Source organism: Homalodisca vitripennis, chromosome 3 (assembly GCF_021130785.1).
Source record: "Homalodisca vitripennis isolate AUS2020 chromosome 3, UT_GWSS_2.1, whole genome shotgun sequence".
In the NCBI taxonomy this organism is placed as follows: domain Eukaryota; kingdom Metazoa; phylum Arthropoda; class Insecta; order Hemiptera; family Cicadellidae; genus Homalodisca; species Homalodisca vitripennis.
Genome location: NC_060209.1, coordinates 45,829,337 through 45,973,515, shown reverse-complemented (window position 1 = coordinate 45,973,515; position 144,179 = coordinate 45,829,337). Strand labels below are relative to the sequence as shown.

General features: G+C 31.3%; 1 protein-coding gene across 1 annotated transcript; it reads right to left on the bottom strand.

Annotated features, from left to right (window-relative positions):
* Window positions 1-31,279: 31,279 nt before the first annotated feature.
* LOC124356858 (potassium channel subfamily K member 13-like) lies at window positions 31,280-119,074 on the bottom strand. The gene is made up of 6 exons (XM_046808123.1): window positions 118,924-119,074; window positions 45,044-45,392; window positions 43,249-43,415; window positions 41,268-41,454; window positions 39,892-40,180; window positions 31,280-35,656 (listed from the first exon to the last, which is right to left on the bottom strand). Exons 2-6 carry the CDS (start codon window positions 45,363-45,365, stop codon window positions 35,362-35,364), a joined length of 1,260 nt encoding a protein of 419 aa, XP_046664079.1. The 5' UTR covers window positions 45,366-45,392; window positions 118,924-119,074; the 3' UTR covers window positions 31,280-35,361.
* Between the last annotated feature and the right edge of the window lie 25,105 nt (window positions 119,075-144,179).

Below are 144,179 nucleotides of genomic sequence, written 5' to 3'. Positions count from 1 at the left end.
ATGTATTCAAAATTATTAATAAAACAGTATAAATAAAATTTATATGTTTCAAATATAAAATTTCAGGTTAAATGTTGAATTGAAATCTATAGTAACCTTTATATACTCGTCCACTTTATGTATGTTGATGAATTCATCTTATTTTGTCTGTAATCCAATTATACTAAAGAAGTAATTACTAAACTTGGAATGCTTATTTTAAATTCGTTATTAAAGTTGGTAAAAATTGTTTTCTGCCTTAAAATAGTGGTATTATTTTTTTCCACATAGAACTTTACACATGGACAGGAACTTAACCAATAAGTTTTTAACGTTTTTAATCTCAATTCACGTTTTTTAAATACTAAAAGTATACAATTTGTTAAAATTGTTTGAATTAACAAATACGTGTAGTTGAGCAAAACGCTGCAAGGAAGGGTTTAATATTTTTTAAGTACTGTATCATTTACTTTAAAATATCCATATTACTTTACATTTTAAGAGAAAAAAGAAAAACTGTGGCTCTCGGAAATGTGTCTACTTTACAATTGTATGTCAAAATAAAAATATATTATCGAAAGTCATGTGACTTTTAATATGTGACTCCTGTGTATTTACTTTTACTGCGTGTATTTCTAAGTTCTGCATAGCTCATGTTCTTTTATAAAACTATCTGTAATTAGATTTTAATGACGTTACTGTATTCGTGTAACTAACTTCTCATAACTTAAGTTGAAATTATTTCGATGTGGAATCTGAAGCTTATTTATAAAAAATAAAAAAACTAAAACAGAGGTAAGATTAAACACCAGGTTTGTTTGCTAGATTGGCTTAGTAGTTTAGTCTGCATGACAATGACAGCTTAAGTCATGTAACAGATTGCACCAGTGAGCGGAAATTGCAGTAACCAACTAATAGCAATGACAAATTCCTCTTTATCCTTAGTCGCCATTCGAATTCGTGCTTCACAATAAATCTTAAATCTGCTGTATCTTAAATTTGAGTGATAATAGTTTGCATAACGCAATTTTCGACACATTCTTTACATTTCAAGAAACTTTGTGTAAATTTAATGTATAACATAATCTTAATTATGAGGAATTGGCGATCAGAGAAACTTTACTATGTATGTATATCTTGCAAGTTTTAATTTTCCATCTATCTAAATTTTTTTGTTTCTTCAATATATATTTTTTTAAGTTGAATAAGAAAAAGACCTTGAAATTGTTTAGACAACTTTTCTAAGAATCTCAATTCTAATTTTTTAATTGTTACATAACCTCTATATAGTCATATATCAATCATTCTTTTAAATTATAAACAATAAATTTAAAACACTTAGCTAAATTTTACTCGTTATACTTCTTTATGATAACATATTTTAGTTTCAAAAATGTTATTGACGATGAAAGGTTTGAAAGGATATCAGGATTGCGGACATTTGCCATCGTTATATGTCACAAAAGGTATAACAGAACGTTTCGAGGATTGGAATCTATCCTCTTCGTCAGGTGGGGTAGGTATTAGTACATAGAAAAAATAATGGACGAAAAGAAGAAAATTAGGGAAAGAAAAGGATTTAAATATACCCGAAAGCTGCTTGGAGTCCAGTCAGGCGATGTCACTGCACAGAATGCAACTCACGAGCACAAGTAACGAGTACGGGAATCACAATGAGAACAAGAATAGGAATTTGATGAAAGTGTGACTGCAAAGAAACTTAAATAATTATATGATATTTTTATTATCCTAACCCTCACGCGCCCTTTGGGTACTTGAGTATAGCTCAATTGTAAGCTTTGTAACATTTTGTGAATAAATGATTTTTTACTTTGACTTTTGACAATAACACATCACACCAGCACATGCGAAAGTGGGATACTAACATGAAAATTGATGTCGTCTCTTCTTCGGCACCGCGTCGTGTCATTTGAGGAAATGAGACAGGAAGGCGAGGGTCAGGAGCGGTAAGGGGGAAGGGGCTCTTCCGGTCCTATTTTTGAGTCATAGACCTTAGTGTCACGGTGCTTGTACGATATTAGTTCTATTTTAAATATTGGTACCCAAAGTGTTCTAAGCTCCACTGAAGTTATACTTCAGTGGTTGGTCTGCTAATTTTATGTATGAAGCCTCAATAAGTTTGCTGTGTCATGAACAAAGTGACCATCTACAAACGCCTCTAGAGTGTCTTTTTTATTATTTTCTTTTTCGTGGGACAAGGAAATTTTATTTCTGTCTGCCTGTACGCACGATGTATTGAAAAAATACTCACTGATAGACTTTAAATGTATGAATCATTATTTATATATTAACAAAACTTAGTTCGGTGTCAGCTGTCACACAGAGTCAAGCTCTTAACTTTACTGCTAGTCTCGACAAAACATGTAACTCTAGAGTGAGTATGGGTGGGGGGGGGGGGGGGTGGGGGGGGGGGGGGGTGGGGGGGGGGGGGGGTGGGGGGGGGGGGGGGTGGGGGGGGGGGGGGGTGGGGGGGGGGGGGGGTATATTGTGGTTGAAAACAAAAATATTTTAACTTTGTTAAATTAGATAAATAAAATAACAAAACCACCACAGACTAATTAACTTCGTTATTCCCTTACAATAAAATCGGATTACAAAAGTAAGAGATATTTGCATAGCTTCATTAAATTGGTAAATGAATGCCAATGGAGGTAATAAACTGTTACATTAGTGAGAAGTAATTATAGCAACACCATTATTTTGTTACTGATTATTTAGACCACATAACATTACTAAATCGTTTGATGCTACGATCACTTATTACTATCGATACTTTTTTAATGTCATTGATGTTATTTTCTCTTTATATGAGAGAGATTTTAGTTTTTTTACTGAAATGTCTATTGGTAAAGTCATAATGAAGTGTGCTTTTTAGTATGCATACCTACAGAATGGCTTAGCTTTAGAATTGTAAATGATTATTAAATCAAAGGTTTTTGACTGCAAAGTAATGTAAATCTAGTCATAATACGTCGGATGGGGTAACTTCAATTGTGCTTTGATATTGAGCTACTTACTATACCCTACATATGTTTGTAATTCCCCTCTTACTTTGTTGAGGTACTACAATTATATGAATGTTTTCTTTGTTGATCAATTATTTCCACAATTGCAAGCCTACTTTGAGCAACATTCTTAGCTTGGTATTGTCACGTACTGTACTTCGGTATTTGTCATAGTGTAAAAATGAGCTTTGAGGTATATTTAGTACATGAATAGAAAAATTTAAAAAAAATCCAAATTATCATATTTTATCCCAATCAAAGGCTTTTTAACATTTTTAAATATTTATTAGGGATTAGTCATAGAGTAAGAAAAGAGCTTTTAATATGTATTTAGTAAAAGCTATAGCTAAAAGCTCATGGATGTTTTTATATATGCATAGTTCGGAAGAGCCTAGACGGGACTTCTTTGTCTCTCTAAGCTTACAATGTTTCAATCATGTGGTAGATCTGTATTATTCTTATAATTTTTTTTATTCTTATTTGGTGATCAACTTTAAAATATTCATAAGCTGTACTTAAATATTTTTAGTACTCTAATACTGATTTTTCCAGAGCGGTAGGTTCATAAATTGAGCTATGATATTGCCTCCTCAAAATATTTATTACCTAGCAATATTATATGGCAATGTGTAAAATGTTTGCGGTTCATCATAAATGATTTATTTTTATATTTCTGAATTAGATTTTAACAATCATATTATATGTAATATATGTAAATTATATGTACTCTATATACTCTATTTAATCACAATGTTTTATGACACAGTGCTGCAGAGGCACACTGCCCAGACATTCACCACAAATATATTCTCCCTGGCTCATAAACAACTCAGGATCACAACACACATAAAGGCTGAGAGTCTAATATCGCTGAGTCTTGGGATCGTTTGGAAAATGTGATTTTTCAAAATTACTACCTCATTGTCACCTTAATTGTTCTTCAAATTATTCCTTCAATTTAACTACTTAAAGACACCGTTTATAAGTCCTGTTACAAAATTTACGTACTCCGAAAAAAAGAAATAGATCTAAGGAGCATGCATGTATCTTTCAGTCTTACTACCATAATGCATATATTTATAAGTAGCTCAAAACAATTTAGATAATTGAAGATCAGACCAAAAGATATTTTAAATTTATCTTTTGAATATAGTGGGTGTTAATAAACCAATCTAAAAAAAGTCAACACGTTATTTTATTGTTATCTTATTATGAAACTTTCAACTGATAAAAGTAAAAATTGTCCATTAAAAGTTTGAGGAACAACCATTTCAATCAAATTACTAATAAGTTCTGTTTACAAAAATTACGATATTTTAAAATTATTTACATTTTGAACATTAAAAAAGTTTATGACTAAAAATCTGTAATACAGCCGTAGGATTTGCGTTTACAACAAATCAAAGGTAATAAAAAGGGTAGTAACAATTTTATTTTATAATTAAACATTCTCAAGTAATTTCGGTTTTTTAGGCAAAAATAAAAATTTTAAATTATTTAAAATATTGTATTAATCCAATAAATGTTTAATACTATAGTTGAACACTACTAATAGTTTGCAAAGTTCTTTCTCAAGACTAACACCTTCCATGTGCTAAACTGCTTCGCATCGTTGCCAGTTTAAGGCTCCACACCTCTCTCTGAATCTGTCTACTGAACGCATGATTTCTTCTAGAGAGATGGAAGTTACTGCATTTGTTTTTCTTTAAATCATATCCTCTTTAGTAGTTGTTCTTTTTTTAATATAAAAAGCTACTAAGATAAACATTTTATTAATGTTTAAAATTTTATTACCTCAATGTACTAAGCCTGTTAAGACGTGAAGAGGAAGTTTCATTCCAATGTTTTTTAAATTTATTTACGTTCTGTTATTTACCACACAAAAATGGCAAATGACCTCAATTCTGTTACATATAAATCGTTGTCAATTTTGTATTAATTCTGTTTACACCTGAATAAGAAGTTGAGTTTCAATCTTATTGAAATTTAGTTTTCTATCCTTGTATCGCTTAAAAATAGCAAATCAGTTAAATTCTGTCATCAATCAATAATGAATTCTGAATAAAAAAATTGAATTAATTTTCAAATTACAAGACATTTATTATTTAAATCAGATTAAATCTTGAAATATTATTTTTTCTCAGTGGATGAAAAAACTTCCAGGATGATAAAACTAGCAGGATTGGAAGTCACAACAGTGAAAGATAAGAGATAAATAACTAATTTTGTATGTAAATATAAATCCGACTCCAGGGTATGATTTTAGTCGCTACGTAACGAAAATGTTTGCGTACATTCGTATCCACATATTTTTAACCTGTCAAATTAGACCTCTATCATGAGTTTAACCAGATATTAATGTGCGGTTGTTGTTAAGTAATATCGCCAGAATCAAAATTGTCTAACATAGATACATGTGTGGACAATCGTTGAGTTAGTCTGCGTATTCAACTGAATCATGGGACTAAAACGCAGTGTCTGAGGATAAGCGTATGTGCAATTCCTATTTCTTTTTATGTTAAGAAATACGTAGATTTTACAATAAAGATTTTTTTTAAGCTATTGTGACACAATTGGTAAATATTTTGGCTATTTTTTATCTAGTTGTTTAAAAGCAACAATCATATTGAAGAAAACACAACCTTCATATAACCTATTAATTTAAGTCAAATGAAAAGTTCACTTTTCATGTCCTATTAAACATATTTACGAATATACAAACTAGTCTTACATGTGTAGGTGATACAATTATGTGGGCCGTTCTTTGTCTGGGTAATTTTTCTAGTTTTGCTACTTCTTGAAATAATTAACAAGTACACAACAATGTGTACCATATTTTAATTAAGATATTTCCTTTGGTTCATAATATATTTTGTACTATTTCAACCCATTATTAAATTTAATATTTTGTAATGACTTCAACAGCAGATTAAGAGTACCCAAAATTTGAGATGAATTATGCAAGTCTTCAATATTGTAGACTAAAGTACAAAACATTATATTGAATTCTGAATTCATTGACAACTAGTGCACAATAAAGTTACAGAAATATACACGAGAATAATAAGTCAAGAGCATAACTTTGAATTGATGCAACCTGCCACGTTTATATTATAACATGAAGTGTCGGTTCAAGGGTTGGCTATTGAGCTTAAGTTACAATAAGGTGGTTATTTATATGATTGAAAATCGTGCAACATAGTTTTCTGTTATTTTGCAACATGAGTGATAATGGAATTCACCATTTTTAAATAATTAAATTTCGTTCTAAATTTTTAAAATACAACATAGATTTTGTACCGTTTGCTACAACATAATCTTTAAAATAAATAACATATGTTTAGTTTGAAATAGTTTTCAATGTGACTCCGCCTTTTAAATCTTACAACTGCTCCGAAAGTCACATGTTATAATAAATTGAGAACAGAAGAAAGAATGGGATGGGGTTCTGCAACAGAATTTTGTATCTAAACACTGCCAGAAAGCAATCACTGAAGAAGACAAATATAAACTAGGGCAATTAGTTCGGATTGACTTTCTGTGATCTGGTCATTAGTTGTGCACCACTTAGTTGATCAAAACGTTTGCGTTGTTAGTCTGTAGAGCTAATCTTAGAATACGTCACGTATTCCTTTACTAAGTCATTCCAAAGTTAAATAGAATTGATTATCATTCACGTATAACTCTTACGTTAGTTGAAATAATATGTCTTCGCCAAGAAATATAAGGTTATAAAATTATACTCTTCCATTACTATTTTTTTGTCTGGAAGGTAAAATTGATACCATATAAATAACATCAATGGTTTTTTAATCCCAAAACAATTGACTATTAACTGTCGCAGAAGTTAACATTATTATGTGTGGGCTCCCTAAATTCTGCTAATTTGTTCAGTAATTTTCGATTTTGAAATTTAAAAAAAGAATAAAAGTCATTTTTCTTCTAATTGAAATTGAGGGAATAATAAATTGTTCAAACTCGTAGTAACATTTCTAACTTTAAATTTGTTCTAACTGTCGAGAATCTTACCTTTAACTTTAGTACAAATGTTATCAAGCCACCTTCTGAGCATAGCACATAATTAACACATAGTCTAAATAAATGTAGCTCAAGAACTGGCCGACGACCTAATCATGTGAAAGATTTAACTACCAGTATAATTGTACAGCTGACGACGTTTAAGACACAGAGTTTTATTTTAAAGGGGTTGTATGGATTTTTTACTAGACCACTTAGGTATTTTAAATAGGTACCCACATTTGTTTACAGTTTAATGTTTTGTAAAAGACTTTCTATTGAAGCGTTTGTCTGAAAAGTTTTTTTTTTAATGCACACTAATTCTTATTTTCAAAATCTTAATTATCGACTGGGTTTTAATCATGAGTTTTCAAACTGTCGTTCGCTTATTTTTATCTGCTTGGGTAAAATTAAATAATTTAAACCAATTAACTTTGTTTTTATAATTTAACCAAAACTTTGACTTTGTTTTTCGAGGTATATTTCAAAATAACTACTCATATAGATGTTAAACTAATAATTTATAGATAATAAAGTTTATTATTATTAAAAAGCATACACGTTTCAGTTTTTGAAAGTATTATAACTTTGTCCTTTATAAATTAGCTTGCATCGCTTACACAAAAACCTTTTCAAATACATGGATTTTTAACAGTTCCTTATACGTTTACAGAATACTTTTTAATTCGCAAGATATTATCCTCAAAATGGTCACTCTCATCTTTAGAGCTGTAACTTAGCCACATTGATTGTAGGTCACTAAACCCTGCCTATTATTATCATTCCCTCAAAGGAGTTCATTATGATCTCTGCCCATTCGTATAATTTGACTTCTGCTTGTGTACTCCCTCGATTTTGCTATATGAACTTACTCCTATTAACAACATCAGAATTTTATATTTCAGTGACTTTTAAACTTAAAAGGCTGAGGGGATGAAAGCTGTAAGTCGGAGAGTAGTAAGCCTCTTCTTACGACAATCACGGATGTTCATAGTGAAAATATTGATCTTTATTTTTAAAATTCGTTTCTATAGGACAAAGATCTTTTCTTCTTATGGCCCAAAGGTGACTGAGTTTTATAATGTTAGCTACTGTTGGGGAGTTTTCCTAATACTCATACCAATTCAAGAGAGACTGTAAAGTGCAACAGAGACAAGAAACAATTGTGTCATAATGTGTGTGTGGGGATGGATAGAAATATAAATCTTCTGCTGCAGGGTTTCACTACTTCTAGTTATTAAAGTTCCACGTCTCCTACGCTTCATAATGCTCGATCTATTTAGTATAGAAAAACTTTATAAACTTTAAATTTATATTCTTCAATTAAGATAACTATGAAAGTTTTACTGATATGTTTACATATTTTAAACAAACTTCTATTCCTCGTTCAAATATTCTTTTGTTATTTTCCAACCATATTTATTTTTGAGTTTTAAGTTTTGAATTACAGGTTTTTAAGTGTATAAAAATATTTAAAAATATATAACCTGAAGTACCCCACACCATGTGCAATAATAGGTTTCGCTCATACTGCATGAAACTTCATGCAAAATTTCAAATTTATAGAAAAGTTACTTTAAATATACTGTATCTTGCGGAACGTTTGCAGATATGCCACTAAAGGCATGCAGACAGAAATGTAATATATCCAGTCCCTCAAAATAATGATAGGTTTCGATAATTAAATGAGTGTAATAATTAATAACCGAAATTAAAACAAATTACAAGAAGTGGTAGTATCAGTTTTTTCATATTCCAGTGCATATTATTTTGAATAAACACATAAGTTTAACAATTTGCCTCATTAAATTAAAAGTGCAAAGTTAAATATTGTTGTTTTAAATGTGTTTGGTGTTATTATTACATTTTTTTAGGGTAGAAACTATAACCCAGCCTTTACCCATTAACAACGTGACTTGTAAATTAAAAAAATAAAATTATTATAATTAAATATAAAAAACTATATTATTTACGTAATTATTTTCTGGATTTAATGTAGAACACATCATGTTAGTGTGAATTACGGTATGGATGTTCAAACAATAACAAGCGGTAAATTTTAACCTATATAATAAACTTCAATTTGTATTAAGCAATACTGACCTTAATTTTAAAGGGATTACTTTGTAAATACGTATATGTTTGAAATGAAATAATATGATTGACTACCACATGTTAAAACACATTTGATGTACTGCCATGACTTACAGAGATGAAAATAGCAAGATTTGTATTTAAACACGCAGATCTTGATCGTACTTCTCATATTGATCGTTCACACTGCCTTGCCGTCGTTCTTGCTCGGAATACAGTCAGTAATGAGGACATCTTGAATCCAAACACACCGTGCTTTAGTCACGCAATACTCACAAAACAATCGTCTCGCAAAGGCATACTGTATTCGTGTCTTTTAGATTCTAACTTATTTGGAAAAAAAGTTAACAGGTTTTCCTCCCCTTTGGTGGATAGGGGCTTACGAGTCAAATATGAAAACACAAAATTTTTAGTTATGATTAACAAATAAATTAACACTCGGCTATTTCTGTTCATATTTTAATGAGTGCAGATGATGACGATTACAGGACTTCGTGTTTGAAAGAATGAAAATGGATTCAACTTATTTCCCTCATAGTTTTTTTAAACCTTTTATTTTTGTACCATATTAGATCACATTCTAATGATCATGAACGTTTTTTTAACCTGTACGTGAACCTGAATGATCATGGATATTTACTCCTGAACGATGCAACGAGTTTTTAATCGATGTCTGAAATAAGAAGTGAATGGTGTTGTCATTCTTCCAACACAGTTCTACCATCACGCCTTGTCTAAACTAATTAGATCGTTATGAATGGGGGAATGGATTTTATGCAATAAACATTGCATGCACTAAGTTGTGTTTCTCATTTCCATATTTTTAGAAAGTTACGACTTTAAACTAGAATGAATGTCGAAGTAACATTTTACAGTCATTTAATTTTAACAGCTTAAAAATTGAATTGGTGGGACCTTCTTTATGATAGAAAGGAATTAAAATCCCATAACAAATTCAATATTTGATTCTATTTATTACACTTCCTCGAATATTATAACATTACATTAACTTATTCAAGAACTAAGCATTTACTAGCACCGATTTAGATACCTTTACAGCTCTCCTTATTGAGTTTGACTATGAAATATTAGATTCACTAACTTTGATTTTTAAACTGTACATAAACATTTGTTTGTTTAAATAATATTTGACTGCTAACTAGACAATTCTTATAACAGGTTCTAACGGGTTGGCATATATTGCATTCTAAGACCCCCACAATAATATACTTTGTCAACAATTGGCTATAGATCTAAAGTGGGTGAACAGGCTAGCTGACCCAGCAAAGCTTCCAAGCTTACATGATTCTTTAAGCTCCTTTCCAAACTAGAAATAACAAATATAATCATATTATAAATAATATATATTTTGTGTATTACGTTTACCATAATGATTCAATGTAAGCATATACCTTTGGTTTTTAACACATATTTCGACATGTTTTAAAGGTTTTATTTACTCAAAAAAGAATTAAGGATATTACCTATTTGACAACGTAGGGTAAAGAAAAAAAGTTTGAATATTCTCAGGAAATTTTATGCAATCTTTTGTTTCATTATGTTTGGTAAGATTGCCAGATACGGCCACCATAGTTCCGATTGCGATAATACATCTTATGCTTGTATCTTATCAGTAATTAAAAGTGATTTAATATGATGATATTTCAATTAAAACCATTTTTTAATAAAATATGTTATTCTGTATAAAAATAAAGTTTATCAAACGTCCAAATTTTACTAAACTCATACGCATTTAAATCTTTCTATGAGGTTTCAAGGAGTTCAGCTTCTAAATGTTTGAAAAAAACAATTATATTAAAATACCATCCATGCCGTTATATTACCAGTATTGAACTAATAACCAACTTTAAACCTGATGAAGCATCTTCAAGGTGACATTTCAAGATAACCACCACATATCAAATCTACTTTATTCTGATTGCGTTCAGACGAATATTATAGTAAGTTTTTTAGGATGGCTGGTTTCCAAATTTGATAAGTCCGAATTACCAAAACGTGTAGAAACTCTAAATATTCACTAGTTCGTAGATGGATACTAGGTTTAAATTCACATTTTCAGCTAATAAAAATGTTTAACCTTTTATTTATACCAGCTCTTACCAAACATTCCATTACCATAACACGAATAAATTACAAACAATTTACGCAAATGTGAATTTACTGTGTTTTGCGTCAACCAAATTTTTTTACTCTTTTCATGTTTAACGTACATGTCTACACTTAAAAAAATTAAATACACTTATAGGATAAAAACTATCGTTTGTATATAATTACTTTTTATCTGTAAATCTTAAATTCAAACAATCTATCATTGTCTCTCTTGTACTTTGGATATACTCTCTTGTAGTTTTATATATATATATATATATTATATATATATATATATATATATCACGTTTACAATGTATTGCATTGAACAGTGAAATCGTGTTGTGAAACGCGTTTGAGTGTTGCAATAGTTGGTGCAAAGGTTTATATTGTAACCTACAGACCACTAAAGAAGCATTTTGGTATATGATATATCAGCGCTCTACCTCACTGGGCTCCAAATATGAGAAACTTCTCGTCTGAAATTCAATTCAGGAAACACATGCTATTAATTGGAAGAACCTGTAAACATTATAACATGACTACACAATCATAATTAATTTAACTTCCATTTTACATGTTTTTTTTAAAACTTATAGACATGAAAGCATAGAGTAATCTTTAAAGTAACAACACATCTTATTTTAACCTTATTTTTATCGCTGCTAAAATAAAAACCATAAGGATTGTTTAATTAATATCTCAAGCTCTTAACCATGAGCTCTTTAATAATATGTACCTTAAAACCATCCATTGCAAAGTAACATTGAACCCCTCATAGAACTACTTCATAGCTAATAATGGACTAAAATAGTAAACTGTTATTAACATTTTTGAAGCTATTCAATAATAAATAACAGAGAATTGAATACCACGAATCAATTTATTTCATAGCTACTTTTAAAACAGTTTACTTCCTGACTTGAGAGTTTAAAAACTGCTGTTTAAATTTAAATCTTTCATGGATCAGATGATTAGAATAAATTTCGGTGACTAGCACTTATCACAGAAGAGATAACAATGTAATTTAAAACATATGCCCATGACGACTCTGTTTTTCAGAAGCAAATTGCATGTGAATCCGATATATGTATATGGATTCAACTTTTAAGATTTTAAAAGCTTAAGTTAAAACTTATAAATTTTAAAATCATTACAATTTTAAATTATAAAAAGAAACATATTAACGTTTTTGAGCTTAGAACTTCTCGCTCGCTGAATCATACGCTTTTTGAATATGTTTATGTAATACTATATCTAAAAAGTTACAAAAAAATTACATTACAAAATTTTATACCATTTAAAACTTTAACTCACTTAATAAAAACTAAGTGTGTTCCATTAAAATTTGCTTTTCTTAATGTTTTATTTTCCATACATAACGGTACATCAAAGGTAAACTTAAAATGACATGTTTTATGGTCATCGTAAACCAATTACTCGTATTTTAATCATATTTGTATTCTATAATTTTAACTTTGATAAACATTAAGGAGTATTTTTTAACCACGAATGTAGAATAACTTTAGATTTTAGTTGCAATTTTAAAATAATATTTTCAATTTCTGTATTCTAGTAATATAAAAATACCTCGTTCAAAATCAGATAAAATACAAACAATTTTATAAGTGAAAACCTGAAAAACGTTTTCACTAGTAAATAGTTAATATGTACTGGACATGTACGATAAATCGGACCGAGAAATAGTTTACAAGCTTCTCCTGTAGATAAATGTCCTGAAATACTACCGAAGTTTTCTTATTGTCATATTTATTTTTATCGTAAATAACGTTTACCTTTATCCAAAAAGCATTTGGCTGGGTAACTTATACTAGTTTAATACTCCTATGTCAAGAATCAATATTGCAATAACTATTATTTTAAAATCGTGTTATTTTTTTAATAAGACAACTGAATTCCGACCATATGTTTTTGTACACAAAGGTATCTGATTCCAACAGTGGCAGAATATTGCTCCTACCACGATAATGTTCATAATTACAACTGTTACCTTTAATGCTGTGCTACATGCATTATTGTTCCTTCAAAGTACTTTTCTACGAAACCACCATTTCCCCATTAATTATAATTCCATTGTTTAAAGACTTTAATACTTTTTTGGTGGTTTGGTGTGTAACGGCAGATACAGATAAAATATTCAAAAATGAAATAAATAGATTATGCATCGAATAAACCCTCTTGATCGAATATATATTTCAGGTAAGAATTATTTCAGTTATGAATAAACTATCTGAACTCTACTGAATTCTACTGAACTATCTGAATGCATGTGTTTCGTTCGGTACTGTTGTTGGTGTTAATTTTGTTTCAGTATTTTTGGATGAGTTTCCACCGATGACGTTAAGCAAACCAACCGAAAATATATTTCAAACAGATTAATTTTTAATATGGTTTTCAGATTCAACAGAAATGAATCAAACAAATTAATAGTATTATAAGAGTGAAAAATGTTGATTAATACGGATGACTAAGGCACGCCAGTTTTATGGACTTTAGGGCACACCATTAACAATTATATGAATACATTCAATGATTCTCAAGGTCCATGATAGAGAGACGGGACTGTTTTTCAGTAACAATAATTTATCTCTGGAGAGTTAAGAACGTTTAATTAAAAACAGTCGTCAATGATAGCTGAAGGGAAATATTTGTTAATACGGGAAACAAACTGCTAATAGCATGTTTGTTTTAGTATTTGCTCCAGTATAGTCAGTGCTTTAGATCCGTGAGATGAGTTACTTTTATATCGGGTTTATAAGGAACATTGATATATGAATAAGAGGGAGGGATACAGAGAACGAATGATATGGAACACAGGATACCAATGTATTTTGTGTGTGAGTTGCCGATGTAATTCATTCCGCGAAGACACACCACACATGTATCTGTATCTGGTACTCTCCCTTCATTACTGTGTATTATTACATACCACATGCTCCTGCCAAAGTTTTGTCTTATTAAATACATTATGTCTAGGCCTACTAATAAACCTCTGGGTGTACGAAATATTACGAAACGATTGTATCGTTAGATAATATTTTCACGATGCCGTAATACAAAATACAAAAATGTAATAAAAAACTATATTAATATTAGTTCTTAGAAAATTTTGAAACTTCTATACTTAGATGTTAATTCTAATATAAATATTATAAAATAGGATAATGATTGTTAAAAATAATATTTTTTGACTTGTGATCTACATATATGTGATACTTGTTTTGCATATTGTGTTGCATATAAATGTATACTTATTAGTGAATGGGGATTAATAACTGCCAAACTAAAGTTAATGCTTAATTAAACACATTTATTTAAATCGAAAAACTTAACCATAAAAATAACTAACGTATAGTTTCTTTCGGTTCATCTACGATGTATATTTGTTTAAATCAAGATGTTTTAAACTTTTTTGATTCCAAATCTCTACATCATTGTTTAATCATTAATAAAAAAATAATCGTAAATTTAATATTTTAAACTGTATCCTTCCTATTCTAGATATTTATTTCAATCAAGTTCAAAATATTTATCTATTACACAGTAGCCTTTTTGTTTGAAATTAAATTTGCAATGCTGTTAGCAGGAAAACCAATGAGGACCGGGACTGAATCTGGGGTTGCATAGATAATGAGTCCGCAACCAATGCAAATTTCTATTAGTAATGTGGTACAATATATTACATATAAAGGAATAAATGTGGTTATACAATAATTAAGGCATTATAGGATGCAGGTATCGCTACCCAAGTTCGTAATCTTACATAGCACATGCAAATATACTTATAAAATAATCAAAGTTTAGTTTTGGCCTAACCCACCCTTAAGTCAAACCTATTTGTTTGTCTGCAATATATCGCTTATTTACTCACAATTCCAACAAGAAATATTTAATAAACATATTATTAGGGATTGAGCATTTGAATTTTGAGAACACTGCTGATTATTATAATCATGTATTCCTATCACACAAAACTAAGGCAGTCTTTCAGATTCAAGGAATCAAGCTGTATCCAATTTCAGAGGCTGCACAAAGCAGAAGATAAATTGGAGCTTAACTCAATATTTACAAAATTAAGAATAACACATTAATTTATTACAAGAAACACAACTCTTAAACGATCTGTTTTTTCAGGTTATAATTAATTTGTACTTTATTTTATCAAGACACTTAATGGCAAAATAAATAGACTCAGGTAATTTGTAAGTTAAGATTCCTCGATTAATTAAATAACCGTTAAACATCTAAACCAAGTCAGAGGTGCAGTATCAAATTACATAAATAAAATATTTGCATGGTGATTGACCGTGTTATTATTAAAATAATTTTCTTATCGGAGTACATTTGGACTGACTTCTTTTAATCTTTTCCTCCGACGTATACTAATTTTAAAAATGTCATAGAGTCCAACGTATTGCACTAAGAATTAATGCATCTCCAAGTGATTTCACTGAGAAAGCAATAATTGTTGTTTATGATTATTCCACATAGGTCTAAAATACTTCAAGTGTAACCGAAATCTTGTTGCAGCTTTTTAATTAAGTTCACGGAATGCAGAGGAATTCAATTTATTGTTTAGTTTGCTGTTATAAAATTTGTTTTACTATCTGAATTAAGGGCCCCAAAACACTGCTCTTCAAGCTGGATCAGGAGGTCAGAATATTTTCTTCTTCTTTTCAGAACTAAGTCACCAGATTAGTGACAGTGTTTTGTAATTCATTTGAAAATTATATACCTATGATTTCCCTATTGCTCAATAGAAAAGTGAGTGCAAAGCCGTGAGTAATTGCTAGTAAAACACTAAATATCTTACAAAGAAAGCGATTATTACTTTAGATCCTTGTTTCAAATAAAACAATGGGTTGGGTATGTAAATTAAAAGTAGATGATGCCAAAGTAATTTGTAATAAATTACACTTTTGCAGAAAATAAGAATCGTTTATTTATGAAAGGCCTCTTTTCATATTTTTTGTGAATTATATTTTATCAGAAAAATGGGTAGCATACATGTCTACACATCGTTTTTTTTTTTTTATGAAATGGCTCTTTTCCTATGCATACTGCTAAAAATATCCCCATTTGAATTCTCTGTTTATTTGTGAAAGGTCTCATGTCATTGACAAGAGGCTTTTCATAAATAAAACAAGGTTGGCAATAGTGCTGGACCAGCTGACTGTTCAGTTATTTTACTGCTTAGTCACACTCAGCTGCTCTTTTGTAGTGTTTTTTAAAAAATTTGAGTAGGCTAACACATTAATATTGTACTCACATAAACTGTAAACACATATTTTACCTATATCACCAAGATACTGCTGGAAAAGGGAGCAATGAAGTTTGCTCCTTCATAATGAAATACATAAAAGATAATGTGCCTGCAAGTGTCGACGAATTGATCCTTTACAGTGACAATTGTACAGGGCAAAACAAAAATCACACACAATGCTAAGATTTTTGTTATCCCTTACTGACAGTGGCAGGTTTAAAAAAGTAGTTTTTAGACTACCAATAAGGGGTCATTCCTACTTACCCTGTGATAGGGTTTTTGGTCTTGTAAAAAGAAATTTAAGGAAACATGACAGATATTACACAATAAAAGAAGTTGCAACACTAAACATACCTCACATAAGGAAACTGTATTGTGAACACTATCAGCAGTTTTGTGAAAAATGTTAGGGGATCGCACTATCCACCGAATTAGTAAACATGTTACTTAATAAAGAGGCAGATTAAGGGCAAGGGGCATGTTTTCCCCGTTAGTTATCAGCGAGTGGAACGTGACTGGATTCTGTGGGATAGCATTCTGAGAGCGGAACAGTCGCGATCTCCACATTACCCTGCAATATGTACAGCTAATCAGCTCTAAAGTAATACAAAGGATAAAAATTAATTAATTTAATACTAGTTTGGTCAATGAAATCCATCCTAAGTATTAATTAAAATTTACACATAAAAGCTATCTTCATAAATAAAATTTTGCGAGCGAGTTGTTGTTTATAAAATTATGTAGAGTATTTAAATTACTTCAAAAATAATACACAGAATGATTTTTGTTAAAATATAGCGGATAATTTACGTAGCTATTATCTTCAAATATGTAGAGACTCCTCTTTGACCCAACAGCAAAGGTGGGAATTGCGTTTCAATCGTCCTACGTAACAACCTTGATTTTATTGTACGTTATTGGTGACTTTTTGTACTTTTATGGCTATTCTGTCAGTTTTTCAAAGAGATGTCATTTGGTTTAGTCGTTTATAGTTATGAAGTCATGAAGTTACTATCAAATTTAGCTTCAACACTGGATACTAGTGAATGATTATGTATTGATATATGTTTTTATATAATGACTCATCATTATATAACTTTCAAATCTAACACTATTGTTTCTTGTGATTTGTACCTTTCATATGCCTTTTTTCATGAACAGGTATAGTATGCCTCTCAATACATGAGTTTCTATTTATAAAAGGAGAAAAAAATGAGATTAAATCATAAATATAAATTAATTAAGGAGTATAATTAACCCATTCACGTTTATATCTATATACCCAATACGCAAATGAAAAAGTAGATGTATTTTCCATAGATATTTCAGCAAAACCTGTAATCTTGATGTTATATAGTCATTTTGAGAGATGTATCTTTTCTATTATTAATTATTAACAGTGTTTTACGGAACCAAAGTTAATAAACCTTTACAAACATAATTTTTTTATAAAATAAGAATAGTAAAAATGTTTAGGCTTCGCAACTGGTTGTTATCATTAAACGTTTCTGGATTACATCACTATGAAACATTTAATCAATTTATGTACGTTGGATGAGACTGAGATGTAGCGCAGGTCATCCCTTATCATGAATCTAAGCACGAGATGGTTTATACCCCCAACCTTACTCTTTTCACGTTTATATTCAATTGCAGTTCATTAATTGGCAAAATAAATCAAATAACAAGATTAATTTTAGTTAAAGGCAGCAAGTTTACTAAAAAATATATTTGGTTAAAAGAATAACGTTGCTGGTAATTCTAATAATTTAAGTTATACTTTTCTATACAATTCTAATAGAAAATTAATACTAATAGTTAAAATTAAATTACAAAATTAGGTTAAACAATGAGATTAGGACAATGAAACTTTTGCTTTAAATATTGAAAAATTAATATAAATGTAACATTTTCGGTTATATGATAAAGCTACAATAACATTTTGGTTAACCTTGCACATATATGCCCTAATGCTCATACTAATGCACATACCCCTACATAATGATAATATTAGGGACTTATAGTAAGTGGGACTTTCACAGCCTGTGTTTAAACTAATAAATGATTGCAGTATTCAGAGCTGTCCCGCCAATGTAACTTGAACCACTGCCAAAATATGCGGGACTCTTTATGTAGGCCGCAAACATCCTCATCTCCCATTAATACTGTAGCGAATTTCCTGAAACACTGAATTTACACACATTAAAATAATTTAAACGTCATTAACGAAACAGTGTCTAATAATATTAATGCAAGCATGCATGAACAACTTTAGAACGGTAAATTTTAAAGAACTGGAGTATTATAGGCTATAATTTAGATTTTAGATGATCAAAAATGTTGAAGTAGTTGGATTAGGATGCTTAAAAAACACGACTATTTGAGATATTGTACCTTCACAGGATACGGAGTCAGTCCCAGCTGAGTAACCAAGAACTTTGTAAGAGATGCAAGGCTAGAGTAGGTCAGCAGGCCAATCGTCTAACCATAAACGTCGTCCACATCACCACCAACTGGTCTGGCATATTATGACCCTACCGGGAGCTATTACGGATTTAATTTATCCTTTTGCATCTTAGGTTCTAAAACCACTGTTATTGTAAAATTGGCTTAACTTTACACTAAGAAAACTTTATAAATCTTCTGTGTTAGTTGAAGGAGTGAAATACATATTTATATCTACCTGGTGTCCTAAAATTTCCAGTCGGATGGGTGGAAAGTTTAAATGCCACCACTTTTAAGGTATATCTGGTCAAAACCAATTCCCAGATCAATGGCGTGCTCAGACCCCAAAAAAGAGATACTATGGATAGGGTTACTAATATTGATATAATTATTGGTTGCTTCAAATCTGCCCAGCAATTATGCTGCTTGTTCAAAATCTTATCCAGACCGGTAAAACCAACCCATGTCCTTTTTTTTAAAAGTATTTATATGAATAATTTCAAATAAAATGTCTAATAAGGTACGAAAATTATTTGAAAACTGAATATGATAATATAAAAGAATAATAAAAATAAGTTGTTGTCCATATTCCTTAAATTGTATTTGCACCAGTCAAATTTCTTTCCATCATACTACAGAGTAAATAGTTTGTAATTAAACCGATTTTCCGTTTATAGAAAATTGTCGTAAAATATCTTGTTTTAGGTCGTTCACAAAATCTTAACGAAATCGATATACAAAACAAAGTCAATAAAGTAATAAAGGGACCGACGGATACATGTCAATGATTAGTCAATAGGGACGAATATTGGAGGTGTGAATTCAAACTCAATCAAACAATAATTTGCATTTTTATGGCAGTTTTGAAGACAGCAGTAAATCTCTACATCCATGCATTAGTTATTTATTATATTCAGCATCATGTGTGTAATTATAACATGAATTTTAAAACAAATCTAAAGATTTTTCAAATCTTTACATCTCTTTTTTTAATCTAAATATATAATACGAGTATTTAGAAGATATCAAGGCTTCTCTCATATATAAAAAAATTATAACGCCATATATAATTTATATACAAGGTTTACAAAATTCAAAAATAATTAGAAATATATAACAATTGATATTCCTGTCGTAGAATGTGGTTTACAGGACATAAATAGGTTGATATAATCATAAAGCAACTTGAAACAAATTTATAACGTTTATGTAGTTTATAGCTTGGCTAATTTAAAATGTATACTTCATAATTTACTGCTATATTTACTGATAATTTATCTCTAGATATTTTTGAAGTTGTCATTGGCTCCTCAAAACATTGTTTACGTTACGTTGTTCGTGATTGAATCCTATGTTTACCAATGTATGAAGTGTATATTAGTAATATTCCTAAACAAATTACAAGAAGAGGAAAGTATTATTTTGTCATAGTTCGTTGATAGAATGAAATCCCTGTGTGGTCGATGCCAATAATAAAGGTAAGTCAGTAATACCGGCTACCATCAGGGTGGCAATACATGTAAACCAGACTCGGGTATTGCACGATAACACAAATCACGTGACATGTGACGATCTCTGTAGACAACACTGATCTCATAAACCATTTCACATCTGCATGGATCCCTCCATATTCAATTATCTTGTCTTTGCAGGGTTAACAGTATGTGTCATTGTATATCACTGCATCCTTGAGTAAAACTAAGGAGATTTATAGTAATTATTTAAGACTTATAAAGTGGTTTATAATGTAATGAATTTTTATTTAAAAAACAAATTTTCCTTCTAATTTTGAATTCTGAAAGGAGTATTTTTCTACAAATTATTACATTTTTAAATTATTTTATTTTATATAAAGCCGTAATAAAGCCGTTCAGAATAGAGGTAATATCCGTGAGCTGAGGAATTGTATTTCACTAGTGTAGGATCCATTCACTATTATAGGCGGTTTGTTTACATCAAAAATCACTAAATAACTTTCTTCTAATAGTTTAGGAGACAGATTAAATATACACAGTAACGTACAAATTGGGTTTTTCTTGTAATCGATGGAGGAATTTCCTGTAAAAAAGAATTTGCCATTTTTAATTATCTTTTGTTTATCATTAACAGCTTGACTGAAAACCATAAGCACTCACGTTGCTCCATGGAAAAAAAGTTCTTTACACATAAATAATATACTTACGTTGTATTTATGCCCAGGTTTCATTTACTAGTTAAGGATATAAATTGTATGAACTACAAAATGGAACTAAGCTGTTATTAATATTTGTATCGCTTTGCCGCAAGGCATGTACTCATGCACAGAATGTATCTACTCATGCATCTATATGATAGACCATACTTTAATAATATATTTAATTCTTTCATAAATTAATAATACGATTAGTTATTTATTTATTAATTATGCCCTTCAATAATAATCAATCTAGCATATACATTAACCCCGCTTTTATGTTTTTACATAGAATTAGAATTGTATTTGAGAAGGTTTCACTAATATTAATGCACATAATAGCTTACATAAAATATATAACCCATTCAGAAAAATCTAAAAAGCAGAATTAACTTCGAGTGAACCAAAAAGACGCGGTTTTCCTGCTATAGTAGTAAATTTTTCTTTACTTTACTTACACTTGTATTGTGTAGGAATGATATTTTTGATAGACATAGTCAAAGCCGGAACATTTTTAAAAATTTATACTCTAGACATAGATCTCAGTCTTTAATTTAATTATATTCATCCAAATTCATTAAGTATACATTTATAATATGCTTATTTTTTTAAATAAATATTTGAATGTGTAAGGAAAAGTTAAGTGTAATTATTACATCCATACATTTCCTGTACAATTCCTATTGAAAAATATTTAAATAACATTACTGACAGTTTAAATAATATTGATGAATTACTTTGCATATATGGTATTAAATTGGATATATGATGGGTTTTTTTTTATTTTGTATACTACTTAAACGTGTAAATTAAAAGTAAAAATACTATTTTTTATTATTCTAAACCATCATTTGTCTTAATAAAAGTTGTATGCTTATATTATTTTAGTCAACGTGCTGACCGATATAAAATCTAACACTGTTATTTTCGGACAATAGTAATTTGATATCAAGCTATGAGAGACTAAATAAAGCCGTTCTGAATAGAGGTAATATCCATGAACGGTGGTATTGTAGTGTATGAGACATTGTGGTTGGTTTGATTAGACCAACCATCATGATTAATTTGATATCAAACTATGAGAGACTAAATAAAGCCGTTCTGAATAGAGGTAATATCCATGAACGGTGGTATTGTAGTGTATGATGAGGTATTGTGGTTGGTTTGATTAGACCAACCATCATGATTAATTTGATATCAAGCTATGAGAGACTAAATAAAGCCGTTCTGAATAGAGGTAATATCCATGAACGGTGGTATTGTAGTGTATGAGGTATTGTGGTTGGTTTGATTAGACCAACCATCATGATTAATAGTGTGGGAGACGTGGTCCAATTTACATTGTATAAACACAACCTACCATCCATGCTACTTTTATTAGACTTGGAAATATAAGATACCGAAAGGATTCAAAATACCAAATCATGCATTTATAAAAGGTCACGCGTTTCTTATAACACTATAACTAACGTAACAAAAAACTAAAACTGAACTAAAATATAAAAACTTGTATAAGAAAGAAGAAATTATTCATTGCTTTTATCCAAAAAGTCATCCTTTGTCTCATTGGGTAATAATAATATATTACCATTTATGCAAATTTAATACGGACGGTAATATGTGTGTAAATATAAAAATTAACATTTTTTGATATGATTTTTTATCTATGTACCGATATTAAACCGTTCAAATTATTGTTACAGGCAGTGTAATTGTGCATGGTTAAGTTCCTTACCTCTCAATTAAATGTCTTTTCTGATCGTCCCACAACTGGTTTATCACAAACATAGAAAATTATTATTAAAATAAAACATATAACTTATATTCTATTAGGTCTTAAGTTTCTTTCCTATATATCAAATATGGCTAGTGAGAAGCTGAGTTTAGTCTCCTACACTTGCTGAGATGGTACTCGAAGAAGTGCCAAGTGCACCATCTTCAACTGTACGCTGTGTACGCTGCGACACAGTTATTGCTGAAATCTCCTTTCTATCTGTATCCGGAAAAGACAAAACAACGACAAAACAGCTTCACTAGGCGTAGTATCTACTCGTTTGCCATCCGTGATTTCCGAGGAGACGAAAACGCATGGCCCAGTGGCATAAGCATATTACTTATGCTTTAGCAGTAAGTAATAAATCAATATCAGTATAATACTATCATATAATTTTAGTGGTATTTTTATGTCTAGAAGGTTAAGTTATATTTTCCCGTTATAGTGAGAGGTTTCTTAAGATAAATCAAAGTAACAACAAATAATTATAATTTAAATTCATAGTTGTCTTTATTTTCAATTTAAACTTCTTATCTAAATGCTCATTATAGGAGAAAATATACGCGCGCTAATAAATAACAATAAATACTGAGATTTAAAAGTATGTAAAATATTACAAAGAGGATATATAATTTATAAAGGTAGCACTTACGTATAGAAATCGTCAGAAAGGGAGCAGTTACTTACGTATATGTATATATATATATATATATATATATATATATATATATATATATATATACATGAATGTATGAGTTTATAAATTATGCGTTTTAAGATACTTTATTTTACTAACATTAAGTTTTAATAGCTATGTAATAAATGAAAGCAAGATACAGTATTTAAGACTGCAACAGCAGAAGTGTTAATGATATTCTCAGAGACTTAGGAACTTCGGAACAACAATACCGCAAATCGTATTAAACATTCCTTTTCGAGGTATAAACAAGAACTTATTTTAATTTTCAAATGAATAGATATTTTAAGTTTTAAATTTTTAAGTCAGTTTGTAAGTATTACTTTGTGTCTGTGTGTTTTTGAAGAGATTTTCTTTTTTAAAGAGGGCAGTAAATGAGATACTGCTGAGTGTCCAATCCATCCGTTATGTAAAAATTATGACTGTGATAATCTAAAATAAGACAATAAATTAGTTATTAAAATGTTAAAATGATAAAAATTAGTAAATATAATTACTTGTTATAAATTTCTACGAATCTTCCTTTTGTGGTTTCTTCCCAACTTTACAGAATTTTCAATTTCAACCTTCTTCCTAAGAATGGCTTTGGGGACACATTTAAACCTAATTGTTAACATATATCTTACGCGGTTTGGGCATTCTCCCATACTTATACTTTTCCATCTAAACCTAATCTTAATTTTTGACGTGACAACGTCTTAAATTAGGTTGCGGCTCGGAGTCACTCATGAAAAAGTGTAACGCCCGGTAACGTTACGATGCCCGTCCAGTGGGTCCGCCGCACGGGATCCGCACGGGATAAAGCAGATAACTATGTTTATTCGTGAAAATGTGGAGTGCTTAGATTCGTCATTTACAACAACTACAACAATAAAGGTAAATAATTTTACACTGATATTTCATTATCGTAAACTATAATTGATTGATTAATTGTTAGATTGACACAAAAGTTGAGAAACTGAGTTTATAGGTTATGTCATACTATTGACAAATGTTGATAGTGTTAAGTAAATTATTAGTTTAAATCACTCTGCAATCAATCGTAATTCAGTCGATTGAGAAGAAACAGCGCGTATTGCTAGTCAAACATTTAAAATAACAAATTATAACCTCTAACCTGTCATAACAGTGCGACCAAACAAACGAACTAAACCGACCAATCACCACGCGCGGAGTTAGAATTTAACTGTGTTTAGCAAGAATTTCAAATTCCAATTTTAGTAAATGTTTTATTCAACTTTACCATTTACAATAACAAATTTTAATTAATTTCAAATTATGTACAATGTTTTTATAGGTTTTTAACCTGTCGGGATTAGAAAATTTGTCTGTTTCCATATTTTTAATATATTTTATTAACACTTTTAGGTGTCTCCAATTAATTATTATGGTGAAAAGACGATGCCTTGCCAGGTAGAAATGAAGACTTATGAAAAAATTTATTATAAACACGATTTATACTGAAACATTTCCATAAGAAGAATATTTTACTCAAATAATGTAAAAAATTGAGGTACGAGCAAATGTGTCTCTAATACGGAACCTGAGGATGTTACCTCAAGGTAAGAGATCTGTGTTATCTTCAGTCGGCAGCCGCATCACCACGAGCCTCTCTTTGTCTTTCCCTCAGCACCTGTGACTCGGTTATCATCCTTTAATACTTTTAATACAACTAACAAAGAGAGTGCAATCTTAAATTTATGCATATAAGAAATTTAAATAATCATTGGTCAGTAAAATAAATCAAGAGGGTAATGAAATGTGGTATATATTTATTTTTACGTATGGTTAAAAATTTATATTACTATTCAATATCACAAAACTGTTTTATCCAGCAGTTAAAATTATGGAACTACATTTTTATCAATAATACGTTATTAATTGTACATTGGGTGGTGTTATTTTTTTATAATAATAACATAATATATTCATGCAATAGCTATTTTCGTAATTTTGTTGCATTAATCATTTTCAATGACCATATTATTGTTTTGTCTCTTTAAACTTTATAAAAATCCAATAAATCGTTTTTAACTTGTATTTTTCAATTATAAATATCATTTATAGACTTTTTAACGTTTTATTTCGACGTTGAAAGATTTATGAAGGAAATAAGATCTTTCCAAGCATTTGTCACACATCATTAATACAGAAATCGGTAACATTAATTGCTTTTGTATCAATTATTACCAATTACACACTTCCCCTCATCTTTGTTGCAGAAGATATTATAGCCTATTACATAATCAGACTAAATAACTTCACATTGAACTTTGAACTAAAACATGTGAGGATTATTAGAAGATAACTATTGCAGAAATGTTATAAATTTAATATTGGATATAAATATTTTAGAAAATAAATTCGTTTTATTTTTAGCAAAATAAATTTCAATTAAATATGAGTTTAATTTAAGAGGATGGTACATCTTCTATACATAAATTCTTCTCTGTGAAGAAGAACGAATACATTTCGGAGAATTAATATGTTTAAAAATAAGGTAGACAATATAAATTAACATTTTGTTAATACAAGTGACATGGATCTGAATTCTCAATTATTTTATAAAACCATTCTACAGGGTATGAAACTCGGGCGCAGAACACTTAATTGCGACATGCTGTTTAACTTATAAAGGCCTTTTTCAATAAAGCAAAATAAAACTATCTAAATATTAATTATTAAAAAATAAAATTTTCAAATAATTTTCTTATACGTGTTTATACATTTAAAGAAATTCAATGCATCCGAATAATACAAGTAGTCAGCTTAATTCACTGTTTAAACACTGTTTTGGAAGTATTTTTTCATGATTTAAGTTGAAGTCTTCAACCAAGTTCACTGTATTTTCTTACAGTTCAATATAAAACCGTATAAAATTTAATGTGGCAAAGTTTTAAGCTCATACATAATTTTAATGCCACCATTTTAACTTCTAATAACATTAAATTAATTCATTGACTTCAGACTAGTTGATAGTACACCTTAAATTTGCAGTAAAACGTTTAAAAATAATAATGAGTTTTAACTAAAAACATGATAGAATAAACAAATTCCTGATGGAACTGTCCAAATATGTTGAACCATAAGCGTATTCATTTATGTTACATAACATAGCTGTGGTAGGAACATGATTGATGGAATGTAAATGTTAGGTTTAGCTCCAGTTCACCTTCCTCTTAGTGCAGCATCTGTAGTGTGACGTGTCACAGATTTGACTCCTGGAATGTGAAGAACATCGTCTGAAGAGATAAAAAAAATCTGAATATAAACTCTACAGCGTTTCGAAATCAGACACCTTGATTACAAAATATTGTGTAATCTATGTAAAGATTGCATTGTCTTATCTGGTGCACAGTTGGTTCAGATGCACATCATATTCCACACGGTGCAATAAGAGGAAATTAAACTGGAGCTAACAACATTCAAATTTATGTTAATTATACATCATGTGCAAACAAGCTTGTCAAAAATTATAAACATTTTCTGTTTAATGTCGCAGTTTACACTATATATTTCCTATATCGAAATTTCCTTCAACGTATTTTTCTTGTAAATGTAGTAAACATTATGTGTAAATATTCCAAAACCATTCAAGTAACCACCGTGTCCTGTACATTATTTTCATTTCAGTTATAAGAAAATTCAAAAGATATTTACAATATAACATCAAATGTGACCTATTCTTTTTAATCACTTTAAACAATATGATAATATGAAGTGAACATTTTCACTGTCATGGCCTTTTAGTCCACGCTTCATAAATAATGCAATAAAAAAGGATTTATTGAATTTACTATGTATAAAAACGTTATCATGTGTCACAAATCCGGATCATTTTTTCCGGATAATTGGAAGTTATACAGAGTCTATAGTAGAACGTGCAGAGTAGTACGTTTTATATGAGTTTCTTCCAGCAAGCATCACTTATATCTGAAGCATTACGAAGCGCAATATTGTAACTTTAAATGTATGAGACAATATAGAATTCGTACTTTAGCAGTAAGATAACGTAGATTATGATTTTGTGAAGTTACCAAAGAATACTCAGCGATACTGGAACACAAACTTTCGTGTCAAGATCATGTCTTATTTGTGAAGCCACGTATAATATGAAGTGAAGCAGCCTGACAGAGGGAGACAAGGTTTCCTCTAATGACTATTACTTTTTTAGTGTTTTTTGTCAAGTTTGGGCACTAAGTAATGATCCTATTAAGTCTTTCGAGAATACAGGTTTCCTATATAGTTTCAGTAGGACAAAGCCAGGATTCATATATCAAGATTTCTCAAATTATAATACGTTTATTAGTCCTTGTATAAGGGAAATTTGGTGCTTCCTGGTAATGCTTCCTTAGACTACATGAAACATGACAGAACAAGAAAATGTATAACAGGGGTGACATACATGTATATTGATGATATAATTTTGTTCTTCACTTTTGGGATTTGGGTGACGTTCATATTGAATATCATGTGAACGAGTTCTACACGAGAAAATCCAGGTAGCAATGAGAGAGAACAAATATGGTGATTGCGGTATTAATATATAATATAATTAACCCCTCAAGATACATTTAATTGTAATATTTTTTAGTTTTCTTGAGTTATTTCTAGAATGCTATGATTCATTCTCATTATCTCTCATTAGCTTTATATTAGTTTTGAAACTGCCAGACTGAATATGGAATAAAGAATTTTCTCCTATGGTTCATGATAATGCCCTTGTTGCGAATCAAGGGCATATAATACAGGACGAAGGAAATCTTAACAGCGACAATGACTTTTAACATCGAAATGCTGATGGTAAGGAGTAGTCCTTCGCTGATACTATACAAACAATGTGCTAAGCTAAAACTATTTTTATTATGTGTGTTTCATAAAACTCAGGCGTTTTGGTAGTATAAATAATAAACAGTAGTATAATTTATGACTACCCTAATGTTAGACTTAAATTATAACGAATAGTATATGATTTGCCTAAGAAATTCACAAATATTACAATGGAAACGTTTTACTTTCGAAAATAAATTAATGTCAAAAACTATAATGCTAGTTTTTTAATTATTTAAATATAATTATAATATTTAAAAGTTAAATCATAATATATAAGTTATTATAGAGCACAAATACATAGGAAAAGAAAAGAATAAGTACCATTTTTATTAGAATACACAAAGTACACGGTATTACCACATTTTACGAGATTTAACATGCCTATGTTTAACTCAATAACCAACTATAAACTTACCATCGGCTAGCTGTTATATAAAACTGGGATGATCGATTTTTTTTTATGGTATTTGTGAGTTAAACACGAGTTTTAAACCTGGGAAATTTTATCTGGAAGGGGAATGCTAACTTTTATATTGATCTCAGAAAATTCTACGATAAATTCCTCTACAGCCTTTAATACAGTTAATCTAAAAACATCAAAGTCTTGTAACTGGTTAAGAATTGTTTGTTCTTGTGGCTCATTAAACGATTTATTTATGCAGTAACGTAATATTGTACGTGAGTTATAATTAATGAATTGAGTTGACATAAATATTCAGTTGCCGTCTCTGTATAATTCTATTTAGAAGAAGAAATTAAATACATAAAGCTAAAGAATAATCCTGAAATGTATGTACACTGATGAACTTTCCTCTTCATTTTTGCTGTGTTATTAGCTAATACGGAATATTCAGCATAATAACCAAGAGCCATGTAACTGTATAAATGTCATAAGTTATGATTTGCATTTTAATATTATTTTAAGTTTGTAGCTATTTGCATGATTATCTTTTAATTTTTACGTTTTAAAATGCATCAAAGCCAAGCTAACACAATTAATTAGCTAGCTACTATAGTAATGTATTAGTAAAGTATCAAATAATCAATAACATCCATAGTTATTTGAATTGCATTGTCTAATGAGCTATTAATCAGAAACGCGATTGAAAGAATTGGGAAAGATTCTAAATTAATCATAGTGTAGGAATTAGATGGAAAGTCTGTACACTAAATTGATTCATATTTAAAAAACAGCCTAATTGCACACTGGACGTAGATAAATACGATGTACTCCTCAAAACGGTAATTTACAATATATTATAACCATTGTTTTATTTTAAAATTGAAGGAGTGAGTTTCACAAAGTACACTTTAGCACAAATTGTATTATCATAGCAGATTGTTTGTTAACATTAGTGAAAGACCCTACATTCCATTAGTCTATCGTTACGTTAGCTTGTGGACCAGACTCTCCTTGGCTCACTTACCTTCAACTCTTCTAAGAATGTCCCACATGTCCGCTTATATACCAGACTTCATTTAGAAGGATACCAGGAACGTTTAGAAACTATGAACTAAGTATAGATACCCTGAAACAATCTATTCCAAATACAATACATAATTTTATAATGTTAACTTGTAAAATATTCAAGTCTAATGTTCTACCAATTCTAATATAAAATTGTCGTTTGTAATTTTATTTTTCCGTTTAGAAATCTAAGATCGCTAGAGGATAACAATAGCTTGAAATATGAATGATTTTATTTAATTTATTATGCGTAAAAATGCATAACAAAATAGTATTTTAGAATACTTTATAATCATATTTATGCTTACGTGTGTATTTATGTCTCGTAAGGGTTCCAGATTTTGGGTGCACAAAATTCGAAATAATATACAATATTGCGAGAATACTTTTGAACACGGTACTTACCTGAGTTCTTAGTAGATTGAGACTAAAGCTGGTACATAGGCAATATTTGCATAAAGCTACAAGATTTTTTTGGTAATTCTTAACCAAAAACAATTGTAAGATGGCATTCATTTGCATTCGTACAAAATTTTTATCCTGGATAATACATAACATACATTAAAATTATGTTACGAATTGCATACACTTTATTACATTTCTCATGCAATTTCAAGCCAAATTATTCTTATTTGTTTTAAAATTAATAACTCTTAAGGTTTTAAAATGCTGGCCATTTATAATTATGGAAGTATCCAACTAAACTTTTATGAATCAAATATATTTCCAAACATAATGTAAGATTAATTTTAATTGCATCTAGCCCAGGATTTTACAAAAACATTAATTAAGCTACAAAAGTATTAGTTTTGTAAGGTTTCAAGATCTTTTGGGAGTGTTATGATTATACGAGTATTAACATACCAACATCGACATTTTCTGTCCCATCAGTGTTGTTCGAATTAAAATAATAATACATCTTCAGTTTGATATATAGATATGACGGCCACATGTGAAATCTACCTTTTCCCGACGGAGCCGGAAGGTTTGTTAAGGTTCTCTGTAAGTTTAGTTTTACTCGTTATTTCAACTATAACTATATCATCAGAGAAGTCTAATTCTGAGATTGAAGGTGAGATGCTAATCCAAATACTCGTATATTTTTCTGTAACTCTTATGAAGATAGTAAAGTGACACTGTATTTCCTTTGATGTTATTAAAGTGAAAATGAGGTACTGCAATATATATTATCCCTTTATAAAGTTGAGGATTTCGTTATTAATTTAAACTTTATCTGCCGTAAGTAGCATCACATTTATCTTTCCACTTCCTAATATTGTTTAATGTTTACGTGGTTCTTGAGTGCATTCAAAAATATTTTTTAAATAGTAACCCTGTTGTGGGTCTATGCTACAGGTTAAATTAAAATCTTACAAGCACTTCAAATATACGTTTTCAATCTTTAATTCTAACAAATATGATTTTCTCACTTTGGCAGTAGTAAAATTTCTTAAAATATACAGCTAATATTAAATTAAGTAACTAAATAATTAAAATTTGCTAAATAGTTTGCAAAATACTCAATACTCTATAACTATTCAATCTTGCACTATATAAAATAGGAGGTCTTTACTTTATCAACAGACACACACATGTAAACTAAAAATAAGTTATATAGTTTTATTTATGTGCAGATATACATGATAAAATCTTTGAATTTTATTTTTTAAGCGAAATTATATATAAAATAATTATTATTGTTTCCTTTCAACAACAAAATATAGTACAACTAACATGTTCTATATATCATAATCATGTTTCTCATATTCTAGATCTGTTACTAGTAGTTCTATGTATATTTTTCCTAATAAGCGCTTTCTAAAAATATGCAACGGTGTAAGTGGTTTTCCTTATATGGTACGTAGCTTTTGTACTACTTATTATTATACAATATATTTTTTCATAATGTATAACCAGGTAAACTTAACAGAATAATAGTTGTATAACATCGTATACCTAGTAAAATATGAAAAGCACCCCACTAAATTAAACATATTTATTTATTTACAATTAACCTTAATGTATATGAATTTAAGAACCTTAATTCCAGACTTTAAACCAATTGCAGTTAAATCATGCCGTTCTGAGGAAGATCTGAAGGGTATCAAAAAATAAACTGAGAGGCTCCTCTCTACAGGAGTTTTTGGACAATGCTCTTTAACATGCCCAACCAAGGTGATTGTTATTGAGGGGAAGGAATAATGAAGCGACCGTGTATTGACTACTCAATAATTATAAACCGTTTTACTATGCTAGATGCGTGGAGTGTATTGCCAAGATAAGTTATTGTAAATTGTATTTCTAGGTTAAGTACATTCAGTTCAATAGATCTCCAGAGAGCCTTCCAAATTGAAGAACATAACCATGGCCATTCGGCTTATGAGGCAAGTGATCAGCTCTAGCAATTTTGAAGGATTCTCTTTGAAGTTACACATTTTTTATGGTTTTCAAAGGATTTTGGACTCTGTAATCAGAAAAGAAAATTTTAAATGCAATGTAGAATATCTTGATTATGTGACGATTGGAGGAAAAAAACAAGCATATCACAATTTAAACTTTCAAAAAATTCTTGAAGTCCCAAAGAATGAAAATCAATTTGACTTGGAATATAGACAAATGCTCCTTTGCTCAGAAATTGATTCTTCTCTTGGGCAATGTCATTTCAAGAACTCAAGCTCGGCCTGATTCAGATCGCCGTCAACATTCACTCAGGTTGAAAGTGCCTCAGGATATCCACTCTCTACATCGTTACCAAGGTATATTCTTTCACTATTCAAGCTTTATTCAAATTTGAGAAGATAAGACCTCTCTATCATCCAATAAAACTACAGTTGTAGCTATCAATGCATTCCAACAGTTGAAAGAAGATATAGCAGTTGGAACTGAAGAACCTATCCAGGCTAGAGCACAATTTATAGTGGAAAAGAGATGCCTCTGAATGTGCAATAGGCTATACACTGTCACAAGTTTGGTGCCCTGTTTTCTTTTTACTCAAACACACAACAAGATGTATGGTTACATTTAAGGTAGACCTAACTTTCAATAAATGCAATCCCAGACCCAATGTTCAAGTTGAAAGTATAGTGGTATAATTTGGAAAACCATCATATTTGTCAGCTCATAGTTTATTTGTCTAATATAACATATATTTAGGATCTTTAGAACTAGTTTAATTTTTCATGTCACTCACGAAAAAAATAGTTTTGCAAACATGTACAAACGTTATTTTAAGGATGTATAAACATATTTAACAGTGGTTATTTTGCAATATATTTAATTTAAAATCTTCAGTTTACTAATATTTTCAAAAATAATTAAAATATGTACACCTATTAGTATTGTAAATGTAAAATAATCATCTTTTGGATGATCTCCTACGCACATAAACATAGCAGTGTGTAGATTATGAGTAATATTAAAATGATATATTTATGTAACTCCTTAAAATATTCAAATATAAAGAACTACGACATTAAGTCATTTATATCAACTTTTATGTTCATTAGAACTTGTTACATGCAAGATCTCAGTCTCTATATTTATTATAGTAACTTTGTAACACGTATAAAGTTATAGTCTGAAAGAATATAGCTTAAATAGTTTTTTAATGTCAATTTAACTATACTACACGAATTAATATTCATAATAATTTTGACAAGTTTACTTTCTTTTTACCCAAATGCAACAAATGTGCATTGATTCTCATATTAATAAATTGTTAAAATCCATGTTTGTTTTTCTATATAATCAACATTTTTTATTTAGGTGTAAAAGTAATAAAAGGATAATAAGTGCACGCGCATTTATTTAATACGTTTTTAATTTTCAAAGTGAAATACTATTGAATAATTGGTTTAATAGGTGAGCGACGTTTAGTGCTGAATAATGAGGTTTTTCTCTTAATCTCGCTTTCATTAAGGTATTTTTTTTTTTAATATTTCTAGCAAATCTAAAACTATTCAAGACGAAAAGAGTAACGACAATCGAGATAACAGTATTGAATTATTAACCTAATTTGTACGTAAATCTAATCAACAATTTGTTGCCGGTTCCACATTGTTTAGTTTATTTTGAGCTCTTACTTAAAGATTTATAAATCCTCCAAATCGTAGCTTAAAGTGTTTGTAATTACACATAATCAATAGCCGTTACTTGATGTAACTTGGGGCAAAAATATGCAACAGCAATTTAATAGTTTTAAGATAACTGCTATAATTTTCTTCAGGTTCTTGAAAATCACCAACAAAATTGAGATACTCTTTAAAAAAAAATAATTAGAGAGCAAGAACCGAAATGGTAAATTCCGATTATAAATATGTAAAGAAAATAAAAATATACATTTTGGTACATTAAAACAAATTAAATATTATTTCTATTAATTTAAACCATACAATACATACCCCTTTTCTAGTTCGTAAATCAAGCAGAGTTCAGTTTCGTTTCTAGTTCCTACCTTTTTACAATGTCTGTAAATACTGACAATGCAAATTAAGAAGGCTTGTATACATTGTATTTATGAAATCCAGTGAATGAGGTTTAATTCCTCGACATTAACAATGAGTATATTGAAATTATATTCTCAAATGGACTGCCTTTCTTAAACTTACTCTTCCGTGTTTAAAAAAAGTTCTTTAGACACATCTTAGATATCAGATCATTTTACTTTAGAATCCATTAGCATTATATTCTTTTGAATCTAATCATCTATTCACTTTTGAGAGATATTATTTCTTTTTCAATGTTATTTCTAAAAAAAAACTTATATTTATATTTACTTTGAGCAATCAAATGAAATACTCTTCAATTTTTTTATCTGCTAGACAACTTTAAGGAATCACTGGCTGCACTGGTAGTGCTGTAAGGAACGCGTTATGGTTAATAGTTTTATTATCCTCCTGCAGATGACGTATTTACAGTAAAAAAACAAATCATTCTACAGAAAGGAACTTTTACTTTCTGTTACGTCATAAATATAGAACAGGGACAACAAAAAATATGGCTCTTAATTTTCTACATGTCTTTACATTTCAGTATAACGCAATCGTTCATTTAGCATTTATAAGTGCATAAAATTCTTCAAATAAATCCACGAATCAACACAACTGTTGAATTTATCAACTGCACCTAGGACTAACTGCTGTGCCATTATAAAAATATGTGCATTCACCAATTGAATATTTGTTAAAGAGGTATATAACTATTTACTCGTATATTGAGTGAGGTCTAGTATAAACCTTTTTGGTTGTATTTGAGGAGAATCTTACACAACTGATAACCTTGAGAGTTAAATTAATACTTTTTCTCATATTTTTCTGAAACGGAGACCAACATAGACCACTTAAAACTCAACGCCACCAAACAACAGTTTCACTGCACCAACAGTCAACTATTTAGAATATAATTGTAGAAGCGGTCTAGCCTAATCACAGCCTTGTGTCTGCCTCCTACTTGACGCCGCCGGGCTATCTGCTGGCGGAGCTGTCCCCTAACTTCTGGGTGACGATGGCCAGCGGCCCTACGGTCCCCGGAGTGAACTTGCCACCCGACTTGTCGTCACCGTAGCCCCGCTGCATCATCGCCGTCTCGTACAGCTGTTTCTGCATCACCGCCAGTGACACCTTGTTGGATGTCAGGAAGTCTTTCATGGAGATCATTTCACCCGAGAGTCGGCGACCCTTGGAGTCTACCCCCGCCTCTGAATCGTAACCAGCCGAGTCAGTTTCGGCCACGACGTCACACATCGGCGTACGCTTCGTCCTACAACATATAACATGGCTGTCAAGAATTACTTCTATGTCTGATTTTATGATACACTCTAAACCTGTAAGGCGACTTTCCGTACTGTTAAAACAGTCGTAAGTGCTTTCTTCCCGTTATATATCAATTAAACTACTTTAATCAAAAATGTACTGAAAATATTTGTGTGTTAAAACATTGTAATGTTTTATTGCGTGGTGGTTTCCAGGTCATTTTTAAATATAGACTAAATAACAACTTACTTTATTGTTAAATTGTTTAAGTTACAATGCAGTCTCATTTTTAAGACTAAATAATTTAATAAATATGGGAATTATAATATTATTTATAACTTCAGACAAAATTTCACTTATTCTAATTACATAATACTATCCTTTGCAATATTAATGAACACCACTGCTAAGCTATTAAAAAATTATCTCCAAAATAATATATCACAAAATATTAAAACAGTGCTTTTAGGATTGTCTTTTATTCTGTATTGGTAACATATCATTGCTGAGCATATACTTTCCCGTATAAGTCCATGTAGTTAGTAATTAGTTCAGCTTGATAAAATATAATTACAACCTCACCAAATTATTATTTTCTAAATGTTTTAAAATAACAAAATAATAAAAAAAATATGAACAGTTTTTAATTACCAAACCTTCCGTTTGAGGATGATTAAAATAAATAAGTGTAAAAACAGTTTGGGGAAAATATTTCTTCTCTTTCTAATGAAACTCTAAACAAAAAACATGGATACCGATTTTGAGCTTTCAGGATTCTCAATTCATTAGCTTTATGTCGTATTAAAACAATGAGAAGTTCAATAACACTCGTCCATTCATTACGAAACATCGCTTTCATTAATTTCTTCCATTAGTTCATTAATCATTAGTTTCTTCCAGCAATATGGAAATTTAAATATACTAAGTAATTGTAGTTGTGCACTAACTTACAAGGTCATGTAAATTACACAGAATGGTATAATATCCTAAGTTTATAGCTACTCCAAGATATCCACAGAGTTATATTACTGGAGCAACTACAACTTGATGAAACATCCAAGATAAGGTTGGATGCCTCACATAAATTACATCAAGCTCACAATCTTCTCTTACACCAAGGGATTGTGTAAACCACAGTTCCATTAGTCACCAAAGCCAAGAAACTCACTACTGGGATACAGGTAATTGTGATGCGACACTGTATAAACAATATTATTTGAAATTTTAATTAAAAACGAAAGCAATAACCTCTTTGTTATAAAGTCACTCAGTTTGTTATTACACTTGCGTATTTATCTCGATAGTTTCCATAATAATTTACATTTAGACGGTTTCAGTTTGAATAGTTTATTAGAAATATTTTAAACAATTAGCTAAGCGTTAATTATAATCGTGACACTGGAAATTTTACTTTTGGCTAAGCGTTAGTGAAGCTTACTACTCGTATAGCTGCAAATTTTAATTTCTAACAGTCTGCCCGCACGATATCTATAAAACGACTAATCTATAGATTTAAAAATTTGCACGACGATGCATGTCACTCCGTGAAATTTGGCCGAGCTTTTTACATTGGTCTTATCTGTAACCATGACGACAAAGGAAAAAGAAGTACAGTAAATAAATTTGTAGATACGTTGGGCTCAACCATATGAGATTTTAACGTGTGGCATATTAGCACATGTAAATTATTCGTGCAGTAAAAAGAAATACAGAAATAGAAATAGAGTGACAGGGCGTGGCCCAGCATCGGTCCAGCTAATGCAGCGATTGTAGGTTATGCTATAATTGACAAAACTATAACATTAAGTTAACAGAACTATTTCACGATGAGTAAAAGTTCAATGGCTTTACTATTAGATCGAAATAATCATCGAGAGTAGCTATGATTAAAAAAAATTAAAACATAAATATTAAATCTTACACATATCATAACAACGTGTCTGAAATGACAGGTTGGACCAGCCAGCTGTCAAAGGGAACAATTTTCTCCTGTACATATCAAACAAATTGAGGCGGGCTTTTTAAAAGCTAAAGTTACAACAATTTTATTGATGTTTCAAATTTTAAATTTAAGATTTATGAACAATAATTTAATCACAGTTTATTCTTATAATGAATTATGCAATATTATTACTTTTTTACAAGAAATTACAATTAAATTTTCAAAAATATTCTTATGACGTTGTCACGTTCAACTATCGTCAGTAAACCGACTTTACAGACAACCGGTTTTTTTGCCGGCCTGGAGGATGAAAAATTTCTTTTCTTCATGATTTGCGTCTATCTATGTCATCTCAGGAAATCTCGAGTAAAATGAGCTATAGGCTTGAAATTACGCACGCGATCTTAGCGAAGCCTGTTACGCGATACATGGTGTCAATAAGAATATTAAGAAAAGGGTAAAAACAGGAACAGTAGTCCCAACTTTTTTTTAAAGTGCATTAAAATTAGTTTTACAATTAAGGGTTTATCTAGTTTTATTATTAAAATTTATCAACAACTCTTAATAAAGTAAATTAAATGGTATTGTTAACTTACCACAATTATTATAAAACAAAAGGCACATTAAAAACACAATACATTTGTTGTACTATTAATAAAGGAATCCAGAAAAGAAAGTTATGCCTCTATTATTAATCGTAGATGTACTCTATTATTTGGCAGTAATATTATATTACTATTTGGGCAAAGTATGCTTAGGATTAGATAGCAAATTTTACTCTTTCAAAAAGACAAACTGTAATGAATAGCGTTCTTGAACTGACAAGAGTCATCAATATGGAAGTCCCGGACAATAACATGAAGAGATTTATCTCTCAGTTCCTTCTCTGTAACTCAGGAAAACTAACAGTTAAATCCTCATTGCATTTTAAAATCCAAAAATATTTTAAATTTTTTCCTGAATTTTTATCTTGTGAAATTCTTTTTTACTTATTATTTTGAGATATTAGTTCAAAACTATACTAAAAATAAACTATTCGCTTTCAGTGATGACGATTTAAAAAAAATCTACAATACTTTTCTGTTGAATTTTATCAGTGTGTGATTCATTTGGTCTTCTACAATGTCTTTACTAACTCAATAAACTTGGACACAGATTTTTTATTTTTTTTTAAGTGATCGGATAAAAATATGAATCTGAAATTTTTCGATTACGTGGCAACCGGAATAGACAAGAGACTGCAAACGTTCAATGCATTTTTCGACAAAAGAAATTGAAGATCTTCGCCTTTTCCCAGCCATTTTCACGGAAACCGTTCACACTCTTATTTTATTTGAGATTACAAATTTTCTTCATGTTTACTTTACCGTCAGCCATGTCTTCGGAATGTTTCCCGAGATTCGCTAAAGCCTTCATATTCACCAAGCAATAAGTAATTCCGATATATAATTTAGTGGTACAAATAATTCCTAAAATAAAAGTAAGAGAAGTAAATTTACACTTATTTTAATCATAATGTTCTTAAATTATTGATAACCAGCAACTTTTCCTTTTAATGCACAACACCAATTTACAGAAGATAAACTCAAATTTACAAAATATTAAACTCCAAATTACAAAGGATTAAACTCAAATTTAAAAATGCTAAAGAAAAGTATCAACATCAATATTTAATTTAGTTTGATAAATTAGAAGAGTATTTAATAATGAAATATTTAATAATCGTAAATTAAACAAGTATTCTATATATGATGTTGTTGATATAGCTCTAAACAACTTATATTAACCTGTATAACATTGGCTATTCTTTACACCTAATGTGAAAGATTCTTAAGAATAGATACTTCGTGAGATCTAATACAACTGTTAAAATTGTGAGTTCCTAAAAATAAAAGTATAAATTGATTTTATTTTTGTTTACTGATTGAATGAATAAAGGGCCATGAAAGTATTTATACGTCAACAGTTTGCTATCACCAACCTACCTGTGCTATATTATACTTTGTAAATCATAAATAATTCCGTAACAAGTAATTAAACTCACACTAGTTTTAAATAAAATTATATAAAATTTAGAATACAAGTCTTAATGTAAAACAAACCTTGGAATATTAAAATTATTGAACCTTGATCTAAGTTATGACAACGAATAACGAAAAAAACGTCGATTACACACAAGTGTAGTTAACTTGGTAAACGTTTTTATATTATGATAGTTTAGAGCCAACACATTCACAATTTAAATGCTGTAGTTGGAGGTTTTGTAACTGTTGTACAACATTTATATCTAGAAGTATTACCTGGTAGATTTGCGGAGACTTCTGGGATAGGTAATACTGGAACGCCTCCTCTGCTGGAGCCGTAGCGAGTGACGCCTCAGCATCCTGCCAGCCTTGCCCTGGCGGTCGCAGCACTGACAGTCCAAGTGTAGAATCACCCAGTTGAGAGCCTGCTTCACCACGATACTGGTCACGTTGAACAGCGAGTATATACAGCAACAGCCCAGCACCAGGAGCAGGAAGTTAGCCACCCTGTACAACTCTGGGTACGGATACTCGGGGCCTTGTGTCGTTACATAGTCTCCGAACCCTGTACAGAGAAGCTGTTTAACACAGCAGTCAACAAATAAATAATTAACATTTAGTTTTAGGTTTTGTAGCATCCTGGATTTTTCTAAGTTTACATAGCTGAGCGTTAGCGATAGATGTCTTTCTATCTATCTGGCCGCACGTAATCTTGGAAATTGACTAACCTATAAACTTTAAATTGTGCAAGACTCTTCATTTTTATAAGAGGCACACCGAGTTCTATGATTATGTATGTCACTCAATGGAATACGGCGACTTGTGTTGGAGAATATTTTTACATAACCTAACCTAACCTAACCTACTAATAAGAATTAGTAACCACTATGGCAACAATGAAATAGCAGGACAATTCAATTTGGAAATAAAATTAGTAGACTCATAAGATATTTTAACATCTGGGACATTAATACACGAGGCCTAACTATCCAATACATTGAGTATCATTGGATGTTTACTTGGAGTGTAGACTTTTATTATTAAGGCACTGATATGAAACCTAATTTAAGGAACAAAAATGTGAATGAATCATGTTGCAAGATATCTCGAGAAAGATTGCGTCTGTCGAATTTAAATTTTGTATGAATCTTCATTTCTATATAGACAAGAACGAGGTCTACTGATGGATTTTACTGCACATAATATCTACTGATAATTTAACGCTTTTGAAACGCTACCATTTTGAACCAACGCAAAAATTAGCGCGGATGACTACTAGATGTGGTTTACTGTCTGGATTTGCTACTGTCGTGAAATTTATTTGTTTGGTTCCACAAAAGTAAATTAAAGATAAGTAATAGAAAATAACCTTTTTTCTTTTACAGATCAAGCCCTGAAACATTCCTAATAATAAAGTTTCATATGATATAGTTTTTTTTATAATAAGTAATACATTTTAAAACTGTAATAATCTTATTTTGGACAATTATATTACATTTGATGACTTGCAAATATGGATAATTATACTAATATTCTCCAGGAATATAAATAAGATACTCAGAACTGAATATTTCAATATTTGAACATGAACTAAATGATACCTGGATATAGATTCAACCATATACTTAATTAATGTTTAAAATAACAATTACCAATAGTAGCGAACGAGACGAAGCAGAAGTAGAGGGACTCGAAGAAGGTCCAGTTCTCCAGGGGGCAGTAGAGTGCCGAGGCACATCCAGCGACAACGACTGAAGCCACCACAAGACATAGCATCACCCAGTAGACACTGGGCTTCCAGTCGTCCAGGCTGTCGTCTTCATCTACCTCCTGACCTTCCTGCAACAAGTAAAGCTGGTAGTTTCTTTTCAGATAAATAAGGACATAATGTGAAACACTACACTACAGCAAGATCCTTGGGTCATATGCTGCAAGATCAAGCTAGATTTCAGCCAGAGACCTAGTATTTTAAAACCTACGAGCACAGTATCACCTGGCTCCTAATATCATCTAGTCTTAAAATGTGCAACTTAAGGACAGCCCAATCTTTAGAAGTCTACGTATAAATAATGGTTCCAAGATACAGTATGGAACCATTTTATAATCTAGTTGTAGAGATATTCTCATTGTCAGGTGCACAATTCAGTCTACTAGAATGTTTTAGAGGCGATATCTAAGGGTGGTGGAGCAACCGAGCTTTCTACACATAACGTATCTATGGTGGGAAGGGTTGCTTTAATGTGATGTTGAGTTTAACTCAAGTGCACCTTTCTCTTAGTCTAGCGTCTGGAATGTGACGCTGTTACAGATTCCAAAAACATTCGGTGACAAAGAAGCTCAAAATGGACTCTTTATATAATTTTTAAACCAGAGACCCTAAGCAACAAAATATAGAATCTAGAGGTATTCTCATTTTCTAATCAAAAGAACAATAATGTTTATTTTGCTATTTCATCGTATTTATTCACTATTTTTGTAGTGTATGTGTCTCTGATATCGAAACGATGTCAAGAGTTCAGACGAACGTGACTACAGATTTCAGGAGTCTGTGACAGCTGCACTACGAGGAAGGTGAACTGGAGATAATTTTTACACTCACAGGCTGACTGAGTTTCAACATTATATAGGTCTGCTTCTATTACAAAAATGTACGACTTATTCAATCAGATATGAACAACAGATCTGAAAATAGACCTTCTCAGATATGATGAGGTGTATTATTTCAGATCGTATAATTGTGTTTAATTTCAGATCCTTATGAAAATAATCAAAATCTTATTAGATGGGGCCAAAAGCTCCAAAACGTTAAAACATAACGAAGGCAGCAATCAACTTATTATTAACATTGTCAGCTAGAACAGAGAGAGAGAGATCCTACCGAAACTTGTTAGTAAAAAAATAAAATAAAATATTGTGCACATCCAAGCTACTTTAACTTTTAATGAAAACACAACTTCCATTTAAAAAAGGTTTCAGTGGACTATAAACTGTATATTGCAAGTGAAACATTTTCTTTCATATTTTTTTATATGGACACTTTAATTGTATAGTTATAATGTCAGTAATAGCAGTAAGGCAGTAGTGTCAGAAGGTATTTAAATAAGTTTGCTTGCCAGACGAAATCTGGCAGATTATGCCTGTTTAAGAACCGCATATTACTTTAAACAATACTGCTACATGAATTTTGCAATTGATTGAGAGGAATATTTCTACTTAAATAGGCTATGGCCTTCTTTACTAGGACAGGAAGATATGTTTATCATAGTTCGTAAGGATTGAGACCTTGTACAATGTGGCATCGATAGAGCTATGACTCAAATATTGAATAAATTATAAAATAGAATATAATCTTACTTCTGGAATAAAACAAATTATTTACAAAATCTCTTAATTGCTAATAAGTGCAAATAATACGTCAGAGTTTATTCTTAGTCCGCTAATGTGACCGATTTATGACTATATTTCAAAAACGAATAGTTGATAATAACTTACATGAACATCAACATTAATCGTCCTTCCGATTACTTATATCAATTATTAGAGTTTTTATGAGGTAAATAAATAATTGTGTTTAAAATGAAAATAATATTTTAAAATATTCTACGTTATAGCTCAATTGAAACATTTATATACCTTATTTAGTTTCCGTAAGTAGATTGATCTCAGTATGTAAGCAAGAAGAGTGATGATTCTTTCTAAGAAGAGGTTAAAGAACAATATGCCACTGGAACAACCCAAGAACCCGTAAGCGATAACAGCGACCCTTCCTGCCGTAGTCTGCGGCGTAGTGTTGCCGTAACCTAGATAGGGAGAAGAGAGATAGGTGAGAGTTAACTAAACTATCCAGTACATTTAGTTCCATTTAATTAAGCCTGGATGCAGTCTCTTGATAAAACTATACTGCTTTCCGAAACACTGTATGTACTTAGTCCTTATGTTTCTGTTAGGAATCCTGCACACATAAAATTTTATTCCACATTTCCTTCGCCTCTACTTTAAAGTATGAAATTACATTCTGCGTATGATATAAACATTATATATTACTGAACAAATACGTCACTTTCAGATTCAGGCATTATAATACAATATTTTGTATATTTGACGTAAAAATAGCAATATGTAATTCGTATGATTAATGTGACAAACTTGCTTCTGTAAAACTGTGTTTCGTTACTTTATAAGTACCACACGGAAATAAAAAACATTCAGTGACTTTAGAGCCAGATTATGTTAGTTCTATTTGAAGTAATAGTTATTTTATTGATACTGTTCAGAAACTCTCTACGTTATCTTCGTTTGGACCACTGACACTTAGACGGTGATCGTGACACGAAGTACGTGGTCATCGTAAATATTTAAAAAATCACGAATATTTTTATGTATAAACCTGAAATCTGGAGGAATGTAATGGTTGGAAATATCATATACATAAGGTCCTCAAAATATGGTATATTATACTGTTATACATTTACGGTTTTATAAATATGACATAAAGTTTTTTTTTCAGAATTCTTTACTTCTTAAAGTTAGATTCCTAATACCACCATGTCCCGAATTAATTGAGGCTATATTAATTTTACTACTTTTTAGAATAAAATTAAATCATACTACAGCACTACAGGGTGGCCTTTGCGACTGTATTTATCAATAAAAATGTATTTATACAGAATATCGCTGAGTCCAAGTAAGTATAAAAGCGCAGAGGTTCCCCACCGTTTTGAAGTGTATAAACGACTTCCGTCCTCGTTTTCCTTTAATATGTCGCAGTGAGCCTGATTTATGTTACTTGTGATACCGGCTTCCATCTCTGTAAACACTTTGATGTGTTGAACCCTTGAGGTAGTTTAGAAAGCCAGTGTTTATCGTGCGTTGTTAATTTAAAATTAATATTTGAGGTTGAATTTGTTAACCTAGTAATATTATTCTGTGTTCTCATCTCGTTGTTAACAGACAAAATTACAGATTTCTATATGATAATATGCATACTAATATTAATTCATATTGATATGTTGCATTATGGAGACTTTAAATAATTAAGGCATGGTTTAAAAAAGTTTCTTTTCACACCGTTTATTATAAAGGTATCACAAACTATCTCGAAGCGAGCGTAATCCGATATATTCGTAACTTTATGCTCTGCTACATCTAAAAAAGTTCAAATACATTCACATCGTTGATATTATTGTTTAGAACTGCTATCTTAGAATGTATTAAATCTTCCCCCTTCTACAGAGATATTTTCAAACATACATAGAGGAAAACGTAAAACAAAGTGTTCATTCTCATTTTTATTTAATAAGGTTAAACTCAACAGGGTTACAGGAATAGCTTCCTTATTTATATGTACCATTACCTGATTTAGGTTCTTGGTTTTCAGAATTTCTATGTAGTATATTTAAAAGTCAAATTTACTGCCCCTCTCTCATACCTATGGTGGAAACGATGGTACTGACAAAGTGGAAGCTGCCTGCGAAGTCCCAACGCCTGCCTTGGCCCGCCCCCGAGGTGACTGCAGTATGTAGATTCAGGAGCCTCTCCAGGGCCGCGTGGTCCAGCGTGGTGTTGTCCAGGGCGGCGCGGAACTGTGAGAGCACGCGGTCGTAGTCCTCCACTAGGGTCAGCTCGGCGGCAGACTCCAGTTGCTGGAACAGCAGGGCCCCCAGCAGCATGTACAGCAACAGTACCGCCGCCAGCAGCACCACGCGGGCATTGTCCTCGCTCAGCTGCACGACGGTGAGCCACCCGGCCATAGCTAGGTGCTGGGCATCTCACTCACACTGCAACATCACACGGTGACTTTGGTTTAACTTTGTTGCCAGGAGTGTTCCTGCAAGCTACTCATCACGTTAACTTGCTTACATTAAAACATAAAACCAATATTTAATACTTTTATTATTTTGTGAGGCCTTTCGATATCTTCTTCAGACACATCACAAAAGTAAATAAAAAAAAGTAAATTTTATTTTAATAATAGTTAAACATATGTGATTTAATATTAATTTGTCCTGTGTGGCGTAGTGTGTAAATACAATTAAATTATTACTGGTATTATACTATATAAATTTTGAATGTTATTTTTGTAAGCTTCCTTTTAGTAATATTGAATTTTGTATTGGTCCATCTTCTTGATTCAATAAATCTTCTGTGTTTGTTTGATTAATGTAATATGACTCACATGCATTTAAATATCTTGGAGTGTTAACATGTTTTAATAGTTTTAGGTTTTTCTGTGATATAGAAAAACCTAATTACTGAATATTACTAAAAATTACAATATTACTAAAACGAATATTACAAAAATAACATTCAAAATTTGTATAGTATAATACCAGTAATAATTTAATTGTATTTACACACTACGCCACACAGGACAAATTAATATTAAATCATATATGTTTAACTATTATTAAAATAAAATTTACTTTTTGTATTTACTTTTGTGATGTGTCTGAAGAAGATATCCTTGATGTCGAAAGCCCTGACAAAATAATAAAAGTATTAAATATTGGTTTTATGTTTTAATGTAAGTAAGTTATCAGTACCAATATAAGCTCCATCTACAACATTACTCATCACGTATTTATCACGAGCACCATGTACACATTTACAACAGAAAAGCACATAAACTGAATAAATAGGCTGTTTCATATCTAAGCAGTGTATTTATTTTTCACGTAAACACCAATAATGCTTGGTCCAGGTTCAATAAAACGTGAAGTCTTAATATTTTCATACGTATTCTTCCAACTGACACAGTTCAACTTTGAAATCATTTATACTGTCCAGGGACCGTTAAATATTCTTTAAAAGTAAGAAGAGCTACAAGACAGTACAAAGCTACTGGACAGTAAAAGTCTACTTTAATACAAATCCAGTGACCCTCTATTTCCTCAGGGGGACAGCGCCGAAATGACTCAGAAGAAACTTTTAAATGTAAGCATACGTTAGTATGCCCATAAAATTCAATGCCGCAAAACTGAACTAAAACGGAAAAATTAGCTGGAAATTGCAGCCTTCAAAGATAACTTAATTTGGTATCAAACACTGTAAATAATAAACTGGCGATGCTTCAATCATTGCTATTTCACCACTAAATTATGCAAGTGGAATGTCATTCAGCAATCATAAATTGCTCTAGTTTTGCCTCTGAATAAATTACCAAATCAAACCACCATGAATTTGATTACATTTAAATAATAATTGCAAATTCAAGCCAACTTTGAACGGCTGCCATTTCCGGTTTTATTTGTTTTTGAGGCCGGTTTTGCTGCTACATCTTTATATGGTACAAAAATATAACACTAAGGTTCAAAGTACGGAATTTATCCTATTTTTAAGGGGGGAAAGAGGCACAATATAACCATTTACACATAAATTAAAAATTAATGAAATAGTTAACTCGCAAAAGTCACAGTTAACGATAGACACTGGTTATAGTAACAATCCCTGGGGTATGTACCTGTGAGTACAGCGTTGTTAGACTAATTACCAATCATGGCATTGCATACAGGAATAGCAATGGGGTTTCTTTATCGCCCATCTTTCCAATATACTTTCGAAATTTTTAAACAAATCTCATAATGAAGGATTTAGCTAATTTAAACTAGATCTGATGAAAACTTTCGTACACGTAAGAACATTTTTGGCATTAATACAGCTGCAGTTTGATTATGTTCATACGCAAATTTCTATGGTTAAGTCTGGCGATATCAATCGTGGCGTCAAATCAGAAAATATTGATTGTGTAAGAGATGTTGATTATACTTTACATACTTTATTTCAGAAGTATTTAAATATACATTTCATGAATTGGAATAAAAGAGTAATTTTTTATCCCTTACAAATTTATTCTATCAGAATTGTGTAAGTGAAAAGAATTGATTCAAAGAAGCGAAATTGTTTGTGACTGCAGCTGGCCATGACGTGAATCGTGTTGAGGTAAATGGAGCGTAACGGCTGCTACTTTCAGCTCACTTGTTTGTCTCAATGTGGTATCAAACAAGCGATTGATACGTGTCCTTTGTAGGGAATACCCTTTGAATATTCCATTATTCTCCACTAATATTATGGTGTATTGTTTTTTCAGTTAAAAGTTTTCTTTCAAACCATTACTTGAATTTTCAGTTTAGTTCCAGTTCACATTCCTTGTATTGTAAAATATAAAAGGAAAGTGAACTGGAGCTAAACTGAAAATTGAGTTGAATCAACCCTTACTACTATAGCTATGTTATTTGTAGAAAACCATTAATGTTATAGAAACTACCTTAACATCTTTTAGTATTTATTATGAATCTATTATGAACTCCTTCCTCCAACGAACTAATAAAGAATATAAACCGAATTTTCAACAGAAATCTCCTCAAATCCCACTTTTCTTGCATTTAGAGAGTACTTTTAAAACCATTGTAGTTTTAATATGTTCTGAATTCAAGAAAACCTTGCTTTACATTTTTAGTCGGCTTCTGCCAGTTACTTCAAATGTGATATTAAAAAAAAATAATACAAAGTTTACTAACACAGACTATGGAATAATATCAATATCACTACCAAATGTAGTCTTTAAAATCATCTTTTCAAACTACGTCATACTTAAGAATGCAAAGTATATGATGAATAGAAACCAAAATGCCTGTAACAGTGCATATAAAAAGATTACCCTAAATACAAATGCCTGTGCATTATGTGTACTAAAATACCCATGTAAGTAAAAGTAACTTATTGTGCTAAACTTTAGCGAATTCAATAACTCGTGGGCTGCAAAATTGTATTTTTTGTGTGTATCTATCTAATTATCTGTTTATCCGTATGATATCTAGAAAACAAACTGAGGTATAGACATGAAATTTTGCACGAATATTCATTTACTTATGAGGGACACTGAGATCAATTGTGAAGCATGATATTTAGCTGAGCATTTGCAGTGGTCTTATGGGCAACCTTGATGGAAACGAAAAAGTAGGTGAATAAATAAACTTGTACACAAACGTGTCCATCATACGAGATTTTAACATGTGGCAATTTTATTCATAAAGTAAAAACAGACTGGAGTCATTGTTAACAGTCGATGGCAATATTTAACCTCAGCGCACTCCTATATTGTGTGCTAGATTTCCAGAGTTTTTATTTGAACACTGCTATAAAACCTAACTTACTGAACTAAACTGTGAATGCATCACGTGAGAAGATATCTTAAGAAAGATTTCATATGTAAAATATGAACTTTGCATAAAAATTTATATCTACATAGACAAGATAAGTTCTATGACGGTACATGTCCAACCGTGGAATTATGATGAGCGTCACTTACGCCTTTCATTCAGTAGGCTAACATCATTTCTCTTTTGTCTAATAATGGGGTGGAAACATTTTTCCTACTAATTGTATTATATTTATTGTATATCTGTCGCAGGACATTTAGAGAAATAAATTAGCTATTTAAATTTGAATTTTTTTATGGAACCTTAGCGAAGCCTGTTACGCAACACATAGTGTGTCGTACTCTTACCTTCTTTTAGTACAAAGTGAGAAACGGACGCCTGATCATAGATTAGTGAGAGGCTTTAAAGTAGTGCTTAAAGCATCAATACTCGTATTACCGTCTTTGGCGGTTTCACTTCCCCTGGGTGTCTAATTGTTCAACCTCTTGTAACTCAATTATATGCTCATTTCAATGAATTTTGGGCACAACATCTCCATAGGTTACAGTTTGATGTGCCTATTGTGTACAGTAACATGATACTTGCTCTAACTAATATTGACTCTCATGAATATGCTTTAGTTTATCATGTACAACTTTGACTTTGGTGGATTCATCTCCCAATATTGCAATAGATTTACTACTTTTTAATTTTTGTGTTTGTGTAACGTTAAATTCCTAAAATTTGTTTACACCTTAAGAAATTAATAAATTGGAGTCCTAGAAACGCAGTGTTCTATTTTTTTTTAACTTATAACAATGGCAATTGTCCGATGGACTGTCATGCATGTGACTTCTGGGTACCATAACGCATCGGCATGACTAGTTCACCTCAGCGAAGTTTGTATTGTACGAGTAGCTATAGTTAAGAAGAAACAATATTGAAGATAATAACACCTAGTTACTGTTTTTGATACACTTATTTATATAAAATATGTGAAGTAACCATATTTCCTTCACTGTGTTTATAGTTTGAAGATTGTTTTCTTCAGTTATCTATACATAAACGTTGAGATGTCTTGCTTTTCTAACTCAAAATAAGGTGGAGTAAACCTAATTTGAGAATCATAATTAACTAAGTTATTTTTTTGTGTTGTATCTATGCTCACATCTCTTCCATTTCAGGAACAAGAACTTTGTCATCACATCCTATTCACTTTACTCCTTACTTAGATTCAATATCGGAACATGTGAGCATCTGGAGATTCCCGATACACTTGCTGCGTAGAGATCCCTAGTAAAGATATGCCCTTGTTTTTACAGCTAAGCACGAACAATACAACAAACCTTATTGAATAAAACCAGTTTCATGTCATAGCTAGAACAAGAAAATGAGTCGGATCATAACATCTGTGGATTAGGTTAGAGATTAAAGATTAGTTTGCTTTACAACTATTGAAATACTCCCTTAATTAAATGATTCTGTCCTATACGATTTGTGAAATAAGTATAAGTACCGTAATTACTTTTATGTCTCCAAATCCTATTACTCCGCCGCAAGTACTTGGCGCCTCCGCCGGGTGGAGGCGCTTTGTTATTACCACCAGCAGTGCAGGTGATTTTGGAATGATTCTTCCTGCATTCAAATGACCTTGTACCGGGTACTAATTATATTAATAATCTACACATTTATTAACACTTTTTTATAATTATTCAATTTCCAATATTTTTATTCTATTATATCATAACTATCAGTGCTTTTAAATAAGAGTTTTACTATAATTTTTGTTAATTAGGATTGTTGTATTTTAATTTATTGATTACGGTATAATTATCACTATCTATCTACAGCATTTCAATACTGAGTTTTAATTCAAAATTTGGAAATTGCTTTGCAATATGAGTACTCTTATAATCACTATTTTTGAATCAATAACTATAATAGTAATGTTTTTTATTGGGTAATTCTTTAATAGTATACAATTGCAATGGTGTGAGATAATGATAAAACTAAACTAATACAGTTTTTGGTAATTCATAGGGAAATAATGTAAATTAGAGACTCATAATGACTAAAAATTGTGTTGTGTTCTCGCTAAATCTTGTTGTAAACATTTGTATGCAATTTTCGTCGACGACATTTAGTTGCAGACAATTACTCAAGCCCTCTCAATGTTCTTCAAGTTTTGTAGGTCACATATGGTGGAGAGCAGTTTAAGTTAATTGAGAGAATGTGGAGGATGCAGCAGCAGTCTGCGTAGTTTCAAGGTATTTCTTTGAAGTTCTATTAGCGTTAACACCTGTTCTCTCGACTCCTTCGTAGAAGCACTCAACATAACTGAACTCACAGGGATGAATTTAAAAATCTTCCACTTTCATTAACCACTGAGGCGGTAAGTAGCAACCTTGTGGTTGTGATTAGTCCCCCTCTCGCTCATCATCACAACCACGTGGCTGCTAACCCCTTTCCGTTACGAGCCTATAGATCCACGTGGTTGTGATTAGTCTCCCCCTCGCTCATCATCAAACCACGTGGCTGCTAACCCCTTCCCGTTATGAGCGAAAACAGCCAAATGGCTGTGGCTACTCCCCCCAATTACGAGCGTAAAGAGCCACGTGGTTGTGATTAGTTCCCTCGTCCCCCCACTCATCAAAACCTCGTGGCTGCTACCGCCCTACCCCCAATACTAACGTTAACACCCACGTGGTCCTGATGGAAAGGAGGTAGTGGGTAAATGTCTAAAGGCCATGTCACACTGCCGTGGCGTCGCGTCCGTCCATCTGCGGATGGAGTTTAAAAATAATCGCTAATCGTGTTGTCAAATAGGACGTTACACTGACATAACCGACGTGGCGCAACGTTCATCGCGTCGGCCGCCGTCTGCTGGGATATGCGGCTGGAGCGATTCTTGGGAGACATCGGCGAAGCTACAATGGCTCGCGCATGCGCATAAAGCACCTTGTCAATTAAATCTAAAACTTCTTCAAACTGTTCCTTGTTTAGCCTAAAATAAGTACGAAATTTTTCATCATTGGCTTTTCATTTTGTCGGCTTGCATCATTCAAGGTCATGCATTAAATGATGGTACTCGCCAAACATTCTTCGTTTTTTTATTGATAGGATGTACCCAGTGATCTCTTTGTGCCACTGAATATAATAACACCAAATCGTCATCACTGCTGCTATTATCGCTGCTGGAATCACCCAGTCAAGGAAGTGCTGAACGTTAAGTAGAGTCTCCTGGTTCACTACAAATCTGTCGTTTATACGATTTTTTGGGGACGAAATAAATTCTGTTTTAAGCAATGGTACCAATCCTTCCATGAATTTCCATCACTGCTTCAGTGCGCTTGCATCCCTCGACTCCCATCAAATGAAACAACAATAAAAGATCTTGGTCTCACGACTATTACTGAAAACACTCAAAATGTCTACTTAAACTTACCGTCCACAAACAGTTCATAACAGGCATTCAGAAACTATTAAAGATTAGTTTTATGTGAAAGATAGCATAATTCAAAGTTTATCATTCTAATTTTATTGCTCGAGCTGAAATAGATTTACCAGCACATTAACCAAAGGATAGTGGTGCTTTGACTGGGGCATGTATGTAATACAGTTATGTATATATTATATTTTATAAATAATAGAAATGTAATAGTGAGTTTGTAAATAGATAAAAGATCTGAACTCAGTGCTGATGAACTCGCTGTACGAAATTCATTCTCGTCTGCCGGTTACTTAAATTCTATGTCTCTCAGCTACACTTTTCTTTCAACTGATGACCAAAATGTAAAAGAAAGAAAATGTTCTGCTTTTAGGTAGCGATTCTGCTGTTAATCTTCCAAGTTTTCTGCAGATTTCTATGCCGCATTACGAAACTTTTATACATTGCTTACATGCATAAACTTTACAGGGATCACCTTTGTAACTTCGACTAAAGCCATGTCCTTTCAAGAACCTGTTTATGATGAAGAACATATCAAACTAGTCTTAATACAGAACTTTTTTTAAATACACTTTAATTATTTCGTCCAGTCTAATACATAATATTGTATCTCAATAATATATTATTAAAAATTTGAATTCTAACTTATGTATCATCTAAATAACAATTGTCGGTATTTGAAATAGAAATCATTCATTTTCGTAAGTTCTTATAAACTCTGTGTTTCATAATTCATACTTTAAATATAAAAAAGTTAGAGTAAAAAGTCTATGTTAAAAATAAGTTTACAGGTTTGATTTCATACACCTTGCGTTTTAGTACCTTCCTCACCTCGCATTTGATCTTTTAAACATGTGCTATGAAATAAATATGAATAAAAATGAAGTTAGCTGTAGACTTGCACCTTGGCATACAACAGCGAAGCCTATTACGCGATCCTATAATTAATGTGGGGCAATCCCAACATGTAGTGTAGAAAGAGGATATGATATATCCAGAGTGTTAATAATAATATGAGAGAAACAATTTCTCCTTTGAGCCTTGACGTTCGGCTAAGTACATTCATTCGATCTACACTGTGTATCACGTATATTCATGTTGGGACCTCCCCGAGATTAGAACCCGTGATCTCTCGGTAAGAGAACCGAGACTATATCCATTAGTCTATGGAAAGGGACAAAACAATATTAGTAAACTTAAGCTGTAAGAAAAAATCAAAATATCTGAAGTGTATATTTTAGAAAATTCTTTTATTGAGCGAATTAGTAAATGTATAGCCAGATTAGTATTCAATAAATCACATCCAAAAAAGTTCTGACGTAAATTCCTTTGTTAAACGGAACATAAAATTTCCAAGTATACTTATAAATTAAGTTATAAATACGATTAGACCAATGAAAGTGTCAATCAACATTTTGAGAAGATATTTTCTAAAAAATCCTGTCATCAAAAACATTGTGTGCGGTTCCATACGTACAGTAGCGAAAGTTACACGAAGCCAACGTACTACCTAAGTAATTCACGAGCAGTTAAATGATGTGTTTATATAAAAAATAAATTTAAATTTTTGCTTGTTCACTGTATTATTATTGCCTACCAATTGCAGAATGTATTAATTTAAACATCGATGCTACTGGACACATAACCCTGGAATCCTTCGTAATCCATCCTAATTTTTCACCAAAGTCCTGTAGGGAATGTGAGTTGCAACACCTAAGCCCGGAGTTTATGTTCATAGGCTCTAAATGAAGTCTTTATTTCTTATATGGACGTCCCGCGCGCGTGCGTGTGCGAGTGCGTCTACACTATCTATTGTATATTTTGAGAAGGCATTTATTCAATTTAGGGGAGGAAACTAGGGAAAAGATGTTTTATAACAGTTCATTTACACAAACTGTAGTTTCGGAATATTTTTATTAACTCGTATATTTTCATTTACAAAAAAGAAAAGTATAGCTTTTGTAATAGTTTTAGTTTTTTAGTAAAAAAATATATACAGCAAATTAAAATTTATAATATTGGATTGTGGATTATTGAGAGGACTGATGGCGTCTTACCTTCAAAAGTAACCTAGTACGAAATATTTAAAATTAGTGTGGACAGTTTACACCAAAAAACGTTTAATAAAACTAATTAAAATTCTCTGTGTCACAGTCAGGAACGTAATTAACTTGAAGCACAGCACTGTTTGTTACTATGACTGTAATAAGACTCCTTTTTTTGGAAATTCACTCTATTACAATTGCGTTTGTTCTGTACTTCGAGGATTTTTAACCATCAAACGTAAATATTAAGCTGCATCTACGATGTATTAATCCATCTCTTTTGTATATCTTGTATAAAAGTAAAATAGACGTAAACTTTAAAAAATTATGTAAATAATATACTAGGCTGATGAGTAGGAAAAAATAAGCAATTGCGATACCTTCTAGTTGAATTACTGCATTTCCGCTCACTGATGCAGTCTTTCAAAAGGCTTGAGATATTATTGTCATACTGACAAACCACTGAGCCAACCTGAAATACAAATGAATCTTACATTTTCCTTACCTTGGTTTTCACTGATTAGATTGAACATTAGTAGTGGTGTAACTTCCAATCATGCGCTACTAGACTTATGAGATTGGGGTAGTGCTTCCATGTCATATTATATTCAATAAACTTAATAAAAAATTTGTACTTTAGTATTTTATATTAGTACCTGAGGCCACCATTTGTAGAATAGATTTTGCTATCGAGGAGCGGCAAAAATCTATATTATTAGAAGGAACAGACTTTATTTGACTAACCATGAAAATTACATGTCATTACGACAAGCTAAACTTACGTGGGCGTTGGTCAATTTCGACTTGATAACATTATACAGTATATTAAGTCGAAATTATTCAACTATTATAATTCGAAATTGATCAACGCCCACGTAAGTTTAAATTGAATTTGAGAACTAATTCTAGGACATTATTTCCCCTGAATGTGCCACCGTAGCCCGCACTAATGACCAGGGGTATTTCCATTAGGCAATTCCCGACCTCAGATAACGTGTCAGATCATCTAACATGATTTGACTCTCTTTCTTCTGGTAGACAGAAAACAAGAACCAACAAGAAACTAGACAAAACAGTAGTTTTTTTGTCTCCGGTAAGATAAACCATTCCAAAAATAGTGAATTCCGGATTGTACCAAAGTACCACAAAATTTTGTATTGTGCACACATAAAACTTTACTCTGGGATTTTCCCCTGAATTGCAGTTCTCCAGCAACCTAACCTACACGTGTCGGAATGTGTGTGTCCGTCCTTAGGTTAAACTTTAACTGGTTGAGACCATGTGATATGGTCCGATTGTGACTGTTTCGTATGTAAGACCACCTTGTAGGACTTTCCAGATGGCTTTCCAAATTTATGATAGCTTATTCCATTTTATGGCCAAAACGCACAAATATTTTTCAAAAACATGGCCAGCAACGTTAATAAAATTAAAATCATTTAAATACATTGCGATGTTTAGTGGAATTATTAACGTGCGATTGTTTAAACATTCAGGGAAATATTCTACGACTGAAATTTTGCATATAAATCTAACATGTGGATTCTCCCTAAAGCATTGTAACCAATATACTACTTGTTTTATTATATTTCCCTTTTTCAACTCAATTAAATATAATTTTTTATTTTTTCATTACAACAATTAAAACCACAATTTGAAACCTGGGTTAATGTGACCGCTACATATTTTATTTGCTAAATTTATACTAAAATCAATATTTTTTTACTAAATTAAAACTTTTTGGAAAAAAGTATGTTATTTTAATTTTTATACCTATATTTTTAATAGTAGGTCACATAATTTACGTATGTCAGTGTAATATTGGTTAACGTAATAAATAGCACTGACGGCGTACTTTCACAATCTCATCATGAGATTGACAAGACAGTTTAGCCAGTGAGTCTATTATATTACTACCATGAGACGGGCGAGATAGGGATGTGAGTAAAGTCGGCATTTATATAATCCTAACATGAGACTGACATATGTGTAGATCACGAAGATACATTTTCAGTCCCATTACAATGCTAATATGACAAAGCCGACATGTTCCACAGCGTCAACCACGACATGAAGATTGTGAATTGAATGTTGCATGTTTTGGGTGTTTAATCCCATGTGTGTGGTGGTAATAAAGTGGTAATAAAGAGTTTGCCAGCGGAGCAGTCCTAATCCCGATGTTACTTAGAGGTTGAGTTTTCGGCTAAGCCAGTGTATTTCTAATCTTGACCCAAGTCTAGGGAGGTACAATTGCTGGCAATCCTGTGTAAAATTCAGTATAGTTAAAAAAATTAAGCTGTTAGCATTGTTCTGGCCATCGATATTTTTAAATATACCATTTTAAGTATGGTTAAGCACGTGTTACCCACAATAAGAAAAGTGTGAAAAAACCATTCCCTGTGGTAAGATCATCAGAGGAAAACAAATCTTTAAGAGACTTCCAATGCAGCCTAACAAATTAAAACTTTCCGGAAAGTTGGTGTATTCCTGAAAATACTTTAAAGCTGGCAAAAGAAAGATATTAAAAGTACAAAATCCCTTGTTTAAGTTTATTTCAGTAGAAATGAACAGCTACTGAAAGCAATATTTTTTACTGTTTTCTACGATTAATATATACAGTTTGTGAAAACATTTTGTTGTACCGTTGGACGATAACACATGGGGGTGGTGACTTCTGAGGTCGTAGTAATAAATACTAGAAATGCAAAGTTTAATTATAAGTTCTGTTTAATTACGAAAACTTACAAGCACCACGTTTAGATGGTAAAGGAAAAGTATGTAATGCCACGTTGCTGCCAATTAGAATATAAGAACTAAAAATGTATATCTTCTAGGTGGGCCTAAAATATCCAATGTTCTTTGGAATTATGCCTACGATGTTTTACTTTATAAAACAATTAGATTTCACTTCCCTTCGCAATATTTAGACTCACAATCCCGGGTGTCGGCGTCATGACACGAGGCATTGAAGCTGTAGTCTAAGAACGGTTATTTCTAGAAGAGGAGTAGAAGTTGGGAAACTGGTAGCCATCTACTCAAACAACACGTGAGATACATCAGGTACGTGAGCTACGTGAACTCGCCTAAAACAAATTCGCGACGGTATTAGCCATTTAATGATACAAATTACTTATTATAACAACGTATTCGCCATTAAGAACGACGCCACAACTTTTATCTATCTCAATCAAGCAAATAAAAGATCATCAAGGGTAAGTTACTTTACTATTTACAACTTTACTTTACGTTACATTCATTTTTATATGTTTGGCATCAAAGGGCTAATTTAATAATACGAAAAGATAAATTTTACTTACGGACAAAGCGCGCGAGGTCTGATCGGTCACGTAGTTGGGCTGCTACAAGGGGTTAGAAGAAAATATTCATCCGCGTGCCAATTAGGTAGTTACTCCGCCCAATAATTTAGTTCCGGAACATTGGATAAAAATAATATTAAATTATATACTGGCTGACTAGGTTGTGAAATTTACATTATATGAAAGTTAATTAACCAATTAACGGTACACTGTTTACTTTTATTTTCATTCGTGAAGGACAACCAGTCCTTTTATTTAAGTTTTTTTAACATTATATTCAGAAAAAATATACTTTATCCTAAGCTCGAGGGCTGGAAAGATCGGGTTTAATCATTTAGGCTGCAGCTAAGAATAGGAATGAAAACATCGTCCTGCAAACACAAGAAAGATGACACTTTATTCAAACTGTCCAACGTTTTCGTGTTTCATTGTAGAGTGAGAGCGCAATTACTGAGCAGCTGGGAGAGTAATAGCATGACATTACTTTTGCTAATGATATTTTTAATATATTTTATTTCTATTTTTGTTTTAATCAAATCAAAAATCAAAATTATTTATTTCTCATTGACATTAACATGTATCGAGAATGGTCAATATGTATAAATAACTAAATACTAAAAGTATTCTTGTCAAAGTTATTGTTATATCTGGTAAAACTACAAATTAAGAAATATATTGAAAAACATTACTACAGATATTTTTTACTTGTAAGGTTGGGTGGGGCATAAAAATTCAGAGAGTGAGTAAAAACTGTTTTTTACAAGAGTCTTTTAGCTTTTGTTTGAAAGATGCAAGTGAAGTGCTGACTTTTAAATAATCTGGCTATCTATTATAAATTTTAGGTCCTAAATATTCTATTGATTTGCGGAACATATTATTACTATGGTGGGGTACTGATAAATTGTTTTTTATTTCTGGTGGGATATATTATGATTGTGGGTTTAATTAATGTGTATTTAGCGTTATGCAGTAAAGGAAGTATAAGTAACTACTATAAAGTTAAGTCGATTATTTTAATAACTTTCATATTGTTTTTAGTTTTATTATATTTTATTATATTAACAAAACTCTAAAGAATGTAAAATAGCTTGAATCATTTTACGATTATATATTGTACACATTATTTTGTAAAAATTTTCTGAAATAAATTGATTGTGAGAGAACACGTTTGAATATTAAACAGATAAACTAAACAGATTTACAAAAAACTTTCTTTGAGAATAATTTTAAAATATTTTCCCTGATAGTTTAGTTCTTAAACCCTAAGGTCTAGTGTTTAACTGTCAAATTTTAAGTCGTGAACATATTTTATCGAACATTATTGTAATATAATAAATCACTTTTAAACCTTAAAACCCACCACACTACATTGTAAACGAAATTCATTCCACTTTATTCGTTTTAAAATTCTTGTAAAGACTGTGACATTAAGATTTAATTATAACGCTGTTTTGACTTCATGTGGGAGTATCACATTTTTTTTAAATATAAAAGAATATGCAAATTATAGTTTACATATGTGGAAACCAAGAAACTTTTGCATTTGAGCCTTTTTAAAGTCCAAAACTTCTTATTTAAATAAAATATTTTTTCCAGTATCTAGATAACACATTAATTTTAAATTAAAATGTTAAAATGTAATAATTTTACACAGTATTTTACAATTAAGCCAGAATTTTCAAATATTTATTAGCTTTATATTGTAACCGGTAACTAAACGTATGAATTCACAGATATTTTGTTATTGTACTTGAGTAACTGTAAATTCAAAACCCATAAAACATTTAAATTTATAAGTCAAGTAAAATATTAGCATACATATTAACGCTCACAAACACCTAGACACCAGTCCAAACTCTGTTCCACCTCCCATCAAATACGCTCTTAATCATACAGGTATGTTATCGACCAGTACCTAGAATAATGTTTTCAGGTAAGTATACGTTTAATGAAATTTAAAAAGAAAATCTAAAGCATTTTTTTTTATTTAAATATCTTTTATGGTTTAAATAGAGTCTCAGAATTCATACTTACAGGACATCTAGAAGTTCTAAAAAAAAAAAACAAAAAAAACTTTGCTATGTTAAAGGATTGAAACACAGTTTTACTCTCTATGTGTGGTTGAGTTTCACCAAATAGTTTATTTTTGGTTTAATATCATAAGACACGTATGTGTGAAATTTAATCTTATGATGACACTGAGAAGTTGAAAAACAAAGTATAGTTCTTCTAGGGCTTGCAACTTTATTTCAATCCCGTTGTTTAATCTATTGATTAAGAAAATATGGATTGCTTTTGTCTAAAAAGACTACTTAGGTTAAAGGGACTCTACTTCCAGTAATCGCAATCGAGTATCGGTACCGTAGTAGCGTTAATGTTTTTGCCCCAATAAAACGGTAGTGTGAAAAATCTACTTTGAATTGAAAGCGACTTCTTCGTATTAGATAATTTTCTGCCGTAGTAGATTTTTGTCCTGATCAAGAAAATACATATATAAATAGGCCTGCAAAGTTTTTTTCGGTAAAAAATTGGTTACTTCCCGCCATTAGAATCTACTTATGGCCGTAGGTATTTCTGAGACCATAGTAGCGTTTACGTTGTTTTTGCACCAATAAAGAAGGTATATACATACGTTGGTTTTAAAAGTCTACTTTATTTAAAAAAAAAAACACTTCTTTTGTTTTTTTTTTTTTTTTAATCTACTTAAGGTTAAGGCATTTCCCTATCCTCATGAAAACGTTTTTAGTTTCTATTTAAGTCATGAGGCATGTGCTTGCAAATATCTTTCTACACAACGGGAGAGTTAAAAAAATAAAATATAATTGTTCTAGTGGTTGCAACCCTATATCAACCCCTATGAGTTGTTGATGTCTATAAAATGATTTAATTTTTCTCTATTTCCGTTATGAGCCATGTGTTTGCGAAATTTCATCTTCTAGAACAGCGCAAGTTTTAATATAGTTATTCTATGGATTGAAACTCCATTCCAACCATAATAGATGTTTAAATCTATGAAAATGCTTTAGATTTTTAATTTAAACTATGAGGAATACGTGCGCCAAATTTCAAGTTTCTTGGATATTAAGAAGATGGAGAATTATTGGGAAGCGATCCGAAGGCGAGTGAATGAAAGTTTTGCCTTTTATATACTAATATATGTATAGATTAGTTGAAAATGAGTAATAAAATGAATTATATATGGATTTAAAGAAAAAAAAAGTTAATCACTATATTAGTTAAGTTTTTACAAATTTTATCTGTGGAAAAGGTAGGAGTTAATAAGCGGCACTGTATTGTCTACTGTCTGGATTTTATCCTAAATAAATATGAGTTCAAACAAAGAAGTTTTAGAAGCCCGCCGAAGTTTTATTAAGCCCGCCGATTTATCTTTTTTGTTTCTCATGAGTAAAACAGCTTATATTTATTGAAACTTAAAATAATTATATATAATTGCTTGGTTTAGGTTAGGTAATTTATTTACACATTTTTAAATCTGGGTTGAGCCCGCTAATCAGTTAATAAAATTGTTTACAACGTTACTACGTTCATTTTTTAAGGATTTAAAGCACAAATTAGATGAAAAAAGAGACTTTTCAATGTCTGAACAGTAATTTTTAGGAAATATTTTTAAGATGGTGCCTCTAACCTCATGCATGCTAGAGCTACTACATATTTTAATACACAAAGCGGATTAAATTCAGCAAAACTAACAATCTCTTAGGCAAAACCTATTGATATTACTATTAGCAGTGCAAATAAAGGTAAATGATAATTCCCTAAGTAAAAGTGTTGTACAATGTTCAGTACTAGAGGTATTAATGTCACTCTCTGTGAAGTGTACACTGTCTGATGTTGATTGGCCCAATCAGCGCTACACAACGTCGGACACAGTTTAACTGGTAGTTCTATTACACGAGTAGTTCTACATGGAACTGCAGTAACTACATCTATATATAATAAAGGGATGTTCTGACTGATTCACAGATTGACTCGTCGACGCCCAGCAAAATCATGAAAGATAAAGAGATGGAGTTTGGTACATAGCTTTACGTTGTGCCCTAGAGGTCAAGAATAGTTGGGTCTGTTTTAATTCAAGTCAATTGAAGTTAACTGTGTCAAGACTTTAGGGTAGTTCGTTTTAGAGATATTTGGTAGACAGAGAGACAGACAGACAAAAATACATTTCTTGTACCCCTTCAAGCAATTGGCTTTACTAACGCTCATCCAATCAGACACATTTACAAGTTACGTGTAGATTCTATACAAAATTATCCAGTAAGCTGTTATTAATGTAATATTTCTAGACCTTTACCAGCTTATTACACTTACGGCTTATATTACGGCTTTATAATTCCACACACTCGAAAAAGCTATTCGTAAAATTCAGTTAAATAAAGTTTGTAAAATTCTTTTTAGTGTGTATTCCATATTTCAATTAACGCACTATATTAATTCAAGGATTAGGAAAATAGCAGTTAATACATATATTTTTTAATATATGAGCTTAGATAAAGTATGACTTCTTATTTGGTTATATGTATTTTTGGTTATTTTCTATTGTAGTTTAAATCTATATATTAAAAAGTTTTAATGCACATCGAATATCGGGCGAGCTGTTGTTGGAAGGAAGAAAAATCGTACGTTGTAGGCAAATTTTGACGAAAATAAACGTTACCATTATAAAACGTATTTAAAGTTTGTTTAAATATTCTAACAACACATATTATACAATTCTATATTTCATCGAGTTATTTCAATGAAATAAAGACTTTTATTTTTTATGTAGTAATCACAATATTAATAATATACATTTTACGAAGCAAAATTCGCTGAGAATTAGTTAAGCTGGGATCACTTGGATGCTAGAAAAATTTCATTTTTGTCTGTCTGTCTCTCCTTCCGCCAGATTTATGTAGAACAAACTGACCTATCGTCTTTAAATTTTGCATAAAACTCCATATATACTACATACAAAAGAATGAAGATCTTATTAAGATACGTGTCCTACCATGAAATACACTACGATTAATTGTATCCTAACAGTCAGCGGGCTGACATAATTTCTCTTTTGTCTGCCTGAGAAATGTAAAAATATCTTTTCTGCATGATTTACTGTCTGTCCATCTCTCCGCATGAGAATAAGCTACGGGTAATACACATTTAGTATGGCTTGGCGTACTCCAAATTACGTTGTAATATATAAATATCAGAATGGTTTATAAAAGAAGACGTAGCAACATTCTTAAAATCATATAATATTTTTTCAAATACAAGATTAAGAATTTCAATAAAAACTCAATCAATGGCATGGTTTTTCTTTAATAGGCTAACTGAAAGGATTATAGAAAGTTGTTAAAAATTAAAGTTGTCAGAAGGAAGTAGCCTTAGTAAAAAGGAGAAGAGGGGTTTAAAGTAAACTTGGAATGAACGGAAAGCGTCTGGCAATTCTGAACTAACTAAAATATACGATGGATAAACTTGAACGGCGCCGATCCAGTAAGGCAAGATTATTGGAGATTTGGCCGTGATTGCCGCGTTTAGTTGCCATTTCCTTCAGCCAAACTGAGTGTTTATGCTGGAGAATATTCCTAATGTTATAATGAACCAATTTTAATGTTAGAATATTACTAGAACCATACTACTCGTATATAGTAAGATATTTACACATTTTGTTGATATTTTTTCATTGTTAATTTAAAATAACATATAATTATGAACACAATAATTGAATACGGTTACTAACATAGTTTTGGATTGATTGTAACTAAATCAAGTCCGTGATTTAACAAGCAGAGTTTTATCCTTATAAAATGGTTTTGTCTAGTGGGTATTTAAGATATTACAGTTTCTACATCTTTGAAAGTGTAACGATTATAACAACATGCCAACATTGAGAGTTTTACGCCAATCAGTGTTTGTGCAAATTAAACATCTAAACTAATAATGCAGCTTGTGTGTGACATATTTGAAATGTTAAATCTAGCTTTCATCCGACTGGGCTGGGAGGATTATTTTTAGTTCAGATATTCTCAATTATTATGAATCCTGCGAGATACATGTTGACATCATTAGACAGTATATTGTTTTTCTGCTGTAATATGTGACTCTGTACTGAGAAATCCAGGTTAATAGCAATGTAATTCCACTGTAATGATTATGTGACTACCCCTTGGCTTACTGTACTCGTGGCTTACAGAAACAGATCGATTATGTGATTATTATGTGTTTACAGATTCCAATATGTTTCAGAATCAATACATACTGCATTGATTGTAATCAGTCCCACTTTAAATATTATAATGTGTTTATACGTACACCACATATTAACTGTTTTTTTTGTTTTTTTTTTTTTTAAGAATAAAAATGGTACGTTATGTCATAAAATGTTTTATTATTATAAAAATATATTTTTGTTTTATTCATTTTAATTATTTAATTTTAATTTTCAAAAGGATATACATACCTGACCATAATCTTTATACGAGTATTGTGTAACAATTACGTAATGTTTATATAAAACTACATTAGTTGAGTTCTTAATGGAACATAAACTTTCAGTTCATGGCAAGCAAATTAATTTGAAAAGATAAACTCAATCAATGTGTTCCAATGGTAATATTTTGTTTATTTGTTGCGTTTAGGTTTCAATTAACCCAATTATAAGTTTATTCTATTTGAATTATCACTAAAGTATCACTAAATGAATTATCGACCATAGAGAGTTGTTTTAACTTAAATCGTAACCATTCGATGTAAAATCCACTGGCACATCTAATTGTGTAGTTTATTGTATATTAAAAACTATCTCTTGTTACTTAAATAAACTAATACATTTACGTATTGTTAATCCTTAGCATACTTTCCTTAAAGGTTTAAAAATTATACTATAAACATTTCATTAATTTTTTAAGTTGTATTTTGTAAAAGATTTGTTTGTGCAGAGAACATCAAAGTTACATCAATTACATAAACATATATAACATTCATTCACTTGCTAATTTAATTATCTACAACACTTACTTAGCTGTTGATGTTTTATTAAACAAACCTTTACATTTAATACTACTTATATTGTTTAACTAATAAAGATGTTAACTGGTAAAATATTGTCAAAAATAATGTTAAAATTATTATTAATGTTATTATAAAACATTTAAATTATAAAATTATTAATGTTATCTTATTGTTAAAATAATGTTATAATAACTGTAGGATTCCGAGGAAAAAAGTAGAAAGCAGATCGTGTTTTATATTTTTAGGAACATATAGTACTTAGCATTAGAATTTCGCTTTGTCCTGTGTATAGGCAAGGAGAAGACAATATTTTCAAATGCTGAATGTTTAATTATCTACAAGTACAAACCGAAACAATAATTGTTTTCTAAACACAATAAACATAGTTGTCACCTGCAATCACACATTTTAAATCTTACTATATTTATTGTTTATAAAATTAACAACCCTTATTAAAAGATTTTTTGTATCTCAAAGGAAAAGGATAAACCGTTAAAATAAAAGTTTTATTAAATAATACATTATACTAACTTCGTATTTTTCGCTTCGTACACTTATAACAACATAAAAAAATAATATAAAATTTACATTACTGTCAGCGAACGAGATGAAAAATTAAGCCATCATATTAAGCCATTTTTATCCAAACATTCGGCTTTTATCTCATTAACTTACAGTGATTTTTCATTAGGTTTTACCTCTTTTGATAACTTTATATTTCAATAAATAAATATGTATTTAATTCTTAAGCGTCTCTCAGTACATTTTTTTTCAGAATAACCTTTGCCAAATGGTATATGCCTAATAACTACTTATCAACTAAATAACAATAATATACAAACACGCAAACTATAACAAATATTACAAAAACAGTTAAAACGTTAAATATTTTATGGCAAGTCAATTACAGAAATGAAAATTATGTAAATAAAATATATAAAGTTCTAAAACCTACAAACAAATATAAATATTCACTGCTTAAAATGCAAATCCTTTATTAACATCTTAGTTGCTGCTGTTGTATGGTTTTTCATTTTCTTTTTAAACATGCTAAAAGCATAAGACAATGTTGTCAGAATATAAGCATATAATGTTGGGCCAAAATAGGTGAAACTTCTCCTCCCGACCTCAAGCCGCTCTGAAGCTTACTGTCTTGGCGGGTGCTCCTTTGAGTGATCTTTTCCAGATACGACAGTTTGTGTTCAACATACCAAGGCTCTCCAAGACATTGGACTTTGTGAGTCATGCAGTTCGTCAGAACCCTGCATACGTCTTCCATTGGGGCCAACCCGACTTTCTCTCTATAGGGGGATATATGTTCCTGCCATTTCAGGCAAAAAATTAACATAACGGCCGAGTTGTGCACTTTTGGAATTCAACAAGCATTCTCCCTGAGATACTATTTCCATATGCAAGGTAACAGTAGTAAAACACTGACAATATAAGTGACTGCATGATTTGCAGTTTTACGGACTCTGGAAGCATATATCTAGATCCAAACAGACCTCTCAGTTTACCCAAGGCACGCTGTGTAGCATATGTTATGTGGTCAATAAGGGTGAGGCTTGAATCCAGTATGATTCCCATTTCCCAAAGTTTTCACTTCGTCACACACTGCTGTACTGCTGCCACACAGCCTGATCTTTAGATTAGTCCTGCAGAGGGTCTATAAAATAGTGGGTGGACCCACGTGAAGAACTGTGCACTTGCCTGTATCTAGGTAGAATGACGATACATTTTTTTTAACGAAAGTTTGTCCATAATTGATATTTTTGCTATTATAAATGTATAGAATAAAACATATAAAGTAACAAGAATCTTTTAACTCATTTTTAGTATTGCAAAGATTAGTTATCATCACAATTAAAAACGATTGGATTATCGTTTATCGTGTACGGATCAGAATACCATCCACTAATAGGATCCATTAATATTTACAAGAACCTAACATATAATACTTTGTAAAGGAATAAAATAATGGTGGGGAATATGTGATCCCTAGGGAAATATCCAGTCCGTGAGGAGATATTGTAGTCACATATCTTGAATGTGCAGTGAGCAGAACATTGCGGTCAGAATCTTTCCACTTTAATGTTTCAAGAAGTCTCTGGTGCTCACTGAGTATACTTATAACACGTAACTCATCTATAGTTACTTTATTATGTAATTTTCTACGCTGCATAGCTCATGCTCTATTAAAAGAGTATCTATATATATATAAGGATGTATACACACACACATAAGAAAACCTAGTACGTAACGTGATTTATTACAAAACTAATTCTAGTTGTGCTACAATGAACTGTTTCCGTTTTTAAGAAAATTGGTTAAACGACATAAAGCTTATATTCCTCCTGTATTTTTGATACGCTTCATTTTAGAAATTGTATTGTATATTTGGATACATGGGGTGAATAATCTTTCATTTTTATTACATTTAAACGAATTCAGCAAACAAAAATTGATGTTTGAAATGTCTCCAACATCAGTAAGATCTTTAGCTGATAAGGTGTTACGACCGCTGTCATCTAGTACACCTCAAGAGGATTACACCGAAACGTTTACCTCGCAGAGCTCAAAAGCTATCTAGTAGCACAACTGGCTTGAAATAATACAATGATGATATAATGAGTGCATTTTTAAGAAGATACCCAAGAAAACTACAAAAAATTAAATTTAAAGAAAAAACGAATAAATTGTAAATTTGAAAACTGTGTTTAACAATTAATAGTTCTATACTGTCAAGGACTTCATAACATTACTAATGTCTTCAAAAAGCATTTAGTATGTTAGAAAATCCTAATACAAATAATGATATTTTTAAAGAAAATCCTAGAGTAATTTTTAAAAGAGCTCACATTTTAGCTTCCTAAGTTATCCATATTCCTAAGGTCCTGTAGTTATATTTCTTCAACTACAAATATCTTGAGAACAAGAAAAACAGGTCATATATTCAATTATAAGCACTAAGACTTCAAGCATATGAAGTCACTCATGGCGTAGTTAGCTGTGACCCCTTTGAAAAAACATTCTGTGAAACATATTCGGCACGTTCATGAAATTCAAAATTTCACATAGACTCAATATCAGGCAAAAGATGTAAATTTTAAAACATTTAAGAGTCAAGTCATCTGTATTTTCTTTTGTTTCTATTATTTTCTTTTTTCATTTATACACTTCATCTACCTGAAAGAGGTTTTTACCGAAATATACATGTAACATTTACAAATAATATAACAATGCAAAATAATGTATGATTTATAATAGTTTATAATAGTGATAAAATACTTAAGATTACTTTCCTATTTAAGTAATATAAAAATAAAACATCACTAGTAAATTACTATTAAACATCCAATTTGAATACTGATAAGTAAAAATTAAATGTATGAATGGCATTGATCTTTCGTAACCATTCAACAAACTGCTTTATATAAAACCTAAATATAATCTCATATAAAGCAAATCTTATGTAAATACCTTTAAATGTGGTTATCAAAGAGTAAAACTTCATTTTCTCATTTATTTTACTTCCGTCCTACTGATACATCCACGACGTTTTACTGCTACGCTCTGACACAGCCGCATTCTTTAACAGCATTTCCACAAGATTATTATTTCCATTAAAATAAATCTGCATTTTCTCCTTTACTTTCCTCCAGGTTTCAAAAACAGAGTCTCAACCATTTTTTGGTTTATTAACTGTTTAATTTTCAGATTTTTAGAAGTTGTAAAAGGCAACAGATTTTATAAGTACCAATGAAATACACAAACATGTCTGCAACATACCATAATACTTAATTGAATAACCACAAAAGCTTCACTAACATTTACTGAACAATTTAAGAGCCCTCCGAATACTCAACGAATCGCATATCCAACAATAAGTTGCCAAACAAGGCAGCTGAAAACAAACTCTTTGCATCGTTTCAACATCAGAAACACCTAGACTACTAAATTAAGTGTAAACTAGATGCAGATGTGTTCTTGTTGTCTCAGCACGTACACAACCGAGTACACTGCGACGTTTTAGACATGATCCAAAAGCACGCCGGAGCCACCGAGGATCTCTTCAAACGGGTATGACTCCAGATTCCAGGAGTCAAATCTGTGACAGCGTTATATTTAAACTCGCTGCAAAGTGGAAGATGAACAGGAGTTAAACCCAACATTCACATTGAATCAAACCTTCCCACCTTAGCTAACTGATCCATAGATCAGATTGTTTTTGAGATTATCGTGGAGATAAATACACAAGCATACAGACAAACAAACATACAGATAGAGAGACAAATGGTCAAAGAGACAGACATAAATATTCTATACTCTCCTTTTGTAAGCTTCGCTGACCCTCAGCCAACAAACGTAAGTTGAAGAAAAATGAAAAATAAAACTATCTTGAAAGTTTACATTATTTTTTATCACTTACCCTAGTAAAAGAAATTTATTTCTTTTTACCCTAGTAAAAGAAATAAATTGATATTTAAAAGTGTACTGTATTTTTTTATTATTTACTTGAAATTTTATCAGAGTCCATTCGCGTTAAAACTTTACATAAAGAGCGAAGAAAAATAAAATTTTAATGGATTGGCAGAAATGCAGTGATTAGTGGATATCGCATTCATATAGCTATTGTGTCTATTGCGATAGTATTAAGGTTGTTAAGGATCTAGTCTATAAATTATTTTGAACAGTAATGTACTACAGAATTGTAGAGAGAAATTCTTGGCTCTCAATGGTAAGTGATTTTACCCAGGGTGCTGCTGACCATAACCGAAACCAAATCCCCACAACACTGGGCAGCGATCACGTCTCACTCCAGTCTGAACTGGGCGCCGCGACCAGCTGATAACTAAAAGAAATTCTTGAAACTCAATGGTAAGTGACATCCCCCAGGGTGCTGTTAGACCATAACCACAACCCCACAACACTGGGCATCGGTCACGTCCCACTCCAATCTGAACTCGACACCGCGACCTGCTGATAAGTAAGAGAATTTCTTGGCTCTCAATGGTAAGTGATTTTACCCAGGGTGCTGTTGGACCATAACCACAACCCCACAACACCGGGCAGCAGTCACGTTTCACTCCAGTTTGCACTCAGCGCTCCATCTGCTGATAAGTAAGAGAATTGCTTGGCTCTCAATGGTAAGTGACATTACCCAGGGTGCTGTTGGACCACAACCACAACCACAACCCTGCAACACCGGGCAGCAGTCACGTCTCACTCCAGTCTGCACTCAGCGCTGCGACCTGCTGATAACTAACGGCCCAGACATGCTCCTCGCCCCCAATTTGCCTCTCCAGTCCAGTGCTTGTCGCATTATGACACTTTGTAAAGTTTTTGCATGAGTTTGGTGGAAGCTTTTTCCACAAAATCATTCATATGTGATACGGTTGTATGAAATTTATCCCACATTAAATGTATATTTCATTTATATGTGTCTGAAATATGAAAAGTTATAGAAATACCATGCTTAGGTTGTTATCAAATAGTTTTATTACATCGAATTATTAAAATTCCAGATTTAATTTAAATGCCCCTTTTCTACTCAATGAAAAGTAACATAGTTTTTGTGTGAATATAAAAACTGTTATATTATATCAATTATAATGAATTTATAATATATATAATGTAACTATGAAACAACACTACCGAACTCTTCTGATAAATATCAGAATCAGTAGGTAGCTTCCATAGGAATCTACCTATTCCAATCGGCCTCATGACGGAGTTTCCAGGATATGTTTTTTATTTTCTCAGATCATGACCCCGAGAAACCAAAACTATCATGCATTAAACTCGAGCTTATGAACACGATAAATGGCGTAATTTTTATATATCCAGACTAAACTTGTACAAACACAGTTTTTGAACATAGGTTGATGAATGTAGAATCTAGGAGCATTGGAAAAAAAGGGTTTATCGTACTATCACTAGTATAAACAAATAGGTTGATGAGTTCGTTTATCAGTATTAACCAATAGAATGTTTCAAGATAGTGGTAGTTTACATTCCGGACACATTTTTATCTTAGGTTTAATAACATAAATCAAAATTGCCACTTTTTACAATTGTCTAATGATTTATAGCAACATTTCTCCTGACTTACTTTACGAGAACTCTTAAGGTTTTAAGATAGTAACCATTTAAATTTAAAGAAGTATACAAAATATATAATGTAAGTAAATAGGGTTACAAGCATATATTTTTATTGGCTGTAACTAAATCGAGGTCACGTTTTATCACGATACAAAACAAATTTATATCCTTATAAAAATGTTTGGATTCAAAGAAGCAGGGCCTCAGGCTTACTCTAATTTTCAACTGTTCTCAGAGCTTTGTTTGTGAACGGCCCCTTAATATTATTAAATTACTCTAAGACATTGATATAAATTATCAAAGAAATTAGTTGGCTTAAATTTTAAATCTGAGTTGATATTAAACATGTATGTATGAAATGTATATACTTTCCGTTTCGTTCCATTCCGAATGGATGACATGGTTACCCAATGTTATATTTTTAATATTTTAAACAATGGCAATCAAAGATTGTGCATCCTTTCTTCTTTGTCTAATTTATTTGTCTCACTTACATTAATTTCAAGCGAAAAAAGGAAACGAAGTGAAATTCATTGGTTTTTTTATTGGTTGTTAAAAAGCAGGTTGAAATTGTAAAGAAACCGTAATGCTCTCATTTATTCACTGAATATAATGGTACCCTCATGTGATTGCTATAGTCATTATGCTCACATGACAAATATTCTTGACACTCATATTCTGAGATACTGCAACATTTTTCACTTTTTAATTCCTTTCACCTATTTTTGGTTTATATTCTATTAATGTTTTAGATCAAATATTCATCACGTTGAAAGCATTTCACAATCTGATATCGTCCCCTAAGTTTTAACAATCAAGGTTCATCATAAATTAAATGTCCAAAAACTATAAACTGATGCTACCTCCATTTTCTCATTTTTATCTTTTGTAATTTCTTCCTTATATATAAACACAAAGAGTCCAAATATTGATACCCAACTCACAGATAAAAGCTTTTTAAATAATTATTTATCGCAAAATTTGTTTAATTTAAAGATAAGACTTGCTATTGACACCCTTAGCATTGACAGTTTTTTAGTGTGGACCTGGTAGACTCCATGGTGAAGTAATTTTTTATATTTTCACTACGATCATTTAAGAGTTGCTTTCGCCTTGCTAGAATGCGTCTATGCTAAGAAATCTGCTAAGAAACGGCGCGCGGTACATAAACACGTTTTTTGTGTAGGGATAAGTTTCAGTTCTGATTTAAAATATTACCTTTGGATATGCTATATAAAACTTAATCTGCAGATTCAAGCTATTTAAAGGATTGTCATCAAACGAACGATGTGATTAAAATGTCGCAATTGAGTGGTCACTTGGTGGACGCACTAAAGGTCAAACCAATAATTTTTGACATAATATAATTATAGCGAGAACTATTAGGTTCTCGTCGCATGTGACTGTGCAATCAATACAAAAAACTATATTGTTGCCAGCAATGCGAGTTGAACTGTCGCCAAGAGTGCGAGCCGCTAATGTCAACTGTAACATCTAAACCACACAAGCTTTCGGACTCTCCCTTCCATTATCTCACTTGACTGCCATTCCAATGGACTTTGCGGCTAAAGATAACGGACCAACTAAAACTAGAGCATTGTAAATACATAACAATATATATATATATATATATATATATATATATAATTTATATATATATTTCAATTATGAAATACTTAGGTTTTGCTAAAATTCTGGACTGGACTTTGCGGCTAAAGATAACGGACGAACTAAAACTAGAGCATTGTAAATACATAACAATAAATGTATATATATATATATACATATATATTAATGTCACATAATATATATTATTTATTTATATTTCAATTATGAAATACTTAGGTTTTGCAAAAATTCTGTATCTAACTTGGATTACTGAAAATATTGTGTAGTCTGATAATCCAAAATCTGAAAACGAATTTCTTACCCCAAATCTATGTTGAGTTTGCGACAGCAATACAGATGTACTCGTATGCTGGTTCCCACGTGTATGAGTTCTGAACTAGTAGGCGTTTACTCGTTGTAATTATACCATACAAATTTAATATTTTAAACTTACCCAACTTTTTGTTTTTCCTCGTACGTCTCTTTTAAATTACTCAACTATTTATTACCTCACTCTGCACTGGCTAGTCCATTTATATCCCAAATAAGGATATAAAAGGAGATTTCCTGGAATTTCAAATTATTGAAACCTAAGTGGTTTACATGTATTCAAAGGATATTCTCTACAAAAGCCATGTATCAATCGCTTGTTTGATACCACATTGAGACAAACAAGTGAGCTGAAAGTAGCAGCCGTTACGCTCCATTTACCTCAACACGATTCACGTCATAGCCAGCTGCAGTCACAAACAATTTCGGTTCTCTGAATCAATTCTTTTCACTAACACAATTTGACTAAAATAAATACTTACAAGAGATAAAACAATACTTATTCATCCAAATGCATGTTGTAAATACTTACAAACTTTTATATTAAATGCAATTAAAATACCATGCATATACATCTTCCTCACTTAATTTTATGAAATATCGTAAGATAATCGTAACTTAATCAACTGTTACCATGAATATATACGTCATTTAAATCATGAAGCTACTCTTTCAGCACCAATAAAAAAATGTACAATTACACATAAAATGTTAGAAAGTATTATACACGTTTCTCTACCATATACTTGGCAATTGAGTTGAAGCCAGCGCTTTGTGATAAGCTCTTCTATAAAGATATTGGGCGATATATACATAGTTTTCAGAAAAGGGTGTCTCAAACTTCTGTGACTGATATTACTCATTATTTCAAACATATATGTCCTGTAAAAAGGTGTGAAGAAATTCTTTCGTTTAACCCCTATCCGCCATTTTGTATTTTTTATAAAAAAACTAATATATTTATAACTAATAAAGCCACAGATACCAAACATTGCACATGGATATTGATAACTAAGAGAAAATCTCACACAGATATTTACTTCGTGTTATATTTTAATATTAACAAAATGGCGACTGTTGAGTTTAGTTGTTTATACAAAATTCACAAGACAAAACAAAATGTTTATTACTAAGTGAGCATGGCCATTTTATAAAGGTATGCTTGCACAATTGGGAGCAACAATAATTATTTTCAGTTGAGAGGCATCAGCCATTTCGACAACACGGCTTGTACAAGCGTACTTTAAAATTTTCGTTCTCTCGGTTATTAGTTGGCGGATTTCGCTGCAAAACGTGTATTGCCTTGAAGAATCTATTTTGTGGTATCATTGATGATAAAGATAGCATAAGATTTAGTTCAATTATTATGTTCGATTATTCCCAGACTTTCGACTTCATAAGTCATATTATTGGCTAAGGTGTACTTTTAAGGTTTTGTTGAAGGCACTATTGAGTGGGTGTAATCTTATCTTGGAGAAAGATGCCAGGTTACGAATTATTACTTTTTTCGTTATGAATTTCCCCATGACTGACCAATGGTTTTGTTTAGTCATATATATATTGTAATTGGCGATATAGTAGTCCATTGTTTTTTTCCACTTATCTTACGTTGTTATGTTCACTTATCGTATGTTGTTATGTGCTCCTGTGGAGTGACATGGTTAGTGATTGGTTTATTAACAGAATCTCAGCTAAACACTGATTGGGTTTGACTTCTGTTAACCAAAAAATATAAAAATAACCAAAAATAATCGCAACAATTAAATCTTATTTTTGCTATGAGTTTTGCTCCATCTACTGTTGCTATGGCTTTTTTACTATTATGAGGTTTTATGGAGCTTTAAGCGTTCACTTAGGTTCTTTTAAGTGGGGGCGCATACATAAGTATCTCATAAAAGGTAATTTAGTTTCAGGTAGAGGATTTTGTGCTACAAGTTTCTTCGTATATGCATATGAGACAAAAATGAATATTTTTAGGTACGAAGGAGCGCAGTACAGGTTCTAACAGTTCCATAATATTGCTTATGAAAACTGTGATAGTAAATGTGATATGGATAAAAATGTCTTCTATTACCATTGAATAATGTGTGGAGAGAGAAATTAAATAATTTAAAATTTGTAATTAATAATCACAACTTGCCGAGTCATAAGAAACAATAAGTGTCTTAACAACTTAAAATTTAAATTAATGCGGAGCGAAGTGAGCCTAAAAGGGAAATTAAAAGATTTAATATATAATAGAAATAAAACTCTGTGGGTAGGGGAGATATACATGTATAGAAAGGGTTTAAATGAATGGATTTTCACATAGTACCGCACAAGAACAGAAATGTATCCTTCTCCCAAACGGAATGCCACAGGGTCGACACAGCCTGTAAATGAATTTTACTACACAAGGTGAAGTACAAAATACAGCTCCCAATAAGCAGTCTCTTCGTATGAATTGGAAGGATGGGAAATTGCGCGGGAAAAATGCCCAAACTACATTTAAACAAGGATGAGAAGATAGAACCCGCACTTTGAAAAGAAAATTATGGGCATCATACGTCACGTGCTAAGCGCATAAACGAGAGACTCAGTATCTCACAAGATTCATAGACAAGTGTGAAGAACATAGGACGCCTCTCCGGAATCACGTGATTTTCAGTTGTGTTTATGGGCATATCTCGTATTGCTTCGCCCAATCAGGAACGAGTGATCACATATTCTACAGCCACTCTCTGTCCATCCAGCCCACGCAGCTCATTGAGAATTATGTATGAAATTACATGTGTAACATAATTTATTCTAAAAGTGAAATCGTTTTATATTAGGAAGGGACAAAGTTATCAATATTATCCAACTAGTTTTCCTACAAAAGGCCGTGTTGTGAACAATTTTTTTTAAATAAATTAATATCACAATTTTAAATGGACAGTGGTTTATTACTTGAACATTTTATGTGAGGTTGCTCTTATCAGTTACTCAATAAATGTACCGAACTTACATATTTTGGGTCCAATAATAACTTCTCACCAGTCGGTAGTTCACACTAAAAGCGACTATTCTGCACCCCCCCCCCCAACGGGAGTCGTTAAACTCCAATGTCATAGAAGCGAACATTAAAATATAAGCAATTTAAATTTAGTTCCTTTAAAACTGAACTTCAAAAATGTATAAAAAGTGTAGTGGCAGTATGTTATTTAATAATGCGTTTACTACATAGTAATTATTTATAAACAGTTTTATTTGTTGAACGCAATTATTTATAAACACTTGAACGCAAATCGGTGAGTGACTTTACTGTTTCAAATTTGTTACCTTTGTGAAACTAATCTAACATATTTATAATTTGCTTTGACCTGCTCAAAGTTTTATTGAATTTTTTTTAAATTATTTTAACGTTTTAATATGAAGGCCAAAAATTTAAAAACAAACCACTTTATTCTCTGTATTTGTAAAGTAACAAATAATTCAACTAAATTGTTATTAGTTATAGAAAATTATTAATATGGATATTAATAATGATTTGCTTATCTCAATTTCACATTAAATCCACCACACAGTCTACAATGTTGGAAAACATCGGAACATAGATTAATGATGTGGATGGTCGCTAATGAGAAATTAATAACCGATCGAGACTAACTACACACGTAATTTCAGCCATGTTTTTACATTTTTATCAGAAGCTTTGGTTAGTTGAACATTTTAAAATATTTTACTCATAATCCAAGCTATATTCATAACTTTACGTCAGATTATATTTTTATATTCCGTACTTTTATTGGCTGAGCCTAACTTATCACTCGAGAGAATGTAAGCTTAAATTAAATATACACAACCTCATTAAAACAATATAGAGAAATGTTTAGAGAATTTTGTCAGTGAATATGATACAATCAAGTAAATACCCTTATTAATACTTATTTTTTTCCTATCAAGCTGCAAAAATGTGGCCGCCATGTCAAACATAAATATATAATTTTTGCGGACGTTCATAATTTTCCAACTGCCTTATAAAAAAAGGCAGGGATAGTGTGCAAGCTGTGTGCAGATAAAGTAATAATTAAAATGGGAGAGATTGATAATCCTGCACTACGGATTAAAGGTAAAGGTGATGGAGTAATGAACTATAAAATATTTGATCCCAAACCTGACCTCAATTATTTTTGGACCATGAACAACTCGTAGTGTCGTTATTTGATTTTCAATGGAGAGACATATATCCATGTGTATATATACTGTTGGTATGATGATAAAATATCTGACAAGCAGTCTATATATGATGTAATTACGCAAACGAGATGTGAAGCTACCATTCAATCATCAGTACAATTAGTCATCCATCATTACGAGAGGAGCACTGATGACCATGTCTAGCAAAGCTTCAATGTTACACGACGTCTTTCTTAGTTTTTATCAACAAAAACAAATCCAAATTTATTATTCTCCTTTTAAAATCAACAAAAATATCAACAACTATACTACCTTTCAAGTGTAAAACTTCAAAAGTTATTTAAAATTCAATTAATATAGGCATTAAATTAATGTATTTTTACTATCCGTATATTTTCTAAAAATAATGTTTGGCATAGTTCTAAAAATATCTAAACTGCACTTAAACTTCGTGAACCTTATAATTTTCACACAATACGCTTAAAATATTTAATATTATAAACCAACGAACTAAGATAATATTGGCCAATATACACAAATATCAAAAACGTCTTGAAATTTTACACATGTACAAGAAACGTCACCAAAGACATTCAAATATTGTTAGCTTCAGAACATTTTGAAATATGAAAAAGTGCATCAATATTCTTGATGTATTATTATTAAATAACAAAGATTTTTAAACAGAAGCTTATTATTTGACAGAATCTTTAACAATATAATTAATCTCATGTGAATTAAGTACAAACTTTAGCTACCCAAGTAGTTAATAACACATGTTAAGTTAGTTCAGTTATTTGTTTATTTTTATGTTATTTTCCTTAACCTAGTACCTGAAGATAAATTATCTGAATCTTAAATGTGCATATTACGAGTGAAAAACAATGAGTGTTAAGGGTGACTTATTCGTCTTACTTGTGTTCAACGCTTTTTTAGGCTACACGAACAATATAAAATGAATATGCTAAACGTCTTATAGAAACTATTAGTAAATAAAACAACCTTTTAATTGGTCAAGTGTTAAATTTTGAGGAGTTCCATGCTACTGTCAACAAAGTAATCAAGGCGTTGAGCAAGTTAATCCGTGGAGCTTAACTGTCGGCAAATGTGCCACAACTGAATTTAACACCAAGATTATCGCTAAACACTGAGATGAACTAAGGCAAACATGAAAGGGGAAGTATACTCGAACCACACCTTCTACTTCACCTTGTCCCAAATTGCTTCCCTAATTCGGTCCCACTATGTTTCAGTGCGTTTCACCAAGTTTCAGATATACGCGTCAATATTTCCAAAAGGCATGCTTCATAAAATGTGCTTTAAAAGCTATTTTATAAAGTACTAGCGGGCCCGGCGCGCTTTGCTGCGCATTTCAATAATTTTTTGCAAAAGTTGCCCGCGGCTTCGCACGCAGTTTCCCGTTGAAAACAGTACACTATATTCACTTATTCTTTTTCTATCACATTCTAAACATTGCTGAGATAATTGATAGTCGTTCCATCGTGAGCCTCTTGGGCGTATTATGAAGGTATGTACCATATTCCTGCCTCTATCTAGCTGTTACCCACGGCTTCGCACGCAAATCTTAAGAACCGAAGTCCTTATATTACTTAGTAAAATTTTTTTTTTTACTATAATAAATTTTAGATTAAATTATTTATATCTCCGATGCCACGATTGAGCTTGCTTTGTTGTCTCGATCGAGAGAATATGTACACACGGAGTTTTGAGAACCATACTTCTGTCAAAAAAAACAACTAAGGTTGATTTTATAACATTCTTTATATTTGTAGCCAACGTAAGATAGTAATTATGATATCTGCATTACTCTTCTGATCAAGCATGAGCATGGTTTATATTAAATAAATATTGCAGTTAAAGGTGAATTTTTACGTCAAATTTGAATTGTATTATCTGGATAGTAAAGTCTATGTTTAACAGTGATTGCAAAAACAGTTTAAACAAAATTTGTCGTTTCTCTTAAGCTTACTCTATGCTTTAAAACTATAAGTGTAATATATGTTTACAAAGAACAGCTGATTAAAAATTTGAAAAGACGTTAACATATGTTTGCTGCAACGCATTTCTTATGGGTATTTCTGTAACCAGTGGGGCGGAATCCTGAATCGGGAAAGGGATGGGCATAGCTTATAAACCTTCTCCGTGGAAAAATACATATACGTACAAATTTTCATCATGATCGGTCCAATAGTTCACGATTCCATAAAGGACAAACATACAAACATTCATTTTTATATATATATATATATATAGACTATTACCTACACGAAACGTGTTATATTTACGTTGTGACACTAGTTACCATGGAAACGAAACTTCAAGAGCATTTTCAGTGGTACTGGCTGGGCCGTGTTAAAATGTTATTGTGTTTTTCTGTTTGTATTGCTGTCCATTCAATAAATGTTATAGTGACTTTGACACTTAGTGCAATGGTTCCTATTGTTCTAAAGAAAAACTATATTACTTTAGGAGCCTAAAGGTCAAAATAAATATAAAATTTTTTTAGATCTCTATTATGTGTAACTAATATTACAACGAGAAAATGTTATAATACACGCAATATTGGCGTTATATCACGTAACATACTAACACGTGCGTAGAAGTTACTTTTTGAATTGTTACGTGTTACGTAATAATTTCGTTACATTCTGTTGAGTCTTTTAATATTTTGTTATATTAGCTTATTTATATGAAGTTAAACTATTTTTACAAATCATCTATTTAATAGACGATAGTGTTATGAAAAAATGGCACTTACCACCAATCAATGGATATTTACATTTTTACTTCTGTTATTAAAAAGAGTAAGTCGAACATTCGGATAATTTTATTAGCTTTATGACTTTAGCTCTTAAAGCAAACTGTAGGACCATTAAAGAAATAGTACCCAATAAATTAAAAATTTCGTTTCTGTCCAACCGTATGCCATATAAAACTACTCGCAGCTTTCTCACTCAAGCCATTTAACATTAATGCTACATAAGGAGAGATGAGGGAACTAAACGTTGAAGACCTAGTACTGGATACATTAAAAGATTCGTTTATATCCAACCGATTGCCGTATACAACTAGTTCCAGCTTTCTGTCGATCCAGTTAACAGCATCGCTGGAAAAGGAGAGATGAAGAAACTATCCATTGAAGAACTAGTACTCGATAAATTAAAAGTTTCATTTCTGTCCAACCGTATGCCGTATACAACTAGTTCCAGCTTTCTGTAAATCCAGTTAACATCATCTCTGGAAAAGGAGAGAAGAGGAAATTATCCATTGAAGAACTATTACTCGATAAATTAAAAGTTTCATTTCTGTCCAACCGTATGCCGTATACAACTAGATCCAGCTTTCTGTCAATCCAGTTAACATCATCCCTGGAAAAGGAGAGAAGAGGATACTATCCATTGAAGAACTAGTACTCAATACATTAAAAGTTTCATTTCTGTCCAACCGTATGCCGTATACAACTAGTTCCAGCTTTCTGTCAATCTAGTTAACAGCATCACTGAAAAAGGAGAGAAGAGGGAACTATCCATTGAAGAACTAATACTCGATAAATTAAAAGTTTCATTTCTGTCCAAACGTATGCCGTATACAACTAGTTGCAGCTTTCTGTCAATCCAGTTAATAGCATAACTGGAAAAGGAGAGAAGGGGGAACTATACATTGAAGAACTAATAATAAATAAATTAAAAGTGTCTTTTATATACAACCGTATGCCGTATACAACTAGTTGCGGGTTTCATTCAAGCCAGTTAATAGCATCACTAGAAAAGGAGGGAAGGGGGAACTATACATGTTTCTCCTAACTTGATGACAAATTTGCCTCAAGAGTTCCATTAAACTAATAATCACGGCGTCACTCTGATAGCTGTGTGTTGATATATGTTGTTTGTATGTTTATTACAGATGGTAATTGTATCAATCAGAATTATATCGGAATACAGTAATCACTATACATTGTTTGATATTTTGTCATAAACTAAAGTATATGTTACAAAAACAGGTACTTTAAACAGTAGATGTATGCACAAAACACTTTAGTTAAGAGTTAGATGGGAGATATCCCAGTTCTGAGTGTGTCTAAAATGAATGTTTATGGTATTCCTGTTTCTAACTTCTGTCGTGAATGTTTGATAATCCAGATATACTGAACAAAGAGTTTTCAAACTTAAAATTATGTAATTCATTCCTTGAATTTATTGAAACGACAATCTCCTTATTGCATTTTTAAGTAGTTCAACTTTTTGGATGACGATCTAAACAAATATAACGTTGTCTTGCATGCAAATACTTATAGTCGATACAACAAAATATAAAGACCTCCATATTATTTATTTGACATAAGGTTTTATAAGTTGTTTATTTAATCAACTATTAGCTTATTAGTGCGTTTAATTTGATTTCCATTCACTATTAAACTGTCATTCAAGAAAGAAATATTCAAAACTACACTGCAGATTTATAACTATTAATGAATTTATGATTTAAACTAACTGAAAATGAGAATAATATAAACTTTTTCACTAGAACGCAAAAATACATTGTCTAACTGGATATAACAATTAAATTATATTTATAAATTATTAATTACACTAATAATTTCAACAATTCTTGGTTATATTATTCATTTCATTATTACCTTAACTCAAATAGGTTACATGAATGTCATTCACGGGGAGGCCATAATATATTTATAGTAGAATTATTTTTATACTTTCCAGAATAATAATTGTTATTAGAAGTGGCATAATTACGAGTATTATAACAACCGAAATAAAAAGTTTAAATGGTTTTCGAAATTAGGTTTTGCAATAAAGACAATCGGGCAGTAAAATTTTAGTCATCTTGTAAATATTCATATATAGTAGCCTACATAGAATTCCTTTATCGATATAATTTATCACACATTATCAATATATAAGAGAACGACCAAACTCAACCAGAACGAGTAGCCTGTTGTGTTATGAAAAACGCCAAGTAAATTGTTTCAGTGGGAAAGAACGGGTGCTAGTAACTGATTTTGTTTATTCTGTCGATTTGTTTGCATTATGTTCCATTTCTTGTAACCACTTTGATTTGTATGTTTTGTAGTGTTTTATTCCTTTTAAGCATTAATCAATTTATGAAACCGTCAAAAACTTTGACGTGTAGTGAACTAAGAAGTCCTTGTTATAAGACATGGATTACACAACAAAGTTGTATATCGATAAAAATAGTCGGTATTATTAATGTTTGGTTATGAAGATTTCCTCACTATTTTTTACAAGGTATAAAGCACTCTACATAAGAAATACAACAACCTCTAGTACACCAAAATAATATTGAAAGTAGTTTTTTTTTTTTTTTTTATATAGAAACCATTATATTACAAAACCTACAGTGAATGTGATTACTTACTGATTATATATTTCCTCACCTAACTTCGTTTCTGTTGTTCTAATAAATTAAAAAATTTTTATTTTTAATTTGTTTAGTTTTCATAACAATATTCTTTAACACTAATACTTAGTAAAAATTAAAAGTGGTGTTCACGTATATTTTATACCGAGGAAAGAACGCATAGAAGTTGCTTCTATTACATATGTTCGGAATCCTCATATTTGTATCGAGATATATATATATATATATATATATCTTGATCCGGGTTCGAGTCCCGGCGGAGCAAGTACTTTTTGTGATTAAATGTTTATTGAAATTATACATATATATATATATATATATATATATATATATATAAACAAAATGTATAAATTTTATAACATTACCAGTTTTTATATAAGTGGCTCAAATAAAACTAACAGTATAAAATGTACGACAATGAAAAGAAACTGGATACAGGCAGACATTTTGTTCCAAGAAATGTTGACAACAAACTTTGAAGTTCTGGTAATCAGACTTTACCGATGACTTTCTAAACTGAGTATTATGTATCATATAATCCATATTGTCATCTTTATCGATAACTGTGCTATGCTACTTATGAAGAATCAAACTTAAGAACTCTAAAATACCAGCATTTATGATATCTGGACCTAGCTTAAGTTTGACTGATTAGCCATGCGTGACCAAATGCAAATATATTTTTAAACTCCTAGCCAATGACGCAATGTAGCGGGTATATCGGGTATCCAAAGATAACTTCTAAAGTCTTTGGTTCCCAGGTTGTGTTAAAGAGGGTTTCTTACCCCTAAGTTTGCCTTGTAAAAATACATTCCTTGACTTTTATCTTAACTTATAGCTAAAAATAGCTAAAATTCCAAGAACTCTTCATCACTATACACGTTATCTATACATATGATGTACATGGTGTTTACAGTTCTTGAAAAAACGCATTTAATAAACCTATATGAAGGAACGCATACCAGCACAATGGTCGAGAACACATTCAAACGTTTATGAAACCTTACAAGACACAAAATATCATAAGCATATACATTTCTTTGTAAAAACGTGGACTTAAATTACTTAACATTAATCCAAAAATATTTCATTATTTTTTATTATTGTTATTATATTACTATTAAGATATATTAAAAAAGTGAAAAAATAAAACTAATAGATTTTTTTATAGTTTAATTATTTAAACTCTGCTAAGAAACCCAACTTAATGATAAATAATGTGCCTTTATAATATGACATGATATCTTAAAAATTATTCAATCTGTAGATTCTAAATTTTTCAAGAAACATAATTGTTACATATACAAGAATGAGTTGAATTATGATTGATGCCCAACTATGGAATTTGGCTTAGTGTTATTAAAGGCTTTTAGTAGCCTGACTTAATTTCTCTTTTGTCTGGCAGGGGGATGTAAAAATGTTTTTTTTTAGATCAGCAGGACATCTTGAGGATAAAATATATTATTTACTTGACTTGAAATTTGCATCCAACCTCATAGAAGCCTATTTCATGACAAGTGGTGGTACCTTGTAAAATTAATAAACAAACAGAAATAATACTGAAAATGTTTCTATTACAAACATTTTTACTTGGTAAGTTGTGCTAATATATTAAAATTCAATCTTCAATCATGCGCCCTATATTTAGGCTAGCTTCCGAATAAAGACTACCGCTATGGGAAATAAAATGTATCCAGACCCACAAAACAAATATTGATAAGAGAAATGTGACGATGCAAGAAAATAAACTGTAAATATCGAAAATAGAAGCTACATCTCCACCTTTCAAATCAGATTTGAATCCAAGGTAAGGTACAATGCAAATGTTATTATTGTTTAAAGCCAAAAACTGTAATAATTTGATCATTAATTATAATTTTAACAATAGTTTAGTTTCATTTGGTAACAAATATTAGGATGTGAAAAGAGTGACAGAATTATGTATAGAATCTCTTCGTATTTATAACTGTGTAGTAAATAAATTGATTATATTGAACGAATAACTTATAATGGCTTAAATATAAGCACTGATTTACAGCACTGTTACAGGTTCAAGTATAAAAGCAATGTTCCATTGCAAACAGACAACTGAAATGTGCTTTTAACTTTAACCAAAGCTTTAAACATATGATTATCTATCTATCTAAGTTGAAGAACTGTTTTATAGTTTACCCATATTGTGTATCGTGCTAATAATATTGCTAATATTATATTTACGAGAATACGTTTATTTTTTTAGATTAAAGAAGAGCCTGAACTAAAATCATATAATTTTGAGGTTTTAAATTGTGAAGCGCAAATCTACTAAAACCGTTTTCAGTTGCCACCATTGATGACTTCCGACTCATTAGCGAGTCTTAATTGCAGTTGATAGAAGAGATAATTGTGTGTGGTTCAGATGCGTACTTTTTACAGTTAGTATTCAAGTTTTTTTTTCATTCCAGAGTAAAATATTTAACATTGTAATTATAACAACAGGCACTTTTACCAGCAATATTAAAATCATACATTTATGATGTAAAATAAATTTTAATTTTATCATTAATAAACAAAAAGATTAAATAAATGGAAAAATTTCCCAGAGGGAATTCAAAATTCAGTAAATCATATAAATTATTTTTTTAAGTTGTATGGTTTACCCAACGCGCATCATAAAGCGTTTGGTCACAAAGAAAAGTGTAAATAAAAGGAAATGAGACGCTTACGTGGACCGAGGGTGAGATGAAAGGGTTTCTGAAAGAGTCATTAGTTCTTCTAAGGGTGGCTTGTTAAACAACAGTCAACACTGTCACCGTGTGAGTCACGTGATATTGCTTGAGATCTTACAAGAGTGTTTAACAAGACCGAAAATTGTTGTAACGTGTGCTACATAGTTCGCCCCTCATAAGAAATTGGGTCTATGTTGTAATTCATTAAAATCTGTTAAATTGATTGACATTTTTTAAATAAAACGAATTTCCTTGGTTTTGAAAGAAATATATACTCTGAGTCTAAGTCTGAAGTCTTTAAAGATACTAATATGATTGTTGTTTAGGCACTGAATTAAGTACATAATAGCTAGTCCGCTGCCCTCCTCAATAAGTACATACTTTTGGTTATTAAGTTAATTGGCGGATCTTAAAAAAAGACAATAACTGTGATCAAATCAAATCAAATCGAATCAAATAATTTATTGCCAAGGACAAAAAACATTTTGTATTAGCATAGTCAAGTATTTTTAAAGTGAATATTATCTACATTCTTATGTCATAAAACTCATTTACAGTATACAAACAATGCTCAATAAGTACATTCTTTACATACAATTTAAATATATTATATTCTAAACTTCTAACATTTAAAGGCAGATGATTGAAAAAATTTATGGCATTGGACTTAAAACTTTGTTGAGTTGTTGAGAATTTACATTGCTCCTTCCTTAAATTATCCTTGAATCTTGTATTATAGCAGTGCACCTCAGAATGACTTTTAAAATTATCAATGTATTTTTTAACATATAGCAAACAATTATAAACATATAGACTAGGTAAGGATAAAACTTTCAACTCTTTAAATAATAATTTACAATGTGCTCCAGGCCTAGCACCACATACTAGTCTGATAGCTCTAAAGTCTGATGTTTTATTTCTAAATAAATCGAACTTATAAATAAATGTGAGAACTGGATGTTTTTTATTACCTTTGTCTCTATGTCGTATTTGTATGATAATATTATTAGTTAATCTAAGAACCATCCATCTCAACGGTGGATTTACAATTTATGATAAATTTATCTTGGCAAATACTGATCCTCTTGGAAACGGGAAAGCTGTGTATCAGTTGTAAAGAGGGAGACAGTCAGATGTTTGACTGGAATGATGACTGTAAGCAGGAGTAATCAAGCGGATGTGAAGATAACTCTCGCAGTTTGTTGTATCGTTACGTTTTATCTATACGAGACGGCGACGTCGCTATACAAGTCGCGTCGGTTGTCGAATTTGTTGTGAATTGGGCATTTGATTTTCTGAAAATATTATCGGCACCTAAATGCTTTTTCTGTTCCTATGTTGATTAATCTTGTGAATAAACACAACTTGTACTGCTTTTACATACTGGGTTTACTCCCTGAAAATTTGGAACAAATTATAAGTAATTATTTCTATAAGAACGAAACATGCCTAGCTTACAATTATATTATTGCCTTAGTACTTGTTTCAAACTAATTTGCTTATTTCTATTTTACCAATAAGTTTACCAATAGTATAATTTCAGCGTTATATTTACTACTAATATGAATCAAATTGGTAATTGAAACCTACTAATTACTCAATTCGTTTCATGCATGTATTACTTTTATTTTATTTTTATTCTCTGCAGACGTTATTATAAGTACAATACAACAGAATTAGTACATGTTCAAAGAGTCAAATCTTATTATTTGCTTTTTTACCTAGTATAGTATTTTTCCATCAATTCTTTTGCTCATATAAATAACCTAAAACTTTTCCTTTGTTGAAAATACAATCGGGAGATATTCATTGTGAGAATTTCGTGCTTCTACTTAAAGTCGCTTTCTTATCATCTATTTCTTCCAAAACCAATTTAATCTTGTTGCAAGCTATTTATTATAGTTAAGGTATTTCATTTAATCTAAGGATTCAAATAAAATTACAAATCCTTATATCAATGAAATATTAGTATCTGTGAAAGCGCAGTTACGAATATGATTGCGATTTTTCTTAGGAGATTCAAGTTAGAAGAAAGAGGTGACAGATAGTTGTCTGACCCTCTATGTTATATTGCAGCCATCAACTTTATTTATAGCGGTCAGTTTCTGACAGTTAATGTTCGGTAGTTCCATTCAAGTTCAATTACAGCTTACTGCTTATTCAGTTCCATAAACATTACGTAACCTCGTGCAGTATGTGTTTCGTTGACTATGTAGAACTGACTTTAATGAAAAACATTATAACATACATATATACACACCTCAAAACAATTAAAGGATCACTTTTATTGCGTCTTGTAAAACAAGTATTAATAACAGAAGAATGTTTGAACTTTGCACACTGATAAAGGAACCTCTCGGTAGCAAAGATAAATAATTCTTGTTTATTTCTGACTAATTCAGTAAAAGATAAGAGCGATTATTTCGATATCATGTCCAAACAAGAATGAGATAAGGAAAGGTTCAGGCTCAGTTTTGTCAGAAGTTGATCTCGTTCAGTCTGGATTAGACTTCTATAGTTAGGCCTGTGTGTTTTTATTGTTATGGCGGGTGTTAGACGGTTTTTGTCTGAGAGTGATGTCAGTAGAGCTGTTACTTTGATAGAAGTGGGAGTTTCCCAACGAGAAGTGGGTAGGCGCTTAGGTGTGAGTCAATCAGTAATTTCAAGATTATGGAACCGACATCAGGAGCTAGGTACTCTTCAAAGACGCCCAGGACAAGGCCGCTCGAGATCTACCACGCACATAGAAGATCGATTTTTACGAGTTAATGCACTTCGTAATCGATTTTTAACTGCTAGAGAACTTCAAAACGACCTAAGCCAGGCGACTGGAAAATCGTGTGTCGGATCAGACTGTTAGAAATCGACTCCGGGAAGCTGGATTGAGATCTAGGAGACCTGCCCGAGTGCCGAGATTGACTGTGCGTCATAAGAGAGCCAGATTGCAGTTTGCAAGAGACCATAGGCGTTGGCAGCTGAGACAGTGGCGTAAGGTAATGTTCTCAGACGAGTCAAAATTTACAATTTTTGGTAATGACGGCCGCGTTCGAGTGTGGAGAAGAGGAAATGAACGGTTTATTAACTGTTGCCTAGCTCCCAGAGTTCCGTTTGGCGGGGGCTCAGTATTAGTGTGGGGTGGCATAACAATGGACGGTCGTACAGACCTTGTCATAATCCGAAACGGTACTTTGACAGCCCAGCGTTATGTGGACGAGGTGTTAGACGTTCATATTCGTCCGGGAGCAGAGCAAGCAGGTCAAAATTTTTTATTTATGCAAGACGGAGCTCGACCACATGCAGCAAGATTGGTCCGTGAGTACCTGGGCGAACACAACATACCACTGCTGGAGTGGCCAGCCTGCAGTCCGGACCTAAACCCGATTGAGCACGTCTGGGACCAACTAGGACGAAGTATCCGGGGCCGCCCAAACCAACCCAGGACTTTGGATGAGCTGGAAATGGCATTACGAGAAGAATGGGAGCGGTTACCTCAAGATAGCCTCAGACGACTCATCAGAACCATGCCACAGCGTGTTCTTGCGGTTATATCAGCTAGAGGTGGCAATACAAGGTATTGAAAGTGAGATTCAAAAGACCAGACCATTTCTTATTACATTTGTACTTTATTAAGAGAGTTGTTTTCGTTTTAATTTTGCGGTTTTAAACTTTGTTTACTGTTCTAGCCTAAAATAAAATATATCATATAAAAAAAACATATACGATGTATTTTACTTTCAACACCGACTTTGAAATAAAAAAAAATTATTAGAAAATTTCGAACCGTTAACCGAGTGCATTCTGTTAAAAAGTGATCCTTTAATTGTTTTGAGGAGTTTATATATATGTATATATATATATATATATATATAATATATATATATATATATATATATATATTTGTGTGTTACATATAGTAATTACATTGTTGGCTGTAAACCCGTAAATATGAAAATGCTGTTCTCAATGACGAACTAACAAGGCTTCGAAGAAAGGGAAACCCATCCACAACATTTTACACTTCGTTATATTCTTGAACTATTGATCAGTAACTTAAACTGAGGTATATGTACTTTTATCGATTATGATTTATCCTGGTGGAATCTCGTAAAAGCTCTTACTTTAAAAGGTGTAAAATTACGGATTTGGACATATCTTTCACGACATCGATAACAATTTCTTGCACCAATCATTCACCATGTTCTTCTGCCAATAACCTTAAGTGGGAAAATAGTACTAACAGCTTTCTCTAAATTGTATAAGTTAGTAGGGTTTCTATTGTATTAATACTCTATAGCGTTAACATATGAGTATACTTGTTACGAATAATCAGTTATCAATCGTCAACTATAAAAAGCAACCCTTATCAACTTAAGTATTCCATAGTAACATATATAAAAGATCAATGTAATGGGTGAGAATATAGTGGTTCTTAGCATATTGTGTTACGCTGCTTCAGTTTTACGTGTCTGACCCATTGGGATTCTAGCTGTAACAACCAAATTACTTTCTCAAATTATGTGATTTCAATACTCCCTAACTAAGGACATCTCCATATTCTGACTTCAAAGTAATTGGTTATAACGCTATTACTTGTTACACCGTTAGCACTTATACACTCACATTTACTGGTTGTTAATGTTTTTGTTTTACTTAAATAATTCAAATTCATTTTTTTCTAGAAATATGCGTCAGCCATTCAAATGTTACTAATTTTGTTCTCTCTACTCGAATATAAAATTTTATGTTTCAAGATCCTATGTAAATTAAAACTCTAATTTTTTTAGGTTATACATACTATTATTAACTATGTTTTAATAAAGAGAAATCTTATTTTACAACTCTCAAGAATATTATCAACACAATTCAATACATGAGATCAGAATATTTGATGTGCTTGATGTCACTGATAATTAAAAAGTACGATTATTGTAGTTCTTGTGATTTGCGACTGAGGGTTAACAAAATGTATTGTTTCCAGGTTTCGTAAACCATAAAAAATTATTTTTTATATCAGAGTTTAATCTAAAACGACATTTACTTTTTTCAATTATAAAAGATTTCTAAAGGCTTTCATTTTCAAAGGCCACAACTGAATGGAACTTTAATAAAGTAATTTCATATACAGACACTCAATTTCTCAATGGTTTATTCATAAAATATTAAACGGTCTCTTGTTCCTACTGTAATGAAATGCTCACATAAATACTCGTATAATTAATATAGGTGAGACAGAGGCATTAGGTGATCATTAATCAGTAACCTCATTATTTTATTTTCGTGGCAGTAAGATAATTAGTTTATAACGTGCCTGATCAGAAGTTCAACTCCACCTAAGATAAAAAAATTAATACAAAATTACCAAGTGCTTGTATACAAATGTATTTAAAAATTAAAACTAAACAAACTCTACTAGAATACCGGTGCAGAAATATTTCCTGATCATAATAATAATGATATTAGATACGAGTAATAATAATAACAAATAACATGATATCGTAATAATAACATATTATTGTATATGATAACACACGTATTTTGATAACCAGATTAAAGTATAGGTTCCTTTATACTTATTGTTTTATTGCTTATAAATACTAAAATAATACAATATATATATATAGTTTGAGTTTTAAGCAGGCTGCTCACGTAATAAATTCTGTTCACATAAAATCATAAATCTCAGGATTAATATAATTACTGTAGGCCTAGATTGCGCTCACTTCAAAACTCCCCAGCACTATGATTAATTCTTTCTTTTTTAATGTTCTTCTTCTTGTAACATTGCATGTATATTATTTGATCTATATTCTTAATATTTACTTTGTTTTATTTGTTTGCAGTTGTTAATCGTTTCTTGTTAGAAGAATTAAGTTATACTTATTATTTACAATGTATTTTTCTCTAATCAGTTATTTTTGAGGCTGTGACAATGTAGGCAGAAAAGTAGTAGGCCTAGACGTCGTACAATATAAAAATACGTCCTAAAATGGACTTTTAAATATTTACAATGCTCCTGTGTTACTAAAATTAGACTTCTGTTAGAGCACACTAGAAAAATCTATGTGTACTCTAAAATCTAAGTTCAAAATTATTTTAACATTGAAATACATATGTATATGTATGTAATATTATAAAGGAAGGCATAAATTACAGTTTTATAACAATATTGTTTACATTAAGACTACACTAGTTTTCATTAACATTTAGTAATATTTAAAGATTTTCCAATTGCTCCAAGAGTCGTCAATATTGTTTAATGTGTATAAGCTTTTTACTAGTATTTAATGGTAACTCCTCTTAAATTTTTATCTGCATCATATGTTAGAATCGTAAATAATCTCTCTCCCAGAACGATACGATACAAAAAATACAACAAAACTAAAACATGCAAAAATAAAAAATACAAAAATAATAATTTTACTGCATAGCCTTGTAAATGTCTTACAGATAATTACCCAAATTAATTAATTAACACAATACCCAATAATTAATTGTCTCACTTAATCATGATTCATACATTTCTACTACATGAATGGAATAGATGGCAGCAAAGGTTGATAGAAGCTTAACCATCCATAAAACTCCTTGGAATATCCTCAAATCAAGGTATCATCTGGTTCAGGCATATGACACTTACCTAGATTTTTTTCTTCTATTTATATAGGCATATTGTAAAATAGAATTGCATTATAGTCTATTCTTGCGTTTCCCTTATAATTGGCGTATAGCATAACACTTTGAGACAACTTTATGAAAGGCAAAAGAAAACATTGTTTCGCCATTCTTAAAAATACTGTAGGACATACAAGGATGTTAAGTTTTGATTTATAACACCGCCCTATCTTTGAGGTTGTTAAGATTAGTTGAATGACACGCACTTTACTAAAGCTAGAAGTATCAATTATCATGAAACAAGATTAATTAATAGATGTCACGTTTAGCTAATTTAAATTGTTCTATTTTAACCAGCACAGATTGCTGTCAAGTAAAAGATTCTCTCTAAATATCTCAAAACTTAAGCCTTACATTAGTTGGATGGGAATTTAATTGAAAGGACGGAAATTATAATACGATGAAAACAAATTGAGACGGGCTTTGTTTTGGGAATTAATGTTTAATTAAATTAATCGGAAGGTATTGTATGGATGATTGTGAAAATAATTAAACCGCTAGGATTGCATGTTGCTTGTAGAATTGAATGCCGAGTTAAATCGTTAAATACTGAGTTAATTAAATTTAATTATCATATTTTTTTATACTTCAGTTCTATAATCATAATAGAATATCCCATCATCTTCTTTTTTCAAAATGTGTAATTATTTTTTTTAATAATGTTGAGTTAGACCCATGTTTGCATATTTTTAAAAGGATAAGTCCTTTTAAATTTTCATTCGACATATTTTGTACAGACTATACATATAAATCGACTTGTACACACTCATACTCCTTTACCTCTTCGAAACTTACTTTAAGTCCCGTTTATATTTTAGTCATAGAAATATAAAGGATGACGCAACTATTATCACTGATTTCTTTATCACCTTCTTAAGATTAAATATACAAACTTTTTAATTTTACTCCTGTTACTTGGCTTGTTGTAGAACTAACGGAAGTTAACTAAAACGCCCTTACAAACTTATAATTCCTTCAATGTGTTAAATGCCCACTTTCCTTGCATGAAATCTTACTTCTATTTATCTATTGGTACAACTCTTATTCGATATATTACAATTTATTTTATTTTTCTAATTTATTTATTTATTTTATTTATTTTATTTTCCAACGGCAGCAGCCAATTTACAAAGACAAGCATAGATGGTAGAATACAGCGGAAAATAAAATTAATACAATCAGATGAAAAATCTACATAAAGTAACAAAATAGTTATACAAAAATTTGATAATAAAATCATTACAATGTTAATAAAATAGATGAAATATAAAAGACGCATATCCCTAGTATGGTTGCCATTTACAGGTGGAAAGGCAGCAAACCACGATCTGGTAACTCCTACAAGTGACAAGAACTAAACACTCAGGTTTTCCAGCGTGTTGACTCGTTGCTTTCTGAGTGTAGAAGCTTACCTCTCGACGCGAGATAATGAGTCTCTCCAGGGAACCACTTGCCCTCAGTTATGTTTTGCTTTCCACAACTCTAGAGATAATGGGTAAGGTTCCCATTAGTATGATCTTTAATTAGCCTTACAATTACTTCTTAAAACCTTTTAAACACGTTTCCTAAATTCAAAGTTCGTCTTTAATACATTATAACATTTATTTAACGTTCTTCTGGAAAATCTGAATATTTATTTTATTTACTAGTTAGGATAAACAACAATCAGGACGCTTAAATTAATTGTACCGTAAAAGCATTATTCCTACAGAAACATAACTTTTACCTTTGGTAAAGCTTAGAGTACTTTTGTTCAAATCTACCTTAAACACATCAGTAGTCAAAATATCTTTACCGACAACATGAATTCGCAATTTAAATAAAGTTAAGGATACTTTTTGGGTTTAATCGGGGCTGTTTGTAAGCTTTAGGATAAAGACTAAAATAAATATGATTATATACTAACACGTAGTTATTACACATTACGGTTATATAATTGTGAGATTTGTATCACGATGACAGTGAACACAGGTCAATAATAACCTGTTTAATAACTCTTAAATCAAAGCCATGTAAATTGGGCTTTTAAAAATGCGATATTTTTAACTTAGCATATTTTTACTTATTATTTTTAGCAGCTGGTTAAATGATTACCACCTCTTTCCACAATCCAGTTATCAATTTAGTGTTTTTAACTTAAAAGTGCGTAAAAATGGCATAAACAAAAACTTAAATGAGAGTAATCTTTAAGCATTTTCAATGTTTACATTTCTTTTTCAAGAATCTCAGTATTGATGGGTGACTTGATGAATGCTGTTCTCATGCCATCAGTGTGTATATTCCAAAAAAATTCTGGAAGATAAAAGTATATATAAATTGAATATTTAACCAGTAATTGTAGCTATTACAAATATGAATGCCTTCGGCAGGAAGAATGTGGTCTAATATTATACAGTTTTTATATGTATTATAACAGAATAAATTCATATTCTTATCTCGAGGTATTTTTCTGAGAATCTAAATTTAAATATTCGTAATTAAAATTAAACAACCGAATATCGATTGTGCCACCGAGTATCTCAGACAACCCGTCCATTGTTTGCATAATGAGACAGGTTTGAGCTATAAACACCTTATGAAGTTTATACGTACTAAATCAGATATTTTCTATACCAAAAATAACTGTTTAATATATAAAATATTCGCAAACTGAAATGTATGCCAAATATACGTTTTTAACTCTATTTTTTAAGTAAAACCATTCAATGTGGAGAATTTGGAGACTAAGTAATACTTTGCTGATTTTCTAAAATGACATTTTTAAAATAACTTTTTAAAGAGCGACGGCGCCTGCATGCTACTCAAAAGTATGAAAACCGATATGAAAGTATTTCAATATCAGAGAAATCTAATATTTATTTAGATACTTTCCATGTACTTGCCACATAAAGAGTAAAATATCCCTGTATAATATTTGCAATATATCTAGTAAAATAGGTTTAGTTTTTAATATTCAGTATACGATTCCTTGCTATCTTTGAAATATTTTAAGGCAAAATCAATAATGGTGAGCTTATCGTGACCATTGGACCCATCGTTCGATTTAAAGGCCGTCTCTCATTGGTAGACACATCGCGTAGTCCCGCCTGTCTGTCTACCGCCGTCCAGGATCGTCTCCTGGACGCCCGAACAATTAGTAGTACCATGGGAGCCGTTCTTGAGTATGATCCGGTTGCGGTCACTCCATTTCTCGAATTTTGATCTTTTTATAGTCCCGTATTTGGAGCTCACCGCGTCTGTCTCTCTTGGGTATAGTAGTGCCGTCTTGGGCCTCGATGCTCTATTTTCTCTTACTTGTTAGCAGAGTGCATTATGTATCGTTGGAAGAGATATGGTCAGGTCGCGTTCACTCCAAAGTCTTGTACTTATTTCTTGTTTTAGTCTCATATTTATTGGAGCTCGCCGTGTCTGTGTCTCTTGAGCTTACTATACCCTCTTTCTCGTACTCGTTAGAAGTGTGTCTATCGAAGCTCCCGACGGAGAAGACCTGATCCGGCCGCGGTCGCTTACCCCTTTGTTCTCGTGATAGTTCCTCTCTAAACTTGTTCCTACTCCGATGCCAGTGTCGATTTTCACTGAAAGTTGCTCGTTCTTCCATGGATCCCACTGCAACCCTGGAAGCCCTGGACGAGCTGTCCACTGGAAGTCCTCCCCCCTTTCTAATGAAGCGAGGTAAAAAACAAGATCAACATTGGTGAGTCGGTATCTATCCTCAAGTCCATCCTTTCTACCTCATGACTCACCCGTCCTTCCATCTCCGGATGTAATTATTCTCAATTTTTAAATTTATTTGTAGATCTCTGTATTATACGTATTAATACCTTAATACTTCACTTTGGACGTTCCAATGCTAGTAAACATTAAAAGTTAGTTAATTAAATAAATCATTTTTTTAATTTTCTTTTAAAGTTACACAGGTGTTTATTTTTATCCGCTTTGAAGGTCTTAAAAATCATCCTACTATCCAACTGTTTATATTTTCAGTGACAGAGCTTATAGAGTATGTCATAAAATTTGACGACACTACTATTGAAACACTCCTTTGAAAGATATTTGGACTGCATAATAAAATTTAGTTTGATTTACAACACAATGCTAATAGGGCTCTCTATGATTCTGTTATTATAAAAAAGTCAGTATTCATGTCATTCAAATCATTAAACCATTTTGAGGATTTTAAATTAAAGTGATCAAAATGCTTATATTATGATCTACTTTAAGCAGTCGGTCACGTGTTTAATGCTTAGCATGGATTAATAAGGAATTAATTATCTAGATAAATTAAAACCTTTTCCTAAATAAATTTAACCTTTTATCCATATAAATAGAACATGTATTATTGACATAACACAGTGCATGGTTTTATTAGTAAAATATTAGTTATTATAAAACAAAGGCTAATTATTAAATATATAGTTTTTCAAGCAGTCCTTCTTCCACGTGACTTCATTTTAGCGTTCGTTATCCACTCTTGATCAATGAAAATGTTCAAGAATCAAAACCTTTAACTCAACATATTCCCATCTTAGACCTGAATAGAAATGCCTTAAGTTGTAACTTAATTTTTAAACTTTAAACACACTTTTATTTGAATTTTGAATTTGGTATTAAAAGTATCGTAAAACATATTGTAAGTTCTATGCTTAAAATTCGTAAATATATTTAATAAACGACACGAATCTTCATTTTCCTTGCCTTCCTTCTTCGCTAAAATATAGTAGAGATGATTTATTATCCATTGTAATATTTCCTTGAGCCTTCCTTGTTATAACATAAATGGAACGTTTCTTTGAGTAAATAAGCTCCGAACAAGAGTGCAATTTCTATGCTAATGAGAACATTCTTGAGTAGACCCTGAAATGAATTAGGCAACAGACTTCATATTTCAGATCTTACGAAAACTGTACTGAACTTGTGCACTGTCCATGCGTATGAGAAGTTTATTTCTATAAAGTTATTTAACTCTCCAGCAATTATTAAAAGTAAGATTTTAGACTGAAATGTGGTATTTGTCTCATGTCAGAAATATTGTTTATTTTGGTCATTAAATGCTACCTCCCAAATTTATTATTGAAGGAATTTTACAACATTTCTAACAAACTTATTCACTGTCAGAGTTTTCTGTTCAAAACGTTCTTTTTTATGTAGGAATAAATCTAAATACGGTAATTATCTTTCGACAGCTTTTAAGTTTTGAATAATTTGTAATAAATTATAATAAGGATAGATAAAGTAACATTTTCCATAGGATGGGAGGTTTCCAGTGACAATCACCGTTTTATAGGGATTCATAATTCATTTTTGAGTATCATTTCTATTCATTAACATTTATTTAGGGTCGTCAGATACTTAAAGAAGTCTTATAGTAATCAGGCCTGAAATGAAAGTACTCATTCGTAATCCATTTTAATTTTATTATTTTTTTATAAATAAGTAGTATTTACCCACGGCTTGGTATGTATGGTATATTGAATAACAGGTAAGTCATAGGGATATGCTTTGTCATCATATCATAGTCAAACATCCTAAAAGTAAGTGATGGTCATAGGAATATATTCCAATCTCCTGATACTTTTCAGAATAGTTGGACTTCAAAAGTGACCAATGTTTTGTCGAAGACCGAATAAGTTTTTATGGCCGTGCAGAAGCATTTTTTAGCTCGAATCTATTATTTCACATGCTACAGTATAGGTTTACTTGTTGCCACGATCGAAAACAAATATATATATATATATATATATATATATATATATATATATATACAGCGTGTTCACAAAAAGGAGTCACAAACTTTTGTGCATTCATCATTTAAAGCAAAAAAGTGTCCAATTAATATAGGACTAGAATTGTTTCGTTTAGCCGCTAGCCGCCATTTTGAAGGTTTTATGAAAAATTACTATTTCTAGAAATATTTAAGCAATGGAATCAGATTTTGCACATAGGTTTGAATACATAACAGGAAAGTTAAAAAATATGACTGTGTTTTCTTTAATATTAACAAAATGGCGTTTATTGAAAATATTTCAAATCAAATAACATAAAAACCTATATATTTATTAAAAATGGACTTGACACCAACTATTCGATTTAATTAAAATTCCAAAGGTAAAGTGGCGAACACGGCCACTTTAAAGGTACGCTTGCACTAGCCGGAAGCGAAAAACATTTTGTCTTTTCATAGGCATTAGCTGTTTTATGTAGGTTAAAACAATTTAGAAGACACCAGTTTTCTTTCAATTTTTAGAACTATTCCTAACTGGTACTTTTTCTAACAAAATCCGTGATCAAGTGGTCAATGGGAAAATCATTTCATCTTACATCTACCCCCTTGTGCTATTATAATAGACAATTCTGTATAGTATACATATTTTATCGTTTGGGCAATAAGGGGCAATGTCTATTAATATTTTGTATTGTAAACTATACTATACCGTTTACATTTCAGAGTGACTTCAATAATATTTCAGTAACATGGCAATGATAAAATGTATGACAATAAATGTAAAAAACTTGTTTTTATTTTAAAGTTAAAGCCTTTTATTACTTTTAAGTCATATAAGATCTTACCACCATGTTTTTTTCATTCTTTGACCAGTGATTAAGTAGAATTAAAATCAAAATGAGCGTGCACTTTACTTTGTTTACTTTGCCTGGTACAAATAAGCAGTGAACCGATCAATCATGCACGTTCGCCCTTTGAACTCAAAGTGAAGCCTAGCTTGCGGGCCATTTCACACAAGAAGCCGCACATTGTGGCCGCCGAGACGCCAGCGCCAGGTCCAATATTGTACGTAAATGTCCCATTCAGTCTAGACCAAGAATCGTTTTCTCTCGTGATATGACTGAGTATCCAAAGTTCAAGTTTCAGGTTTCAGGTTTTCACCTGCCTACGAGTTTCAGGTTCAATGAACCATTTAGGGAAAATTCTCTGATACGTTTAAATTCCTAATATCTCGTAACATTTCAAATATCCGGTTTATAGCAGGTGTATAATTCCTTTGTAACATTACAACACAAATCAATTCGTATGCTAAAGAATAGAACACGTATTTTATGACAAATTAAACCGGTAATATACTTTGCTCTTTACAAACAAGTCAAGAGCTTTAGAAAGTAAATACTGTGACGTCTAAATATTTTAACACAGCCGTAAGAAGTCTAAATAGTCATTTATACGACTAGTTAGGCGAGCATACGATTCGTCATCTTACTCTAGATCTTCGTACCATGTCCTCTTAATGTTTAACAGTAACTCTTAAATTATTAAAATATACTAAGGCCTATTGATATATTGCAATATTATAAATCATATAACATCAAAAGCTGGTGGCCTACGAATTTTAGACTTTCACCCATACTAGCCTCATGGAATTTGATGGAAACTCTGGAATAATTTAACATGATCTCAGACATAACGTAGCAATGGTAGGACGTAAGTTTCAGGAACAGGTATTAATACATAAAAAATAATTGAAACAAAAAGTATGATTCTTTGCCAAAACATTTATGTTAGCTCGTGACTGCTTTCTAAAGAACTATACTCTTAAAGTTCTCTCCTTCTAGTCTTAAAATTTCAACATTAGCCAATGAAATAGCTCAATAAAAACTTGAAGAACGATAAAATTTTGCAATAATATTTATTTTATTTTGATAAAACTCTAAAACGGTTTTATTTTCCATTTTAATATATAGTTTCCAATATTATTAAAAGGGTATATATGCTATTTTAATCTTGCCGCTTTTGGTCCAACTTTTCGTATTTTATATCACCTATAGTAAACTCAGAAACTATTGTAAAAATGTTATATAAGTTAAAACTAGCATGCATTGATTTTATCTCACATGTACGTTGTAAATTATTTATAAATATATTTCTCTTTGTCTCCAGCGCTATGGCTTAAAATTTTCATAAAGATTTAAGAATTAAATGATGAAATATTAGTTCATGTTAGTAGATATGCATTCATTTAGAAATTTCTTCCTATTCGATTCATAGCTCCTACCACCTAGCATTCGAAGTTAATTTTCTATCATTAAATGATCCGGACATTTTTTAAGAGATACAAAAACTTCTATACAATTTATGTTCGGATACAATAGAGTACGTGTTGCATAACAGTCTTCGCTTAATCCAGTTTGCGATTATACGACGGCACCCAGGTTGGATACGGCCCATGTCATTGATTGAAAAACCTGCCTTGATATAACTAAAAATTTCCAAAAAGTTCCCTACAAACATGCCGTTGGTATGCTGCTCCTCTGGGCCTCCCTCTAATGGCAGGACATGGTCGTATCTTTGACGTAATTCTGGCCAGATAAAGGACATTTTATAGATACACATACACCGTATCGAAAGAAAAATTGTCTTCGTTTCATCCAAAATTGCCAAACCTTTTGAAAATATTCAGCCAGACCCTCTAGACCAATATGCATCATCATCGAACTCCCATTATTTAGGGGGTTTTCTATGCCTTGCCAATGTAGAAATGGAGTTGTAACGTTTAGAAGTTTAAAGTTATTTTATGTTTATTGGTTAAAAATCAAAGTATGCAATGGAATTATGAATGAATTATGATGTCTATCATTTTTTCTGATGATTTTGGAGGACTATTGGTTTCTTAGCAAGAATACTGAAGTCCACTGGACGACTTGGTAAGGGTAAATGGTTGACTGGAACGGGGTTTAAACGCTCACGCGTCCCTTTAGATTCATCACCTGACGTAGGATTTATCTTGAATTTCGCACAGCAAGAAAATATTCCGAATATTTTTGATCCGGTTGACCGCACAAGAATTAATTGGAGCACTAAGAGCAGTAAAACTTAAACACAACACTACGGAACCAAAAGAGCGAAGCCGAGATAAATATAAAGTCTGAACTAATGACTATTTTAAAACGGGAAATAATTCATTGTAATCTTAAATATTATGAAGTTGTCGAAATAGTATGAACCAGACATATTGTGAAAGTATGACATATATCTCGATATGAACTGCGGATAAGAGCACAGCTATGACAAAAAAATTAGCCAACCCCTTTAGTGGTAAGCTTCTCTATCGTTCAGCCAAGTAGGACTGCTTGAAATGCCAAAGAGGACAACCATGTCCTCCTATATGCTGGATGTTGTTACTTAGCGAACTACGGATAATAGCTAGTATTGACTAAACTAATGTATGCACTATAAATTGATACAGTTAAGTAACCTTAAAAACGTGCATCAACACTCTAACGAAATACCTTTTCTACTGTTTTATCTAATGAGCCTGCATTGTTACTTTGAAAAACCGATTTCAACATAAATTTTAACAAGTAATTCAAACTACTATATAATAAAGCACAGCACATCAAAGACTAAAATATACAATGATTTTAATATCCATGTTATAAACGCTATATACATAAATAGACTGTAATTAAAACCAATTACGGCATTCTAAATTGTAAAAATATTATTTTACTTCAATAGACGGTTGCTAAAGAGAAGACTATACAATTAGTATCTACTACTCGTTTGACGAGTTTTTTCTACTTGACTGATTTTCTTAATCATCGTATTAAACGTTTTCAAAGGAAATGGTTAATTTTAACTTTATCTTAACCATTCAGGAAATCGGACCTCTTGTCCTCAAGGTCAGAGAACGCAGTTTATTCCTAGACCTTAGTATTGAATGTAAATACAGTAATTCTCCAAAAATAATATTCCTATCTTTTTTGTTGTTTTTAAGTATTCAATATTTCCATTTAAATAAAAGCGCTTAATTAATTGTTGATTTTTTTCACAAACAAAAACAATTATTTAACCTTTTTTGCTTTATTTCAATACAATACTCTATATATTGGTATGTAGGCTGTAACCATCAAACATGTCAATTCTATCTTCATTGACTTGTCAAGTGCCAATTGAGAATCCTCTGAAAAGCCACTTGAAGTGCGTGGATATTCTCGTTTATATCTACCGTGTATGAAAAGTTTCAAACAATAAGTTTTAATTGGGAAGTTTTAAAAACATTGTTGTGTTTAGGGTTTGTATCAGAAATATTTTTGTTACTTTATTATTATTTTTACCATACCCTGGAAGTTACAATTAGTTTGAAATGTTGGGTCTGCTTACTTGAGTTGTGTAAATTAAATTGTTGACAAATATCAGGAATTGTCTTATCACAAACCTCCCTCCTTCCATCCAAAGCTGGGTGAAGGTCGAGCTGTAATTTACTGTACAGTACTGTAACAGTGTCTTGTCGGTGAGTTGCTGGTGTAATAGTTACGTTTAACCTTAATCTTCATTTGACTTGATATTTAAATATTAAAGAAAGTGGCGTTGGCACAGTAATCGTAGAGAAATACCTTTTTATATATAGAAAAAATGTGGTCAATATAATACTAAAGTAGCTTCTTTTCCTGGTTCAAAAACTATATTTCATTGTACTGGTTATGAGCGATTCTCATTCAGAGAAATATCCATCTCGGGGCTGTTATCAATATTGTCAAAGGGTTCCTTGTGACCACCAATTCTGTCATCAAGGATTTATGTGACTGTAGCTAGCCTTGCATCAACTACATATGATAATAATGGAGTGCCAATAATGTCTACAGCAGACTTTTCAAATTGAGCTGCAGTATAAATTAAAATAAAGAGGTGGATACCCTTAACTAGAAGTATAGAATACAACAGAGATGCTTAGAAGTATACCATCATCCAGGTGAGGTTGTAAACATGTGGTTACACTACTAATTCCATTTTATCCGACAAATTGGCTAAACGATAAAAACATATGCTGAAAACCACGTAGAGGTTTGCTGTTATGCGCTGGGATTCTACATTTACATCTCAATGTATTTTTGACTTCCTTTTCAATTTTTATGTAGAAAATTAAGATATCTCGTTCTTGCTTTTCCTTCATTGTTTAAACTTTACTCCATTATGTTACTTTACAAAACACAATATTTGTATAGTTTTTGTAAAATTGTACAAATTATATGTGTGAATAAAGAATTGAATTGAATGTATGAATGAATCTTTCCTAACACTATTATTAACGAAAATTATTAGGGTTGTGTCACAATCTAAATGAATATCACGAATTTTGTGAATATTGTAGCAGGAGGTAGATCGTGTGGAATTGGATAATTTCCTACGTTAATTGGCTGGGGTTTTTAGTGAAGCGTATAACTCAATCATTTCTGTCTGTCTATCTGTCTAATATCTCGACAAATAATTTAACTATGGATTTGAAATTTTTCATGAAGCTCCATTTCTATATAAGCAACCTCAAGTTCACATGTAATAATAATTCCATGGGATTTAATTGAATGTCAGCAAATATTTTTCCATAGGTCTTATTAGTAACCATGTTTAAACGATAAAATCGCACAATAAAAAATTTGTAAACAAACTTAGTGCACTCATAAGATACTTTAACCTATGATATGTTAACATTTATAAACTCCCATTAGGAATATGAGTAATGGGGCCTAGTCATATTTATAATTTATAGTAAAATAGAAACGTTTTCCCAGTAAAGATGAAACTGGTTTTACTTGTATAAGTTGATATCCAACTGTGGAGCCAATCAGCTTTATATTATACGCTTATTTAGCTGCAGTAATCGATATACGACTGACTGATACGCGTCGAGTAAATAAGGCATGGCGATAGGTAACATTGCGTCACTTCACCAAATACTGTTATTTGCAACTAATTTCGCGCTAGTTTATTTCAAAAGCGCGCCAATTAAAATGCAGTGAAAATATTCACAATAATTACTACTTATCTTGTAATCTGTTTGCAGTTAAAAATCAAGTTTCACTTTCTGCGGGAAAACAAGACTTATTGGCAGCTGTTATTTGGTGTTATTAAACAATGAGTTTTGGCAAGAAATAAACAGAAATCGATTGCTACTCATCCTTGTTTTTGTGGAAGTTCCAAATAGGGTTACAAATTCTAAAGGATTCAAAATTAAAAGATAATTTGTCTATAAATTAATATTTTTTAGCTTGATATGCCTAAAACAAACTTTAGCTAACGACATAAATATACTGAAAGTCATTAATGTCAGTTAAAGGGTCCGTATCTTTATTGATGGATTTCACTGATTTACCTGTAACTATTGTTCACATAGTTTAACAAAGAGCTAGAAAATATAATTGGAATAGTTATGGTTTTATATTTTTAACACTTTGCATATACTCCATTGCAATTAATCTACCAATGCTAGTGTGCGGCAAACGTTCAATTTTGAAAAACTATATATAATTCACGAATAAATAACTACGTTGTTTACTTATACAATGCAAAATTTACTCTAGACTCCTCGATCATTATTTTTTTTTTTTGAAATTCTAGAAGATATTGGCTTTTAAATTGTTATTATTATTCTTTTTCGGTGAGCATTTATTTTTTTTAAACATTAACAAACTTGTTCAATTCATACAAAGTAGTAGGGTTTCATTAAATTGCATCGGATGTTTATTCAAACTGCAATTGAATAGTTCACTATGGATGTGAAAATTAATCCATATTGGAATATGGAATAATTTCACATATGGATATACAACCCTGGCTTATGCTGAATATCTGAATGCGATGAACATACAAATCAGAATGGACATATTGTGTCAACAGGAATGGTAATGGTTAGGAGTATCGAACTTAATGCATACCTTGTACAGGTAAAATTAATAAGAGACATACTTAGCAAAATAAAGTTAGTTAATGATTGTTGACAATTTGATTTAATTTCCTATCTTCGGTGTAGAGTAATTATACTTCGTATTATGAACATGAAATAATAGTTTATTAGTCCTAATAATGTAAATCATTCATATCTAATTTTTAAATTACTAAGTAAAAATAAATATATTTCTAAAACTAACATTGCTTCAAAACGTTAAATGAACGGAGTTTTCCCTTTTATGCTAATATCTCCTTATTGTACTGTAGATCTGAAATTTAAACCAACGTATGATATTTTTGGTTCTAAATGACCATGGTTAATTATGTCTCACTATATCATTCCTGAACACCGAGTACTAATTCGGATGTTAGCAAGGCGTTTACGCACGCTAATATGACCATTTGAGAATAACATGAAGTAAACCGTTCCTGGATGGTCTATTAAATAAATATTAAACCATCTCAATTTTGCAACTTCAGTTTTTTTTACTAAATAATTGTGATTAATTTCAGTAATCATTATTATACTCAGCGTAAAATCAGAATCATATATTAACCAACATGAATGTGTACCATTATTTATTGTATCATATATAATGGTTATTCGTTGCCGGTTAGTATTACTGTTTCCCGATATTCCAAGGACTAAATTCTTAGCGGAATAATAACGTAATTGGCATGTAATATATTTTTTCTCTGCTGAACTTGTGCGTGAATTTCTTGCTGCCGAGCAACTCCTCGAGCGCCTTTTCCGTTAGTAAAATTAACATTTGTCGTATTATAAATTAGCCCTTTCATGTGAGGCTTTAATTTTGAATCTATTATAAAGTAAATTTGTAACCATAAAATGTAATTACCAGGGGTGATTTCTTATTTTCCAGATCTGTACGGATATAATTTGTGCTGTTCTTTCTGACGAGACTGCGCTGTCTCGAAATGGATAATATCGTCGCGATTTTGTTGAAGGCGAGTTTGAGTTCAACTTTTCAGTTCATCTTTGAGTGCGACTTCTAGATCAAGTGCTTATACTTCTACTTTAAGTATTACTCCGAGCAGAATAATTCTTGACCAATTTTGATTTTAATCTTCCTTTTTTTGGTTACAGCTGCCATGTCCAACTAACAGTGTAATCTCATACACAGATCAACCAAGACCAACATATGCAAATAAATGACTAACTGTCTTTCTTGTCTGGTGTTGGCTTTGTTGCTCTACACCAAGATGCTGCCGCCGCGATGTGTAAGTAGACATAAACGTCAAGAGAAATAATTTTAAAGTTTTATTAAATTATTAACTTCACAGCAAAATTCCTAAGAACATTACAACCACTAGACCCTCTCCCAGATTTAATGTTAGTTTATTAAACTCTATTTTGGCAATTCATTATTTATTTTATCATCTAAAAGTAGTGCTTTTAGGTTTTATTGACTTTAATATCGAGCAATATATGTATTTATTACTACGACCTCAGAGATCTCCAACCCAATTGTCCAGTCCATACAAATTTGAATTTAATTTCAACAAAATTTGAAGTAGAAAACACTAAAAACATAAAACTCAAAACATTTACTGCAATACAGTTCTCAGCGCCACCTTGCGGCCAAATATGTAAATTACCATGTACTGTACATTGTGCAAGACTAACGGACTCTGCTTGTTGGTCTTAATACTAATCTCAGTGAGACTAAGTAACCTATGCTGGGATTGTTTTTGATAGAAAAGAACAAAGTAAAACTGAGATCCTCGAAAAATATCAAGAATAATCTTAAATATTAACATAAATGTTGTCAAGTATTTACACAATAAGCAGTTCCAGGTATTGCGTATACATATAACACGAGACAGTTAATTTTGACTTTGTATTTACACCTGACTTTTATTTTATGAAAATATTCCATTATGCACATTTCTGAGAAGAAAGTTCACTCAATTGTCTCACAATTTCTGGTAGGTACTAATGTAAAATATTTTCTTACTCGTCCTTGTCATAAGTGAAAGGCTCCAAGATTCAATATAAATGATAATGTGTTTGCAGACGGGGAGGTAAGTCGAGTGAATATTTTTAGCCACAATTTTACAGTCGGTCGGTTGCTTTTGCTGAGTTGCCGTCTTTTAAATATTTTAGCACTTAAATAGCTTTCTGTTTGACACAAAACAGGAAATAAGTATTTAGTTTTGGTCTTCTTATTTGTAATAAAAACATAGGATTAGGTAATAAGAACATAATCCTCGTACAAATATGGCTTAGAAAGTATATGCCTCATAATGGTTTGTATATGGGCTAAAATATGATTTTAAACTGACTGAATTTCTCCTTCAAGCGCATTTGAACTTAGCAAGTTATATTTCTTAGACATTGGGCTTATTGGCCGGCACGAGATATAAGTGTTCCGGTTTGCACAATTTAAATTCTTAAAATATTTTAATATTTAAATATTGCATAAACAATGATTCGACGGGGTTTGAATCAGAATTCTTAGATAATAGTAAGATATAGTTTTATTTGAAAAATCTTTAAGATTTTAACTACACACGACAATCTATCTAAATACGTAGTTTTGTTCGTCAGGTCGAGGTTGTTTTTTGTCAAGAATTTTCTGCAGGATTTTGCACTCAATACTTTCTCATTTATATTGCAATCCAAAGGTGTATAGTGAAAATGCAACAATTAATAAAGCGCGAAAGTAGTCAACCTAATAGTGTGCGATTCGAAAGTTGTAGTGAGTGACGCAAACCGTTATCTGATAAAAATGGGTAATTCTTTCTTTTTTTAAATAAAAAAGGATATAATAGCGTTTTAACATAGAAAAACACATAATAAGAGGAATACAGAAGCTGGATGAATTTAAGAATACAGACCGTGCAAGTTCTTCCTTGCTGGGCGTCGGATATTATATGTTAGGTAAATGTCTTGAATCACTTTAAATAAAACATATTCTTGCGATATTTTTTGCCGATAGTGTTAGTTAAGGCCCCGATAATGTACAATTGAAAGTGAAGAAGTGAATATGAAGTAAATAATGTTTTTTAAATAAATTATTATTGTTATAAATTCATAATATAACATTATTCAAAAGTGTAAATGTACAGTTTTAATAGAATAAAGTAAAATGGGCTTTGAGTTTTTTGGGTGAAAAAGTAAACAAAAATAATGATTTTAACTTACCTTATTTCAATTACGAGACGGTCATATCGTTGTTACAGAGAGCGAATAGGTATAATAATTATAGGCTTACTGTAGACAGGCGACGATTAAAGCAGATTCAACATTTATCTCTAAACTCTCCTGATTCTAGCTTATATAGATTGTATGAGTCACGCTTAGTATCCCTATTTCCATAATCACAACCCTACAGTATTGGAACACTTTTTTATAAACACTGTGTCAACAAGCAATGCATAACGATTGACACAAAACATGATCATACAAGAAATTTCCACCTACCAGGAGGCATCACGGTTTTAAGTCAATATTCGGGGAATTGCTGACAAATAGCTTTTGACTTAATAATCAAACATATAATCTCGATTAATCTACCAACAAAGAATATAGTCTGTGACCATAAAGAATCTCTGTCCCTATTACATGTACTAACTTATGGCTTTTCTACTGCAGTCGGTGCATTTAATGATAGTAACATAGAGAGGAAAAGTGAGAATTGTTTGTTTTTTAAAGTTTAGGAAAAACCTCGTGAATGTATTCGATTACCTGAAATGTGTAACGTTTCAAAAAACTTAAAAAAGTACGTCAGTCAGACCAGGACGCTATAGTTAAAAGCCGATCCAGACAATTCTGCAGCTTGAATGCCGTGTTATTCTAATACGAGTATTTAAGTTACCTTCTTTTTACGAATTCGTAAAAAAACATAAAAACCCCTCTATGCATTTTAGGGCTGAGAGTTAGTGAAGGCTATCACACGAGTGACTAGAAAAAATTAATTTCTGCCTGTCTGTTTGTTCGCACATCTGAAGAAGGAACGAAATTCTTCAAATTTGGCATGAAGCTTCATTTCTACACAGACATTGAATTCGATAATGGTGCATGTGAATTCCAGGTAATTCAGCAAAGCGTTAGCAAACATTGTACAATGAAGCAAGAAAATCTCGTAATAAAAGTTAATTTATAAACAGTCATATGGTATTTTAACATATTAAACAATAGCGCATGTAACCTTCAACAAGAAACTTCAATTCTACATAAACAAGAATGAGTTTTGTAATGATGAGTTCATCCATGGGATTTGGATGATCATCATTGAAGTTTATCACTCTGCAAACTGGCTCAATTTATCTTTTGCCTGCCAAGACAAGTAAAAATGTATTGCTCCGTATAATTGTCTATCCGCAGAACATTTAAATAACTAAATTATTTATGGACTTGAAATTGCACATGGAACCACAACGAACCTATTACGGAACACGTGTTGTGGCGTGTTCCTACCTTGATAAGTTTTATGATAGTGTAATTATCGTAATTTAATGGTAATTTCATTACCGTAATGCTGTACATATAAAAATGGTGTTAAACAAAGTCACGAACTCAAAAAGTGTTACGAATTAAATTATTAAAGGAACGTGTTTGTATAAATTATGTATTCTTACATATTTTTCTAAGTTGATAAATTTCAAATAAAATAGCAATAGCACGAAAATTAATATTGGATTAATAGTACGTAGGATATGGAGTCGGTCTGCCCTTAAGCGTTTACCAGAACAGTTTACCAGAAAAAGTTGACCACAACAATATTAGTTTTCATCACTAGGGTCAAAAGTGATTGTTTTCGGTGCGTAATCATGTTTACGAGCAAAGCCAAACCAAACTCGGAAATACGATTAAACGCCATGACGAAATACGATTAAACGATTGAATTTCCGAGTGAAAAAATGTTTTTCAACAAATGAAAGAGCAAGTTAAATACGCATCAAACACAGTTGTTATTTAATTATGCTAAAATAATAGCAAATTTTGATGAGCTTGTTAGTCAGATTCTTGTGATAGAAAAATTGACCACCTGAAATATAAAAAAACAGCTGTTATTTATACATTATAATGAAAAACGTTTAGTTTACACTGATTTTTGTAAACTTACACCAACAGCGGGGAATTTTCTGTACAAACAATACTAACATTACTAAGCCTTTTGATTGCATTGGCCTGCTGGTAATGTTTCTTTCAATAACCTGTGTTTAGACTGTTAAACTAATAAAAGTTCTTATAAAACTTACTAATTTAGGTCGTGAAAGGACTAAGTAAATTCCCAGACTCAAATTAAAATTAATTCCATTATGTTTGTCATTCTAATTCAACACAATTCTCCCATTACAAAATAACAATATTATTATGAACTATTATTTAGTAGTTCTAAGCAAGAACTTACGGTTATATGCTACAAGAGTAATTGGTTCCTGGGTATCTTCCACTAAATTATTAATTTAGCTAGATTAAATATGTCTAAATGATCTGTAATTTAAAACATATGTAACATACATGTACAACATTACATACGAAACTGTATATATCAATTTGCATATTTGTAGATTCTCTAATTTTTGTATAAAAGTTTGTACGAACATCAAAGGCTTCGTCATTTTTTACCACAAATATGTGAATTAAATCCTCATATTATATTTCAAATTATATAATCTTAAGGATAACTTATGTGCCGAAACAACGTGTGAAAATTTCATATTATCATGCAAAACATTTTCATATCATGTTTTTCTATACATATTCTTGACATACAAGAGAGTTATTCTTAGTATCAGCTATTGGTAGAGCCATAAGTCAAACAAACACTACCTATATCAAGTTAAGCTTCATTAAATTGACAATTTATAAGGGTAGTTTTGTTAACAAATACCAATCCTGTAATATAATACAATATAACACACAGTATTCAGCCAAATTGTTATATGTTCAGACCAATAATGAGACTCTCATATAATTCGCTTAGTCCAATTTATAATCGTCATAGAGTTTCATATCGTGTCGTTAATTTCGTTAAAATCCTTCACTTACTTTAGGCTCAATGCATAAAATACCATGTTATCTTTTGTTAATAACTCTTCACAAACCGAGGCCCCACATCAATACTGGAGAATGTTTGAATTCGTAGCTTTGCTTCATTTATTAACAATATTTCTAGGTAAATCTTAGGTGATGTAATGTCCATTCCAATTTTTTTTAATCCGCTCAATATCAAAGCGAACATATGTTTTATTATAACATTGGTGAAGTTTCACGCAATATTTAAAGTCTACATATCTTTCATTTATCTCCTTCAGACAGATAGAAAAACAGATAATCATTCAGAAATATATATATCTCCGGCAGACAAAAAAGAAGTTGTGTCAGAGAAAAGGCTTCAAAGGCGCTCAGCCTATTCCTTATCTGGACCTGCACCACCTTAAAACTAATTTTTTTCTATGTAGCATGCAAAATCCAAAGTGTTTGGATGGAATCTTTCTCGAGATATCTCGCGGCAATTATGACTTTTTTCGTATGTTGAATTTCATAACAGTTTTGAATAATTAAGTCAAGACATTAAGTCACCAAGTTATTTACTATTTTTTTATGTTAAAATGACATATTACTGCACTCAGTTATTTCAAAATTCAATTATTCTGCGAATGTTTTGTTGCCATTATGTTATCCAAAATTTTTGCCAACGCTCAGCCAACTTCCATGGAGTAACATACCTAGCTGTAATTCAGTGTACGTCACTATATTTATATAGAATTAAAAATTCATTCAAAGTCGGCATGTCAGATAGTTCTCCAGATATTATGCAGACATAAAAACAGTAAGACAGACAGGCATACAACAGTATAGAAATTTCTTTTTCCAGTCCCTTCAGTAATGATACAGATGTTTTTATGCCTTTTGTTACAAAGCAGATTTATAATATAATTTCTGAATCCACAAAGAAAAAAACAACATTGAAAATAATATAAATTTTGAATAAAGGCCATTTTATAGGATAATTTGAGAGAAAAATCGAAAAATGTCATTGGAATTTTATTTTAAAATATAAAATTTTCAACAGGAATTTATCTATCAAAGTATAAATATGAAATCTAGTTTCACCGCAATACGGATTAAATGGAAACTTAACTCCAACTTCTTTCCCTTTATTTAACTGTCTTAGGGTTAAAATGTTAAGAAGCATCGTGCATAGAATATTTTTATAATAGGGTCGACCTGTGCAATATTATACCAAATCTTTTGCCTAAGTATTCTCTTTTTCTGGTATTTTTGCAGATTTTAATTTTAACAATGTGTTTCTCCTTACCACATTTCGTTTATTTTTTTACCAAAACACCATGAGTGTTCTTGACTCTTTATGGGCAAAAGACTTTCCTTCCTAGGATATATCCTCTTCTTGACAGAACAAATTTTAAAAAACTCTTTGGCTTGGATTTATCATGAATTTTCTGTGGGAAGGTTTGTAAAGGATTCTTTTAACTAACAAAACTGTCAGAAGAGTTTGGTTGAAAATTTATTTTACCTCCCGTACGCCCAAATCGCCTCCGTGGATCGAAATGTGTTTTGCATCTATCCTGAGTATTAAAATTTGGGCTAGGTATGTTCAATAATAAGCCCATATATGTGACTTTACTCACAGTTTCAATCTGAGGCCATGGCTGTCTTTCCCATACTTGATTGAGATCATGTCTTAACGTGTAAGATCAATCCCAAAAAATTAGTCTGACAACATTTTTAAGGAGGTCTGCCCTAAAAAGGGTCTTGTATCAGTATCAGTGATAGTTGCTATGGTAGGAAGGGCCGATTCGATATGAATGTTGAATTTAGCTCCAGTTCACTTTCCTCTTACGTGCAGCATCTGAAATCGATCGAAAAAATATACACACAAATTGGTCTAAAAAGTCTACTTTGACCAAAAGCGTATACTTGACCAACCGCTCGCTGTCTATTTCCAGCCTAAGGTCACTTTGGTGAGTGATAACGTTTTATTTTTGGCCCATAAACGAAACGTATAAATCCTTGAGTCTGAAAAGTCGTCTACAATCAAAAACAAACCATTATAATCTACTACTGTTCCAAATTATTTCCGGTGCTGGAAGTCATACTGAAAACGTAAGACGTGTGTGTCAAATTTCACATTTCTGAGGAAGTACAAAAACAAAGGAAAAACAAAATATATATATTCTATCTCAACACTTGTGAGTGGTTGAGATTCTGGAAAATATTTGCTTTGTCTGCTGAAAGCAGGGCATGTGTATTTGAACTATAACCTTTCATAGAAAACTCGAAGTGGGAAACAAAAATTTTGTTTAACTAGTGGTTGCAACACTTTTTTATCTTCACGACAATGCTTTCATTTTCATCACTGTGTGACGAGGAAAGTGTGTGTGAAATTTCATATTTCTAGGATAGCAAGAAGTTGAAAGAGAAACATATCGTTCCTCTATGAAATATACTTTCGATTTTTTATGTACGTAATAAGGCAGAGTGTGTCAAATTTTTCACTTCCTGTGAGATGTAAAACTTGAAAATCAAACACTATAGCTCTTTTAGGGATTGCAACTACATGACTGGCCTATTGCTGGTTTTTAATCTTTTTATGTAAGTCATAAGTCATGACTGTAAACTTTAATCTCACTAGATTATTGGGAAATTAGAAAAACAAATATATAGCTTTCGTAGGGGTTTCAACCCCTATAGATGGTTGCTATCCACAAACAACGTTTAATTTATCTGTTGATACGTGTATGACAAACTTCTAGGACAATCAAGGAGTTGAAAAACGAATTTAGTTTTTATACGGATTTCAACCCTCTTTCAACGTATGTGGATGTTTGATGTTTATGAAAATGCATAATTTGTTCTATTTAAGTCATGAGGCATACGTGTGCCCAATTCTAACTTTCTTTTTGTGTATATACAGATTATGTTTTAATACTACGATTTAAATTAAAATAAAACTAATAAACTCCTATTTTTGCAATAGAATTTAATTTTTCTAACGAAACTAAGATCTTTATATTGATATTCAACTTACGCCTCAAGTTCTATGTCTAATGTTAAAGTTCACAATCACCTGATTTCCCTAAGCTGAAAAATTACAAAAATGAACCACTATACTACCACTGTAAAGACATGCATACTCGTATATACTCAAATTTCAAATACCCCCTGTATACCTACAAAAAGTGAATACACGCGAACATAACGATCACTCCACCATTTTAGTAAAGAAAACTCCACTCTTCTTTCTAGTATAGAATGAACGTACTTGAAAAGTCTCATCTGCTTCTACGGAAGTTTTTTTTAATATATTACATGATACAGTATTACCCAGTATTACCAGAACATCTGTATTTCTATAACACAATGTAGCTGACTGTTCAAACAATAATTTATTAATAATTGTTAGACCTCTTCTTGTTTTGATGTGTTACTAGTATGACATACACCTTAGTGGTACATACACCTTCTTGGTGATGTGTTACCTCGATTATGTTTACTAGTAGAATGGTATAGATAAATACCTTCAGAAATATCAAAATGAAAACATCAAAAACAAATTATTGTTAACGTTTCAATACTGGAAAAAATAAAATTTATAAATTTCATTTATTGCCACATTTATTTTATATAATACTTCCAAATGATCATTCCAAATGTTTTCATATATAAAACAAGACGGTTGTGATATTTTTTATTAATATACAGGGTGAGTGGCTCTTGGTGTGACAAAATTTTTTGGGTTATAATGCAATGTAAATGTGATACAATGATTGTTATAAAAAAGTCTAACTCTAAAAATTAGGCCTGAAATGAATTATTTTCAGTTTTTCTAAAAAAACCGTGTTTTTTTACGTAAATCTGATATTTCTCAGCAACTTATAGACATATGAGAGCAAACTACATCATTTTTAGATTCTTCGTTAAATTTTCAATTTGAAAAAGTTATCGGTTCAAACGGTAAGAAAAGAAAATTAAGCTTTAGGTCGATTCAAATGGCAAAATTGCTAAGTTTCAGAAAAACTGAAATATCATTGAACCCCATCTTTTTACCACACCCTGTACACAAGAATGTGTCAAGTGATATTAAAAACTTTGCCATTTAATAGGCTTTAAAATGGTATGCCATATGACCATAGTTAAGTATTTGGTTACCTACTTTTATCGGTTTAAATATTTAAAAACATGCAAGCTACAAAACGATTTTTGTCTTCAGAACACAAAATGACTGGCAAGTCTGCGATCACGGTAGCGAGATTGATACTCTCTTTGTGCAGCACGTTCATTTCTATCACAAAACCCGCAATTAAAGTGCATATCAGCGTATTCTCGAGTAGTGAACTCCATGGCAGCCTACACTGGACTAAATTGAGCAGGAAAATAGTCTATTGAAGGTAGAAGTAATTCATGTGGACACTGGTCATACAACAAAAGATAAGGAATGAATGTAGAATACTGGTGAAAGTGGTAAGATAAGGAATTAAAACATTGATAAAGGATGTGACCATTAATCCGTAACTAGCATCCACAAATTATTTTAAACTGCTTTACTTTTTATAAAACATAAAAAGTACAGTTGTTATTAAATTGTTTTAATCGTTTTGTAGCTTGCATGTTTTTAAATATTTAAACCGATAAAAGTAGGTAACCAAATACTTAAATATGGTCATATGGCATACCATTTTAAAGCCTATTAAATGGCAAAGTTTTTAATATCACTTGACACATTCTTGTGTACAGGGTTGTGGTAAAAAGATGGGGTTCAATGATATTTCAGTTTTTCTGAAACTTAGCAACTTTGTCATTTGAATCGACATAAAGCTTAATTTTCTTTTCTTACCGTTTAAACCGATAACTTTTTCAAATTGAAAATTTAACGGAGAATCTAAAAATGATGTAGTTTGCTCTCATATGTCTATACGTTGCTGAGAAATATCAGATGTACGTACAAAAACACGGTTTTTTTTAGAAAAACTGAAAATAATTCATTTCAGGCCTAATTTTTGGAGTTAGACTTTTTTATAACCGCCATTTTATTACATTTACATTGCATTATAACCCAAAAAATTTTGTCACACCAAGAGCCATTCACCCTGTATATGTTTGCTCTCAAATATTACTGGATTATCTGATTTTTTGGTTGAGTATCGATTTAAACAAAAGAAACTTATTTGTTCATATTGTATGATGTTCATTGCAATACTTTATCAAATTGGTTAATTATATTTGTGATATCTATTAAAGTGGATAATGTTATTTGTTATAGTTCGTTGTACCATTGATAACAGGTATACCATTTCAAATGGAGGCTAACAAATACGCATTGAAAATCAATAAGATAACTAATTATCAATAGGATAAGCCATAACATAATTGGTTGGTAATTGATCACAAAATACTAGAGTGTAACTTCGGTTGGGCCTGAGCCAAGCATTGCTTCGGTTGGCACTGACCGACGCGATGTTTCTTGACACTATATTTGTTTTTAGCTTTGCGTCTAAACAAGCGAAATGGAATTCAGTTCAGAGATGGAAACTAAACTAAACAGATGTGGCTACTTGTTTTGTAACAGGCTTTACTTTCTGCGCTAGGAGCCCTTTTGTAATTCATTTTCTCAATTACTCTGTCAGTCCAGAGCAATAATGGAGGGTTGAACTAGTCATGGTGGTCTCGAATCATGTTGAGTTATGTAAAACTCAACATATTGACTTTCCTAAAGTACCATAGTTTTTTTTTTTCTACTGTTTTGGACACACTTCATAATATCTAGTAATGAGTGAATGTTTTAAATTCACTTGTCTATTTGAATTTAAAAATTTGTTCTGTTAAATAATTTATAGTACAATTACTGCAATCACCGTATAAAAAATCAATATAAGCTCCATATTCAACTTGGTATTTGACAGTTATGCAGGATATTAAATTTCTTGTGTCACTGAAATTAAAAATTTAATTATACAAACAATACAATATACGAGTACATAGACACAACACGATAATTATAATTATAATTTATTTTAGTCATTCGTTCAGTTTTATTTTAACCGAGTTTGTAATTATGTATTAGGTTAGTTCTTTACCTGAAGAAGAGATCAGATTGCAGATATCGAAACGTAGTGTTACTGATTTCTTGTTTCACTGAACGATGGCAAATGTCCGGATAAATCATGTTTCCTTCACAATCCTTCCATCGTCAAAAATAACCTTCAAACAAAGAATTTTAGTAAGCCCAGATTCTATTTTAAATACTTAAACAAAATTGGTTTTTTATCCTACCGGCAATCCAATATAAATTTTTGTGACCTTATGGTTATGGTGACGTCCTTCAAAGATTAACCTTCATCGTCAGACCTCTCTAGATGTGATGGTAGAGGGCTTTATCTAAAAATTAAAATTACACAACACAATATACACACAAATAAATAAACATTACACCTATGTAGAAACAAAAACGATCGCGTGCGATATATTATGCGGGCTTCAGGGTGGTAACGACAGGTGGACGACTTGGACATCTCGTTATTTGGTGAGTCATTCACATATCGTTACCACGCTACAGCCTGAACGATACAAAGCGCACAATCGTGTTTATGTCTATGTACTCGTATATTGTGTTGTTTGTGTAATTAAAATTTTACGACAAAGTCATCTACCACCACGGCTAATAAGGTCTGACTAACCTTTAAATATGTCACCATAACTACGAGACCATATAAATGTGGGCTTAATTAGTGGTACGATATAAAACCTATTTTATTTTAGTATTTGCATCCAATACGAATCTATTTATACGCTCGAGTAAGAGAAATATTGATATAAGAATACAACAGCAAATCGTGCAGTTCTTCAATTGTATATTTATCTCGTGTAGGGAAACGCATACAGCTATTCCAGCCTCATTTACAATATAAATCAATTATTGAGCTAAGCCTGACTTGAAACGGAAATCTTAGCGTGACCCATTAATCAGGATGAAACACAGCGTCGCTGCTCGGCGCCCACTCACCATTAATAGCGGAGACGCCGTGATTTAGACACAGGCCACTACTGCGGGTAGCTTCTCCACGTTCGGGCTGCCAGTCAATAAACCTTTTGTGAAAGGAAAAGTCAATTTATTTTATTAAATCGTCAGATAGGAATTATGTCAACTGTGCAGTGAGAATAGAAATCCAGTCACTTTTCAGATCAAAATCTGTTGAGATGGTGAACGTTAAAATAAAAATGAAAGCAAAATCTCTTATGTATTGAATTTTGGTATGTTATGAATAATAATACATTACAATGCCTCTCTTCCTTTATGGAGTTTTCAAAGCCATATTAAGTTTGTTATTACTATTTCAACATTTGATGTCATAACTTTATATTATGACCTGAGAAATAACATTCTGTTTTAGGTTAAAAAGAAATTAACCTAACAACTCCCAAATATTAAGTGTTTCAACTTCTGGACGTGGTGGAGAGTTTCATAATAATGTAAGCAATTAAAATTATGAGAACGTGATTTCTTTTAAGCCGCTTCAATATCACAAGTAGTTTAATACAAAAAACAAAAACGTAATGTACTACAACAAAAGGTTTAAAATTTCAGACAATGAATTTTACTATTATTAAGGAACTCTCAATATTATACGTGAATATGTAAATACTTTTAATGTAATTGATACATTTCATTTATATATTTAAGATAACTATTTCGTCTTGTTGAGCAGAACTCCTCGGAATTTTACGTGACTATGTTTAAAAAGTAATACATTTTAATATAGATAGAAAACCATTTAACATTTCTTGTCAGAAGTAATATAAAATTCACTCACCATTTATAGTATGTGTATGGATTTCTTTGGAGAAGAGGTAAATAAAAATATAAAATTATTTGACTTAATTAATTCCACTTAATTTCTCTAACATATTAGATACTGTCACACATGGTTCAGTGTCCTATCGGAATACACATTAAGAAACGCCGAAACCCTTTTTACACATTGATTTACAAGGTCATGTAATTACATTTTTATATATCTAAGTTCCAAGAATTCACTTTTCGCCGAGCAATAAATATACTTATACCTCAATAAATGAGACATTCATAACGCAAAAAAAATATTCATATTCATATATATATATATATATATATATATATATATATATATATATATATATATATATATATATATATATATTCTAGGAAATGTTTCGTTAAACGAATCTTTAAGTAATTACATATCGAATGCTAATAAAAGTTAAACTAAAATGTTAGTTTTAAAGCTAATACTAAATATATTTGTTCCTTAATTATTATCTGAGTATTAATTAAAACATTTGTCCCAGGATAATTTTTAAAGTGATAATTAAGTGTTATGATTAATTTTAGAATAATTAGGAAAGGGTTATAAATCAGATAGTTCAAATATAAATAGGTGAAATTTATGTTGTATATATTGTAAGTAAGTATGGTAAACACTGAAAAAAAGAAAATGTGTGTAACACTTTTTTGTCCGAATTTCAAATTAAATGGTGTGTGGAGAAATTGTTTATTGGTTAAACTTAGTAACTTTGCTTTATAGTTGAAAATAACTTTAAAGTATAAAACAATTATAGCTAAATATACTTTTGAAATCGGAGCATAAAATAATTATATGATTTATGCGCTTATCACATATACAATTTTTATAAGACAGTAGCTACTTACCAGTCAGTACACCAGAAAGTATTCCAAAAAAACAACACACCTCACTTTCACCAACGTATCATTGTCAATTTTGGATTAAAAGCTAGTTTTTGATTTTCCGATATTTGGCGGCAAGTTCAGTATGATAACACAACTGCCGCTCTGACACACTGTCGCGTTTAGACTGGCTCTACAGCCGCTGCGGGGGCGCACGCACGCACGCGCGCGCACTACCACCCTGCCCTGTGACTGTGAGTTATCTATTACAGCTTAGCTGTGTGCTCACAGGGGCAACCAATATGTATCCAGCAGCATTCGTTAATTTCCTTGATTTATTTCGTCCAATATTTGGCCTGTTAATTGCTTCTGGTGGAAAACCGCCCTGCAGTTAAAAGCAGTTTTCTGTCAGAAGGAAGTAATTGCTCCATAATTAACTATAATAACGGTTGGGCTAAGATGAAACAGAATGTACATAATGCGTAGTTAGAATTTACAAGAAATGTTATCATTCGCAAAATTTAATAATAAATATTTTTTTGTAACCCTATTTGGTAAATTTGTCTAAACCACCTTCTTAATCGCGTTAACGAATAATTAACGAATAATAGTTAACGAATAATTGTGTAATGTTCAGCTAAATATTTATCTGTGTTGATTTTTACTAGTGATTTTTTCAATTCTTATTGGAGCTAATTTATGTCAATTTTTATGTGTCAAGATTTTTGGGCATTTAAAATTTAATCAAGGTCACCACAAAAATGTAAAGGTTAATAATATATTTACGTGTCGAACCTAAAATCCTGACAACATATATTACAAAGTTTATTATTGAAGATGATTGGGTTGAAAGAATGGCAAGTTTCGGACATTACATCTTTAGTGTATAAACATATTATTTAGTACTTAAAATACCAAAGGAGTTTTAAATCATACCGATGGCAAATTTCCCATTCTTGATATATATGCGTTTTTAATACGGAATTTCTGTAGAAAAAAATGTTTATTAATTTAATTTATCATACCGTTATAGCCTCTCCAACTCATTGTACGGAAATGTATCTTAATTTTTTTAATACATGTATAGAAGTTGTTTTGACAAATCTAACTAGTCTTCGCTAACGCTAAGGGCTCATTGAGCCAATCAGCCACTCATTGAGGGGCTGGAATAATTTAATTTGTTTGTCTGTCTATATGTCTTCTGTTCATACGATATCTCAAAATAAGCTGACTTATCAGATTTACATTTATCATGCAGCTTCATATCTACATTAGCAACGCTAAGGTAGATGATGGTTAATATCACCCCACACGCTATGGGTTTCAGCTGAGCATTGGCGAATATTTTTACATGGTTCCTCGGGTAAAATAGTAGAACAAATACACTGTTAAACGAACTGATTTTAACTAAGTTTTAAAGATTTTAGTATGAGCCAGCTTTAAATGTAGAATAAAAAGAAAAATAGAGTTGATATCCAATGTTAAAAGTGACAATATTTATTTCAGGGCATTCGTGTGTTGTAGTACTGTACCCTAGCACACCGAAACATGTATCATGTGAACACTGCTATGAAACCTAACTTAATTAATAAAAATATTAATGTATCGAGTGGCAAGATGTCTCGAGAAAAATTTCATCTTTAGATAAAACTTGCATACAACTTTTGCATGCAGGACATCTCGAGAGAGAAATGAGCAATATATCTGAAGTTTTGTGTGCAACCCCAGTGAAGCCTGTTAACCAATACATGGTGTGACTCCAAACTTGTATTATAATCAAGATAATAAATTAAATAAAGAACAAAAATATCAGCAATATATGATCACAATGAAACCAAAAATATAATTTTTCAGTTAAAATAGTATTTGTATGAACTAGTATGAACAAACAATGACCTTGAAGTGCAGTGCTGCCTCAGACTACAATAGTCAATCAGAAGTGTCGCTTAGCAACGTCGGCCAGAGTGGGCGAAGTTCGCAACCGCAACAATATACAATATATGAGGGTAATATTTTTTTCTCCCCTCTTTATACACATTTAATTAGATACTTTTTTCAATAGACTAATCTAATTTTCTGTAAATTCCAATAGCATTCATATATCTAATTATCCATTTTTTAAACTTACCATGAAATTTATAATTAGTAATTAGTGCGAGTAACCAAATATATTAAGGGAATCGCATTCTTTGTGTAAACGAGACAGTTTGCAAATGATGGCCAGTGAAGGTGATTGTGAACGAAATAAGGCAACTGAAATGCCTTTTATCGAATAGTAACAAAAGTTCTCATTTTGTCTTTTTTTATGAATAACTTGGCGAAAACTACATTACATCTGGAAATAATTTGTTATAAAACGAGAAATAAATTGAAATTATTTCTTTATTATAGTAATATCTTTATTTCTTTCATAAATATATTATTATAATCTCAAAATGAAAACATGAAATCCATAATTACCTAGTTTCTCCTGTGAGTGGTTTTATTTTCAAAAATAACCTATAAAACTATTCAAGACATATAAATATTTAAGTATATATAGCAATAATGACCATTCAAATTCTTAATTCAACAAAATATTGTGTATCTTTATGATAAACTCTAACATGATTCTCCTATTATGCACCCATAATAAATAAAACGTGATATATTTTAAGTTATATTTAAAAAGTATTAGTTGAGAATAATATGGATGGTTCGAATCCCAAGTTATTCTTAGATCAATCAATAGTAGCCAATTACAGAAATCCTTATATGTGCACTGCATGCTTATAGGTTTTACTGAACTTTAATTGGCATTCCTAAAATAATTAGTGGAAGGCACCAACACCTCTGCACCATTTCACATATCGCTCAGCCAGACGTAAAATAAGACTCGGCTGGAACTGTATCGTCAACGAACAGTTGGGAATTCCGGCCGGGAGTTCTAATGAGAATCCAGACTTTGATGGCAAAGTGTCCAGAAGCATCCCTGATAACATTTACGTACACACAATATTCCTCTGATCTTTGGAACCCACCCGGACGTATGCAATGAGTAAACATAAGTTAAGTTACATAATCCAATTATAAGTATCCTCTTTCATACCCTTGCAATCTAGCATTACCATGTTTAATCGGTATCCCCTTCCCCACTTTCCACTAAAAGGACGACCTATAAATCAATGTTCTATAACATTAGTATTTGACTGATTAAATGTGAATGTCCTTTTTTGTTTAGGTTAGTTTTGCTCGCGTAGACATAACTATTCGATTCCTGTCATGTATAAAATAGTCCACATTTAATATTTCACAAGTTCCAAATTATTCACTAACTATTATTTACTAGTTTATATTGTTTTAAAGAGAGGCCTTATTCAGCCCGTCCTCATTATCCACTGGCATGTGCGAGGATCTCATCAAACAGAATAAGGGGGAGAGTCGAAACAGTTAGAGATCGATGGTACTGATATAATTTGCTACGGTTACAGACAAGATTTGAACCTTCGCTATATCTAACTCAGTCTATATAAAAGTCGACTATATAAAGTCCGACGCCTTCGACTGCTAGGTCTCAAGCACTCCGTTTTCCTAATACTTACTTATTAAATTATTCATATAACAAATTTCGGAAAATTTCTACACAATTTCACCTAACATAATTCCCAAATGTTATACCACTCCCAGTTCCAAAATGTATATATATATACAGGTTGATTGGTTCTTAAAATTATATATCATATGATCATGGCTCAGTAACGTACTTCTAGCATTATGGATAATAAATAACATATATAAGTCCAATAATAAATGTACTTGATTTCTATGTTTTATAACAATGTCTCATAAATCAAGGATTGGGTAGGAATCTCATATGGTAGGAATGCCATATTTGAATAATCCTTGAAATGATATACCATATAAACATAATCAATTATTCGATAACCTACTTTTAGTAGTATATATAATAATAAACAACACATTAGGTTTAACATTTAAACTTTGCTCTAAGGTGGGTCATTATGGATTGGCCAACCCCAACTTCCCAGACATTGCCGTCTATTTTCCTGTGTATATTTTTTGTTTAAAAAATCATTACAGTCTTGCAGTTTTGCATGATTGTTGTCTCATTAGTATGTAAATTTCTGATAAAATTAAAATTTGTACTCAATGAATTGAAAACGGCGGCTTTCTAAAATTGTAGGGCAAAATTAATTACATAGAACCTTAAGAGAAGAAAGAAAATCTTTAAGACACACAGATAAAAATAGCTCCTACGAGAAAGGAAATGTATTACCTCATTTGCTATGAACGGACAGTAAATAAAGGAATAAATGCGTGTTAACCGCTCACGTTCAATCCACTTCAGTCAATCAGTAGATTACACGAAAGTAGTAAACACACATTTATTCCGTTTTTTATCGCTCGTGGGATAGTAAATGCTTGAGACCAAAAGCTGGTGAAACGCATGGAAAATAGCATTATTTCTAAGGCTAAAGGCCGTTAGGTACATAAAAGAAGCATAACAAGTGATGCTTCATTTTATGAAACTAATTTTATAAACATGATCAAATTTAAAAATACCTCTGTCCTTTGAAAAATCTTATGTTTAATCCACAATTTCAAGTGAAACCAAATTAAAGATATTTGTATTCATCATTATAAAATACCTTATATGAGAATCTAAAAATGCATATAATCTGATCTCCCTGCCCATAGCGCGCACTTTTTTTGTAAACTTACATTTAAACCTGATCCTGTTATTGAAGTTTATTGATCTCTGTGATCCCAGCTATACGTAAGAACAACTATGATCTCTCACCTCTCTCTCGTAAAAGCGACGATCTCAGTCTGACCGAGCGACTTAATATTATTAATATTTAAATATTTATGTTTATCTAACCCAACATTACTGTGTCAAAAAAGGAGAAGAGAGTGTGGCGAATATTGTTTTATAAAATGAAAATTTGTAAAAAATGTAGATATAAGAATTAATTGCTCAATTTAAGCAAAATTACCGTTAAAATATGAGTGATAACAATGGCATTGGTTAATGTTTCTATTAATGCGATTATTACTTTTCCACACGGATTATAGTTTAGGAGACGTCTTGGTCTTTCTTTAAATGGATAGAGTAACTTCCCCTTAAGAGAGAAATCGATCAGTCGCGTTAGCCTTGATGAAGGTCTACATGACATGTATCAAAAGGATTAAGTTTCACCATAAGACTAAAGAGGCGATATAATAAAAACTTACATTATTGCAGTTTTCTCTTTCAATTGGAGTAGCCATAATCCTACCTGAATTCAAATCCAGATCATTTAGCTCAAATAGCGTACAAGTTTTTAGTTATAAACCACAAGGTAAACAGTTCGACGGACAGGTAACTCTCTAATCAGCCCCTAAACTGGTGGAATTGAAGCGTTCCGCGCGTTCTCTAAGGTATAGATTGGAGGCTTTTTCATTTATCACCGCCCTTTTAATAGCCACCTCGGAATCGACATTGTCCACTCCGGAGGACACACCATTTCAAGCCCTTCTGTAACCCTAGTTTAAGCATACGTTCGAGAAGTTTCACAACCACGTCCAGCATACTGGACAGTGCCCTTGGCCTTCTTCATGATTTTGTCGTTTCCTTGGCATTAGTTTCTTACCCCTCCCCCCCCCCCAAATAACTTTGCTGTATCTGAGACATTCCCTAATCTACAAGAACTCCTTGCCAGTGTCATGATGTTTCGTCAATGCCTCAGTTAGGCGCCCAGATGGCAGCGGAGTCTTGTGTCCGGAAGTTTTGGCACGGCGTTGTGTAAAGTACTGTTGTCTGATAACTACCAAATTCAATACCTGGATAAGTTACTGAAAAATTAATCATTCTTGACATTTATTAAGGTGGATTATTACTTGTAGATAACTGGAAAAGCGTTAGCTAGTTAGACGTTTAATGTGGCTTAAGTACTTACACAGCACCTAAGCGGGTGCACTTACAGTTACTTGTGATCTCGACTAGTTTTTATTTCGATTCAACTTGTTAAAAACTGCAAACACATTTCATGAAAACATGTATGGATAAGTTCAGATGAGATTATCCCATACAAACCAGTCTACCACGAGCTGAGGTACGGCAAGGTCAGTTCGTCTGCTATCAGAGTTGACGGAGTGGATCACGTTATCAGTTATGATAAAGGTAAGCCGACACCTGTTGGATCACGGGCTCGTGGGTTTGAGTGTGACTGATCATGATCATCCCAAGGTCACTTATTGGTAAGTACTAACTACTAGGAAATCCAATAAACCCAATAGATTATAAACTTTCAATAATTAGGATTTTTTACCATTTAAATTACAGAAAATATTAGCAGTATTCATTGTATTGTATTTAGAATAATAATAAGGTAAATTTATAGTACTTTAACTTAAAAATAACAAAGAAAACAACCCTATAACACTTTCATCAAGACTAATTGGAATTTTAATACAGAAAATATTATTGATTGTAAAAGTGTAATATTTTTTACTACGATTTACCAAAAATAATTGTATGGTACCAACACAGATTTGGAAAAAAGGATTATTTAAGGGAACATTCCATTCTATAACTCTCTTAAACTCAATAAATCGGTTTTATTATTAACGGTCGATCAGTGCGTCATCAAGCAATTTGACATTTAATATTTTTATTTGGAAATAAAAAATAATTATATATATATATATATATATAATTATTTTTTATTATAATATATTTATTATAAAAAATTTGGTTTTATAATATATAAAACCAAAAAAATATTTTTGTTTTTTCTGGATAACTCGTAGTTCGCAATATATAAATAAATTAAATTTATTTTTTTATATATTGCGAACTACGAGTTATCCAGAAAGAACAAACAATATTTTTTATTTTTTGTTATGGTGTGTTCCAAACGTGTTTGGCAGGAGATAACAAGGAGCAAGGCTTATTCGGAAAATCCTGGGGAAGGGTTAAGGAACATGAAAGGATTTACACCTACTGCGTGTGTCACATCCAACCGCTCGTCTCCGTCCGAAAAACATTCAACTGTTCACATTAACCGAGACATTTACCGCTTACAAAAAATATACCCCCAGTAATTGGATCCTTCTTGTTGTGTGAAGAAATATGTTCATTGTTTGCCGCTATAGCATCCCACGTTTACTGCTGGTGTTTTCGGTGTCCTTTCAAACATAATCACGTTTTCACGCTCGAACGTACAGCTACGATATTTTAATTTAGTCATTACCAACGTTTTTTTATCTGCTTATGAATGTCTTTTATTTTTATTTCATAAATTCTAATTGAAAATATTTGCTTTTTATAAATTTCCTCTCAACCAATTGCAATATGTTGGTATAAGAAATTCTCTTTCTCTACGAATAATTATCACTCTCGCTCCTGCGATGTTTATACGAAAATTGCATAAAAGGTCAAACATTGTTGGAACTAATCGTAACAAAGCGGCTAGAGTCACGTACTGTTGTTAAACCCGTTTTCACCCAAATATTATAGATACCTCGTGACTGCACGGGTTTTAACTAAAATTGGAATAAATTCTATATAACATGACATTCAACAGAGGACATTTCGAGAACTGATTTAGAGCTAACGAAACTCTGTTGCAAGGAATAAATGGTTTCAACTAATATTGGAGTGGAATATTAACTGAATACAATTTTTACTTGATATTAATTTTTAACTGTCGTGGAGCCAAGGGTTGGAAAATTATTTCTTCACAACGATTGTAGATAGCCATGTATTATAAACAATATTTACCACAACGATCAGAATAAATTGTAATTGATATTCAGTTAACTAGTGCGGGGGGAACTCTTCTTCTTTCCACTACAACTGTTTTCGTAAATAAATAAATAAAAATGCCTTTATTTATTTCAGCAAACAAAGTGTTTTTCAAATCAACTCAGGTCAACACTGAATACCAACTAAAACTAACAACAATAACTGAAATCATAGCTCTGTACCCACAAAAACTAGTTGGTATTAATTATAATTAAGTTTTATCATCTTACCTTTAAAAGACAAGATGCAATACTTGTAATATCTTCGGGGAGGCCATTCCAAATTCTGAAAACCAAATAAGATAAGCCTCTCCATCCAACTTGCAGTCTTATTTTTGGGAAGTGAAGCCTTCCCATCTTGGCCGGTGCTTCCTTGAGAGATCTCTCCCTGATACAACAGTCGTATTGTTACAGATTAATAGTGTTCAACGCATAAAGTTCTTGTTAAATCTGCATAATTTCTAATCGCATATTCTCTTGTAAATCAACAAATAAGATACCGATTCATCGTACAACCAGCAAACAAAAGAATTAAATATGTTACGGTATAAATTTATGCCACATGGTAACCTAAATAAAATTTACAATTACAACCATGTTACAGGTGAAAAGAATTAGAACGATTTGCAAATATTTTTACAGCAAGGTTTTATTATCTGCCAAATACTCTTACTTTATGTGAAATTTCTGATTACGCGTTACGTGATAAGAGATATATCGAGACGAGTGTGTAAAAATGTTCATATTGGTTTAAAAAAACTATGAAATAGCTTGTTTACGTGGTGTTTTATGTATTTTTCTAAGAAAACATGTCTTTAAAATGTTTCAAAAAATTTCCGTTGTAAAATTTGAGGACCGCCATGGTAAGTTCAAGCTCCATAAATTAAATTATTATTAAGTTTTTATGATTTACATAGGGTAACAACCGGTTTTGCAGTATGGAAAATTCACCTCTTGGCCTATGAAAAACCATATTGATTGAAAAGTCATGGACAAAGAAAATACGGAATATCGAAACTCGGTTAATCAGAGGGAGTGGTGTAACCGACACTCCCTTAATATGGAAATCGTGAAGTGTTTTATAGTATCGGAATAATATTTGGAAGGAGGTTTACATCATAAATCAGAATAATTAAGGAACATTCTAGTGTAGGGTTAGTCACATATCCATTATATTGACAAATTGATCAAGTGAATACTTAGTTATCAAAATTTTAAATTTAAACTATACGCATCCAACCACTTCTCAGTTTATGTTTGAGTTTACTGACCGGAGAGGCATCATACTACTGTGTAATGTTTTGGAATCATACATCACAGATAAAGATCACTTTACTTCAAGAAGACGTCGTTAATGTAAATGAGCCATGATTATGGAACCTTCGTAGCCACCAACAGAGATATCCACGTCAAACGGCCGGAAGCAATAAATTAAATAACATTTCAGCTACAGTTTAGTCTATGATTTACTGTCTTTGATGTTTAGAGAGATTTCGTATCTAGCCACAAACGTTTCATGAACTTAACATTATTGAAACAGTGCTTGGCTTTATCAAGACATTCTTTCAGACTTATTACAAAACTACAATATAGTAATAGCAACTACAATAACAATTACTTATAATATCACAGACAATAGTTCCAGCACTATATTTTGATTTTAATTGTACATTCATATTGCCTTAAGCTTTCATTCAATATTTCATTGTCTTATAAACATTTTGCACAGGGCGTATTTTAATTGTAAGTCTAAATAAGGCTTTATCAGATTACATTCATACGAGAATAATTGTGATCATACGATAATTTAAAGATATGATCGGAAAGAATTTTAATCTATTGGTATTTTGGACCTACTTTCAAGAGACTGTCCACCAATCTTTATCAAATACGAATTTCAAAATAACAATCCCTACTGTAAAATTCAAAAACTTCCATATTTACATAGTAAAGTAATTAAATTAGCTATAAACCTAAACATTGACGTAAATTTCCTTTAATGTTCATGACAATCTATAGGCATTTTGAAAATTTAAAGAAGTGCACCTGGTCCTTTTTGAGTCTACAGTACACCAACTTTGGGCATCATAATCTTAAAAAGTACGCGCCAGATCACTCAGCTCTATTTAGAATCTTCATCCGCTAAGACAGTTTGTGATTGGATTTGTTCGGTCTTTAAGGTGAAAATACCAATTAGGAATATTAGTATTTTGTTCCACAGGACCACTAATCCTCCATCCTCTTCCTGTCAGTCTATGACAATTCAGGTATTTAAAGCTTCAATAGTTTCTGATCTGCTGGAGTTTACAAGCTTTTCAAAACCTTTCAGAACCCAGAAGATGCATAAATCTTTTTAAGAATGGCTTTAATTGTCAGATAAATAGCCAAATTTTATAGCAGACTGAGTATAATCACCATTAGATACCATCCATTTTTAACAGACAAGTGTAAAGTAATGTATTTTTAACATTGATTTTGAACAACAAGAGTTCTATTTACATTCCAAATTCTGTCTATTCGTAATCACATTTGTCATAAGCACTCCCTGTAAACTGTCACGTAAATACTTCCCTTCAAGTAAGGATAGTTCTCCTTGCTATAAAACTAAAATATTAACCGCAAAGAAATTACAATTAATTTAACAAACTAAAATCCAAGCAAATCTATATAGTTAAAATAATTATGTCAAAACAACTTTCTTATCCGATTTCAGATAAGATTTATAAATAATTCACGCAAATTACAAAGTTTTGCTCTGAACACTCTTCCAGCTCTTTTACAGTTTGGCAAGTGTTGCTATCGAATAAAATTATCGTAAATTCGAAACGGAATGCAACTTCAGTTCATTCTCAATTCGAACCACAACCTACTTCCGGTTTCCAAATAAACATTACATTTTAGTGATTTGGTTATAAAGTTAGTTTAGTCGAGTTTTTACGATTCTTTCGATCTGGTATTCAAAAGCAAACAACTTCACTGTATATTAAAAATCAGCAGCTGCAATCAGTATATAACTGTTTCACGAAAACTGACATTGAACTGAAAAATTTCTTTAGGTACAGTTTTACACATTTACAACTATACATTTCATCAAACCTAATAATAATTCATCATTATCAGTAATACTAGTTAAGTAGGGTAATTGCATTCATTGGAACAAGTTTTTAAACCGTGCTTTTTGTTAATATACAATATACAGTAAAATAATTTCTTTTACTTTCATAGAGGTTCATAATACTATTCAGACCGCACAAACATTCGTAATAGTAAAATGATACAGATATATAAAACGTTATGCGTAATAAATAAATAATAAACCACCAATAATCAATAACCAAACGACCAGTGTTATCTCTTTTTTTTAAGCAGATGTATTCTATTAAAAAAATAAATTTATCTATAGCCCCAGCTGGTTTTGGTAGAGATGGAAATGGGAAGGTATCAAAAGAGTGTCATGTAATAATTGTTTATGTGGTTATATATTTTTAGCTTGTGAGATTTAAATCCTGTAATAGAATTGGTTTTAAATTAAATTGGTAATAGGTAGCATTGAAATCAGAATTGGTCAAACATATAAATCGACTATATGGCTGAAAATGGTGACTTCAAATCTATTTTTCTTATTAGCTCGGACATAATTTTTTCTATGTTCAACCTTAACTTTGTCACTTCACTTCGGCAACGACAAAAATAGTTAAAAGCAACGTGGACATTTCTCAAAATATTTTCAAAGGATCGAATAAGATTATTGAGTAAATCCCAAGGCTTACCCTTGAAGAATGTGAAAGGACCATTACAAAAGATCCACCATCGTGGGAAAAAGAATATGAAAATGTTGTACATGGATAGATACAGAAATGTAAACAGAAAACAGAAAAATAAGGACAAAAAAGTAAATATTTTTAAATATATTTTCAGAATTGTAAAAATGTTGTTCATATCCATAAATTTTATAAAAATCACGTCTGCTCCTAATAATAAAAATTAATAATTGGATATAAATAGTGCACAATGTCATCAGATAAAGTAAACTTTTATTGTTTATTAGTTTTATTTTTTAACTTTTTAATGCAATACTTGTAAATGTAGGTTACGTGTATGCCCAAACGTAAGGGCAAATATATTGTCAGGGTGGTCAGTATCAGCTATCGTTAACGACGGAAGGAAATGTTTCCCGGTTATCTCTCCTGTTATCTGACGCTATACGCTATACTAGATATAGCGCACAGCGCCACAACGATAGCTGCAGCGTCACTGCGGCTTATATTCGTACAATGCGTACACCAAAAACTATATCATAAAGATTCAGGTTTGCCGCAGGGTATAAAAAAACCCCTTTATAAAGTGTTACCTTAAACACGAGAATACGAGACTGCTGTAGTCTCTATCGGACCTTACAATTATAGATTATAATTATTCAATCAACGTTTATTCAAAAATAATCTTTTATTTTTAGTTACCACAAGTATACTTTAACATACAGTGAGTATATATTATATGGTAAAGCCCCAATATACACGGTGATCAAAGAGCCACGGCACGGTTGAATATTTGTAAATAATTAAGGATAGATATTGGTGTAGACTTCCTGGACAAAAAATCTAATGTAACACATATTCAGTAAACCACTACGTTTTCAGGGTTACGATCCACAATGAGTAAGAAGAACATTTTAAATATAAGCGTAGGTTATTATGTTCATTAAATTAAATTTATTTAATAGTAGAGTACAATGCCGAAAACCTAACTTCAAACGAATAATTTAGTCAGAAACGGCAGCCGTTCAAAGTGGCCGTTCAACCATGGACTACTGATGGTTGAATTACTGTCATATCATACCTAGAATAAGGCATTGTAATGGAATTCAGCAATCATCAGTTGCTGTAGTTTTTCCTGTGAATAAATTAATCAAACTACCATAATACTTAGTAGTAGAGGGGGGTATCTAGCAATGGCTATCGCTGATGTCTGTGATATCTGGTGTAACCATGGAGATTTATTTTTAACACTCAGTAAATAATTTCTACATTTTGAGCTCTCATATCTCCATTATTGCCAGAAATGTAACAAAAAAGAACCAAGTTGACTGTCATATTGAAGAATGGTGACAGTTTTAAAAGTTTTAACACATTTAAAAAAATATTTCTCAAACAAGGAAAGGTTAGCTGTTTAAAGCTTGCTGTAATTTATACTTCCTAATTTCATATTAGTGGTCCGTTAAACAAAAAACCATTTATATTATATGTGCACTATTTAGTATATTTCGTCGTTTCCTATCAACTATCTCAAATCGAGTTTGAAAGAGACCTACAGACCTACAGCCACTATGAGGTAATAGAAATGTCTAGGTATATTTAGCCATCCATATATTGCTTTCGGGTTTTGTGCAATGATACGGAAAGGTATAGAAATAGGGTTTACTCTGAATTGTCAGTAATGTCAATGCAGAACTGTCACTGGGTGTTTCGCACAGGGTTACGATGCCCAATGTTGTTCTCTACAAGCGTTCCCACTTTGTGCAACTAGATCGTGATTCCCTCCGATAACCATTACCTATATAGAGTTGTATCCCCAAGTGTAGTGATAGACCCTGTACAGATTGTTCCATAATGGATCGCCAAAATATTTGTATTGGGGATCGAGTTATCAAAATAGGGATAAAAAAATCTGATTTATGATTCTGTACCAAAACAATCGCTTTCTGGCATTAACCAAAATACTAAAAATCGCACTTTGGCAGACATACTGTGAGTACGCTTAGTTATAGTTTTGCAAAGTTATAACAGTACACTAGTAAAATTTTCAAAGTAGGAGACAACTCTAGAACCAAATTTCGTAAAAATGAAGTATTTTAAACTAATTCGCAATACATTAAGACACTATGTATGTATACTATTAATCATGCCACATTTGTCAAAATTTCGTATGACCTTTTCCTTGTTTTAGTGTCCTTTTGAATTTCTAAGCTGTCGATCATCCGTTATGGGACACCAAGTAAAAATATGTTTTATATCATCTGCTTCTATTTATAATGTTTGATTATTTATGATCTTTTTAGACCCTTACATGGAGTCTGAAAACAAAGATTTTTTCTTTTTTTCTTTATTTCACTTAATCTTCTACATTTGGCATATTGATATTGATTTATCATTCGTGTGCAATGTAGAACACTGGTCCAAGAAGATACAAATTCTCTGTTGTATTCTACGAGTACATGTTAGTACATACGTCATAATATTCTACTCAGCAAACATGGAAACCTTCACAATGGCTTCTTCTCTAAACTGCTGTGTTGTATTTACGAGTACGTAATATCAATACTATCTGCATGCGCAAGTCACGTATATTGACAGAGTGTCAATCTGTCAGGAGCAATTTCAAAGTACATATTTCCGTTCTAAATTATTTATACATGTCAGTAACTGTCAATGCTACTTGATTTAACTAAGTTTTATCAAATAAATATTGAATTTAAAAATAATAAGCTAATAGTAATTTCCTTAATTATTATTCAGTCTCTTCATCAAAATATACATTAATTTCGATACAGCGTTAAATGAAGTACCTTATAATATAAAAATGTATACTATTGAATAAGACTAGTACAACTAAGTTACTACATACTCCTTAGTAGTTAGTAAAAGTTAATGCTAATCATTTCTTGACTTAGTTAAACAAACCCGAAATGTTTAATATAAAATATAATTATCTAATTCAGTTTTATTTGAAACAAGTACCTTCAATGACTTGGAATAGCTTACAGGAGATATCCAACACATTAACTAGATTACCCTTGGACGAGGCTAGTAAAGAATTATGTGCACAGACCATTTGGATGTTAGCAGATTGTCGCTTTTCATTTGTAAATAAATGTTCTCCAGTATTGTAGAAATCTTTTGGAAATATATTTTTTTATAAGATTAAGTGATATAGAAATTACTTGGTTTGATAATCGTGAGTAAGTATAAAGGTTTCAATACTTGGCATAAAACTATGATAAAAATGTACTGTAAACTAGGCTCATTATAAGCGATATAATCAATAAGACATTCGTGGTGGCTCAGGAGGTATATAAAAGTAGAGCAATAACCTAACGGGAGCGGCCTAAAGATATTAAGGCGGTCATGAAATTGTTATATGTCTTAAAATAGCCCTAATATAACTGTTATTTCAGTTTCATTAAAGCTGCATGCATGAAAAGATAGTGGTAGAGGTCGTTTTTTTTAGGGAGTGGCAGGAAAATGCTTTTACGCACACAGGTGGCTAGCCTGTTGTGTGGGACTCCTACTTAGAATACCCACTAAAAACCTCCTCTACTCGTAGGATTCTAGCCTGGAAACCGCTTATCGCTTTAAACTTCGGGCTAGGCCTAATTTTGGCTTACGCCCAGAGGGCTCACACCTATCTAGCCGTTCGGATTTTGGATCCGTCCGGCGTTCCGGTCCAGATCAGTCTTTTTGGCGTGGAGTATACCCTGTGCAAAGCTGGACCATTAGCACCAGTAGTCCTCGCCCTCCAACATCCGGTCACAGACCGTGTCCACCAGTGGTAGAGGTAGTGAGTAATAAGGAAAGGTGAATTTCTAATCAAATCCAGAATACTCTTACATTTCTTTTTTTTTTTCTTAATCTTATTCTATAGTAGCGGTTTTACAAATAAAGGCTGGATTTAAAGTATCTGTTTGCTGCATACTAGAAACCTTAATTCTGAAGTATTTAAAATAATTGGTTACCCAACTGAAAAACAACCAATAGATAGTATGGTCGGGATTTGCGGGTATTTTTGATTATAAGTAATGGGTTCTCTAATAATAAACTAAAACAAGGAATGAAGCACGACCTTAGTTCAATTAAAAGTAAACTCAGTCCGGCTTACATACATGGATGGTATCAACTGATAGTTGACATTTTATCGTGAGCAGCCCTTCACTATTAAGAACTGTTGATAAACTGTATGCTATGGTTTATTTCATGGGATGAAGTTTAATACAAGATTTTTTATGACAGATAGTGTTTCATTTCATTTTACGATGTTCGATATTCTTAATCTAATTTATTGATAGTTTATAAGCTAAACGTATATAAAACAGTAACTAATGACAATCTGTCACTACTACAACTGTACATATACTACATTACAATAGCAACAGCAGCCATGTGGCATTCTACTCTAGGTCTTGCCATCAACGTTATTGGGGTTGGTTATTGACGTCAGAACTGTAATATTTGAAGTGTCCCTAATAAACTAAATTCTCATGTAAGTTCTCTGATTATTTGAGTTAACAATGGAAGAGCAGAATTATTAATGAATTATAATTACAATCTTCGATTTTAGTAACGAAGTATGAATGACAATTCCGAAACCTGTAATATTTGCCGAATAATTTTCAATAAAAAATCCACGATGCAAAAATTAATTAGGTTTTAGCTGTACAAAAGAGTTGCAAGGATGTCATTTGACTAATGTAATGTTAGATAAATTTAGATTTGAAAAAGAATCGTTTAAGTTTTTTCAGTTTACACCATGTTGAAACATTACTTATATTCCAATTAATTATATTCCAGAAATACTTATATTCGTTGGGGAAAGCCGTACTTAGAGCTACAAATTTTTTATGATTCGGGTCTTGAGCTCTCAAAATAACTAGTGATTGAATTTTGTAACTGCCTTACAACAATTTTAAATGTAACTTAAACAGTAGAGATTTTATTTTAAAAATCAAACTTCAATTGGCCACAATATTCGATAGAGTTAATGTTAGATATCTCTAGTTTGTGCCATTCTTCTTCTTTTTATAACACCTTTAAAAAGAAGTCACTTGCTAGGGGATCATATTTAAAAATTTTGACTACCCCCAAAATACCCCATTTGAGGGAAGGAAGTCAAAGATTTTCATACATACAAAAACTCCTCAGTTAGTCATATAAACATCCACCAAAATATATTACTCCATCTTTTTTCATATAAAAATTAATCCGGGGAGAGGGACTTTTAAGATACCCGGTATATACAATCCCCAAATGGGGTATTTTTGGGGTAAGTCAAAAGTTTTAAATACGAACCCCTAGCAAGTGACACCTCATTTTAAAGGTACAAAGAAGAATAGCACAAACTAAAGTTCTCTAATGTCACCCTATTAAATTTGGTGGATACTAAAAGTTTGAATTGGTTTATAAACCCCCATAGCTTGCGAATAAATTTGTAACGAAATTTAATTGTCCAAATCTGGAAATCACACCTTAATTTCACTAAGATTTTTTTATTTTAATTTATTTAATAAACGTGTTTAGTTATTTTTATTTGTTTCTTTAGCAAATAATAATAATTTTAATATGTTTACTTTCTGTTTCTGTATATATTGTAAATTTTTGTTGTAAATTAACTAATTTATTCATTCATAGAGAATTATTGGTATGTTCAAGACTCTATTTATGTAGATACCTTCTCTATCTTGTCCAACTGTGAGATTAGCATAATTTAAATCGAAAAAGAACTTGGTAATAAGTAATAATTTAAATGTAGAATTTTAATTTCTCAGTATATCAACATGATACCACCTAAACTGGATCAAGCTTAAATGAAGAATTCACAAGGACAAGTATTAGTTTGGAATTGAATGAATTCATTGAATCGGACATTTACTCTGGGTTTAGTTTATTGTGTCAAGGGAGAAATGCCGTCCCTATTCCTAGAATATAAACATTTCTACACATAGTTTATTAAATCTATAAACTAAGTGGACTATTTCACTGTAATGGAGTTACTCTGTTTGTTACACAGTACAGGAATGTTTTCTCAACTCTACGTTATTTATTGGTTTACGCAAATTAAAATTAAAGACATATTCAGCTTTTATCTTGTTTGGAATTGCGCTACAAATAAAAACCAGGTTTATATGCTTTACTGTTGATAAAAATATGTAACTGATCGTACAGATGACCCTTATTGATGAATAAAAATATCTTCCTGAGCCAAACTTCTAATCAGGATATTTAGTGGAAAAAAAGTGTTGGTTTTTTTTTGTTAATTGATTATTTTAAATCCTAAATTACAAGGCACTAGGCTCTTGCTAACAAAAAATAACTTGTGTACAATAGGATTACCTGTACTGGGCTATACAGTTTCTCTCAACAATTCTCTAACGGGTGGAAAATTTTAATTAAACCTTCAACACAACGAAGTGTAGATTTAATTGAAAGCTAGGCTGAAAGTGCTCGTGCTATAAAAAATTGCATGTATTTCGAACAAAATATATATCGCTTAAAAACCACTTAAATACACATAAACAACATACATTACATATTCATTAACAACAAAATTTCAGGTGCATTAAAGCTTTAATTTAGGGATTTAAGCTTCCAGTTCCACTGGGTCCTAGTTTAAAGCGGGTGGCAAGAAACACAGGAACGGGCCTAATTACACCCAAGCCGGATGCCATCCAAGGAGCTTCTACTTAATTGAATAATAACTTACCCGGCTAGCTTCCGTTATCTAATTCATAAATTACAATTAATCGTATCGTTTAAAAACACCTGATAGAAATAGAATTCTAACTACTTTATCGCTCACTTTACAAAAGCTTTTACAGAATCTGAAATCGGTCTGGGCAGACCACTGGGTGGTCTAACAAAAAACAATTGTGGATCGCACTCTTTTGTTTGTGCAAAATGAAAAAGTTTAAGCGGCTTTGTTTTCAGTTCGGTTTCAACTGTCTTTTAAAATAATATGGAACAACCATATCAGAACACCCATTGCTATAACACTAAAAACCAAAAAGGTTTTCTTAAATACTAATATTTAAATGTATTCGGTACGATTTAATGACGTAGTTGTAGTGTTTCCTAGTATTGAGTAATATTATTCATTTATAATTTATGAGTAACAATAACTAACTGGTATCTTTCCGACCCTTTCCTAAGAATTTCTAACTCAGAAAACAATTTGGAACTTAACGTAGATTATTAAATAGCACCAAATTAAAATCTATGAGAACGTGGCCTAGTTTTTGTAGGAATCGGAGTGATAGCTATAAGGTTACAAATTATTAACTTTTCACAGTTCCCATTTTTTAAGTTTAAAGCGCTTAAAACCTAACTCAAAAAGTACATATTGATTATATCATGTCCACTAACGAGATAAAAAGAGACTAGTAAAGAGATAGTAGCACAATGCTAATTGGGATTCACCTCCCGGACTACTACAGCCATTACGAGTTAACGGCCTTGGTAATGGTTCAATATGTACACAATCCAACACAAGCCCAAGCTACGACCCAAGCTTGTTGTCTGTAATTGAGTATCAAGCTAATTTATTTAAATGGTTGTGAATGCTTCTCATTATATTTTTAAAAAGTTCTAAAAATAATGAAATTATGCTAATGAAATATGTTAGCTCACACAAAAATGTTTGTAATTAAAATCTCTAACATTCTTCAGAATTGCGATCGCGTTTGAATAAACTCAATTTAAAGTCGATGTTCGTACAACACTGTAATAGAATCATCCCGCGAGCATAGTTTGTTGGTTATATTCCAATACTTTCTGCACTCGTCAAGTTTTCTTCTTTACAAACCAATTCTCAATATATCAGCTTAGTATAAAATTCCGTAAATTACGGTCATCTTATCAGAATTCTCTTCGTGACTCATATACAGAGGTTGGCTGAAAGGGGATTTATTCGAACACAAACTACAATGTTATAATCTTAAATTCACTTTCTTTTTTATTTAAAAATTTTAGCTACAGGATTAAACTCATCCCTATATGTTAGAATTATACTTCAACACACTCTTGCTTCAAAGTTAGTAATTGTCGTTTGTCATGGTATCTTTGAATGAATTCAACCCTCTCGTTATATATGAACCCATTAAAATTAGAATATTTCTTTCAAAATACTTCAATCCTTTAATACTCCTCCAAAGAAAGATATACTGAGATCTTCCTGGTCATTCAACCAATTCATTCACCTTTCATAAAACTCTTAATTTTAACAAGAATCACTTGATTTTTAATAAGTGAAGCATGAATGTCATTTTAAATGTTATAAAGAATTCCTTATTACCCTTTTGGTTTTTAATTTAATTATAACGTCGGTTGGATGTGCCACTAGCAAGCTCAAATTGTCACTACACCTACAACGTCATCTTTCCAAACTGTTTCTTGAATAATTTATGTACCTTGTTATTCTCATTTCCACATTAGTTCACAAAAACGGTAGTTAACTATTACACTCGTTCTTAAAAGTAACCGTTTAATTTTGAAAGCTCTATATATATATATATATATATATAATATATATATATATATATATATATATATATTTCTGTGTTCGCCATAAGCTTTTAACATAGCCCTACCTGACTAATATTTCATTTTCAGGAATAGGAACAATTATAGATCGTCCAGTATTTGGAAAATTACAGATATATCCAATGACGATAAAACTATCTCTAAATCTAAAAGTGTCATATTATATAGGTTTTAGAAGTGTATATATTGTTTTTCTTCACATATTTGGAATTCTTTCAGTTTTTTGTCTTCTAGTGTTATCTCAAAACCTCTCACATTATTTATTGGTCATATTACCTGTTATTATAAAACAATCTTAATAATGCATCAATAACAATTAAACAATCTCAGCTATTAGCATTAATTATTGAACAGCAGATGGAAATGAAAAACTACTTTTGCTTGATTAGGTTATTAGCAAAACAAAACTCTATAACTTTACCCAGTTGTATTAGCACGTCAAACGATAACGGAATCAATTACCATATTCCTTAATTAATGAAACCTGTTGTAGAACCTTTCACAAACATGAAGGATTGACTAGTTTGAACCTTCCGTACGATATAATGTCATCATACGACCTTTCCTTGCCTTTATCCTGGAACTGCGATGTGGCTGCATGAGTTATAGTGGGACAGGTCGGGGTTTGTTCCTCTAAAGACATAAATTACTACCCTTAAATGCTACACTAATGGAATAATTAAGCAAAAGTTGTTAGAATTGATGAGATAAACGTTTAGTAATACACAAAATGTTCCTTTTAGTACAGGTAATTATTTATAAACATTTAAAAGAAAAAACTACGCAAACAAAATTATTCTTTGTTAATACAAACCAAGTTTTAATAACAAATAAATGTACACGGAATTTTACCTAAATATAATACAACTAATGAGAACATAATTGAGCAAAGAGTGTGGGAGTTTTTTGTACATGCTTGTAATTACAGGGTGGGGTAACCTTCTCTGGTGACATTACTTTTAAGGGGACTTAACAGATATTTTAGTTTAATTAGATGGTAAAACATGTTTTTTTTAAATTCCATTCCACGCAATTCTAAGAAGGATATCAATTAGGTAATTTAATTTATTTTACTGCTTGCTTTATTTTATTTCAGGTTTATAAATTCTTTTATAATATGAAAATGTATATTTTTTAATATTCCTTGCAAAATACAGCGTATAAATTGTATTTATAAGTAATTATTTTTCTAGGTTTCACATCTGTCATTTTTACATTGATTTTAACTTTGGCAGGAAAAATAACCACCTATTTATAAAAATATAGTTTTTAGTTTTTACAAGTATTTAAAAAAAACTAAAGCCCTTAATCGAGATTTAAAGTGTTTTGATTGAATAAATTAATTATATTACTAAACAATTTTCAAAACACTAATTTATTTATTAATAAAATATTTAAGTTTGAAAAGAAAGTATTTTGCTATTACTTAACTAAATAAACTGAAAACTATGAGTGTTTTAAATAGGTACCATTTAAAAGTGAAACCCAAATAAAATGAATTAATAAAATCAATCATGCTTCTCATCATTTTATTCAAAATACTAATCATAAATCACAATTAATATATAATTCACAAATAATTTGTACTAGGACTCGTTCAACAATTGGTGCAATACTGTAAGCTGTTGTTTATTAGCTTATATTTATATAAGTATATATATATATATATATATATATATATATATATATATATATATATATATATATATATATACATATAAACATTGAATCATCAAAAGTACTTGCTCCGCTGGGTCTCGATCCCGGATCTCTCACTTGCCGGGTGAATGTGCTACCATTACACCACAGAGCCCTTCCTTTTTACGATTCAATTATTTTGTGTTTGGCCTTATCTGTCACATATGCGTTTAAATAACCAAACTAACATGTGATCGGAAGACCAAACACCTCTGAAATAACTTTTGTTTATATTTATTAAATTTGTATAAGTGGCAATAGCCTAATTTAATTACAATAAACATTTAATCATTAAAAGTACTAGTGGAAGACCGAATACATGTCATATGAGTTTAGTTTATATTTATTAAATTTTTATAATAGTGGCAATAGCCTAATTTAATTTCAATAAACATTTAATCATTAAAAGTACTAGTGGAAGACCGAATACATGTCATATGAGTTTAGTTTATATTTATTAAATTTTTATAATAGTGGCAATAGCATAATTTAATTTCAATAAACATTTAATCATAAAAAGTACTTGTTATTATATTCACCCGGCAAGTGAGAGATCCGGGTTCGAGTCCCGGCGGAGCAAGTACTTTTTGTGATTCAATGTTTATTGAAATTAAGTTAGGCTATTGCCACTTATAAAAATGTATATATATATATATATATATATATATATATTATATATTTTATATATATATATATGTATTATATTATGATATATATATATATATATTGATTATATATATACTCGTATATATATATATATATATATATATATATATATATATATATATATATATAATCTAACGTATTTCGCTTTTCAAATTCAAATTTTATAACCATCCGTTATTGCTTATAATGTTCCGTATTCAATGTTCCGTACATTTTTGTCATTGGAGCTAAAGATTAAAATTAAAAATTTCTATGTAATAGATTTAAATCCTGCAATGAGTGACAAATTAAGTATTACATCTTGTAAAAAGAGTAAAATATTGAAATATTTTAAATACTAATATTTAAAATATCTAACCTACGTAACAGCTGATTTTCTGCATGTAAACCTTCCTCGTGAAGTATTTTCAGAAAATACTTATGTAATTTTGATTATTTTAAATTCCAGATATCCTTTCCCAAGACGTCTTTAACACGGTTTCAGGCAATCTAAAAACAACAGATTCAATATTTAGAAGTAAAAGCCTACCTCTGCATACTTCTGAGTCTTTTCATATTATACTGATGAAATACTTCTTGTTACAACTCGATTCCAAACACATGGCATGTTTGTCGAGTAACATACTTCTACATTTTCACAAACAAACACAATCTTTAAATTTACATTTTTATTTTATTTTTACTTTTTCTTTCTTGATTTTATTTTGATACGAAAATATGCATGATATAGAATGTTACAACTCAAAGACGGATACGCTATGACATACTTGTGAATAGCATAACTTGGCATACCTTGGGTAGTAATTGAATGTTGAATTTAGCTTCACTTCACCTTCTCGTTTCGACATCAGAGACACCTATAAATAGGTGAAGTGGCAAAAAGTTTTAATTGCCTTATAAGGTTCATTTTGAACTTCAACAGCTTTCGTAGGATCTCTTTAGATGAACATGACTCCAAATTCCAGACCAGACTCCAAATACAAGACGCTGCAATAAAAAGGAATAAAAGGAAGGTGAACTTGGAGCTAAAATTCAACATTCAAATTTAATCAACCGTTACTATCAGAGGTATATTTTCGGTAGTATATATTGGTGAATTTTAGCAAATAGCTAAAAAACATAAATAAAACCTTTTTTAATCCAAAGCAAATCTGTCAAAGTTATTAACCCGTTTACTCATAAATGTAAACACACATTATTACGATAACACTGTCAATCAATTTTAGATGTTTGATTTGTGATCAATGGTAAAGTATGTAATAAAATTAATGTTTTGACTTCATATAGCAAAATGCTTTTGATAAGCTGAGGATTGTTTAAATTATGGTAGTTTTAAATTCAATTATGTACCCGTAAGGTTTCACTGTGGCACTATATATATATATATATATATATATATATATATATATATATATGTTAGGCTAAATTTATATTAATTTCGCTTTTAAAAATATTACCAATCAATTTCTAAGGCCGTATTACAGTAATTTTGTATATATATATATATATATATATACAGGGTGATTCGGTTAGTGTTACCGGCACTTTCTGAGCTGATGTTACTATAAAAAATAAAGAAAAAAAGTTCATATAAACATGGGTCCGGAAAATGCTTCCTTACTGGGTTATGGGCCAATTGAAGATTTCACCAAAAATTGTGTGCAGGAGGTCAAATGATGATTTGCCGCGTGTTTATGAAGAGATATTTATAGGCGAATGCAACTTTTTACTAACGGATTTTTTAGATAAGAAATTGAATAAAGTTCATCTCATAGCTGTATCTCATTTAGTTTTTTTGTTTATACTATAAAAACAGAAATAAAAATAATTTTGAAAACACTTTTTTAAGGTTTAACGGACAATTATTTTGTTAAATAGGCATTGAAGACCCACATTTTTACAAAGAAACTTGCAGAAGAAAATTTAATTCTGAATAAAATTATGTGCCACACGGCTATTAACAGCGAAGTATTAGTTTCTGGAATTTAATTTTACAACAAACATTCCACCAAGCAAGAAATTCCAAAGCAAAGGAAAACCGCATTTTAATGACATAGAGTAGCCTACACATAAGATTTATTAGGATGCAATTTTACATTAAGTTTTAAAATAAATTATTGTTTTTCATCTAAAGCTTATAATACTACGTACCACTTTCATAACAGGTGTTCAAAAATCAGTCCTTGTACTTCAATACACTTAGCAGCTCGCTTTCTGATTGATCGAGTTATCCTCCGCAACGCTGCACGATTGTTTTTGATTTGTGCGGCGGCATCTTTAATTCGATTTATTAACTCTTCACGTGTATTTACTTTTTCCTGGTACACCAGGTTCTTCATCCAACCCCATATACAGAAATCTAATGGAGTTAGATCTGGTGATCTTGGTGGCCAAGTGTGTGGTCCACCGCGACCAATCCATCGCCCGGGAAAAATGCTCGTTTAAGTGCATTGTTACATTATGGGAAAAAGTGGGCAGGGGCACCATCATGTTGATCAATAATATTGCACCTTGCTGCTAATGGAACATCTTCTAATAATAGTGGTAGTTGTTTTGTAAGGAATTCTAGGTACATGCGGGAATTTAGATGTCCTCGGAGAATGAATGGTCCTATTAATCGATCATGAATGAGTCCACACCATACATTTACACTAAAATCTGTGTTGAAAGTTGCGCACGATTGTACTATGTGGATTTCCCTCTGCTCAAGTGTGTTCATTGTGAAGGTTGTTGACGCCATCTCGGGTAAATTGAGCTTCATCAGTGAATAAAATGGTTCTATGATGTTGACGGTTTCTAATTAACCAGTTGCAAAATTCC

Coding starts and splice junctions, on each gene's coding strand:
- LOC124356858 (XM_046808123.1), bottom strand. CDS start 45,365: ATGGCCGGGTGGCTCACCGTCGTGCAGCTGAGCGAGGACAATGCCCGC. Junction 41,455..43,248: donor ACTTACGGAAACTAAATAAG/GTATATAAATGT, acceptor TACTTGTTGCAG/GAAGGTCAGGAGGTAGATGA. Junction 40,181..41,267: donor CGTCTCGTTCGCTACTATTG/GTAATTGTTATT, acceptor TTCTCTGTACAG/GGTTCGGAGACTATGTAACG.